Source organism: Pituophis catenifer, unplaced genomic scaffold, assembly GCF_029215685.1.
Source record: "Pituophis catenifer annectens isolate HBS135680 unplaced genomic scaffold, rPitCat1.0.hap2 SCAF_1, whole genome shotgun sequence".
Lineage (NCBI taxonomy): Eukaryota > Metazoa > Chordata > Lepidosauria > Squamata > Colubridae > Pituophis > Pituophis catenifer.
The window spans coordinates 347,433,478-347,568,508 of record NW_027256881.1 but is presented as its reverse complement, the minus strand read 5'-3'; the positions used below and the strand labels follow the sequence as shown (position 1 = coordinate 347,568,508).

General features: G+C 43.3%; 3 protein-coding genes across 3 annotated transcripts; all 3 read left to right on the top strand.

Moving 5' to 3' along the window:
- The first annotated feature begins 17,214 nt into the window (after positions 1-17,214).
- LOC139312421 (vomeronasal type-2 receptor 26-like) lies at positions 17,215-18,171 on the top strand. The gene has a single exon (XM_070937195.1). It carries the CDS (start codon positions 17,215-17,217, stop codon positions 18,169-18,171), a length of 957 nt encoding a protein of 318 aa, XP_070793296.1.
- Positions 18,172-30,307: 12,136 nt separating this feature from the next.
- On the top strand, positions 30,308-31,138 carry LOC139308393 (vomeronasal type-2 receptor 26-like; the record flags this gene model as incomplete). Its single annotated transcript, XM_070931913.1, has 1 exon — positions 30,308-31,138. A coding segment is annotated over one exon (831 nt), but the record flags the coding sequence as incomplete, so codon positions are not given.
- Positions 31,139-40,422: 9,284 nt separating this feature from the next.
- LOC139312415 (vomeronasal type-2 receptor 26-like) lies at positions 40,423-106,929 on the top strand. The gene is made up of 6 exons (XM_070937181.1): positions 40,423-40,520; positions 41,659-41,884; positions 44,937-45,086; positions 91,324-91,453; positions 103,247-104,130; positions 106,777-106,929. The coding sequence occupies exons 1-6, from the start codon at positions 40,423-40,425 to the stop codon at positions 106,927-106,929; spliced, it is 1,641 nt and encodes a 546-aa protein (XP_070793282.1).
- Positions 106,930-135,031: the final 28,102 nt, after the last annotated feature.

The window sequence follows — 135,031 nt, the reverse complement described above, 5'->3', positions numbered from 1 at the left end:
GGCAGAACCTGGGCATGGAGTCAAAAGAGCAATCAGTCTAAAGTCTCTACATAGCCACAAATGAACTAAGTACAATACCTCATGAATTCCATTAATTTATTATTTATTTATTTATTTATTTAATTTATATGCCGCCTTTCTCCAGAGACTCAAGGCAGCTTACAATACATTTTAAAAAAACCATTATAAAAACATTTAAAAATTAAAATATTAAAACCCATTCACACCATTTATGGCCGGATCTCACAAGATCGCAACAGCGAGATCAACGGCCCCAGGCCTGCCAGAAGAGCCAGGTCTTCACTGGTTTTTGGAAGGCCAATAGGGTGGGAGTGGTCCGGACCTCAGGAGGTAACTGGTTCCAGAGAGCTGGGGCAGCCACAGAGAAGGCCCTCCCCCGCGGGCCCGCCAGCTGGCACTGTTTAGCTGACAGGACCCGGAGGAAACCAACTCTGTAGGATCTTACCGGTTGCTGGTAGCTATGTGGTAGAAGGAGGTCTCGAAGATAACCTGGCCCTGAGCCATGTAGGGCTTTAAAGCCCTAATAACCAACACCTTGAATTGTGCCTGGAGACCAATAGGGAGCCAGTGCAGCTCGTGGAGAATTGGTGTAATGTGGGTGTATCTAGGTGCACCCACGATAGCTCGCGTGGCTGCATTCTGGACCAACTGTAGTCTCCAAACACTTTTCAAGGGTAGCCCCATGTAGAGCGCGTTGCAATAATCTAACCGTGAGGTGACAAGGGCGTGAATGACTGTGAGGAGAGCCTCCCGATCCAATTAGGGTCACAATTGGTGCACCAGGTGAACTTGTGCAAAGATCCCCCTAGCCACAGCTGTCAGATGTTGCTCTAATCTTAGCTGTGAGTCCTTATTAATCCTTATCTAATACCAAGATAGTGCTAAACATTAGTTGAGAAAGTTACTGTTCATATGATTAATAGTTAATCAATCTAATTGAAAGTTCATGAGTGATCCAAATGTTTTCCACCTGACAGAACATTTACAAAGACCTAGCTGGCCAAAGTCAAGGCCATCTCCACAGAAACCAGCAATGGCCAGAGGGAGTGACTTCTACACCCCAAGAAATTGCTTCATTGGGAAATGTGACTGATGACACACCTTGGGGGTGGGGGAAAACTGGGTCAGAGGCAAGGTGAGGATTAAGTTAAGTCAGAGTGTCAGCTTTGGAAGCCATATTAACCTCAGAAGCTTCCACGCTGCCACCTTCTTGCACTTGGGAAAGTAGGAGGGGGGATTTGATAGAGTTATTTTTGTTAGACATAATAGCATTCTTCTCTTTGGTCAAGATCATAGTGCTCCTGCATCTGGAGGAAGAGTGTTTGCAGAGGTGTCTCAAGTTGGGACAGGTGGTGATTGGGCCAAGTGATGGACTGATGGCTGCAGGGGCTGGATATGGGGTTTTGATTTATTGAGGGAAAACCAGGAACTCTCAGATTCGGATTTTCCCAGATGTGCCAGTATACCTATTCCAATAAATGAAGATTTTGAGATGAAGATTGTCTTGGAGTTTTTAATTGGAGTTGGAACATTCTGGAATGCTGACATTAAGTTGCCTTCACTTGGTCAATGCTGACATGACACTCCAAATAAACAACTGGATTTTCCTTGAAATTTTGCTTGAGGCTCTTGCTTTTATTAGGGCATTGGTCAGAACCCTGGCAGCCAATCTGTCAGACTGGCTGAAGAAGGGGGATCCCTTGGGTATTCTGGCATTGGGACAAAGTCCATGCCGCTTACTACCTTGAAAGGGGTTAGTCCCATACTACTGTGAACAGCATTATTGTACCTGGCCTCAGTGAATGGCAAGAGGTCTGCCTAATTGGACTGCTGGTAGTTCACGTAACACCTCAGGTATTGTTCTACCATGGCATTCAGTCTCTCTACCTTCCCATTGGTGCTTGGATGAAAGGCCAAGCTAAGGCCTTGGGATAACCCAATCGATCGCAGGAACTCCCTCCAGAATTTAGCCATGATCTACACGGTGATTGACTTATTCTCCAAGCAGGCACACTTCTTTCTTGAGATAGGTACCATTCTGCTCCTTGAGCAGAAACTATTAGTCCAGGAAGATCCTAGAGTGAATAAGAGTCCTAAGTATTACAGTTCAATGTCATGATGAACCAAAGATGAAAAATTCCACTTCTGAGAGGACAAATCATGCATAGCTGCCTGTTTTTGCTAGGATTCAAAATGAGACTCTCCCTTCCCATCCAACCTTCATGCACGAGGGCAAAACCTTCATAGCACCACTTGGTCAATTGGTGGTTGTACAACTGAATATTATCAGCATACAAATGCTACCTGACCTCAAACTGAAAAGGCTTTCCAGATGGATCCTGAAAGTCAATGGATTTGGCTCAGTCCCACTCCTGCAACCAACACTGAATGGAACCACCTTCAGGTGAAGGAGAGACTCACCTAACATTATATAACCATCCTTTGTTATCCCAGTTTTTTTTTTTTTTTAATTTGATTTATATGCCGCCCTTCTCCGGAGACTCAGGGCGGCTTACAATGCTTTAAGCAATTTCTAATTTTCTAATTTCATCCCCTGCCATGTGGTTATTAAAAATCTGGTTATTCCATCCAAGCATTGGCATGACTCAGGGGTGAAATGCTCCCAGTTCGAACTGGCTCAGGCGAGTAGGTAGTGATGGCGGCAGGCAGTTCGGAGAACTGGTAGCAAAAATCTCTTCTCCCCCCCCCCCGCAGCCTCCAGCTTTTTTACCTTCGCATGCCTGCCTTGCTTCACTTGCTGTAATCCCTTCAATCCATTGCATCAGCAAGCAACTGAATCTCCCTGCTGTCAGGTTTCGGTGCTATCTTGAATAAACTTCATTCTCAAGCGCAAGCTGTCTAATGAAACATTTTATTTTTAAGCATAGCAGAATCCGACATTTCTGACTCAAATTGCAGCCAAACTGGCCCCTCCTTCCAACCCCCTCCTCTTCCGCTCTCCAGCCCCAACGTCCCATTGGCCATCATACAGATCCATCTCTACATCCCGGCACGTTCTTTTCACAGGAATGCAGCCCCCACCCTCGTCTCCCAGGGAACCCTATCTGTATATACAAAACTAGGTAAAAGTTCATCTCAGCAATAAATCAAGCTTCCGCTCTTTCTGCTTCAACTTGTTATGTCAGCGCTGGAAGAAAGCCTAATTTGGAACGCTGACATCCGGCCCCTCTCCCTTCACTTCTGCGACATCACCTATCCCATAGGGAAAACACAACAAGATTAGTCTCATCAGCCCCTCCCTGGCTGTGCACCCCCCCCTCCCGGCTTTCCCGGGTGGTCTGCATGGAATTTTGCTATAAGGCGATCAGCTTGGATGTTTGCACTCTTCACCCAGGAAGCCTCTGACAATGGGTAACCCTTCCATTTAATTAAGTACTGAAGGCGCCCCCTGTGCCATCTTGAATCAAGAATCCGCTGCACTTCGTAGTGCGTTTGGCCCCCAACAACCAGGGGCCCAGGGGGTTCACGTGGCGTTGGCCTTAAAGTAGACCCCACTACAGGTTTTAGAAGGCTACTGTGAAAAACGGGGTGAATTTTCCCCAAAAGCCGTGGCAACTGCAATTGCACTGTAACGGGGTTGATTATTTTTATTATAGGAAATGGTCCTATAAATTTTGGGCCCAATTTCCTGCTCGGGAGTCTAAGTCTCAAGTACTTGGTGGAGAGGTAAACTTTCTCTCCTAGCTGAAATGGTCTTTGGGGAGTTCGGTGCTTGTCTGCTTGTTCCTTATAAGATTGAGCCGCCTTTGCCAGCGCCCTCTTAACATTTTCCCACGTTTGTCTCAACATTGCCATCCAGTCGGTCAAACTGACTGAGGAAGGGGGCTCCCTCGGGTATTCTGGCATGGGAACAAAATCCATGCCACTCACTATTTTGAACGGGGTTAGCCCCGTGCTGCTGTGGACAGCATTATTATATGCAACCTCCGCAAAAGATAGGAGGTCTGCCCAATTGGACTGCTGGTAGTCGACGTAGCATCTTAAATACTGTTCTATCATAGCGTTCAGTCTTTCTGCCCCCCCCATTGGTGCTCGGGTGAAATGCTGAGCTGAGCCCTTGGGATGAACCTATGGACCGTAGAAACTCCCTCCAGAACTTTGCTGTGAACTGGACCCCTCTGTCGGAAATGATTCTCCTGGGGACTCCATGTAGGCGGTAAATGTGTTTCAGGAACAGTTTGGATAACTGACGGGCTGAAGGCAGTCCACTACAAGGAATGAAATGTGCCTGTTTGGAGAATAAGTCTATTACAGTCCAGATCACTGTATTTCCACTGCTCCTCGGTAGGTCTACTATAAAGTCCATTGCAATCTCCTCCCATGGTCTTGTTGGCTCAGCTACTGGTTGCAACAATCCAGGCGGGCACCCTGGCCTTGTCTTCATCATGGCACAAATGGTGCAGCTTTTTACATAACTGTCTACGTCCTTTCTCATATGTGGCCACCAGAACTGCCTTCGTACTAGGTGCAGAGTCTTTAGGAACCCGAAGTGTCCTGCTGGTTTAACGTCGTGGCTCCTCTTGAGAATCAGGATGCGTAAACTCTGTGGGACATAGAGCTTTGTCCCCCTCCATGCTAGTTCATCTCTTTTTGTCAAGAGATGTTGATTGTCCCGATACCAGGGGTCTGTCAGCATTTCATTTTTTAATTTCGCAGTTAAGTCACTTGCAAGTTGGCCTTGCTGGTCACGTCGTTGCCGTCTGGTTACCACTTGGGCCGCAGCTTGGGTGGAGGGGATGATGGCATTCACTACCTGCTCCCGCTCACTGTTGTATTGGGGCATCCGGGAGAGGGCATCAGCCAGGAAATTTCTCCCACCTGGGATGTGCTTAAGCTCGAAATTGAAACGATTGAAGTATTGTGCCCACCGCACTTGCCTGGGCGACAGTTTTCGTGGGGTTTTTAGGGCCTCTAGGTTTTTATGATCAGTCCAGACTTCAAATGGTTTCTGGCCTCCCTCTAGAAGGTGCCGCCATGTCAACAAGGCCCACCTTACTGCAAACGCTTCCTTCTCCCACGCCGCCCATCGCCTCTCCGTATCGGTGAGTTTGCGGGAGGTGTAGGCGCAGGGTTGTAGATCACCTTGGTTGTTCTTTTGGAGTAACACGGCTCCTACTGCCACATCACTTGCATCTGCTTGGATGACAAAAGGCTGTTCTGGATCCGGGTGTCTTAAGACAGGTTCTTTCGCGAACAGTCCTTTTAGCGTCTCAAATGCCTGTTGGCAGGTCAGGTCCCACTGTAGGGGTTGTCCCGGGCGAGGTTTCATCGCTGGGCTTCCTGTCTTTAGGAGATCTGTCAAAGGTTTGGCAATCTTCGCGAACGAGGGGATGAATTGTCTGTAGAAATTCGCAAAGCCTAGAAAACTTTGCAGTTGTCTGCGGGTGCGAGGGGGCTGCCATTGTAGAACTGATTGGACCTTGGCTGGGTCCATCTCTATCCCCTCATTTGATACTCGGTAGCCCAGGTAGTCTAGCCGTGATTGGTGGAAATCGCATTTTGGCAGTTTGACATATAGGTTTGCCCGTAGCAGTTTTTTCAGCACTTGGCGGACGAGGGGTATATGTTCGTCTATGGTCTCCATGTAGATAAGAATATCGTCCAGGTAGACGAGGACCCCTTTGTAAAGGTGTTCATGTAAGACTTCGTTTATTAACTGCATGAATACTGCTGGGGCTCCTTGCAATCCAAAAGGCATTACTTTAAACTGGAAACTACCCAGGGGGCAGTTGAATGCTGTTTTCCATTCATCTCCTGCCTTTATGCGTACTTGGTAATAAGCTTCTCGAAGGTCTAGTTTGGTGAAAACCTTCCCTTTAGCTAGGTGGGCTAACATGTCTTTCATGAGGGGGAGGGGGTACAAGTTGTGTACGCAAACAGCGTTGAAACTTCGAAAGTCGACTACCAGTCTCATGGAGCCGTCCTTTTTCTCTTTAAACATGACCGGCGCCGCTACCATTGGTTTCACTGGCTCAATAAATCCCCTTTGTAAGTTTTTGTCTATGTAGTCCCGCATTTCCTGCATTTCTCGGGGCGTCATGGCATACATTTTAGGTTTGGGTAGTTTCGCTCCTGGGATAATCTCGATGGCACAATCGGTCTCGCGGTGGGGGGGGCAGAATGTCACACTCGGCTTCGCTGAATACCCCCGCAAGGTCTCGGTACTCCCTTGGGATCTGGTTTGCGTTACAAGCGGTGGTGGGTACGGCTGCCAATTGCTTTGCTGCACCTTCTGGGAGGGACCCTTGTGTTGGTGGTGTTTTATTCTGTAGTGGAGGGCTGCTTTGGGGTTTCAGCGTGGGAGGGAATTCTTCTGGTCGGGGCGGCAGGGGTTGGGGCCCCTTTGCTATTCTCAGCCTGCGGGTTCCCTCTTGCCACCAAATGATTGGGCCCCATTTGTCGAGCCATGAGAGTCCCAATATGACTGGTTCTGTCATCTTGGGGGCTATTATGAAGCGGATCGTCTCCCAGTGATCTGCGAGTTCTAGTCTCACGGGTTCAGTCAAGTGTGTGGCGTACGTTCCTCCCACTAGGGACCCATCAACTTGCTCGAAGCGAATTGGTTGTTTGAGCTGTTTAGCTCGGATTCCCAATTTTAGAACTGTGGGTAGGTTGATTAGGCACCGTGTGCTACCCGAGTCTATTAGGGCTTGGAAAGTCTCTTGGGCCCCTGTTTTGGGGGCTGTTAGGCGTATGGGGAAAAGAAAAGGATGGACGGGTCCACTCACCATCGGGTCATCCTCGCCTTCGTCTTCCGTGTCATAGGGTTCGGGGGACTGATCTCCCTCCACTGGGATTCCTCTGGTTTCGGTCAGATGAGCAAAAAACTCAGGGATTTGGGGAGCTTCCTGTGGTACGTGGGTGACGCGCTTGGGCCCTCGTTCCGGTCGTGCTTTGGGCGGTGGAGCTGGCCCCGGTCTAGGCGTTCCACATCTTGCTGCTATGTGGCCGCTTCCTCCACATCTGTAGCATTTCAGTGGGCTCCGTGGGGCAGTTGGTCTGTAGGAGGGCTGTGATGTTGGGGTTTCTCGTCTGTTGAGTGGCCCCTGGTCTGGTCGGCCTCTCTCCTTTTCCTCTGGTGGTTTTGACGTGTCACTCGCCCGCAGCCCTCTGTCGACTTTTATCGCTACCCGGAACCATTCAGCGAGTCGGTTTGGGATGTCACGATAGGCAGTCACTTGGGAAATTCTTTTATCTAGGCTTGTTCTAAAAAAATACACCAGCAATCGCTCTGGTAGGGGAGGCAGTGTCCCAATGACTCTCCTGAATTCACGGATATGCTCTCTGATAGGCTTCCCCCTCTGCATTAGGTTTCTGAGCTCGTCTTCCACATAGGGGTCCTCCTCCTCCTCCTCATAACGGGCTCTCAATAGTTGCAAGAACCCATCCGCATTTTGTAGCTGGGGGGCCCTGTATTTGTAGAGTGATGCTGACCACCTCTTTGCTTCTCCCTCCAGCCCTTCCGAGATAGCATTCACTAGGGCTCTGGGGAAAGGGTAGAGGTGTCCGAACCGCTCTATGTATATCTCAGCTGAATCGAGGAATTGGGCGAGGTTGTCTGGGTCACCATCGAATTTCCCTCTGAACTGGGGTGGTTCCTCCCTCTCTGCCCTCTCCTCTCTGTGCTGAGCTCTGGAGGGCCAGCCTTGGTGTTGGTAGTCCTCTGCCTCGTCTCTCATCCTGGGGTGGGGAGGTGCTGCCTTGTCTGGGCTTCGCTGCCATTCCCATCCCCAGCTCGCCCTTCCCAATTCACTTAGGGGTTTTTCTTTATCTTTTACCTTTGTATTTTCCAAGTTGGCTGGAATCACGGCCGCTTCTGCTCCTCCCGTTTCTTGAAGCAGGCTTTCCTCCGAGAGCTTGGCTTCAGCCATAGTCCGTCCGACCAGATGTCTGGGAGGGAACGGGATGATTTAAACTCAGCCAGCATGGATTTGGAGGAGAGTTTGGCTGTCTGTCAGGTTTCGGTGCTATCTTGAATAAACTTCATTCTCAAGCGCAAGCTGTCTAATGAAACATTTTATTTTTAAGCATAGCAGAATCCGACATTTCTGACTCAAATTGCAGCCAAACTGGCCCCTCCTTCCAACCCCCTCCTCTTCCGCTCTCCAGCCCCAACGTCCCATTGGCCATCATACAGATCCATCTCTACATCCCGGCACGTTCTTTTCACAGGAATGCAGCCCCCACCCTCGTCTCCCAGGAAACCCTATCTGTATATACAAAACTAGGTAAAAGTTCATCTCAGCAATAAATCAAGCTTCCGCTCTTTCTGCTTCAACTTGTTATGTCAGCGCTGGAAGAAAGACTAATTTGGAACGCTGACACCTGCCTGCAATCAAGCTCATCGGTAAGCAGCTCTTTCTGCCTGCCTGCCTGCCTGCCTGTAAGTATTTTTTCCCCTTTGGGAGCTTTAAAAAAATAGTTAATTGGAGTTTTTTTAAGTCATTCTTTTTTTAGACCTAGCCATTTAAAGTTTAGGAAGTTTTAAATTTAGCTGCTTTTATATAAAAATAAAATAAAATAATATTTGTGCAGCTTTCTGAGATTTTGTGTGTTTCTGTAGTGTTTCACTCTAACTACACAAATACACAAAATCTCACAAAGCTGTATGTGGAATTTTGTGTGTGTAAAGTGTGAAAGTTGGTTTTTTGAGCTTTTTGTGGCTGTGTGAGGTTCCTGCTTGTTGCAGGGGCCATTTTGGGTCTAGCACAGCTGCTTTTACATTGTGGGTGAGCCAGTTGTGTTGTGTTGTGTTTTGTAGGTTAAAAAAGGGCAAAGAAGTAACACTGACTTGGCGACACCCACCTGACCAACAAGCCATGCCCACTAATTAAGCCATGCCCACAGAACCGGTAGCGAAAATTTTTAGATTTCACCCCTGGCATGACTGCTCACAATTACAAGGGTACAACTGATATTTATTTATTTATTTATGGAACTTGTATGCTGCCCTATCTCCAATGGACTCAGGGCGGCTCACAACAATTAAAACAAAGAAAACAAACCATTAAAACTAAAATCCAGGTTAAAATTAACAAAAATTCAATAAAACCCAGTTAAAATTCTATCAGTCCAGGGCGGTCAGGTGAAATAGCCACGTTTTCAGGCCACGGCGGAAAGATCGAAGGTCGGTGGCCACCCGGAGATCCAGAGGGAGTTGATTCCAAAGGGTGGTTGCGCGCACAGAGAAAGCTCTCTCTCTGGGGGTAGACAGCCAACACTGTCTGGCCGACGGCACCCTGACTATGCCCTCCTTGTGGGAACGCACAGGGCTATGGGAAGCTGTTGCTGGCTGCAGATGGTCCGCCAAATATCCCGGGCCTAAGCCATGAAGGGCTTTAGGTAATCACCAGCATCTTGAATCTCATCTAGAGGGCAACCGGCAACCAATGCAAGTCACTCAGGAGAGGTGTAATGTGGGAGTGTCGAGACACTCCCATCACTACCTGCGCAGCCCATTCTGCACCAGCTGAAGCCTCCGAGTGGTCTTCAAGGGCAGCCGCATGTAGAGAGCGTTGCAGTAGTCAATAAGGGAGGTGACAAGCGCATGAGTGACTGTGCCTAGGGCATCACGGTCCAAGTAGGGGCGCAACTGGCGCACCAGGCGAACCTGGCCAAATGCCCCCCTAGCTGTAATGATAGCTGTATGCCACCAAACCCCATGACTCTCACACTAGCTGACCAACTATGGCCCAGGCCAAACTCCATCTTGTTTCCAGGGGGTCAGTTTCATGGAGGTCAGATTCACAACTTCAGCATGACTCCCTCTATCCTGTGCATTACAAGACACATAAACATGTTTTTCCAATCTGGTGAATGAGAAGCTATTGCTCCATAGGTAGAACAATTGCTTTTCCTTGCAATTATCAGAAGTACAGTAATTCATAGTGTGTCCCCTGTGGATTTCTCAATACGAAATCTTACAAAATAAACCCTGCTTTAAAAAAATATCTCTGAGTTCTTCAGATGAAGGCAGAAGATGTCACCTTAGGCTGCCTTGCAAAGAGCTAATTCCTGGGTTTCAGGAGACTTGAATGCCTTTGTTTCCTCTATGCTCATGGCCCAAACACAGGTAAGAGGAAGCATTGTTGCTATAAATTTATCCTGGTGCCATCCAGGTGCCACAGGTGGTGTCTGCTGTACTAATGTTCCAGTGAGATTTCAGGAGCAACCTTCAAATCAATTTCTGCACAAAGTTTCTTTTCTGTTCTAGGAGGGAAGAAGATGAGAAAGATGGGGCAGGAGTCATGCTACTGCTGATGCCCTTCCAGCTCCTATCTCCAACTTCTCTGAAAAGGCTGCAAACCATATGTGTGTGAAGAAAGACTGGGCAGGAGTTATGCTACTTCTGATGCTGATGCTCTTCTGGCTCCTGGCTCCAACTACAGCAAAGAGGCTGCAAACCATGTGTGTGTTCAGGGATTATATCGAATCAGATGGAAGCTACTACAGGCCTGGTGATCTCGTTATTGGTGGGAATTTGCCCTTGGGAATCATTAGCAAGCCTCCTGTCCTAGAGTTTAATAAAGTGAAGCTTGTTTTTAAAAAGGGGTAAGTTTCAGCTGAAGGGGAAACATGGAGATAAATTGTTTCTTTGCTTTACATTCAGGGACTTTTTTCAAAAAATACTTCTAGTGTTTTGAACTGTTCTGGTGTAGTGCATATTTTGTGCTTTTCTCGATAAATTAGGAAGCTCTTCAAATAGGCTGGAATTCTCAATCTCCTCATCAGATAGATGATAAACAACAAAAATGAAGAGGGAAGCTTTGCTGGACTAGTGAAGAAGTCAAATTATAATATTAATCTGACCAGTAATTTCTAGCAGAAAATTCAAATAAAAGCTCAACACGCTTCAAATGTTCAGGAGTTACAAAAATCCCTCTCATCATTGGAATCATCATTGCTGATGAATAATGGCCTTCAGTACATCTATGAGGCGACCCCCACTGCAGTCCTGTGCTCAGCAATTTTTACCACACCTGAAGAAGCTGCTCCAAGAGGGACCTTAAATAATGATGGTGAAAGGGGAGAAGTTGGAAAGGATTACAGCCACTAAAGCAAAATGAATATGGCAGATGATAGAGAGTATAAAGCAGTCCAGGATATCTATGGAAAAGCTTGTCTCCTTTCTCACAAAGTAACCCAAGTTTAGCCAAGGGAAATCCTTTGGGGAAAAAAAAACCGAACCCAATGAATTTGGGAGTTTCTGCCTTCAAATGTCCCCCCAAACAGTGAAGCAAATTCTACAGCCATGCACAAGCTTTCCAGTAATGTTCTCCAATGTTTGTCTCACTACAGATACACCACCAGTAACTACCAGCAGTTCCTTGCATTGATGTTTGCTGTCTCTGAGGTCAATAAGGATTTTCTTCTGCTTCCCAACATCACCCTTGGCTTCCACATCTATGCACATTTCCAGAGGGAGATTTCCTTAAACAGCCTCTCCATACTCTCCTCACGAGGCCAAGTGGTTCCAGGGTACAAATGTGACCTGCAGGATATTCTGCTCTCCGTCATTGGTGGTCTCAGAGCCAAGTCTTCAATGGAGATGGCCTCCATCTTCAGCATCTTTAAGGTCCCACAGGTAAGAGAACTCTCTTGGATACAGTATGGAATAGACAAAGATCAAAACACACACAGAAGCCAAAGATGAAACTAAAGGTAGGTGGGTTTTTTTTAGAGGGGGCATATAATGAGCTTGTGACCCTTAGATTACTCTTTATTAAAGGGTAGACATCATTTTAGTGCCATTCATTCTCTGTATCAGGTTGTTGGTTTCTTCTCTTCTCTTCTGATATACCACAACCAATAAAAATGGCTAAGAAGGGAAGAAGATGAAGTTTTCCAGTCAAAGTGAGTCAATCTGAAGGCCATTAACCACACAATGGGAACTACTAAAGTCAACATAAAACTTTTACTTTGTCTTTGAAAAAAGAAACTCTTTGTAATCAAGGGATGGATATTGCATGGTGGCCACATATGCAGATACAATCTCGTTAAGAGAAAGATTTTATGGTTCTATGGTTTTAACAAAGAATTAACAGAATTGGACCAGATATTAAACTGGAATGTCTGAAAAACTGATAAAGAAAATATATTATTACGTATTGGTATTAAACTTAAAAGTGAGCAGGTAAAGGAGACAATAATTGTCTGGGCTAAAAATTTTGGATATGCAATAGAATTAGATAAATGGCAGAAACTGTGGGATAGAAATGATCAATTGACTATGTCACATTTCGCACCGGCAAGACTGGCAAAAATGTTTAAAGATAGATCCGCTAAATGTTGGAAGTGCAATCAAACACCTGGTTCATATTACCATATGTGGTGGACCTCCCCAAAAGTTAAACAATATTGGACAAAAGTACATACTTGGTTGGAAAAAATGATAAAAGAACACATAGACTTGAAACCAGAGATATTTTTATTGGGCATTTTACTGGAAAAAATATGATAAAAGGACTATATATTTAATTTTACAAGTACTAACCACAGCCAGAATTGTACTTGCACAACAATGGAAAAATGATGAGATCTTGACAGATGAGAGTGTAATTAAGAAAATATTAGAATGTGCAGAAATGGATAGACTAACGCTTACTATTAAGGATAAAGAGGAAATTGAGAAAACCTGAGAAAATTAGTAAAGAAAATGATTATTCATGTAATAACTGCAGCGAGAATTGTATTTGCACAAAATTGGAAAGCAGAAAAAACCTCTATAGAGGGAGAGGTAATTAAGAAAATATTAGAATGTGCAAAAATGAATAAATTAACGTTAACAATTAAAGGGAAGGAAGAATCAGAATATTACAACATATGGGGGCAATTTTATTATTGGATAGAAAATGAATATGGACAAAAAGCGGTGCAAAATTAAATAAATCCGGAAGAAAAATGTTTTAACAGGAGATATATTAAATTGAAATGTAAAAGCAAATTTTGTGTCATTATGATGACACAAAATTTGTGCCCAGATGACACACTGAATGATCAATGATGTAATGTTTGTTTTTAAAAAAATAAAATAAAGAAGAAACTGAATATTTTTTGATATGGGACTTCTTCTATCAATGGTTAGACATAAAAGGGGGAAATGTTAAAACGGAGAGTTGTTAAAGTAGATAAGGTTAAATATTATTGTTATTATATTATCAACATTATTGTGATGAATACTATTGTAAACATTTGGATTATGACTGCTTAAAAAACAATTGTACCCAGATTACACACTGTTGATGGAAATTGAATTTGTATATGTTCTAGAAATAAAATAAATAAAACATGGGGGAAAAAAAACATAAAACTTTTACTTTGTCTTTGAAAAAAGAATCTCTTTTTCTCCAGCTCGGTGTTGGCTTTGAGTTCTCTCAGGGAGAGAGAAGAATTTATCCTTCCTTCTTTCAGATTAATCCCAGGGAATCTCATCTGTATGTGGGTCTAGTCCAACTACTCCTGTATTTCCAGTGGAACTGGGTTGGGCTTCTGGCCCCTGAAGATGACAGAGGAGAACGTTTCATCTCAACTCTGACACCAATGCTCCAGGAGAAGGAGATCTGCCTGGCCTTCACTGAAATGTTGAAATTGGATAATATTAAGATTACAGTGGAAAAGTTTGTTCTCAATATCTTTACGTGGTCTAAATCAGAAGTGTTCATTCTCTTTGGAGACTCCATAGTTAGTTCCAGTGTAACAGTGGCGGGAATTTATTATGAAACATCATTTAGGAAAGTTTGTATCTTCACTTCCCATTGGAAACCTGGCATGGTAGAATCTCAAGACACATTGCAATATATGAAGCCTTTCCATGGGGCCTTGCATTTGAGGGACCACTCTGGAGATGTCTCAGAATTCAGCCATTTCCTCCTGTCTTTAGACCCCTTGAACCCCCAAGGAAATTTATTTCTCCCTAGATGGTGGGAATTTGTCTTTCGTTGCAAACTCCACAAACCAGGCAAGATCCCTCCAAAGGGGGAAAAACAATGTACAGGAAAGGAGAATCTGCAGAATCTGCCCAATTACACTTTTGAAACAAGAATGACAGGTGAAAGTTACAATATCTACAATGCCATTTATGCTGTGGCACACGCTTTACATGCAATGTATGGACCCAGAGCCCAAACGACCATGATGAGGTTTGGAAAGAGGATCTCCAATGTCCAGTCATGGCAGGTAATTTCTGTAGCTTGTGAGTCAGTCCAAAGATGCTTCGAGAGGAAGCTCCTCATATGAGTTTCTTCAGTTACTGATTAATAACTCCCATATCAATCCATCTCAAAGCATATCAAAACAGCAATTATTAAAAACAGTTAAGAACAATATTTTTTTTATTAAAGTCTTGAATGAACTGTTGAACGTCAACAGTTGCCCAAGTTCCATGGAGGAAGTGTCAGCCCAAGGCTAGATAGAAATCTGTGTCTGTTTGTTGTGAAATCTTAGCAGGCATCAATGCAGAACACTCTCAATTTTGCTCAGAATGTGCTCCGAAACCAACTCGTAATAATACACTCAATTTGTTTTAACCTTGGTTTATGTTTCCATGGCTTTGTATCCTGTGTGACCCTTCCCTTTTTGTTTAGTTTACCATTTGTTGCACTACTCAGCTTGCTGTATGAAAACAGCTTCTGTTCAACAATGGATGGAAACTAACGAAGGAGAGAAGCAGCCTAGAACCAAGGAGAAATTTCTTAACATTGAAAACAACCAGGGCTATGGCTTGTCTTTGGAAGTCATGGCTGCCCCATTGCTGGAGGCATTTCAGAAGAGACAGGACAGCCACTTGTCTGAAATGGTAGATGGTCTCTTGCTTGAGCAGAGGTTTGGAGTAGAAGACCTCCAAGGTGCCTTCCCACTCTGTTGTTCTATGTTTCTAAATCAACCACAGCAAACAGCAGGATTCAAAGTGATCCTAATGGGCTCCTGGTCTGAAATTCATCAGAATTTCCTGCATCAAAGGCTAAATGGTGGACCTCTCCAAACAGTGAAGTGACCAGCCAGAAAAGGTGCTTCCTTCTACATGGTCTCACTTGGTCAGAATGCACCTGGTTCCTGCATTCTGCTGCCTTTGACTAAGAGCTAGAGAAAGTCAATGGAATTTTCCATGGTTGTAATAGAAATTATTCATTTCTAAAATTCGTTTGTCAATTAACAAGACTTTGGGCCAGAGTAACTATTTGAAATGGCAGGTAGCCAAGAATCACAATAGGAAAACCCTATAATTAAGTTGTGATCTGGAACTAAAATTTTGGTATGTCTTGTATTTTGATGAAACTGGAGTTGGAAACCATGCCCAGTAATAAAGAGAAACTTTTATAGTTTCAGAGTTAAATATTTGGTGTTACTCCTGATTCTTCAGATCTTCACCAAGAGAACTTCTCTAGCTTCTCAGACAGAAAACCCATCTTCTCAAGATGGCCATCAAGTTATGATAGAAGACATGATGTCTCATTTGTACCTCCAGACCAAATACTCCAATTTCTGAAGGTCTCCTTTCTTTCAGATTCTTCCCTATTTGAGGAATGTGCAGTTCATCAACAGTGCTGGAGATGAAGTCTACTTCTCAGAAGATGGACTGGGATCTGATCATTATGATCTTCTCAACTGGGTTCTCTTCCCCAATCGATCTTTTGTCCCCATGAAAGTTGGGCAAGTAAATCCTGAGGCTCCCCCAGGCCAGGATTTCACCATTAACTCTAATGGAATTGTCTGGGCCACAAAGGTGAGCTGCAAGGAAATGTTGTAAACTCAGGGAAAGATTCATTCTCTTCCTGAGATGCAGAACATCTTTCCAAATGGAAAAATAATCAATTGAGTTAGAAATCATGGCAGTCATTTGGTGGAAAATCTGTTTTGCATGTAACACCTTTGAAGTCTGATTTGTGTCATTCCACAAGGGGTTAGGCTTGGGAGCAACATCTGCTTGAAATACAGGATGCAATTACAGCAAGCAACAGTGATTTCCATGGACCATTGTCACTCATGGTTCTTTCTTTTAGAAATTCTGTGGTTCAGTCACAATCCTTCCTCTGCAGAATGAAACCCCAGTTCTAATCTCCCCCATCCATGGGTGTGTCAGTAAGGGCAGTGGCCTGAATCCCACAGGAGCTGTTCCATATTTTTGATAGACCATGCCAATGTATCTCTTTAGAAGAGAATCTGAACATAGAAGTAGGAATGAGGAAAAGAATGAATGCAGCAGATTCGTTGCTTAAATAATTTCAAATACTGATCTTTTAGACGATCCCCATTGCCAGGTGTGGCATGAAGAGGTGCCATGCAGGAGAGAGGAGAAGAGTTCCAGAGGGCGAGCAGGTTTGCTGCTACTGGTGTGAGGCTTGTCCGAAAGGGACCTTTTCCAATCAGACAGGTAGACCATACTTCAAATGTTAATCTTTCAGGATCAAATAAGACATTTATTAAGTCATTTTTTGTTATTGTGTCATTTTTGATAAGATTGACATAAAATCATATCTTTCAGCAAAACCTTTCAGTTTACAGGTCTAAACTACCCCGGCCACTGAGGCACCTTTCCTGATACTCAGCAGTTCCATGCAGGATAGCTTTTGGGCAGAATTTATGAATCTCCAACTTGGATTTCCACTCCTACTCTAACCTCCTATTGGAAAAACCACCTTCCAATCTATCCTGAGGAAGTGGGCTGTGTGGTCCAAGCTTTAATTTTTATTATTCAGAATATGCTCCTTTTGTCAGCACTATCACCTTCTGAGGAATAGACCTGCCAGGGAAAGAGGACATTCATCTATCTATGTCTCTGATAGAGCAGGAGGGAGCAGAAAAAGTCTGAATGAACAGATTTGAAGTACAAAGCAGAGAGGTTAAGACAGGGCTAATGTACTCACAAACAAAACGGCAGCCTTCCTGGATAACAGATATATTGTTCTTCTGTGGGTTCCATTAGAAAATAGAAGAAAAAACAGGCAGCAATCTCAAACTGAAAGCCTCATCAGTCATGGAAGTGCACAGTGAATATATAGCTGGACCTGAACAAATCGTTGTCTCTGGCTAATCTATCCCCAGGATCATCATAAATGGAGGATGATTTGCCCTTTTTGATGCCCCATAAATTGTACAGGGAGTCCTTTCATCATTCCCTTTGTAGACAGGCCAACAGCAGAAAGAGGAAATCATATCACCTCTGTAGGAGGGATAATGCATATGGCAGATACCCCTGAAATTCTTAGACAAAGACTCTTGATTTCAGATGCAGCTCACTGTGAACCCTGCCCAGAAGACCAATTTCCCAACAAGGACAAGGACCAATGCATTGCCAAGAAGATCCACTTCCTTGCCTATCAAGACACCCTGGGATACATTTTAGTTTTTCTTGCTCTCTTTTTCTCTCTGATCACTTCTGGAGTCCTGGTGATTTTCTATAAACATCATAACACACCAATCGTCAAGGCCAACAACAGAGATCTCACCTACATCCTCCTCATCTCCCTCCTGCTCTGCTTCCTCTGCTCTTTCCTCTTCATTGGTCAACCTGGGAAGATCATCTGTCTCTTCCAACAATCTGCCTTTGCCATTCTCTTTTCCCTGGCAGTTTCCTCTGTGTTGGCAAAGACTGTCATGGTGGTTCTGGCCTTCATGGCCACGAAACCAGGGAACAAGACAAGGAAACTCTTAGGAAAACCACTGACCAACTCCATTGTCATAGCCTGTCCCCTGATCCAAGCCCTTCTTTGTGCCACCTGGCTGATAACCTCCCCTCCATTTCCCAGCTGTGACTTTCACTCCTTGTTTGGAGAAATCATCTTGGAATGTAAGGAAGGCTCAGCTTTCATGTTTTACACTGTGCTTGCCTACCTAGCTTTTTTGGCCCTTATCAGTTTCACAGTGGCATTTCTAGCTAGGAAATTGCCTGATAGTTTTAATGAAGCCAAGTTCATTACTTTTAGCATGCTGGTCTTTTGCAGTGTTTGGATCACCTTCCTCCCCACCTACCTGAGCACCAAAGGAAAGTCCATGGTGGCTGTGGAGATCTTCTCCATTTTGGCTTCTGGGGCTGCTCTCTTGGCCTGTATTTTTTTCCCCAAATGCTACATTATTCTACTGAGGCCAGATCTGAATTGTAGAGAAAATATAGTAAGAAACAAGAATTTCTAAGTAATGCAAAGATTGGCCTCATTTATATTTGTCTTTCAGACATATTTAGAATCTGATTTTTTTTTTAAAAAAAAAAGGTTGACAAGAAGGAGGAACTTATCCATTAAAGAATTCCTTATCAAGTTCTACAACTGGTTACATGTCAGGTCTTCATAGATCTCTATCGGGAAACTACCATTCTGTCGGGAGGGGGAGGCTTGTGTGAGATTCCTTGTGCAGGGTTTCATTTACTTTGCTTTGCTGTACCTTGTGGGAAATAGGGAGGGGGAAAGAAATTCACTTTGAGCCATCTGCTTTATCTCACCATTAGAGAAAGTGAAATTGAAGCACCTGGGAATTTACAGTTATCACCATCTCTACTTGAGGTTCTCAAAACGTCTTCGCACTTTGGGATTGGGTCAATGTTGAACTGGACATTGGGAGGGGCTTTGCTTGTAGCAGCTTAGCCTAACACTTTGAGTGGGAAACTTCAGTTCCTGCCTATATCTCCTTTGCTATCACCGTCTTTCAATAAAAGTTCCCTTTCAAATGATAATTGTTTCAAGAGTTCTGTTTTCTTGAAAAGACTGGCGAGGCAGGACCTTACATTACAATTTACCTGTGGTTAGCAACGATCCTCCAGTCTTTGTTTATCATGTTTTCAAAATGTCCTCAGTGATGTCCAGAGCCCTGATTTGATGGGAAGCTTGTTCATAAAGATGCGTTTATTATTACAAGGAGAGAATTTTCTCATTTTATTCCTTTTAATTTAGTTAATTTTTAAGTTAGTATTTTAAAGGGATGTGTTCAGTGTTAGTGTTTTTAAGCAAATATGGTTGTTTCCTTAGATATCTGAGGCATTATAGAATTACGTACCACTATTCAATGATTTTTGAAATGGTGGAATTTAAATCTCTCACACATCCAGATCTGATAAACTTCCTTGTCAATGTCAGGCAGAATTTTCCTGAGATGGATGAACAAAGTATGTGATAAGTATGCAGTATATTAATGTAAGTCAGGAGGCATCTGTCAATCACCCAGTCCTGTGACATGCAGTTATTTAAAAGTGATAACCGGCACCTTGAATGGTGCCTTGGAGGAAACTGGAGGCCACTGCAAGTTATGCAACAGAAGTCTGAAATGGGTGAATCTAGAAGGGTCCAATATTGTGGGCTTCATTTTGGACCAGCTGCAGTTTTCAAGGAGTCTTCAAGGGTAGTGGAGTTTAAATCTCTCTCACATCCAGATCTGCTATACTTCCTTGTCAATGTCAGGCTGAATTTTCCTGAGATGGATGAGCAAAGTATGTCATAACTGTTTGCATTAATAATCTCTCATGATATTTCGTCTCTTGGACATCCTTGGTGAACGAAGGTGGTCTATGAGATCTTTGTGCACAGGGAGTCTGCAGAGGAATAATTTGACCCAGGATCACAACATAATTTTCTTAATGGGTATATGTTACTAGCAATGCAATCCAGAGCATGAGAGTCATCTCAGCTTATTTATTTATTTATTTATTTATTTATTTATTTATTTATTTATTTATTTATTTATTTATTTATTTATTTATTTATTTTTATATGCCACCCTTCTCTGGAGACTCAGGGCAGCTTACAATGCATTAAGCAACAGCCTTCATACTTTTGTATATTTTATAGAAAGTCAGCTTATTGCCCCCACAAACCGGTCCTCATTTTACCCACCTTAGAAAGGATGGAAGGCTGAGTCGACCTTGAGCCTGGTGAGAATTAATGTAAGTCAGGAGGCATCTGTCAATCACCCAGTCCTGTGACATGTAGTTATTTAAAGGTGATAACCAGCACCTTGAATGGTGCCTTGGAGGAAACTGGGGGCCACTGCAACTTATGCAACAGAAGTCTGAAATGGGTGAACCTAGGAGGGTCCAATATTGTGGGCTTCATTTTGGACCAGCTGCAGTTTTCAAGAGGTCTTCAAGGGTAGCCCTAATGCAAGAACATTGCAGCATGAAACAGTAGAGAATGTTCACAGCTCAGGTTTAGATCGTGGCAGTGGTTTGTTTTCCAATGAGATTTGATTATTGGTTTTCTGTCCTGCATTTCATTCCACAGTGGTTTTTGGATGGAGGGGGCCTGAAGGATTAAGCAGTCGTAATAGTCACACAAACATTACAATTGGTTCTTCTTGAGCGATGATGATGAAAAAGTAACTATGCAACTTATCACATTGACAACATTTGAATGTTTGTAAAGCATACAAAAACTGAAGTCATAATTCTTGCAAACGTTTATTGGTTTATTGCTTGATTGGTTCGATTTATATGCCGCCCTTCTCCGGAGACTCAGGGCGGCTTAAAATGTGTTAAGCAATAGTCTTCATACTTTTGAATATACCTGCTTCGCCCCCCCCCCCCTAAGTGATGTTCTTTTTTTTTATACAAACTCAGCATTATTGTACCCAACCTCAGCGAATGGCAAGAGGTCTGCCCAGTTGGACTGCTGGTAGTTCACGTAACACCTCAGGTATTATTCTACCATGGCATTCTGTCTCTCTACCCTCCCATTGGTGCTCAGATGAAAGACCAAGCTAAGGCCTTGGGATGACCCAATCGACCGCAGGAACTCCCTCCAGAATTTAGCCATGATCTGCACTGTGATTTATTTGTTATTTATTTATTGGTTCGATTTATATGCTGTCCTTCTCCGGAGACTCAGGGCAGCTTACAATGCGTTAAGCAATAGCCTTCATACTTCTGTATATACCTGCTTAGTATACCTGCTTTTGGCCCCCACTAAGTGGAGACTTATTCTCCAAGCAGGCACACTTCTTTCTTGAGAAAGGTACCATTCTGCTCCTTGAGCAGAAACTATTAGTCCAGGAAGATCCTAGAGTGAAGAAGAGTCCTAAGCATTACAGTTCAATGTCATGATGAACCAAAGATGAAAAATTCCACTTCTGGGAGAACCAATCATGCACAGCTCCCTGTTTTTGCTACGATTCAAACCGAGACTCTCCCTTCCCATCCAACCTTCATGCACGAGGGCAAAACCTTCATAGCACCGCTTGGTCAATCGGTGGTTGTACAACTGAATATCATCAGCATACAAATGATACCTGACCTCAAATTGAAAAGGCTTTCCAGATGGATCCTGAAAGTCAATGGATTTGGCTCAGTCTCACTCCTGCAACCAACACTGAATGGAACCACCTTCAGGTGAAGGAGAGACTCACTAACACTATATACCCATTCTTTGTTATCCCAGTTTCTGATTTCATCCACTTCCATGTGGTTATTAAAAAAATGGTTACTCCATCCAAGCATTGGCATGACTGCTCACAGTTACAAGGGGACAACTGATAGCTGTATGCCACCAAACCCCATGACTCTCACACTAGCTGACCAACTATGGCCCAGGCCAAACTCCATCTTGTTTCCAGGGGGTCAGTTTCATGGAGGTCAGATTCACAACTTCAGCATGACTCCCTCTATCCTGTGCATTACAAGACACATAAACATGTTTTTCCATTCTGGTGAATGAGAAGCTATTGCTCCATAGGTAGAACAATTGCTTTTCCTTGCAATTATCAGAAGTACAGTAATTGATAGTGTGTCCCCTGTGGATTTCTCAATACAAAATCTTACAAAATAAACCCTGCTTTAAAAAAAATATCTCTGAGTTCTTCAGATGAAGGCAGAAGATGTCACCTTAGGCTGCCTTGCAAAGAGCTAATTCCTGGGTTTCAGGAGACTTGAATGACTTTGTTTCCTCTATGTTCATGGCCCAAACACAGGTAAGAGGAAGCATTGTTGCTATAAATTTATCCTGGTGCCATCCAGGTGACACAGGTGGTGTCTGCGGTACTAATGTTCCAGTGAGATTTCAGGAGCAACCTTCAAATGAGTTTCTGCACAAAGTTTCTTTTCTGTTCTAGGAGGGAAGAAGACAAGAAAGATGGGGCAGGAGTCATGCTACTGCTGATGCCCTTCCAGCTCCTATCTCCAACTTCTCTGAAAAGGCCGCAAACCATATGTGTGTGTAGAAAGACTGGGCAGGAGTTATGCTACTTCTGATGCTGATGCTCTTCTGGCTCCTGGCTCCAACTACAGCAAAGAGGCTGCAAACCATGTGTGTGTTCAGGGATTATATCGAATCAGATGGAAGCTACTACAGGCCTGGTGATCTCATTATTGGTGGGAATTTGCCCTTGGGAAGCATTAACAAGTCTCCTGTCCTAGAGTTTAATACAGTGAAGCTTGTTTTTAAAAATGGGTAAGTTTCAGCTGAAGGGGAAACATGGAGATAAATTGTTTCTTTGCTTTACATTCAGGGACTTTTTTCAAAAAATACTTCTAGTGTTTTGAACTGTTCTGGTGTAGTGCATATTTTGTGCTTTTCTCGATAAATTAGGAAGCTCTTCAAATAGGCTGGAATTCTCAATCTCCTCATCAGATAGATGATAAACAATAAAAATGAAGAGGGAAGCTTTGCTGGACTAGTGAAGAAGTCAAATTATAATATTCATCTGAACAGTAACTTTTGGCAGAAAATTCAAATAAAAGCTCAACACGCTTCAACTGTTCAGGAGTTACAAAAATCCCTCTCAGTGTTGGAATCAGCATTACTCATGAATAATGGCCTTCAGTCAACCGATGAGGTGACCCCCACTGTCCTCCTGTGCTCAGCAATCCTTACCCCACCTGAAGAAGCTGCTCCAAGAGAGACCTTAAATAATTACGGTGAAAGGGGAGCAGTTGGAAAGGATTACAGCCACTGCAGGAAAGTGAATATGGCTGGGATGATAGAGAGTATACAACAGTCCGGATATCTACGGAAAGACTTGTTTCCTTTCTCACAAAGTCATCCAAGTTTAGCCAAGGAAAATCCTCTGAAAAAACCCAAACTCATTGAAATTTGGGAGTTTCTGCCTTCAAAAGTCCCCCAAAACAGTAAAGCAAATTCTACAGCCATGCACAAGCTTTCCTGTAATGTTTGCCAATGTTTTGCTCACTACAGATTCATCACCAGTAACTACCAGCAGTTCCTTGCATTGACGTTTGCTGTCTCTGAGGTCAATAAGGATTTTCTTCTGCTCCCCAACATCTCCCTTGGCTTCCACATCCATGGCCATTACCAGACTGTGATAGTTGTTTCTTTAAACAGCCTCTCCATACTCTCCTCACGAGGCCAAGTGGTTCCAGGGTACAAATGTGACCTGAAGGACACTCTGCTGTCCGTCATTGGTGGTCTCAGTGCCAAATTCTCGAGGCAGATGGCCTCCATCTTCAGCATCTTCAAGGTCCCACAGGTAAGAGAGCTCCCTTGGATACAATATGGATAAGACAAAGATGAAAACACACACATAAGCCAAGAGGAAATTAAAAGTAGTTTGGGGGAGGCACATCATGAGCCTGTGGCTCTTCATTTATTCTTCATAAAAGGGTGGCCATCATTTTAGTGACATTTATTTCCTGTATCAGGTTGTTGGGTTCTTCTCTTGTCTTCTGACATATCACAATCAGTCAAGATGTGTAAGTGGTGGCTCTCCCTAAGAAGGGAAGGAGATGAAGCTTGCCACTGAGGGTCAGTCAGCCTGACTGGTGGAGCAAAATCCATACAATGGTGACTCCTAAAGTTGCCCTAAGACTTTACTTTGTCTTTGAAAGATGAATCTCACTGTTTTTCAGCTCGGTGTTGGCTTTGAGTTCTCTCAGAGAGAGAGAAGAGTTTATCCTTCCTTCTTCCCGATTAATCCCAAGGAATCTCCTCAGTATGTAGGTCTAGTCAAACTACTCCTGTATTTCCAGTGGAACTGGGTTGGACTTTTTACCACTGAAGATGACAGGGGAGAACATTTCATCTCAACTCTGATGCCAATGCTTAAGGAGAAGGAGATCTGCCTGGCCTTCACTAAAAGGCTGAAATCACATGATTTTGAGATTATATGGAAACAATTACTTCTCAATTTCCAGACTTGGTCAAAAACTGAAGTGATTATTCTGTTTGGAGACCCCAAATGTATTGTCAGTGTACAGGGAATTTTGTTTGCCCATAAAAAATTCAAGAAGAAAACATTTCAGAATGTTTGGATCTTAACCTCCCATTGGAAACTTAGTGTGAAGGAATCTGAAAACACATTGCTATTTCTAAAGACTTTCCATGGAGTCTTGCATTTCAGGGACCACACAGGGGATGTCTCAGAATTCAAACATTTTGTTCTGTCTTTAGACCCCTTGAACCCACAAGGGGATGTATTTCTCCCTCTATGGTGGGAAATGGTCTTTCGCTGCAAGATTCACCAGCCAGGCAAGATCCTTCCAAAGGGGGAAAAACAATGTACAGGAAAGGAGAATGTGCAGAATCTGCCCAATTACATTTTTGAAACAAGCATGACAGCTGAAAGTTATAATATCTACAATGCCATTTTTGCTGTGGCACACACTTTACATGCAATGTATGGACCCAGAGCCCGACCGACCATGATGAGGCTTGGAAAGAGGATCACCAATGTCCACTCCTGGCAGGTAATTTCTGTGGCTTCCTTAGAAAGGAAAACATATTAAAATCAATTATTAGAAAGATATGAAATAAGAATAATGTTTTGTTGGAAGAGTTTGGAGAGGGGGAGAAGAGAAATAAACCAAATGAGCTGTCCATAAGATCCATAGAAGAAAGACCTTCAAAAAGTCCTGAAAGCTTCAATGGTTGCCAGAGTTTCAGGAGGTAACCATGACAGGGAGTAGATGTCAGCTGAGAGCAAAAGAACAATCTGGCTGTGTTTGAGAAAGAAGCTTCCAGAAGTCAGTAGAAGTCCTACTTGAGACAGTTGCATAACAACCTCTGTTACCCTCAGCATGGAACCCAAATCCAACTTTTAGAAAGACACTCAATTCCTTTTACCCTTGGTTTATGTTTCTATCAGTTAACATCCTGTTTGACCCCACCCAATTTGTCCAGTTTTACATTTATCATACTGCTCAGGTTGTAGTGTGAATGCAGCAAATCTTGGTTCACCTGAGCACATAAAGCAGGACTCAAAATAGTCTTAATGGGTTGTTTGTCTCAAACACATCAGACTTTTCTGGATAGACATTGAACTTCTCTGAACAGTGAAGAGAAAAAACAGGACAAGACTTTCCTTTTCCTTGATGTCCATTTCATCAGACATTGTTCTTGCTCTGTTCAATTCTCAGGCAGAGAAAATCACAGGAATTGTACTCTGTTCTCATGCAAATTATTTAATTGTTGCTAATGTGAATTTATCGGTTACAAGACCCCAGGAAAAGTAAATATTTAAAACTACATGTAATCAAGTATTACAGGAGGAAAACCATATACGACCTCGTAGACAACCCTCACTCTGTCAAGGACCTTGGGGTACCCATCTCAAATGATCTAAGTGCCAGAGCTCACTGTAACAACATTGCCAAAAAAAGCATTAAGTGTTGTTAATCTAATCTTGCAAAGCTTCATTTCTGGTAATATTATACTACAAACTAGGACATACAAAACCTTTGCTAGACCAATTCTTGAATACAGCTCATCTGCCTGGAATCCGCATTGTATTTCAGACATTAATACCATTGAGCGAGTCCAGAGATATTTCACAAGAAGAGTCCTCCACTCCTCTGCTCACAACAGAATACCTTATGCTACCAGGCACGAAATCTTGGGATTTGACAATTTAGAACTACGCCGCCTTCAGTCTGACCTAAGTGTAGTATACAAAATTATCTGCTACAGTGTCCTACCTGTCAATGACTACTTCAGCTTCAACTACAATAATACACGAGCACACAATAGATACAAACTCAAGGTAAACCGCTCCAAACTCAATTGCAGAAAATACGACTTCAGCAACAGAGTGCTCAATGCCTGGAATGCAATACCTGACTCTGTGGTTACTTCCCCAAACCCCGAAAACTTTAACCTTAGATTTTCTACTGTTGACCTCACCCCATTCCCAAGACGTCTGTAAGTGACGTGCATAAGCATACCAACAAGCCTAATGTCCCTGTCCTAATATTCCTTTTTATTTAATCTTTTCATGTATCCAAATTATGTTTATACTTTTACCTGTTATGTTATATATGATTGACAAATAAATAAATTTAATTAATTAATTAATTTTAAAAATATGATTAATTTTGGAATGTGGCACTAAAATCTTTCAGTGTACTTATTCTGATAAAGCTGGATTTGAAGAAACCATGATACAAAGGACCAAAGGAAAACCATTTGTAGTTTCAGAGTTAAATATTTGGTGTTACTGCAGATTCCTCAGTTCTTCACCAAGAGAACTCCTCTAGCTTTTCAGACATGAACTCATCTTCTCAAGATGGTCACCATGTTCTGATAGAAGCCATAACCATAGCTCTAGCCCAAATACTCCTATTTCTGAAGGTCTCCTTTCTTTCAGATTCTTCCTTATTTGAGGAATGTGCAGTTCAATAACAGTGCTGGAGATGAAGTCTCCTTCTCAGAAGACGGACTGGGATCTGCTCGTTATGATCTTCTTAACTGGGTTTTCCTCCCCAATCAATCTTTTCTCCCCAAGAAGGTTGGGCAAGTAAATCCCGAGGCTCCCCCAGGACAAGATTTCACCATTAAACCTGATGGAATCGTCTGGGGCACAAAGGTGAGCTGCAAGGAAATGTTGTAAATTCAAGGAAAGATTCATTTTCTTCTTGAGATGTACAACGTCTTTCTAACTGGAAAAATAATCAATTGAGTCAGAAACCTTGGCAGTCATTTGGTGTAAAATCAGCTTTGCATGTAACACATTTGATGCCTGATTTGTGTCATTCCACAAAGGGTTAGCCTTGGGAACAATGTCTGCTTGAAATGCAGGATGCAAATACAGCAAGCAACATGGATTTCCATGGATCATCGATGCCTTTTAGAAATGCTGTAGTTCAGTCATAAGCCTTCCTCTACAGCAGCGGTTCTCAACCTGGGGGTCGCGACCCCTTTGGGGGTCGAACGGCCATTTCCCAGGGGTCGCCAAAGCCCTCTCTCGCCCCCCCCCCATGCCTTCACTGACCCTCACCCTCTGCCTCTGCTGGATCGCCCGGTCGCCGTTCGCTTACCCTGCCCACTCCCAATCTATTGCTGCCTCCGGAGTCCCAGCTGATGGCTAGAGGAAAAAAAACTGTTTAAATTCTTGCTGCGGGGCTTCAAAGAGCTAACTGCAAAGAGGTAAATTCCTGGAGCAGATTTTTTCCCCTCTACCTATGCTGAAAAAGCGAAATTGAAAGTAAGCAGGCTGCAATGTGACAAAATGAGGCAGAGAGATTTCTTTTTCTTTTTCCTCACCAAAAAAGGTAAGTGCAAAACTGCAAACAATGGGAAATTTAGGGCAAAAGAGGAGGTTCAAGATTTTAAAACACAAAAGAAAAAAAGCTCTATTTAACTAGGGAATTGTAATAATTGAGATACTATTAATTGGTTAAGTTGTGGTTTGGAGGAATATATGGGGGAAATTATTTGGTTTATTATTATTGGTAAATATAATTAATTGATGTGTAAGAAATTGGATTGCATGGAAATAATTGGAATATTCATGTTCATATTGATTAATATACAAAAAAGATAGTTATATAACTAATTGATTTATATTAAAATGTTGAATTTGTATTAAACAACTGTATTACATAATTAACCAATGTGAGGATAGATATAAAAATAGATGACAATGCGAAGGGGTATAGTATAGAATAGAAGGGAAAAATTGAATTTGATTAAGATTAGAGATGAGGATGAAGGGTAATATTGGTTTTTTTAAAAAAAATAGATGAGGAATAAATATGGTAAAAAGGAAATATAGAAATTGTAAATTTAATTGAAATGACTAAATACTGTGTTGGAAGAAATATCCTTCTGGGTTCTGCTCCAAGTGGGGAAAAAGACACTGGAAACATGGAGACTGCTTGGAAAGATGTTTTAATGGTGGACAGGATCACATGGCTTGATGGGGCCCATTGTGTTAGTTTCTGTTGCTATTGTGTTGCAAATGTCCTTTGACAAAGGATTGACTTTCTGCCTCTGGCCCGTTAACAAAGGGTGGGGGGCAGGAAGGTGGCAGCTGATTTGTCTGTAAAATATGCTTCTCCATTTCTCATCCAGGGAAATATAATATTCTGCCTTTTTAATATTTCCCAAAATATTTCATTCTTCTAAGAAAGGGGTGGGTGCTAACCTCCTACAACTGTTTAAATTTGTGAACCGGCCAAATACTCTGTTCAAAGAAAATATGTTGTATGTTTGTATGTGTGTTTCTAATTATTGCTATTTATTGCTATTTGTTCTCTTTTATTCTTTAAAGTTTAACAATTCATTCTTTATCTTAATATCTTTATATTTGTTTGGGGTTGGCTTTCTTCCCTTTCATCTTTTTTATTGTACAGCAATCTTTCTCCTCAAACCTACCACCTCTCTCTTTTCTTTCCTTCTTACTTACTTTCTCTTCCCCCCTCTTCTTCTTCTCCCTACTTCCTCTTTCTTTCTCCTTCTCCTCCTCTCTTCCTCCCTCTCTTACTCTAAAATTCCTACTCTAATTTCCCTTCCCTTCCTTCATCCCTCTCTATTGCTGTATCCTTTTATGCATATGGACTACTCAGAGGGCTGAAAAAGTTATTTTTGACTGGTCCTCGCACTTTTGACCAGTCCTCGAACTTACGACTGTCCTCACAATTTACATTTTTTGCCCTATCTTATCCTATCCATGTTGAAGAGAAGCAGTTGTGAAATGAGTGACATGGTTGTTAAGAATGCTGCACAGGCATAAATGTGAGGATGGTCATAAGTGTGAGGACCAGTCAAAAGTGTGAGGACCTGTCAGAAATAACTTTTTTTAGCCCTCTGAGTAGTCCCTGTACACATAGCCATGGCCACCCGGTCACATGACCTCCAAGCCACGCCCACAAAATAAGCCACACCCATAGAACCGGTAGTAAAAAAATTTAGAACCCACCCCTGATTGGGGGTCACCACAACATGAGGAACTGTATTAAAGGGTCGCGGCATTAGGAAGGTTGAGAACCACTGCTCTACAGGCTGAGATCCCAGTTCCAATCTCCAACATCTGATGGTAGGTTGGGAGTGCCAATGGCCTGAATCCCCCAGCAGCTGTTCCTGGTTTTTGATAGATGGTGGCAATCTATTTCTTAAGAAGAGAATCTGAAAATAGAAGTAGGAATAAAAAAGGGAAATAGGAATGAGGGAAAGAATGAATGCAGCAAGTTCATTGCTTAAGTAATTTCAAATATCTCTCTTTCAGACCATCCCCTTTGCCAGATGTGGCACAAAGAGGTGCCATGCAGGAGAGAGGAGAAGAGTTCCAGAGGGCGAGCCAGTTTGCTGCTACCAGTGTGACCCTTGTCCAGAAGGGACATTTTCAAATCAGACAGGTAGAGCAAACTTAAAAAGTAGATCTTCCAAGATCAAAGAAGACATTCATTAAATCTATTTTCTTTATTGTGATCATTTTTGATATGATTGGCATGCACTCGTACTTTTCACTAGAACTTTTCAGTTGATGGATCTAAATTGTCCTGGCCACAGAAGTCGCCTTTCCCAATCCTCAGCAGTTCCATGCAGGATAGTTTTAGAGCAGAATTTATGAATCTCCAACTTGCATTTCAACTCCTCCCGTAATATCTGATTGTGAAACCCAAATTCTAATCTTTTCCTAAGGAAGTGGGGTTTTCAGTCCAAGCTTTAATTCTTATTACTTAATGCAAGTTTCATCCATCAATACTATCAACCTCTGAGTAAATAGACCTGCCAGAGAAAGAGGAGATTCATTTATCAGTGTCTCTTTGATAGAATAGGAGCGATCAAGTAAGTCTGAATGAACACATTTGAAGCACAAAGCAGAGAGATTAAGGCAGGGATCATGTACACATAAATGAAACAGCAACATTCCTGGATAACAGATCTATCGATCTTCTGTGGGTTCCATTATAAAGAAGGGGAGAAAACAGGCAGCAATCTCAAATTGAAAGACACATTACTCGTAGAAGTGCATAGTGAAAGGATAGCTAGAACTGAACTAATCCTCGTCACTGGCTAATCTATCCTAGAATTATAAATGCAGCATGATTTACTTGAATGAATGAATTTTTAAACAAAGATTCTTGATTTCAGATGCTGCTCACTGTGAACCCTGCCCAGAAGACCAATATCCCAACAAGGACAAGGACCAATGCATTGCCAAGAAGATCCACTTCCTTGCCTATCAAGACACCCTGGGATACACTTTAGTTTCTCTCACTCTTTTTCTCTCTGTGAGCACATCTGCAGTCCTGGTGATTTTCTATAAACATCATGACACACCGATTGTTAAGGCCAACAACAGAGAACTCACCTACATCCTCCTGGTCTCCCTCCTGCTCTGCTTTCTCTGCTCCTTCCTCTTCATTGGTCAACCAGGGAAGCTCACCTGTCTTATACGACAATCTGCCTTTGCCATTCTCTTTTCCCTGGCAGTTTCTGCTGTGTTGGCAAAAACTGTCATGGTGGTTCTGGCCTTCATGGCCACCAAGCCAGGGAACAAGACAAGGAAACTCTTAGGAAAACCACTGACTAACTCTATTGTCTTAGCTTGTCCTCTGGTCCAAGCAGTACTTTGTGCCACCTGGCTGGGAACTTCTCCCCCATTTCTTAGCTTGGATTTCCACTCCTTGTTTGGAGAAATCGTCTTGGAATGCAAGGAAGGTTCAGCTTTAATGTTTTACATGGTCCTCATCTATCTAGCTTTTTTGGCCCTTGTCAGTTTCACAGTGGCATTTCTAGCTAGGAATTTGCCTGATAGTTTTAATGAAGCCAAGTTCATTACTTTTAGCATGCTGGTCTTTTGCAGTGTCTGGGTCTCCTTCCTCCCCACCTACCTGAGCACCAAAGGAAAGTCCATGGTGGCTGTGGAGATCTTCTCCATTTTGGCCTCTGGGGCTGCTCTCTTGGCCTGTATTTTTGTCCCCAAATGCTACATTATTCTGCTGAGGCCCGATCTGAATTGTAGAGAAAATATAGTAAGAAACAAGAATGTCTAACTAATGCTGGGATCTGCTTTTTATATTTATATTTCTCTTTGTGGCATGTTTAGAATATGATGATTTCTAAAAAAAAAAATATTGACTTCAAGGAGGAATTTCTCCATTAAAAAATTCCTTATCAAATGCCACAATTGGTTAGAATTTACCTGTGGTCAACAGCAATCACCCAGCCTTTTGTTTATCATGCCTTCAAAATATCCTCTTGTTTTCCAGTGCCTAATGTTGATGGAAAACCAGTTATTAAAGATGTATTCATTATTTCAAGGAGGACATTTTCTCATTCCATTCTTTTTATTTTAATTATTTTTTAAAATAGTGTGTTAAAGAGTTGGAATAAATGTTTTTAGGCCTATATGGTTGTTTCCTTCGACGTCTGAGGCTTTATAGAGTTCTCTACCAGTATTCAGTTCTTTTTAATAACATCTCCCTTTCCATAAAATGGCCTCTCATGTGGCAAATAGAAAGAATGGAGGAATGTGTGCTAGCTGGCCCATAAAATAGAAATTCTTTGGCTTTCAATAAGCTTTATCAACATTTCTATGGCAACGTAACTGATATACTTTTTTATTAAGAGAATATTTCTCTGTTGAAGATAGTAACAGTAGAAGAGTGGCAACATAATTGATAGTTTGTTAATTATGAATAGGTATGATTATACCACCTTATGCATAAATCATTTTCTCCTTCTTTCTCAAATGTATAAATATGAGTGCAATCTTTGGTCTTCAAAAGTTCCTCCCACTATTCTCTGGAGAAAATTTACCCTGGGCACACTCTTAACAAGCAATACTGCTGTGAGAATTGATTATTGATTTTTGGTCCTGCATTTGGAGCCTGAAGGCTTAAGCAGTTGTAATAGCTACATAAACATGACAGATAGTGCTTGTTTAGCAACAATGATGAAAGAGTAACTTTGCAACCAGAGACAATGATTGAACGATCCAAGGACAGAGGCGTGGGAATAGAATGCAAAGGGCCACCAAATAAGCATCAAAGTTTAGAACTATTACCAAAACAACTAATTTTAACCTCATTGGACACTAACAAGGTGACATATGGGACATATGGGAGTAGGGGAAATTACATGGTTTATACAGAAATCTTCAGACCTGGCTTTGCTTACGCAGTAACCACTTGACTTTTAGTAAAAGTATACCCAACTCTACAGCTAGAGTCAAGGATTTTTCTTTCCTAAATGTCTAAGCTGGGACAGGCCTGACATTCTGTCCACCAGCAAGGCCAGCAAAGGCATTATGCAACCGGTGGTCCCAACTGGAGAGCCATAAATGGTGCTTCCTAAATTAAGGGCTCTGTCACTCCAGGAGAGATTGAATTTTTTCCCCTCCCAGATAGTTGTACAGAGAGCAGAGTCCTGCCCTGCATTGACAGCAGGCTACATCTTGTGGGCCCCTCTTTGCAAACTGCACACCTCAGGCCATGGAATTGATCAGCAAACTGAAATGCTGAATTGGCTGCTGAATGGTGAGAACAGAAGCTGTCTGGCCCATGTGCTCACCCTTTGCATTGAACCAAAGTGGGGCAGCTCGAAGGGACTCAAAAGGCCATCATGATCACTCCTGCCACAGCCTGGGGTGTCCAGTTTGCAAAGAGGGAAGCATCAACCATTGCAGCTAGGGAGAGGTAAATGCCATGGGTCAGCTGGGGTGAGGGGGTTGGGATGAAGTGGATGTAGCCAATTGTCCTAGACTACACAGTGACCATGTTCACAGGTCTGTAAAGCATAAAAAAATGATGTTGTTCCATAAGTGTTGGGACAGATTCGCTAAGCAAGCACTTCCAGCATGATTTTGGGAGCAGCCACTTGTGGCCTCATTCAGTTTGTGGTCCCTTGGAATATGGTGGCCGCTTCTGTCATTGCACCATGTGGCCTTGTGACAAAGTGATTCGTTCTGCTTCCCTCTTGCTGTTTGTGCAGCATTGTAGAAAACTCTGGAGCTCCAGCGAAGGTCAAGTTTCAGGTGGGGGTCAACAACGGTGATTTCATTTATTTATTTTATTTTCCAAGTGCAGAACATCTTATATTAAAAGGAGAAAATGTGCTATTTAAAATTGGCCTATTGATCTAAATAAACCAAAAACCAAAAACTATACAATCAATATAAAAATTAAACGCAGAAGGGATTTAAAAACCGTATGTGACATTATACAGGCCATCCTCGTTCAAAGTTACAAAGGCCCTGAAAAAAGTGACTTATGACTGTTTTTCACACTTACGACCATTGCAGCATTCCCATGGGCATGTGGTCAAAATTTGGGCCCTTGGCAACTGGCTCATATTTATGACGGTTGCAGTGTCCCAGGGTCCTCTTTTCTGACTTTCCAACAAGCCAATGTCAATGGGGAAACTAGATTCATTTAACAACCATGTCACTAACAGGGGGGCATGGATCTAGTTCACAGGTGATCACAACTCCATCCCATGGACTCTGTCGACATCCTTGGGATCAGCCGGATCAAACTGTTCCTAAATTACTGCAAAAGTCCTTTCCCCAGCCTTCTGCATAGGATCCACACCATGCTTGGCCTCCAACTCGGAAGAGATCCAAGCAATTTTATCCATCAGAATTCCTCTGTGAGTGTGAGAAAAAAAAATTCCCTCACAGTTGCTGTGCCTATTAATGGCCTTTGGCTTAGATAATTGAATAGGCCAATCAGAGTGCAGCTCCTGGTTTTGAATCTCCCGGGGCTTTTTCTATGCCTTCCCTAACTGTCACTAACTGTCACTAACTGTCAGTATATAAGGAGCTGCTTGCCAGCAGGCTAACCCAGTTCGGGATCAGAGGCAGAGCTGAAGTCACCAAAGCCTCTCCCTTCTGAGGAAGAAAGGCCCAAACTCCAATCGTACAGGGCGATTGTAGAAAGAGCTGACAAGATACTTAAGGAAGAGACTGACAACGGATATTCTGTTGAATAGGCTTTGTTTATTTTTGTAAATAAAACAGTTTAGTTTAAAAATCTTCGTGAGGCTCATTTATTTCATAGATTGTAAACATATAAAGTTACGGTCCACCATCTTTACAACATCCTGTGAGGCCTGAAGGAAAACCTACACATGACCCTTACTCAGAAGGTTCCAGATCACCTTTAAAAAGGCCACGGGTGTCACTCAGTGTTATAAGAAATGCAAAAAGAATGGAGAAATCTTGACATTTTGAGGCTTGTAGTGCCATGAGGTGGGCCTTAATAGAAGCTCTAGCTCAGATATGTCAAACACAAGGCCCGTCCCACCCCAGTGCACACACAGGAGGGGACGAGTGCACAGGGTCCAACAGCGTGTGGCAGTAGTCACAGCCCATGCTGGGCAGGTGGGTCCAAGCACTGGGACTGCCAGATTGGCCCTCCAAGCAAAAGAGGGAGGCAGAGCCGTGGGGCGGTGGGCGGCACGTGATCAGGCCTCCCACCATTTGTTTTCTCATGCCCACGGCCATCCCAGCTGGAACAGGGCAGGCAGATGCATGGCCCCCTTGCAGATCAAATCTTCTGCCTTCCCCCATGCATCTGCTTCCACTTGCTGCTGTTGCTTCCACCATGGGGCGCAGCCCGTGCTGTCCAAACCTCTTCCTCCAGCTCCACCAGACATGTGGGATGAGCCTCCCACCCACTTCCCCACCCACAATGGCCCCAGTATATGGGAAGGGCAGGAATACAATCCCCAAGAGGCAGCCGGGACTCCCCTCTCTACTCTTCCTTGCCTGAGCCCAGCCCCAGACCTGACCTACATGCCCTACACCAGCATACATTGGGACCCCTCAGCCAGGCCACCACCACCCTCATCCCCTGCCTCGCCTTCAAGCAGTGGCACCAGCAGTAGCAGAGCCCTCCAGCAGGAGCCCCACTGTCCCTCAGCCCCTCCCCACAGTCCAAGAAGCCCAGTCTGGGCAAGGAGAGTGAGCACAGCAGCAGTAGCCTGGAGCAGGAGGCAAGTGAGCCCAGGCAGCCCCTCAGGGAAGTGGGGCAGGGCTGTGGAGTCCTAGTGCCCTGGGATCTCAAAAGCCATCTGTACCTCCCGCGTGGCCTAAGATGGTCAGTGAGTGTCCTCCGGTGGATCAGCCTGTTCCCACCTCCCAACATGAGGCTCAACATGCCCACACTGGCCACACCCACCCAGACACCCACAACCACACAGCCATGCCACTCCCGGCTCCCCTAAGGGCAACAACAATCCTGATCTCGCCCTCAGTGAAATGGAGTTTGACACCCCTGCTCCAGCTCATGTTCAGTCAGCTTCATCTGTCATGTTCCTTCAGCAGAGCTCTGGATGTCTCTTGACCCTTTTCAGCTCCCTCAATTGAATCATGGGGCATGTTGGGAACAATGGACAAAGAGTGGTTGCATGCAACTGATCCTATCTGTTGTGTTTGGATTATAGTCATTAACTGAGGCGAGGATGTCAACGTAACATCAGTTTATTTCAGGCAACAGCAAAACATTAGAACACTGAACTGTCAGTCTATCTGACAGCTCGCCATTTTATAGTTGGCAAAACAAAACAGCATTAATCAATCAGGAAACAAGTAACCTCCCGCACTTAGCATAACCCCGTCCCAACCAATCAGGTGCAGGCATTTCCATCGCTATGGTAACTTGCCAACACAACACCTCTTTCCCCCTGGATGGTGCATGCGTAGTCCGCAAGGTACTCCGGACGCCTGCGTATTCACCCCGAACGTCGCAATTCGGGGTTAGAGGCCTGCCCTTCCAAATGCGCCTCTGCCGGGCATTGGAATGACAGCTCATCTGGAACTATGGCCAGAACTATTCCTTCAGGTGAGTCTGGCAGTGGGCTAGCCACTTTGGAATTGCGGTCTGCGTCATTGTTTGCCCTGGTTAATGGAGATGGGGCTGCGCGTCTTCTTGTTGTTATATCTGGGGTTGCCGCATCGGAAAAAGTCTGTGGAGACACTCCTTCCTCTTCCAACAGTTCATCAAACAACCTTCTGCGCAGTTGATCCACGTGGCGCCGCCACGTTCGGCCATCTTTGAGCTGGACCTTGTAAGAACAGGGACCTGTTACTTTGATTATCCAGCCCGGTAACCATTGCAGCTCACCCCCATAATTCTGCGCATAGACAGGGCTTCCCTCCTTGAAAGTTCTAGATGGTCTGGGACCCTTAATGGGGAACTCAGGTGAGTAATCGGGATGCATTCTGTCCAAAGTTGTTCTCAGATGACGGCCCATCAGCATTTTGGCTGGGCTTCAGTTTGTGGAAGGGCACGGTGTCAAATATTGGGACAGCAGATAGGCTGCTACCCTTTCTGGCCACCCGCCTGGATGTAGCCTGGGCAAAGCCTCCTTGGCGGATCTCATGGCCCTTTCAGCCAGGCCATTCCCCGCCGGATGGAATGGTGCAACCCAGGTGTGGCGAATCCCTAATGATGCTAAAAACAGCTGGAAAGTGGCAGATGTTAGTTGCAGGCCATTGTCCGAAACTAAAATATCAGGAATACCATGGGTGGCAAATATTCCGCGCAACACCTGGATCAGGGCCTCCGTGGTGGTGGACGTCATGCTCACCAGCTCTACCCATTTTGAATAGGCGTCCACCACGACAAGAAAGGTGTGTTCCATGTACGGCCCGGCAAAGTCCAGGTGAATGCGCAACCAAGGGCCCCTCGGGGATTCCCATTCCTGGGGGGGTGGGGAGCTGGTTCAAAAGGTCTAGACTGCTGGCATTTCTGGCAATTGGTAACCCATGCCGTAATGTCTCGATCTATTTTGGGCTACCACACATAACTCCGACTAAGGCCCTTCATCCTAATGATACCAGGGTGGCTCTCATGCAAGCATTCTAGAACTGGGGTTTGCAATGTGTCTGGAATCGCCACCCTATTTCCCCACAACAAACAACCCCTATGGACAGAGAACTCCTGTTGTCTAATCAGAAGGGCAGGAAAACCTCAGCAATTTGGCCATCCGGCCATCCCCTCTTTACTCAGTCAACGACCTGCGAAAGGGAGCGACCCTTAGCCAAATGAGTTGCTATATCTCTTGCGGAAATAGGGGTTTGTAACTCTTCAATGAGGAGGACAGACGAGGCGGGGGCAGGGTCCTGGACGGACACTGGTAATGGGCAGCGACTCAAAGCGTCGGCATGGGCTATCAATTTGCCTGGCCGATAGCGCAAAGTGTAATTATACGCCGACAAAAACACTGCCCAACGAGACATCCTGGGAGACAGAATTTGGGGGGTTTGCCTATCCCCAGCTAACAGACCCAAGAGTGGCTTATGGTCCGTGACTAGTTCAAATGGACGGCCATATACGTAGTCATGAAAACGCTTAACAGAGGCCACAGCGGCCAATGCTTCGCGATCAATTTGGCTATACTGGCACTCAGTGGAGGACAATGTCCTAGAATAGTATGCGATGGGGGCTTCCTGACCGTCGGGAAGTTTATGGCTCAATACATCCCCTCTGCCATATGGGGAAGCATCGGCGGTCAAGGTAAGGGGAAGGTCTGGTGTGTACTGGACCAGAACAGCCGAGGACGTGAGCAGATTCTTTACAGCTTGGAACTTGAGTTCCTGTCTAGGAGCCGGTGGAGAGGCACAGCCATGCTAGCTTTATGGGGAAGAAATACACTGTAGAAATTTAATAACCCCAAAAAAGCTTGTAACTCAGATTTACTGGTGGGGACGGGGGCATGTTTGATGGCCGCCACCTTTGAAGGGGTGGGGTGAATGCCTGAGGCATCTATGAGATACCCTAAAAACTCAACCTTAGGCACACCAATGAGACATTTGTTCTTTTTCAACTTGAGTCCCGCACTTTGGAACCATAGTAAAACCGTCCGCACACGTTTGATGAGCTCACTCCGAGAAGAAGCGGAGATGAGAACATCATCAAAGTATGGGACGACTCCAGGTAACCCAATTAACAGACATTCCATTAAATTTTGAAAAAGGCCAGGTGTGATGCTAATGCCGAATTGTAGACGCCGGCCTTTAAAAGCTACACAGTGGGTCACGATGGTCTGAGCCTCAGTGGAGGTATCATCCACCGGGAGCTGCTGATACGCTTGAGCTAAATCTAACTTATTAACACAGCTGCCTGCAATTTCTGCAGGTTCGAATCTTACCAGGCTCAAGGTTGACTCAGCCTTCCATCCTTTCTAAGGTAGGTTAAATGAGGACCCAGTTTGTGGGGGCAATAAGCTGACTTTGTATAAATATACAAAAGTATGAAGGCTATTGCTTAACGCATTGTAAGCCGCCCTGAGTCTCCGGAGAAGGGCGGCATATAAATCAAATTAAAAAAAAAAACTTGGCAAAAATGGAGCCAGGATCCAGAGTGTGCAGTAATTGTTGGACTACAGGAAGAGGATATGGGTTAGATTGTAAAACTTTATTTAGGGTACTTTTAAAATCGGCGCAAATGCAAATAGACCCATTAGGTTTGATTGGAATTACAATTTGAGTTTCCCACTTAGAATGATCTGTGGGCTCTAATACACCCTGGGAGATAAGTTTATCCAGCTCCGCATCTACTTTTGGGCGGAGAGCCAGGGGAACTCGCCTCGGTTTGAGGCGAATAGGAGCTATCTGAGGATCCAAATTTAGGGAAATAGGGAAACCAACATATTTACCCAAAGATCCACTGAAGACATCAGCAAATTCCGTATACAGAGCATCGCAATCTCCTGCCGACATGGAGTGTATGCCAGAAATGCCAAGGCCCAGAGAGGTGAACCAATCTAAACCCAGAAGGCTGGGAAGGGAACCACCCACTACAATTAAAGGGAGGCGGCCCGCAAAATTATTGTTTTCAACTAAAAACCGGCCCTGGCCTATAATAGGAATGTGATTGCCCTGATAATCGCGTAATTTGATGGGGCAAGTATGGAGTTGGCTTTTGCAGAGGTTGGGCAATAGCTTCTTGATAGTGGTCCAGGAGACAATTGATTTAGCGGATCCGGTATCGACTTCCATCTGGCAGGCCACTCCCTCAATCTTGACTGTCAGGAACAGCTTGCTCATCTCAGGTCTGTGTTTGTTGGTAGTCACCTCGGTAACTCGGCGGCCTCGGTAGATGGCATAGCAATCTTCACTGGTGGAATACATTTTGGATTCAGGCTGCTTGTACTTGGAACCCCGTGAGGACTGTTTACCAGACCGGCAAACACGAGCAATATGGCCCTGTTTCCCACATCGGCGACATGTGGCAGATTGGAAATGGCAATTTGCCCGAAGGTGATTTTCACTGCAACTAAGGCAAAATGATTTTGAGGATCTTGGTTGTCCCATTGGGCCCCTTTTTACAGTTGTAGATGCCTTTAAATGACTGACGTCCCCCTCGTTTTCCTCATCCGTAGCCTCGTCCTCATAATGAACAGTGGTGTCTAAACTGGCAGGTAGTTGAAATTTTCTTATATCCGTTGCGGACTTATGGGATATCTCGGCAGCTTGGGCCTCCTCAAGTGCCGTTGGGAGGTCCAACTCCTTCCTTGCTAGCAGCCTCCTTTGAAGTCGGATGTCCCTGATGCCACAAACTAACTGTTCTACAAGGGCATCATCCAAGTCCCTGAACTCGCAGTCTAAAGCTGCCGTTCGGAGGCGAGCCATGTATTGGTTTATGGACTCCCCTTCCTCTTGCACTATCTGTCTCAGGTTAAAATGGCAGGCTATACAGGAGGGAACTGGCGAGTAATGATTCCTCAGTTTCTCTCATAACGCCTCCCAGGGAGCCGTGTGTACTGGAAGAGGAGCAACTAATGCCCTTGCCGTTGTGAATACTTCTGGCCCACAAGCATTTAGAAAATGAGCGCGCTTTCAGCTGCTTGAAAGTTCAGTGAATTCATTCACTTCTAAGTAACACTCGAATCTTTCCTCATACGCCTGCCACGTCTCTGCAGCTGCGTTAAATGGGGCGAATGTAGGAGAGGCCATATTCCTATCAGGTTTGTTTGTATTTTACTTTACCTCAGTGCGGCCGCTCAGAATAACATTCACTTCTTCCGTCGCCTCAATATCCCATCCTCGTCGCCACTTGTTGTGTTTGGATTATAGTCATTAACTGAGGCGAGGATGTCAATGTAACATTGGTTTATTTCAGGCAACAGCAAAATATTAGAACACTGAACTGTCAGTCTATCTGACAGCTTACCTTTTTATAGTTGGCAAAACAGAACAGCATTAACCAATCAGGAAATGAGTAACCTCCCGCACTTAGCATAACCCCATCCCAACCAATCAGGTGCAGGAATTTCCATCGCTATGGTAATGCGCCGACACCACACTATCCAAGGCCTCAATAGCTTTCCTATTCCAGGTAGTGGCCAAGGCCTCAGAAGGATCATGCAGCAGAGCCTGGGGTATAATCCTCAGTTCCCTTTAAAACCCCATCAGTCACTAAGAGTGGACTGGTCAAAGAGATCCAGCCTCCCTGCAGAGAGGGGCAGCATAAAAGAATCTCAAAGTCATCAGGCCATTCTCTGGCCAGGGCAAAGGGGACCAGGATAGCTCCTCCTCAGATCACGTTGGAAATTATCTGTTTTGAGTTGAGCCAAGAAGGATGGTGGCCATGTTGAAATGCCTCCAAGGCCAGCCCCGGGGATGGCAAATGGACATCTCTCAAGACCATAAATCTGGGGAACCCCACAGTGAGCTGTGAAATGCCCTCTAGAGACCCAGATACGGAGGTTGCTATGTAGCAGGAAGGTTAGTACAGTAGTAATGATCCCAACTGGTCCTGTGAATGAATCCAATGAAGGAAAGAGTTTCATACCTGGCAATTTGGGGAATAGCACCCCAAAAAACCAAAAGAGACACCTGGATGACAATTGCTACCCTTCAGCTACAGCAACAGAAATTTACAAGTCTTGCCAAAAAATTGCAGTTAATATCCTGAGATTGTTCCTCAAATTCCATTTCTGCCTTGTGCCACTATTCCCAAGTATCCTTCATATGATCTGACCCAACTAGGGCAAAAGCCAAAATCCATCTTGTGTTCAGGGGTCACTTTCATGTAGGTCACCTACACAGCTTCCCCATGACTCCATCTGCTCTGTGAATTACAAGAAGAGACACAAACATGTTTTCCATTCTGCTGCATGAAGACAGGCTGTTGCTAAGGGGATACGACTATGGCTCTTCCCTACAATTATCAGAAGAACAGTCATTCTTCATGTATCCCCTGTGGATTTCTACACACAAAGCTCTTCCAGGATGAAACTTGCTTTAAACAATATCTCTGAGTTCATCAGATGGGGGCAGATCGTGTCACCTTAGCCTCTCTTGCAAAGAGCTCACTCCTGAGTTTGAAGAGACTCACATGCCTTTGTTTCTTCTATGGTCATAGCCCAAAGACAGGTAAAAAGAAGCATTGCTTCTTCAAATTTGTCCTGGTGCCATCCAAGTGGCACAGGTGGTGTCTGCTCTGCTAAAGTTCCAGTGAGATTTCAGGAGAAACCTTCAATTCAGTTTCTGCATAAACCTTGGTTTCTGTCCTAGGAGGGAAGGTGGTAAGAATGACCGGGCAGGAGTCATGCTACTTCTGATGCTTCTGATGCTCTTCTGGCTCCTGGCTCCAACTACAGCAAAGAAGCTGCAAACCATCTGTGTGCTCAGGGATTATATCCAGTTAGAGGAAAGTATCTACAGGCCTGGTGATCTCATTATTGGTGGGAATTTGCCCTTGCGAATCATTTTCAAGTCTTCTGGCCTAGATTTTAATACAGTGAATCTTCCATTACGAAATGTGTAAGTTTCAGCTGAAGGAGAAATATGCAGATTAATGTTCTCTTTGCTTTACATTCAGGGACTTTTTTCAAAAAATACCTCTAGTGTTTTGAACGGTCCTGGTGTAGTGCGCATTTTGTGCTTCTCTCAGTAAATTAGGAAGCTCTTCAAATAGGCTGGAATTCTCAATCCCTTCATCAGGAGGATGAAAAACAATAAAATGAAGAGGGAAGCTATGTTGGCCTAGTAAAGAAGTCAAATTATAATATTAATCAGAATAAAAGCTTCTGATAGAAAATTCAAATAAAAGCTCCACACTCTTCAAGTGTTCAGGGGTTACAAAAATCCCTCACAGTTTTGGAATCAGCATTGCTGATGAATAATGGCCTTCAGTAAAGCTATGAGGTGACTCCCACTGTAGTCCTGTGCTCAGCAATTTTTACCACACCTGAAGAAGGTCCTGCAAGAGAGACCTTAAATAATGATGGTGAAAGGGGAGCAGTTGGAATGGATTACAACCACTAAAGCAAAGTGAATATGGAAGGAATCGATAGAGAGTATAAAACAGTCCATGGTATCTATGGAAAGGCTTGTCTCCTCTCTCACAAAGTCATCCAATTTTAGTCAAGGGAAATCCTTTGAAAAAAAAGCCCAACACAACGAAATTTGGAAGTTTCTCCCACCATAAGTCCCCCCAAACAGTGAAGCAAATTCTACAGCCATGCACAAGCTTTCCTGTCATGTTCTCCAATGTTTTTCTCACTACAGTCTCGTACCCAGTAACTACCAGCAGTTCCTTGCATTGATGTTTGCTGTCTCTGAGGTCAATAAGGATTTTCTTCTGCTCCCCAACATCACCCTTGGCTTCCACATCTACCGCCATTTCCAGAGGGAGGAGATTATTTCCTCAAACAGCCTCTCCATGCTCTCCTCACGAGGCCAAGTGGTTCCAGGTTACAAATGTGACCTGCAGGACACTCTGCTCTCTGTCATTGGTGGTCTCAGTGCCAAGACTTCAATGGAGATGGCCTCCATCTTCAGCATCTTTAAGGTCCCACAGGTAAGAGAGCTCTCTTGGATAGAGTATGGAACAGACAAAGATCAGAAGCACAGACAGAAGCCAAAAATAAAACTAAAAGTATTTTTTGTTGGGGTGGGGAACATAATTACCTTGTGACTCTTAGTTTACTTTTTATTAAAAAGTAGCCATCATTTTAGTGCCATTTATTCTCTGTATCAGGTTGTTGGTTTCTTCTCTTGTCTTCTGATGTACCACAACTAATAAAAATGGCGAAGAAGGGAAGAAGATGAAGTTTGCCAGTCAAAGTGAGTCAGCCTGTCTATGAGGGCCATCAACCAGACAATTGTAACTACTAAAGTCAACATAAAATTTACTATGTCTTTGAAAAAATAATCTCACTTTCTCCAGCTCGGTGTTGGCTTTGAGTTCTCCCAGGGAGAGAGAAGAGTTTATCCTTCCTTCTTCCGGATTAATCCCAAGGAATCTCCTCAGTATGTGGGTTTAGTCCAGCTGCTCCTGCATTTCCAGTGGAACTGGGTTGGTCTTTTTGCCCCTGAAGATGAGAGGGGAGAACGTTTCGTCTCAACTCTGATGCCAATGCTCCAGGAGAAGGAGATCTGCCTGGCCTTCACTCTAATCCTGGAATTGGATAGTATTCAAATCAATAACAAGAAGTTTATTCTTAATTTCCTTACCTTGTCTAAAACAGAAGTGTTTATTCTGTTTGCAGACTCACTTGTTACTCTCACTGTAATAGGGGTGATGTATTCTTTTGAAAACCAGAGGAAAGTATCATTTAGGAAAGTTTATATCTTCAGTTCCCATTGGAAACTTGGCACGGAAGAATCTGAATACACATTGCAATATGTAAAGCTTCATCATGGGGTCTTGCATTTTAGGGACCACTCCGGCAATGTCTCTGAATTCAGCCACTTCCTCTTGTCTTTAGACCCCTTGAACCCCCAAGGAGATGTCTTTCTCCCTCAATGGTGGGAAAAGGTCTTTGACTGCAAGATCCATCAATCAGGAAAGATCCCTCCAAAGGGGGAAAAACAATGTACAGGAAAGGAGAATCTGCAGAATCTGCAAAATTACATTTTTGAAACAAGAATGACAGGTGACAGTTACAATATCTTCAATGCTGTTTATGCTCTGGCATATGCTTTGCATGCAATGGATGGATCCAGAGTTCGACCGACCATGATGAGACTTCGAAAGAGGATCTCAAATGTCCAGTCATGGCAGGTAATTTCTGGGTCTTTTGACTCAGTCCACAGATAGAAACTAACCAAGGAGAGAAGCAACCTAGAACTAAGGAGAAATTTCTTAAGGAACAGTTTACCTTTAGAAGTCGTGGGTGCCCCATAGCTGGAGCCATTTAAGGAGAGACAGGATGGCCACATGTCTTAAACTGTAGAGGGTCTATTGCTTGAGCAGGGGTTGGACTAGAAGACCTCCAATGTCCCTTCCAATACTGTGGTTCTGTTTCTATGACAACCACAGCAAAGAGCAAGATTCAAAGTGGTCCTAATGGGTTCCTGTTCTGAAATTCATCAGAATTTTTTGCATTAAAGGCTAAAATGTTGGACATCTCTGACTAGTGAAGTGACCAACCAGGTCAGATGCTTCCTTCCACATGACCCAGTAGATCAAGACCGGTTCCTGCATTGTGCTGCCTTTGAAAATGAGCTAGAGAAAATCAGTGGAATTTTCCATGGTTCTGATAGAAATAATTTATTCACTCCAAACATTCATTTTTCAGTCAACAAGACTTTGGAACTACTTCAAAGTGCACATAGTGAAGTATCACAAAAGGAAAATCCTAAAATTAAATTTAGATTGTGGAACTAAAATTCTTGTGTTTTAGTGAAATTGGAGTTGGAAACCATGCCCAGTGATAAAGGGAAAATTGAGTTTCAAAGTAAAATACACCTGATTCTTCAGATGGGAACCAAGAAATGGAACAATGATGTTCCATTTGTAGCTCTAGCCCCAATACTCCTATTTCTGAAGGTCTCCTTTCTTTCAGATTCTTCCCTATTTGAGGAATGTGGAGTTCAACAACAGTGCTGGAGATGAAGTCTCCTTCTCAGAAGATGGACTGGGATCTGCTCGTTATGACCTTCTCAACTGGGTTCTCCTCCCCAATCGATCTTTTCTCCCCATGAAGGTTGGGCAAGTAAATCCTGAGGCTCCCCCAGGCCAGGATTTCACCATTAAATCTGATGGAATCGTCTGGACCACAAAGGTGAGCTGCAAGGAAATGTTGTAAGTTCAGGGAAGGATTCATTCTCTTCCTGAGATGCACAATATCTTCCTAACTTGAAAAATAATAAACTGAGTCAGAAATTATGGCAGATATTTGGCGAATAACCTGCTTTAAGTGTAACACCTTTGAGATCTGATTTGTGTCAGTCCACAAAAGTTAGGCTTGGGATCAACATCTGCTTGAAATGCCAGATGCAATTACAGCAAGCAACAGTTATTTCCATGGAACTCAGTTGTATCCTCATGGTTCTTTCTTTTAGAAGTGCTGCGGTTCAGTCACAAGCCTTCCTCCTCATGATGAAACCCCAGTTCCAATCTCCCGCATCTATTGATGTCTCAGGAATGCCAGTGGCCTGAATCCCTCAGGAGCTGTTCCATATTTCTGATAGATGGTGGCACTGTATCTCCTTAGAAGAGAATCTGAACATAGAAGTAGGAATGGGGAAAAGAATGAATGCAGCAGGTTCGTTCCTTAAGTAATTTCAAATACTTATCTTTTAGACCATCCCCATTGCCAGGTGTGGCATGAAGAGGTGCCATGCAGGAGAGCGGAGAAGAGTTCCAGAGGGCGAGCAGGTTTGCTGCTACCAATATGACCCTTGTCCAGAAGGGACCATTTCTAGTCAGACAGGTAGACCATACTTCAAATTTAAATCTTCCAGAATCAAGGAAGAAATTCATAAAATCAGTATATTTTTGTTATTGTGACCATTTTTGATAAAATTGACATGCACTGATACTTTTCAATAAAACCTTTCTATTGATCTAAACTGCCCTGGCCACAGAGGCCACCTTTCTTGATCCTCAGCAAGGATAGTTTGAGGGCACAATTTATAATCCCCAACTTCCGTTTCTGCTTCTACTTTCACCTCCAATTGGGAAACCACTTTTCGGTCTTTTCCTGAGGAAGTGGGGAATGCAGTCTAAGGTTTTATTTGGTCATTTAGTGCCCGCTTCTTCCAGCATCTCTATCAACCTCTGAGGAAACAGATCTGCCGGAGAAAGAGGAAATCCATCTATTTATGTCTCTTCGATAGGGCAGAAAGGAAGGAATGAACAGATTTTTAAAAAGCTTTTTATCTTTTTTATTTTATACATCTCATTCTGTGAATGGTTTGATTCCTGGGTTTCATATATTTCAATATAAATAATCATAACAATATTATTCTTAATAATTACAGCCTATTTTCATTTTTAAATGTACTAACATATAGTTTCTACTGTCATCTTTCATCTCTAAACCTTCTCATACTTCTATCATACTTCATATCATCTTAATATACTATTAAGATGATATACTACTACTTTTTACTATTTCTCCCCTCATATTTCTACTTCTATTTTAGCCCTCTTTTTTCCCCCTTACCCCTATCATTCTAATAATCAAAGACGTGATCTTTCCTTTTTTCATTATTTAATATTCCAGTATATCAATCATGATCTTTCTCTGGCTTTTCATTAATAATCACATTTTTTTAATATACATATTTTCTCCAACCATTCATTTCTTATATTCATTATGTTACTACCAGTAGTGGGTTGCTCCCGGTTTGCACCAGATCTATGGAACTGGTAGTAAAACCAGCAGAAGGCTCTGCTCACTGACCCTGACATCATCAAAATGCTTCTGCGCATGAAGCTTCATTTCCTTATGTTGTTCTTTTATAAAATCCTTCATGTCTTGGTATGTCAGCTCCATATCCTTATATCCACTTATTTCCATTTTACAGTCAGTCCAATTTTTTAAAAAAGTCCAGGGGTTATCCACGTCCCTTCCAATCACTTTTACTTCTTCAAAAGTTTTGTATTTTGAAGTTTAAAGTAAGTTTGAAGTAAATCCTTATAATCCAACAAAGATAAAAATTCCCATAGATGCACAGTTCTCCTCTTAGCAGCAGATGGCGCTCATGATTCAGCTTGGTATTGCCTCTCTGCATAGTGCTGATAATCCAACTTTAATTATTTTAGATTGTAAATCCAATAGGTGGGTGAATGAATAGCAATAAAATTTGATAGTCATAAAATATAAACAATTTCCAGATCAAATTCCAGTATATATAATCTTTAAAAAATACCTTTTCAATGTCATGTCTTCACTTTGAGAGTTCAATTTTTTAACTTAGTTTTCTTTAAAGAGTTTCTCTTCTTAAATATTATAGCTTTTATATATATAAAAAAGCTATAATATAATATAATATAATATTGGAAGTGTCTTGGCAATTTTACATGGGAGAAAACCCGAATAACCAAAGACCTACATACAAACACCCGCGAAAACCTCAGAAAACAGTGTGTGTGTGTGTGTGTGTGTGTGTGTGTGTGTGTGTGTGTGTGTGCTTATTCCGCAGCTAGCAAATAGTTCCAGTATTCTTCCCCCTCATATTTCTTGGGGATATTTTCAAAGAAAATTATTCTTTTGCCCAGTTCACAAGCCACTCACTTTCTCTGCTCTTGCTCAGTCCTGGGTATTCAGGTTGTCTTCAGCTTCAGGCAGCCATGTTTGCTGCTGCTGCTCCCTGTCATTGGCGGAATGGGCTTTCCTAGTCAGGGAAGGGAGACGCGACTCCTCTCTACCTGCTAGGCTGTCCCCCTTTGCTTCACCACCCCTCCAGGAAGCTATGGTCCTGATTTGAAGCCTCCAATAATGAGAGGTCGGAGCTGACCACAAGCTCGCGGATCAGGCTTCCAAAGGCACCGGAAGTACAACTGGAAGTCAGGAATGAACAGATTTGAAGTACAAAGCAGAGATGTTAAGGCAGGAATAATGTACTCAAAACAAAACAGCAACATTTCTGGATAACGGATCTGCCGTTCTTCTTTGTGTTCAATTATAAAGTGGCGGAAAAATAGGCAGGAATCTGAGACTGAAAGCCACATTACTCATGGAAGTGCACAGTGAATGGACAGCTGGAACTGAATAAATCCTTGTCTTTGGCTAATCTATCCCCAGAATCATCATAAACAAAGGATGATTTGCTCTTTTTGATGCCCCATAAATAGCACAGGGGATTGTTTCATTACTCCTTTTGTAGGAGGGTCAACAGCAGAAAGGTAAAAAACTTATTTATTTATTTATTTATTTATTTATTTATTTATTTGATTCTATTTCTATACTGCCCTTCTCCCGAAGGACCCAGGGCAGTGTACAGCCAGAATAAAAACACAAAAACATACAAACATCATAAATTTAAATTGAAAATTATTAAAATGATTAAACAATTTCAGCCCAGTTTGATTTAAAACCCGAGGACCGAACCTTGCGGCACCCGACAAGCAAGGCACCTCGAGGTTGACTCTGACCCCCTGCCAACACAAACTGCGAGTGGTCAGAGAGGAAGGAGGAGAACCACCACAGCATGGTACCCCCTATGCCTAACCCCCTCAACCGCTGCAGCATGATACCATGGTCGATGCTATCAAAAGCCGCTGAAAGGTCTAATAGGACCAGGACAGAGGAACAACCCCTGTCCCGAGCCCTCCAGAGATCATCAACCAATGCGACCAATGCCATTTCCGTGCTGTATCCTGGCCACAAAGCGAAGGTTGGAGACCGGATGATAATTCGCTAATACAGCCGGGTCCAGGGAAGGCTTCTTGAGGAGGGGCCTCACCACCGCCTCTTTCAAGGCAGCAGGAAAGGCACCCTAACTCAAAGAAGCATTAATAATCCCCTGGAGCCAGCCTCGTGCAACCTCCCGGGAGGCCAGTACCAACCAAGCGGGACACGGGTCCAATAAACATGTGGCAGCACTAAGCCTACCCAGAATCCTGTCCACGTCCTCGGGAGCCACAGGGTCAAACTCTTCCCAGATAATACTCTCAAGACCTACCCCCGTCTCCTCCCCTGAACTTACTCAATCGGAGTCCAAGCCTTCCCGAATCTGAGTGACTTTATCATGCAGGAATTGCACTAAATCCTCAGCCCGACCCTGCAAGGGATCTTCCCATGCTCCCCCCCCCCACGAAAAAGGGAGCGGGTCACCCTAAACAGAGCAGCTGGGCGGATCTCTGCAGATGCGGTAAGAGCGGAAAAATAATTAGATAGCTCTTGATATAAGGTAGATCTTGATATAAGACCTCACCAGTGTTCAGTCAGATTCAGATTGGCTAGTCCTCCAATCACTCTCGGGCCATCTTTTCTGATGCTTCATCTCTCTCAGCTCCTCGGAGAACCAGGGAACCAATTGAGATCGGCATCGGGTCAGAGGCCGCAAAGGCACGACGTGGTCCAAAGCTCTGGAGGCTGCCCTATCCAAGGTGGCCACCAGGTCTTCAATCGAGTCATGTGCCAGGGTCACAGGGAATGGCCCAAGCTCCGTTAGGAACCTTTCTGGGTCCATCAGGCACCTGGGACAGAACCACCTGGTCGGTTCCGTCTCCCTGCGGCAGGGGGAAGCGGCTCAAAAGTCTGAATGAAGGAGAGAATGATCTGTCCATGACAAGGGCTTGATGTCTAAATCCCCTTTCCTAGATCATTCAACCACTGACCAGAGACAAAAATCAAGTTAAAAGTGTGTCCCCCTATGTGAGTGGGGCCTTGAACTAACTGGGTCAGGTCCATGGCCGTCATGGCTGTCATGAACTCCCGTACTGCCTCTGACACTTCACTAGCGGATGGCAGGTTAAAATCCCCCATGACAATAAGTCTGGGGGTATCCATCACCACACCATAATATTATAATACATAATACAATAATATTGAGCAGCTCAGGCAGGGCCGCCGCTACGTGGCAGGGAGCCAGGTACATAGTAAGCAGGCCCATCTGCATCCCACAACCCCACTTCACAAGAAGGGACTCACATCCGGCTATCTGAGGAACAGTGGTCTCCCTCGGACAAAGACTTTCCCTAATAATCACCACCACTCCCCACCCGCCCCTCCCCTGATCCCTCGGCTGATGGAATGCACGGAAACCTGATGGGCACATTTCAACGAGGGGAACCCCCCCTCCTGACCCAACCAGGTCTCCGTAATCCCTGCCAGGTCCACCCCCCCTCCAAAATAAGATCATAAATGAGGGGGGCTTTATTTACCACTGACCTGGCATTGCACAATATCAGCCGAGGACCCAGGGCCTGTGCAACCCGGGAAACGAGCAGCGCATTGGGGGCTGGAGTATGCAATTGCTCATAAGCAGCAAGAGCGTACTCCCGAAACATGATATGGCCCCCTGCACCCGTCATATCTGCCCCTCCCACTCACTATCTCAATTGAGCTGCCCATCATTTCACCCCCCGGCACCCCAGTCAAACTTCCATCCCCGTCCCCTCCGCCACGCCATCAGACCCACCACCCCGTTCAGTGGCCATATGGACCCCCCCAGGTCCATCTCTACAGCCCCCTCCCACCTCTCAGATCCCCTTAAAAACTTCCCTGATACCCTTATACCCTTATTAAAAAACCCCTCAGCCCCCCCCCTTTTTTTTTTGCATGCCACCTCTCTGGGTCCCAAAACCCGTCATTGAGGAAGGCCCTCGATAATGTGGAAGGCCACGCCTGCGAGAGGGGGAAATCTCGCAGTGCAAGAAGACTGGTTGTTGTGTACATCTCAAGTGTCAGAGATGGAGGCGAGAAGCATGATTCGGGGTCCATTCAATAGTCTAGAAAGCCAAGGTAGAACATACAGCCATTTCCAGTACAACGTATCACTTTTGCAGGAGGGAAAATGTGTATGGTAGTTGCTCAAGAAATCCTTAGACAAAGACTTTTGATTTCAGATGCAGCTCGCTGTGAACCCTGCCCAGAAGACCAATATCCCAACAAGGACAAGGACTAATGCATTTCCAAAAAGATCCACTTTCTTGCCTATCAAGACACCCTGGGATACACTTTAGTTTCTCTCACTCTTTTTCTCTCTGTGAGCACATCTGCAGTCCTGGTGATTTTCTATAAACATCATGACACACCGATTGTCAAGGCCAACAACCGAGATCTCACTTACATTCTCCTGGTCTCCCTCCTGCTCTGCTTCTTCTGTTCCTTCCTCTTCATTGGTCGACCTGGGAAGGTCACCTGTCTCTTACAACAATCTGCCTTTGCCATTCTCTTTGCCCTTGCAGTTTCCTCTGTGTTGGCAAAAACTGTCATGGTGGTTCTTGCCTTCATGGCCACCAAGCCAGGGAACAAGACAAGGAAACTCTTAGGAAAACCACTGACCAACTTCATTGTCCTAGCCTGTCCCCTGATCCAAGCAGTCCTTTGTGCCACCTGGCTGGGAACCTCTCCCCCATTTCTTAGCTTGGACTTCCACTCCTTGTTTGGAGAGATCATCTTGGAATGTAAGCAAGGCTCAACTGTAATGTTTTACAGTGTCCTCTCTTACCTAGGTTTTTTGGCCCTAGTCAGTTTCACAGTGGCATTTCTAGCTAGGAAATTGCCTGATAGTTTTAATGAAGCCAAGTTCATTACTTTTAGCATGCTGGTCTTTTGCAGTGTTTGGATCTCCTTCCTCCCCACCTACCTGAGCACCAAAGGGAAGTCCATGGTGGCCGTGGAGATCTTCTCCATTTTGGCCTCTGGAGCTGCTCTCTTGGCTTGTATCTTTTTCCCCAAATGCTACATTATTCTGCTGAGGCCCGATCTGAATTGTAGAAAAAATATAGTAAGAAACAAAAATGTCTAACTCATGCAAGGAGTTGCGTCATTTATATTTCTCTTTGTGGCATGTTTAGAATGTGATAAGATTTCTAATAAATGATGACAGAAAGGAGGAATTTGTCCATAAAAGAATTCCTGATGAAGTTCTGCAACTGCTTACAATATTCCGGTGGTCAGTTTTTTCTTTTTGTGTTTTCAAAGTCTCCTTAGTGAGTTCCAAAGCCCTTGTTATTAAAGATCTGTTTATTATTTCAGATATTTCTAAGTTTATATGGAACAGGAAAAAACCAAGAATTAGATAGAAACTACTGCAAGATGCTTAGGAAAAAGTGGGGGTTGGGTTTACCAGATCTGAAATTCTATTTTGAGGGATGTTGTCTGGCCTTATTAAAAGACTTGATGAACCTCCAGAATAAGAGGGCCACGAATTAAGGTTTGGATGGCACGGTTATTTATGGTATGATAAAGTTAAAGTTAAAGTTTATTTATTCATTTATTTATTTTGTCGCATTTCTATTCCGCCCCACTCCCAAGGGACTCTGGGCGGCATAGAATGTTGATTTTAGTAATCACTTTGCTAGACGTGCCATACTAAGAGTTTGGAATAAATATAAAACAAGGTTCTACACGAAGTTGCCTCTTTGGGTGTCCCCTCAAGAAGCTTTTTTAAGAAAATAAATGGTGGCGAAGGCAGACCGCTAGACGTATGGTAAAATATTATTTTTCAACTCTGGTGAACCTACCTTAAAGTTGAGGGAAGAATTTGAATTAGAAGGTTATGTTTGCCATTGGTTTACATATCAAGAACTGAAAGAATAATTTAAATTAAAAAAAAAAGAGTTGTGGGTTTGATTTTGCTAAGAATGAATTGGAAATCTTACTGTGTGGTAGTGATGAGCATATTATTGCTAAGATTTAGAAAATGTTATTGAACTTGAATTTGGAAAGTGACCATGTAAAACATTGTATGATTCTCTGGATAAGGAATTTTGGATATAATGTGATGCTTGAACAGTAGGAAAATATGTGGATGAAAGGTTTAAAATTTACACTAAACTGTAATTAAAAACAAAAATTTTATAAGATCATGTATCGCTGGCATTTAAAACCGGATAAGTTATTCAGAATGCATAAAGACATTTCAAATGAATTTGTAAAGGAAAGAAAGAACTTCTTACCTTTTATAGTGGACATGTGTTAAGAAATTTTACAGTAAGATTCATCCTATAATACAGAATATTATTAAAACGAAAATAAAAGTGAAACCAGAAACTTTTCCTTTGGGTTTAATGGAAAAAGACTTGGAGAAAAATTTTGATCTTATATATGTTGACAGCAGCAAAACTATTATACGCACAAAAATGAAAGGACGCTTATGAACGGATGGCTACAGAAGCTGATGGAGTTGGCAGAAGTGGCAAAATTGATCGTTTTGGTTAAAGGAAAGAATATAAATATCCTTTGTTTCCACATGGAGACCACTTCTGAACTTTGTGCTTGAGGTGGATAAAAATGAAACTTTGATTTTGGGTTTTACCGATTAGATTGATATGTTTTTCTAGAAATGGATAGTTTATATTACTATGGGAAGACAAAAAGTTGTGGTTTGATGTTAATGCTTTTTTTTTTTACTGCAACAGACGGAGTCGGAAGTCAATGTTTCTTCTTTTCTTTTCCCCAATTTCTCCTCACTTTTCTCTCCCTGTTTTCCCCTCAACACACTCTGTCTTCCTATTTACTTTTGTATTTTCTTTTTTATCTTATAACCTAATAAAAAAATGTTAAACTGGAAGAAAGATGTGTTTATTATTTCAAGGAGGAAATTTTCTTATTTTGTTCCTTATTTTATTTAGTTTATTTTTAAGGAGGTGTTTTAAAGGATTGGACTCAATATCAGTGTTTCTAAACATATAGGCTGTTTCCTTAGATGTTTGAGGCTTTATAGAACTTCCCTAACACTACTCATTTTTTTGTGAAATAGCAGAGTTTAAATCTTCCACCCATCCAGATCTGCAGTACTGCCTCATCAATGTTGGGCAGAATTTCCCTGAAACGAATGAGCAAAGAATGTCATAATTGTATGGAGTATGTTAATCATCTCTTGTGACATTTCATCTCATGGACTTCCATGGTAAACTACTGTTCTATGAGATCTGTGTGCACAGAAGGTCTCCACAGGAATCATTCTAGAAGAATGACAACATAATTGATAGTTTGTTAATTATCAATATATATGATTACACCATTTATTTCTTATACATAAATCATCTCCTTCTTTCTGAAATGTATAATATGAGTGCAATCTTTGGTTTTCAAGAGTTCCTCCCACTATTCTCTGGAGAAAATTTACCCCGAGCATACTCTTAACAAGCAATACTGCTGTGAGACTTAATTATTCGGTTTTGGTCCTGCATTTGAAGCCAGAAGGTTTAAGCAGTTGCAATAGCTACATAAACATTACAGATAATGCTTGTTTAGCAACAATGATGAAATAGCAACTTTGCAACACATCATATTGATGGAAATGGGACAATTGTATGCAGTCGCCTTTCCCCGGCCACCTCATCCCAGCCTCCCCATTTCAGCTAACCCACCATGGCCACCCCTTCCCATCAGTCCCTCCCTGGTATCCCCTCCTATCAGCCCCCCAACTGATTCTTCCCAGCCACCCTCCCCCACTGCCTCACCCTGGCTGATTCACTGTAGTACAAATTGCCCTGGCAGATTTGCAACACGGGACAATTAGCCCTGCGCGTCTCAACTGTTCCCAGACCAAAACCATTCCCAGAAGTTCCTTCCCACTGCACCAACCTCCTCCTCCTCCTCCTCTACTGACTCCTGGAATTGGGGCCCATTCCCCATTTTTTTCATCACCTCCCACATGAGAATCACTCTCAGCAAAGAGGGATCGGGGCCATGTGGCTTGCAGACAGTAAGAGGCTCTAGGTCAGATCTGCCATAAAGGATGAGAGGGGGGAGATAGGGAAGGGGGGAATGACAGGAAACATAACAGGCAACCAGAGACAATGACTGAATGATCCAAGGACAGAGGCATGGGAACAGAATGCAAAGGGCCACCAAACAGGCCTCAAACTTTAGAAACCAAGACAACTAATTTTAACCGCATTGGACACTAACAAGATGACATTTGGGACATATGGGAGTAGGTTAAATCACGTGGTTTATTCAGGAATCTTCAGATCTGGCCTTGCTTATGCAGTAACCACTTGACTTTTAGTAAAAGTATACCCAACTCTACAGATAGAGACAAGGATTTTTCTTTCCTAAATGTCTAAGCTGGGACAGGCCTGACATTCTGTCCACCAGCAAGGCCAGCAAAGGCATTATGCAACCGGTGGTCCCAACTGGAGAGCCATAGATGATGCTTCCTAAATTAAAGGCTCTGTCACTCCAGGAGAGATTGAATTTTTTCCCCTCCCAGATAGTTGTACAGAGAGCACAGTCCTGCCCTGCATTGACAGCAGGCTACATCTTGTGGGCCCCTCTTTGCAAACTGGACACCTCAGGCCACGGAATTGATCAGCAAACCGAAACTCTGGATTGGCTGCTGCATGTTGGGAACAGAAGCTGTCTGGCCCATGTGCTCACCCTTTGCATTGAACCAAAGTGGGGCAGCTCAAAGGGAGTCAAAAGGCCATCATGAGCACTCCTGCCAAGGCCTGAATTGTCCACTTTGCAAAGAGGGGAGCCTCAACCATAGCAGCTAGGAAGGGGTGAATGTCATGGGTCAGCTGGGGTGAGGGGGCTGGGATGAAGTGGATGTAGCCAATTGTCCCAGACTACACAATGACCATGTTCACAGGTCTGTAAAGCATAAAAAAATGATGTTCTTCATCAATGTTGGGACAGATTCGCTAAGCAAGCACTTCCAGCATGATTTTGGTAGCAGCCACCAGTGGCCTCATTCAGTTTGTGGTCCCTTAGAATATGGTGGCCGCTTCTGCCATTGCACCATGTGGCCTTGTGACAAAGTGATTCGTTCTGCTTCCCTCTGGCTGTTTGTGCAGCATTGCAGAAAACTCTGGAGCTCCAGCGAAGGTGAAGTTTCAGGTGGGGGTCAACAACGGTGATTTCATTTATTTATTTTATTTTCCGAGTGCAGAACATCTTACATTACAAGGAGAAAATGTGCTATTTAAAATTGGCCTATTGATCTAAATAAACCAAAAACCAAAAACTATACAATCAATATAAAAATTAAACACAGAAGGAGTTTAAAACCCTTATGTGACATTATACAGGCCATCCTCATTCAAAGTTACAAAGGCACTGAAAAAGGTGACTTATGACCATTTTTCACACTTATGACCATTGCAGCATTCCCATGGGCATGTGGTCAAAATTTGGGCCCTTGGCAACTGGCTCATATTTATGACGGTTGCAGTGTCCCAGGGTCCTCTTTTCTGACCTTCCAACAAACCAGGTCAATGGGGAAGCCAGATTCATTTAACAACCATGTCATTAACAGGGGGGCATGGATCTAGTTCACAGGTGGTCACAACTACATCCCATGGACTCTGTTGACATCCTTGGGATCAGCCGGATCAAACTGTTCCTAAATTACTGCAAAAGTCCTTTCCCCAGCCTTCTCCATAGGATCCACACCATGCTTGGTCTCCAACTGGGAAGAGATCCAAGCAATTTTATCAACCAGAATTCCTCTGTGAGTGTGAGAAAAAAAAATCCCCTCACAGTTGCTGTGCCTATTAATGGCCTTTGGCTTAGATAATTGAATAGGCCAATCAGAGTGCAGCTCCTGGATTTGAATCTCCCGGGCTTTTTCTATGCCTTCCCTAACTGTCACTAACTGTCACTAACTGTCAGTATATAAGGAGCTGCTTGCCAGCAGGCTAACCCAGTTCGGGATCAGAGGCAGAGCTGAAGTCCCTAAAGCCTCTCCCTTCTGAGGAAGAAAGGCCCAAACTCCAATCATGCAGGGCGACTGTAGAAAGAGCTGACAAGATACTTAAGGAAGAGACTGACAACTGATATTCTGTTGAATAGGCTTTGTTTATTTTCATAAATAAAACAGTTTAGTTTAAAAATCTTCGTGAGGCTCATTTATTTAATAGATAGTAAACATATACGGTCCACCATCTTTATAACATCCTGTGAGGCCTGAAGGAAAACCTACACATGACCCTTACCCAGAAGATTCCGGATCATCTTTAAAAAGGCCACGGGTGTCACTCAGTGTTATAAGAAGTGCAAAAAGAATGGAGAAATATTGACATTTTGAGGCTTGTAGTGCCATGAGGTAGCCTTAATAGAAGCTCTAGCTCAGGTATGTCAAACACAAGGCCCCTCCCACCCCAGTCCACACACAGGAGGGGACGAGTGCACAGGGTCCAACAGCGTCTGGCAGTAGTCACAGCCCATGCTGGGCAGGTGGGTCCAAGCACTGGGACTGCCAGGTTGGCCCTCCAAGCAAAAGGGGGAGGCAGAGCTGTGGGGGGCGGCACGTGATCAGGCCTGCTGAATGCACCAGGTGGCTGCCCACTCACTCACCCACTCTGTTCCACCATTTGCTTTTGCTTGCCCACGGCCATCCCAGCTGGAACAGGGCAGGCAGATGCATGGCCCCCTTGCAGACCAAATCTCCTGCCTTCCCCCAGGCATCTGCTTCCACCTGCTCCTGTTGCTGTCCAAACCTCTTCCTCCAGCTCCACCAGACATGTGGGATGAGCCTCCCACCCACTTCCCCACCCACAATGTCCTCAGTATATGGGAAGGGCAGGAAGACAATCCCCAAGAGGCAGCCGGGACTCCCCTCCCTACTCTGCCTTGCCTGAGCCCAGCCCCAGAGCTGACCTACATGCCCTACACCAGCGTACTTTGGAACCCCTCAGCCAGGCCACCCCCATCTCACCCCCTGCCTCGCCTTCAAGCAGTGGCACCAGCAGTAGCAGAGCCCTCCAGCAGGAGCCCCACTGTCCCTCAGCCCCTCCCCCCAATCCAGGAAGCCCAGACTGGGCAAGGAGAGAGAGCCTGGAGCAGGAGGCAAGTGAGCCCAGGCATCCCCTCAGGGAAGTAGGGCAGGGCTGTGGAGTCCTGGTGCCCTGGGAGCTCAAAGGTCGATGACTCATGATGCCATCTGTACCCTCCACGTGGCCCGAGTGGGTCAGTGAGTCTCCTCCGGTGGATCAGCTTGGTCCCAGAGACATCAAGCTCGCCATGCCCATCCTGTCCACACCTACCCACAACCACACAGCCATGCCACTCCCGGCTCCCCTAAGGGCAACAACAATCCTGATCTGGCCCTCAGTGAAATGGAGTTTGACACCCCTGCTCCAGCTCACGTTCAGTCAACTTCATCTGTCATGTTCCTTCAGCAGAGCTCTGGATGTCCCTTGATCCTTTTCAGCTCCGTTAATTGAATCCTGGGGCCTGTTGGGAATAATGGACCAAGAGAGGTTGCATGCAAGTGATCTTATCCAAGTCCTCAGTAGCTGTCTTATTCCAGGTAGTGGCCAAGGCCTCAGAGGGATCACACAGCAGAGCCTGGGGTATAAACCTCAGTTCCCTTTGGAACCCATTTAGTCACTAAGAGTAGACTAGTCAAAGAGATCCAGCCTCCCTGCAGAGAGGGGAAGCAAAAAAGAATTTCAAAATCATCAGGCCTCCTCAGATCACGTTGGAAGTGGCCTGTTTTGAGTTGAGCCATGAATGATGGTGGCCATGTTGAAATGCTTCTAAGGGCAGCCCCAGGGATGGCAAATGGACATCTCTCAAGACCATAAGTCTGGGGAACCCCACAGTCAACTGTGAAATATACTCCAGAGGCTCAGACATGGAAGTTGCTAGGCAGCAGGGAGGCTGGTACAGTAGTAATGATTTCAACTGGTCCTGTGAATGAATCTTCAGGAAAAGAATTTCAGGCCTGGGAATTTGGGGAGCAGCACCCCAAAAGACCAAAAGAGACACCCGGATAACAATTCCTACCCTTAGGCTACAGCAACAGAAATTTTCAAGTCTTGCCAAAAAATTGTAGTTAATATCCTGAGATTCTTCCTCAAATTCCATTTATGCCTTGTGCCACTATTCCCAAGTAGCCCTCCTATTATCTGACCAAACTAGGGCATAAGCCAAAATCCATCTTGTGCGCAGGGGTCACTTTCATGTAGGACAACAACACAATTTCCCCATGAATCCATCTGCTCTGGGAATTACAAGAGACACAAAGATGTTTTCCATTCTGCTGCATGAAGAGAAGCTGTTGCTAAGGGGAGAGGTCAATGGCTTTTCCCTGCAATTATCAGAAGAACAGTCATTCTTCATTTATCCCCTGTGGATTTCCAGACACAAAGATCTTCCAGGATGAAACTTGCTTTAAAAATTGTCTCTGAGCTCATCAGATGGGGGGGACAGATCGTGTCACCTTAGCCTGCCTTGCAAAGAGCTCACTCCTGGGTTTGAAGAGACTCACATGCCTTTGTTCTCTCTATGGCCACAGCCCAAACACAGGTAAGAGGAAGGATTTTTGATATAAATTTGTCCTGGTGCTATCCAGGTGGCACAGGTGGTGTCTGATCTGCTAAAGTTCCAGTGAGATTTCAGAAGCAACCTTAAAATCACTTTCTGCATAAACCTTGTGTTCTGTTCTAGGAGGGAAGGTGATAAGAATGACCGGGCAGGAGTCATGCTCCTTCTGATGATGCTGATGCTCTTCTGGCTCCTGGCTCCAACTACAGCAAAGAAGTTGCAAACCATCTGTGTGCTCAGGGATTATATCCAGTTAGAGGAAAGTAACTACAGGCCTGGTGATCTCATTATTGGTGGGAATTTACCCTTGCGAATGATTTTCAAGCCTCCTGCCCTAGATTTTAATACAGTGAATCTTCTTTTAGAAAATGTGTAAGTTTCAGCCTTAGGAGAAACATGCAGATAAATGTTCTCTTTGCTTAAAATTCTGGGACTCCTTTCAGAAATACTTCTTCTAGTGTTTTGAACGGTCCTGGTGTAGTGCATATTTTGTGCTTCTCTCAGTAAATTAGCAAGCTCTTAAAATAGGCTGGAATTCTCAATCTCTTCATCAGGAAGATGATAAACAAGAAAAATGAAGAGGGAAGCTGTGCTGACCTAGTGAAGAAGTTAAATTATAATATTAATCTGAACAGAAGCTTCTGGTAGAAAATTCAAATAAAAGCTCAACACTCTTCAAGTGTTCAGGGGTTACAAAAATCCCTCTCAGTTTTGGAATCAGCATTGCTTATGAATAATGGCCTTCAGTAAAGCTATGAGGTGACTCCCACTGTAGTCCTGTGCTCAGCAATCCTTACCACACCTGAAGAAGCTGCTCCAAGAGGGACCTTAAATAATGATGGTGAAAGGGGAGCAGTTGGAAAGGATTACAGCCACTAAAGCAAAGTGAATATGGAAGGAATCGATAGAGAGTATAAACCAGTCCATGATATTTATGGAAAGGCTTGTCTCCTCTCTCACAAAGTCATCCAAGTTTAGTCAAGGGAAATCCTTTGAAAAAACCCAAACCCAATGAAATTTGCGAATTGCTGCCCCAAAAAGTTCCCCCAAACAGTGAAGCAAATTCTACAGCCAAGCAGAAGCTTTCCTGACATGTTCTCCAATGTTTTTCTTACTACAGTCTCCTACCCAGTAACTACCAGCAGTTCCTTGCATTGATGTTTGCTGTCTCCCAGGTCAATAAGGATTTTCTTCTGCTCCCCAACATCACCCTTGGCTTCCACATCTACCGCCATTTCCAGAGGGAGGAGATTATTTCCTTAAACAGCCTCTCCATGCTCGGCTCACGAGGCCAAGTGGTTCCAGGTTACAAATGTGACCTGCAGGACACTCTGCTGTCCGTCATTGGTGGTCTCAGTGCCAAGTCTTCAATGGAGATGGCCTCCATCTTCAGCATCTTTAAGGTCCCACAGGTAAGAGAGCTCTCTTGGATAGAGTATGGAACAGACAAAGATCAGAAGCACAGACAGAAGCCAAAAATAAAACTAAAAGTATTTTTTGTTGGGGTGGGGAATAAAATGAGCTTGTGACTCTTAGTTTATTTTTTATTAAACAGTAGCCATCATTTTAGTGCCATTTTTTTAAAAAATTGATTTATATGCCGCCCTTCTCCAGAGGCTCAGGGCGGCTTACAGTGTGTTAAGCAATAGCCTTCATACTTTAGTATATTTTATACAAAGTCAACTCATTGCCCCCACAAACTGGGTCCTCAATTTACCTACCTTAGAAAGGATGGAAGGCTGAGTCAACCTTGAGCCTGGCAAGATTCGAACTTACTTTAATTGCAGACAGCTGGTGTTAAATTAAAGTGCTTATTCTGCAGAGCTATCCAGGCTCCATTTATTCTCTGTATCAGGTTGTTGGTTTCTTCTCTTGTCTTCTGATGTACCACAACTAATAAAAATGGCTAAGAAGGGAAGAAGATGAAGTTTGCCAGTCAAAGTGAGTCAGCCTGTCTGTGAGGGCCATCAACCAGACAATGGTAACTACTAAAGTCAACGTAAAATTTACTATGTCTTTGAAAAAATAATCTCACTTTCTCCAGCTTGGTGTTGGCTTTGAGTTCTCCCAGGGAGAGAGAAGAGTTTATCCTTCCTTCTTCCGGATTAATCCCAAGGAATCTCCTCAATATGTGGGTTTAGTGCAGCTGCTCCTGCATTTCCAGTGGAACTGGGTTGGTCTTTTTGTCCCTGAAGATGACAGAGGAGAACGTTTCATCTCAACTCTGACGCCAATGCTCCAGGAGAAGGAGATCTGCCTGGCCTTTACTCTAAAGCTGGAATTAGATGATATTCAAATCAATCAGAAGAAGTTTATTCCTAATTTCCTTACCTTGTCTAAAACAGAAGTGTTTATTCTGTTTGCAGACTCAATTATTACTATCACTGTAATAGGGTTGATGTATTATTTTGAAAATTATATGAAACTATCATCTAAGAAAGTTTATATCTTCACTTCCCATTGGAAACTTGGCACGGAAGGAAATGAAAACATATTGCAATTTATAAAGCGTTTGCATGGGGTCTTGCATTTTAGGGACCACCCCGGGAATGTCTCTGAATTCAGCCACTTCCTCCTGTCTCTAGACCCCTTGAACCCGCAAGGAGATGTCTTTCTCCCTCAATGGTGGGAAACAGTCTTTGGCTGCAAGATCCATAAATTAGGAAAGATCCCTCCAAAGGGGGAAAAACAATGTACAGGAAAGGAGAATCTGCAGAATCTGCAAAATTACATTTTTGAAACAAGAATGACAGGTGACAGTTACAATATCTACAATGCTGTTTATGCTCTGGCATATGCTTTGCATGCAATGTATGGATCCAGAGTTTGCCCGACCATGATGAGGCTTGGAAAGAGGATCTCAAATGTCCAGTCATGGCAGGTAATTTCTGGGTCTTTTGACTCAGTCCACAGATAGAAACTAACCAAGGAGAGAAGCAACTTAGAACTAAGGAGAAACTTCTTAAGGAAGGGTTTACCTTTACAAATCGTAGGTGCCCCATTGCTGGAGCCATTTAAGAAGAGACAGGATGGTCACATGTCTAAAACTGTAGAAGGTCTGTTTCTTGAGTAGAGGGTTGGGCTAGAAGACCTCCAATGTCCCTTCCAATTATAGGATTCTGTTTCTATTACAACCACAGCACAGAGCAAGATTCAAAGTGGTCCTAATGGATTCCTGGTCTGAAATTCATCACAATTTATTATTTATTTATTTATTAAATTTATATCCCGCCCTTCTCCCCGAAGGGACTCAGGGCAGTGAACAGCTGAAAATTAAAATAACATGCAATATAAAAGTTAAGATAACTAAAAATAAATTAATCGGCCTCCCAATTTAAAACCCCAAGCTACACAATTAAAAAACTAATCCATAATACCTATTCAGGCCAGGCCGGCTTGCTGAAATAAAAACATTTTCAGGGCCTTACAGAAAGTGTGGAGATCCGGGATCAGCTGTATTCCGGGAGGTAGCTCGTTCCAGAGGGTGGGTGCCCCCACAGAGAAGGCTCTCCCCCTGGGGGCCGCCAGCCGACATTGCTTGACCGACGGCACCCTGAGAAGGCCCTCTCTGTGAGAGCGTATTGGCCGGTGGGAGGTTATTGGTAACAGAAGGTGATCTCGTAAATACCCTGACCCTAAGCCATGGAGCGCTTTAAAGGTAAGAACCAACACCTTGAAGCGCACCCGGAAAACCACTGGGAGCCAGTGCAGCTCGCGCAGGAGAGGTGTTATATGGGAGCGTGTGGAAATTGGGATCGTAGAAACACCCAGGAGCATAGAAGAGTCCAAAGGCAGATGCATGAATAAATGTGATTAATGCATTTATTCATATAACAAAACATATTAACTATATACAAAGGCTGTCTTAATATCCATTAGGATAGGGGGCACACAGCGTGTGTGACTACCCCTATCAAAGATCATGTCTCATGGAGAACAAACGTAAAAGAGAGCATGGTGGAAAGGTTAGAGGGGGTTTTATACTCAGTGTAAGCCCCTCCTCTCCACATAGGGGTGGGGGCACTTTCTGCCTCCACTAGTGTCTGTATGATATATGTGCCAATGGCTTGCAAATACTTGACAGTTCCCCTCCTTGCGAGCCGATGGCATGCAAACATACAAATGCAATGCACAACAAATTTTACCCTGTGAGACATAACTTTTTACACAGATCTTTGTGCCTATCTGCTGGTAGAGGTTTTGTGAAAATATCAGCTGTTTGATATTTGGTCTGACAATGTGATAAAGATATAAACCCCATCTCTACTAGTTGCCTAACATTTTGATAGCGGATATCAATATGTCTGGACCTTTTTCCCACCGCATAGGCTTTGGCAATGCCTATGGCCCCGGTGTTGTCTTCTATAATTTGGATGGGCAAAGTCGGTGGTGTCCAGATGCTAGAAATTAAGGCATCAAACCATATCAGATCGTTTCCTGCCTCTGATAAGCATGCATATTCAGCCTCAGCGGTGGAGCATGAAACAAATTTCTGTTGCCCCACATGCCAATAGATGGGTGCCTCATTTAATAGTACCAAGAAGCCCGAAGTAGTCCTACGTGTCTTGGTATCTCCGGCCCAGTCTGCATCCGCGAAGCATTTTAATTGGGCCTTGTCTCTATTCTCAGGTTCCAAGCGAAGCACGTAATCTGCTGTGGTCTTGAGATACCTTAATAGTTTTTTAATGGCCAACCAGTGGAACTGGGTAGGATGTTCCACTTGTCTAGATAGCAGGTTTACGGCCAGGGCAATATCTGGACGGCTCCAATTACTTATATATAGTAATGAGCCGATCACTGACCTAAATAGAGTATTATTTTGGAACTCTGGGTTATCCTTGTGTGCCAATCCATAATAGTCGGTCTGCATTGGGATAGCCGTTGGCTTGCTATCTTCCATTTTACATTTCACCAAGAGTTCCTCTATCTTTTCCTTTTGGGAGAGAGCAAAACTTTTTGGTGTAGTGATGATTTGTACGCCTAGGTACTTGTCCACATATCCTAAAGACTTTAGAGTGAACTTTTTTTGTAGGGTCCTGGCAAATATAATATTTCCCCCCTTGTCAGGCCCTATATATAAAAGGTCATCGACATACACTAGGACTTTCTCCAGCCCCCCTTTGGTATCCCTTGTGAAGGTACATTTATCAGCTGGAGATGGATGGAAACCCAGTGATTTGAGAGTTTTGGTCAGGCATTTGTACCACAGTCTGCCTGATTGTTTGAGGCCGTACAAACTTTTCTTCAGAAGCCAGGTGTGGCCTTCCTGCCGTTGAAATCCGGGGGCACCTCTGACGTAAATTTCTTGTTTTAGATGTGCGTGTAAATAAGCAGTTTGCACATCAAATTGAAAAATGTGTTCCCCATGTGCTGCTGCGGTGACCAAAGCAGCCCTCACACTTTCCGCTCTCACGGTGGGGGAGTATGTTTCATCAAAGTCCTGCAAGTAGCGCTGTGCGTAGCCTTGTGCTACCAGCCGGGCCTTATAGAGGAGTTTGTTGTTGGGCATTGGCTTGACCTTGTAGACCTAACGGGTGCCAATTGCTTTCCTCTTTTTGGGGACTTCCATGGGGATGAAGACTTTCGATTTTTTGAGACTGTCCATTTCCCGCTCCATTGCCACCCTCCACCTGCGCTGTTCTTCCTCGGGAAGCTGGAGGACATCTGAGTACGTTTTAGGGGCCATGGTAACGCTGTTGACCGAGGCAACACAGCCAATGTCCAACCTTTTGGGTGGCACCCCTTTATTGGAGCGTTTTGACCGTCTGGGAAATTGCCACTCACCATCATCATTGTCATCCGGAGCATCGGTGTCAGAATTGGAGCTGCCGGAGGTATCTTTCCAATCAAAATGGGGCGGGCCTCTGTCCCAGGCGCTGCGAAGATATGGTCGTTTAGGTGAGGCAGGAGGTGTGAAGTCACCCAGGGATTCCTTGTCTGAATCGTCAGAGTCAGGTAGGGATTCATCACCATCCGGATCTTCGCTGGTCAGTTGTTTGGAGTTTGATGGTTCATCCTCTTCAGGTGGTGCTGCTTGTTCAGTGTCATTTCTAATAGGGGAATAACCGGGTTCATTGGAATGAATTTTTGACCAATTTGACCCCTCCTCAAAGGAAGCTGATCTAGAGACAATGACAAGGTTATTTTTGTCTACAAACCTAGAGGCCTTGCTGCCGGTTGCATAACCTATAAATCTGAGCCTCCTTGATGCCTTGCCCCCCTTTCTTCTGAGGTGCTTGGGAATATGGACCCAGGCATAGGAATCAAAAATTCTCAGGTGTGAGAGGCTAGGTTTCCTTCCATGGACCAGGAAGTATGGGGTTTGGTTAATGGTACTACTCCACGTCCTGTTGATTAGATAATTAGCCACTTTGACCGCTTCTGCCCAAAAAACTTGGCTCATGTCAGCATCTGCAAGTAGGCAGTTCATGACATTCTGCAGTACGCCATTTCTCCTTTCTGAAATGCCATTCTCGGACAGAGTTCGAGGGGATGATTTAAAATGGAGGATACCTCTCTCCTTCATCCACTTTTCAAAAATCTTGGATGTAAACTCAGTCCCCCTATCACTCTGCACCTGAGCGATGCACACCTTGTGTTGCGTTTGGATCTGGTTGTAAAGATATTTGAAGTTGGTAAAGACTTCAGTTTTGTCCTTTAAAATAAATACATGGCCATAACGAGAGTAATCATCTACTACTGTTAAAAAATAACGCCCCCTACCAAGGGAGGGTCTAAAAGGACCAACCAAATCCATGTGTACCAGCTGATAAGGGTACCTTGCACGACGGGAAGAGACCTTAGGTATAGCAGCAGTTTTAGATTTTGCTGCCTTACAGATGGCACATTCCAAATAGGTATTACAATTCTTTATCTTAAGCCCATCAGAAAAATCTTGCATTTTCTTAATAACCGGGAAGCTGGCATGGCCGAGCCTGCGGTGTAATATATGAGCACAATCCAAATGTAAAGGTTTACCCATGCATACTTTGTCAATCTTATGTATCTTACCATTACAAGCCTTGGTCTGTTCAGTAATGAGAGTAGGCACTGGATTAATGGTCACCTTAGAGTTCCTCAGGGTTGGCTGAGGAGTTGTGACCTTAATGGGCTCAGCCTTAATGGCTTTGGATGTCCTAGGAGCTTGTTTAAAAGCTTCATTGGTTTTGGGTCCAGGGTCCTTGAGTTTGGACAACCTGGGGGCTGGCACAGAAGCTTTCTGCTCTATCTGGGCGTTAGCTCCCTGAGCCCTCTTGTCAGGTTTCTTGTGCCTTTTGACCTTTGCTTTTGGGGAAAAATAAGGCAAATTGTTGATATTTACAATATCGCCAACAACACCCCCATTTTCGAAAACATAACCTCCACCCTTCTCAAAAACCAGTTTTACATTTTTATCCTCAGTCAATTTTAAGATGCTTAAAAGGTTGTTCTTGATTGAGGGAACATACAGTGCCCCTGTGACATCTCCTATACCAGGCACATTGATCACGCCTTCCCCAGTTACCTCTGCCTTGTCCCCAGTGGCAACTTTTACTGAGGACTTGAGTGGGTGTAAAACCTTAAGTCGTTGCTTCGTGTTGGCTATATGCGTTGATGCACCTGAATCAAGAAGCCACAGCCCCTCAGCATCCTTTACCTGGGAGGTGTGATTGTCACTAGTGACACTACAGAATTGGTATCCTTTATGACCACCTCCCCCTCTTCCACGGCCTCTTTTATTTTTATTGTGCTTAAGTCCAGCCGTGTTGGCCCTAGAGCGAGGGCACTCCCTTTTAAAGTGACCTTGTATGCCACAGTCAAAGCAGGTGGGAAGGGTATTAATCCTTTCACTTGTGTCCTGGCGCCTCCTCTGAGGCCTAGGTCTGTGATATGCCTCCTTCATTTCTTGTTGTTCCTCATCTCTGCGCCTTAAATCTTCCTCAATAAAGCGGCCAGAAAAGTATTCTATATTTCTTTGTTCCCTAGAAACCCCTTCTAGAGAAATAATAAAGGGACTCCAAGATTTGTCTAGGGAGTTCAACATCACGCTAATTAAAGTGGATTCAGAAACAGGCTCCCCCCTCTGTATAAGCTCATCCCTCATGGCTTTAAGCGTTGCCAAATGTTCCCCCATTTTGACACCAGGTTTGAGTTTATAGTTGTGGAAAATTCTTGACAATCTGCTGGTTGCAGCCATATTGTCACTATGGAACAAATTATATAGGGCAGTCCAAACTTCCTGAGCTGTGAGGCCGTCTGAAAGACTGGCATACAGAGCTGTGTCTATAGAACTTAACAGGGTTGTGTAAGCTCTTTTATGCAGGAACTCAATTTCAGGGCTCCAAGGTAAAGGAGGTGGTCTTTTGATCATGTCCAGAGTATTTTCTCTTAAGAGAATTATCTGAATCTCTTTACACCATTTTTTAAAATTCTGACCACTTAAATGTAATTTTTCAAAATTATTTGGCAAAGTTACAAAATTATTGCCATTAAACTGCATGGGGAGTTGTTCAAATGGCTGAAAAGAGCCTGTTGTGAATGGCATTGGGATCCCTAAGCCTGGGATCGATTGCTTAGGTCTGGCTCCTTTTTGTAGTCCTTCTGTTGTTTGAAGCAACTGGGCACGTGCAGGAAATGGAGCATGCTCCAAAGCCTTTTTTTGTTGGAGCTCCGATCTCCCTCTCTGAGCTCTGAAGTCAGGTCTGGCTGGAGCTTCAGTATAGGCCCGGACATCAGCGATGTGGTGGGGAAACCTTGGAGGAGTGGGAAGAAGGCCTGGAGATCTTTCTGGAGACTGGAGGCCCATCAGATGAGGTCCATGGGCTGGATAGGCCTGGAAATGTCTCTGGATCTCCTCTTCTCCATCAGAGGAGCAGGATTGCAGCTCCGGATCATCCCAGCAGGGCTGGAAAGGTGCGGAGGCCTCATCCTGGGCCTCCGTGGAGCATTCAGTGAGTGGTGAGCACCTCTGCAGTGGGGGGTGGGAGGCTGCAGGTCCATCTGGGTTCCTCCGGGGGTGGGAGGTTTGATTTCGGGCCCTCCTTAAGTGGGCAGCTGGGTCTGGGACCTCGGGGTGGCCAGTGGGTGGTTGCTCCCTAAGTTCCAGGGCAGCGACCAGGGCCTCTATGGCCTCTTTGATGTTTGCCCTGGCAGGCGGGGCCTGGCAAGGGGCTTGTGGGTTCGAAGTGGTCCTCTGGGCCACTGGAATGCTGATCTGACTGGCTGGCGTTGTAGGCCTGGGCTGTGGAGCTGGGGATGGTCTGGCTCATGGTTCTGGCAAAGTGCCCAGGGGAGCAGCCATCTTGGAGGAAGTTGCCTCCGGAAGTGGCCTGGTGGCCATTTTGTTTGGCGGGAAACTGGGTGGGGGGGGAGATTCTCTGGCGGCAGGCGCCATCTTGGAGAGATCAGGCAGGGGAGTCCTTACCGGGATGGCAGGCATCTCTGGTGCTGCCTCCTCAGGCCTCTTTCTGGCTGCTGCCCTTGTCTTCAGGAGGGAGGCGAGCGCTGCTTGGCATTCCTCTTCTGACATCTCAGCCACTTGCCTGTCCAGGCTTTCATCTGGTCCTTCTGCCCCCTCTTCGTCAGTGCTGAAGAAGCCTTCTCCAACATTGCCTGGCTCGGCCCCTGGGATCTCTTGCTGCATCTGGGTGGCCTCTGGCTGCCAGGGTGTAGCTGGATGGAAACCCCCTTCAATGTTTTCCATCGTTGATTCAGTCTGGGGCTGCTGTGAAGTTCTCCTCCGTTGAAGGCCTCTGGTCACAACAGGGGAGCTTCTCTCACAGGTTATTTTGGAGGGCATCTCGCCTTTTCAACAGCTCCTGGAGTTGAGTTCTGCTACCATTCCCTCTGCTACCATTCTGTGGAAATTGGGATCGTAGAAACACCCAGGAGCATAGAAGAGTCCAAAGGCAGATGCATGAATAAATGTGATAAATGTATTTATTCATATAACAAAACATATTAACTATATACAAAGGCTGTCTTAATATCCATTAGGATAGGGGGCACACAGCGTGTGTGACTACCCCTATCAAAGATTTTTTTATTTTTATTTATTTTATTTTGAATTTGTATACCGCCCTTCTCCCTGAGGACTCAGGGCGGTGAACAGCCAAGTAAAAACATCAAGTACAAATATTAAAATACAGTTAAAATATACATATATAAATTTGGCCCCATTAATTAAAAACAATAAACAAAACACTTAAAAACACTTAAAAAATTAGGCCAGCCCGGCTTGCTGGAAAAGGAAGGTTTTAAGGGCACGGCGGAAGGCACCGAGGTCTTGGATTCTCCTTATCTCTGGAGGCAATTGATTCCAGAGGGTAGGTGCCCCCACAGAGAAGGCCCTCCCCCTGGGGGTCACCAGCCTGCACTGTTTGGCTGATGGCACCCCGAGGAGGCCCTCTCTGTGGGAGCGCACAGGTTGATGGGAGATCGTCGGGAGATCGTCGGTGGCAGCAGGCGGTCTCGAAGATAGCTAGGCCCTATGCCATGGAGAACAAATGTAAAAGAGAGCATGGTGGAAAGGTTAGAGGGGGTTTTATACTCAGTGTAAGCCCCTCCTCTCCACATAGGGGTGGGGGCACTTTCTGCCTCCACTAGTGTCTGTATGATATATGTGCCAATGGCTTGCAAATACTTGACAGAGTGCCATGTCGCTCCCGTAATCACCCACGTGGCCGCATTCTGGACCAGTTGGAGCCTCCGGGTGCTCCTCAAGGGGAGCCCCATGTAGAGAGCATTGCAGTAGTCCAGGCGAGAAGTGATGAGACCATGAGTGACTGTGCATAAGGAATCCCGACTCAGAAAGGGGTGCAACTGGCGTATCAGGCGAACCTGATAAAAAGCCCCCCTGGCCACAGCCGTCATGTGCTCTTCTAAAGACAGCCGTGTGTCCAGGAGGACGCCCAAGTTGCGAGCCCCCTCTGTGGGTTTCAATGACTCGCCCCCAATAGCCAGTGATGGCATCAGCTGGCTATATCGGGATTCCGGCATCCACAGCCACTTGGTCTTGGAAGGGTTGAGTCAAAGCCTGTTCCTCCCCATCCAGACCCGCACAGCCTCCAGACACTGGGACATCACTTCAAGGGCATCGTTGGGGTGGTTTGCAGTGGAGATGTACAGCTGAGTGTCATCAGCGTACAGATGGCACCTCACCCCAATTTTCTGCATCAAAGGCTAAAATGTTGGAAATCTCTGAATAGTCAAGTGACCAACCAGGTCAGATGCTTCCTTCCACATGGCCCAGTAGATCAAAACCGGTTCCTGCATTGTGCTGCCTTTGAGAATGAGCTAGAGAAAATCAGAACCATGAATTTTTCATGGTTCTGATAGAAATAATGTATTCACTTCAAACATTCATTTATTAGTCAACAAGACTTTGGAACTGTTTCAAAATGCAGGTAGCAAAGTATCACAAGAGGAAAATCCTAAAATTAAATTTAGATTGTGGAACTAAAATTCTTGTGTTTTAGTGAAATTGGAGTTGGAAACCATGCCCAGTGATAAAGGGAAACTTAGTTTCAGAGTAAAATACACCTGATTCTTCAGATCGCCACCAAGAGATGGAACCATGATGTTCCATTTGTAGCTCTAGCCCAAATACTCCTATTTCTGAAGGTCTCCTTTTTTTCAGATTCTTCCCTATTTGAGGAATGTGCAGTTCAACAACAGTGCTGGAGATGAGGTCTCCTTCTCAGAAGATGGACTGGGATCTGCTCGTTATGATCTTCTCAACTGGGTTCTCCTCCCCAATCAATCTTTTGTCCCCATGAAGATTGGGCAAGTAAATCCTGAGGCTCCCCCAGGCCAGGATTTCACCATTAAATCTGATGGAATCGTCTGGGCCACAAAGGTGAGCTGCCAGGAAATGTTGTAAGTTCAGGGAGAGATTCATTCTCTTCCTGAGATGCAGAACATCTTCCTAACTTGAAAAATAATAAATTGAGTCAGAAACTATGGCAGTTATTTGGTGAATAACCTGTTTTACGTGTAACACCTTTGAGGTCTGATGTGTGTCATTCCACAAAGGGTTAGCCTTGGGAACAACATCTGCTTGAAATGCAGGGTGCAATTACACCAAGCAACAGTGATTTCCATGGAATTCAGTTGTATCCTCATGGTTCTTTCTTTTAGAAATGCTGCGGTTGAGTCACAAGCCTTCCTCCTCATGATGAAACCCCAGTTCCAATCTCCGGCATCTATTGAGCTCTCAGGAATGCCTGAATCCCTCAGGAGCTGTTCCATATTTCTGATAGACGGTGGCACTGAATCTCTTTAGAAGAGAATCTGAACATAGAAATAGGAATGGGGAAAATAATGAATGCAGCAGATTCATTGCTTAAGTAATTTCAAATACTTCTCTTTTAGACCATCCCCATTGCCAGGTGCGGCATGAAGAGGTGCCATGCAGGAGAGAGGAGAAGAGTTCCAGAGGGTGAGCAGGTTTGCTGCTACCAATGTGATCCTTGTTCAGAAGGGACCATTTCTAATCAGACAGGTAGACCATACTTCAAATTTAAATCTTCCAGAATCAAGGAAGAAATTCATAAAATCAGTATATTTCTGTTATTGTGACCGTTTTTGATAAAATTGACATGCACTGATACTTTTCAATAAAACCTTTCTATTGATCCAAACTGCCCTGGCCACAGAGGCCACCTTTCTCAATCCCTAGCAAGGATAGTTTGAGGGCACAATTTATCAATCCCCAACTTCCATTTCTGCTTCTACTTTCACCTCCAGTTGGGAAACCATCTTTCAATCTTTTCCTGAGGAAGTGGGGAATGCAGTCCAAGATTTTATTTGGTCATTTAGTACCTGCTTCTTCCAGCATCTCTATCAACCTCTGAGGAAACAGATCTGCCGGAGAAAGAGGAAATCCATCTATTTATATCTCTTCGATAGGGCAGAAAGGAAGGAATGAACAGATTTTTAAAAAGCTTTTTATATTTTTTATTTTATACATCTCATTCTGTGAATGGTTTGATTCCTGGGTTTCATATATTTCAATATAAATAATCATAACAATATTATTCTTAATAATTACAGCCTATTTTCATTTTTAAATGTACTAACATATAGTTTCTACTGTCATCTTTCATCTCTAAACCTTCTCATACTTCTATCATACTTCATATCATCTTAATATACTATTAAGATGATATACTACTACTTTTTACTATTTCTCCCCTCGTATTTCTACTTCTATTTTAGCCCTCTTTTTTGCCCTTCCCCCTATCATTCTAATAATCAAAGACGTGACCTTTCCTTTTTTCATTATTCAATATTGCAGTATATCAATCATGATCTTTCTCTGGCTTTTCGTTAATAATCACATTTTTAAAATATACATTTTATCTCCAACCATTCATTTCTTATATTCATTACGTTACTACCCAGTAGTGGGTTGCTCCCAGTTTGCACCAGTTCTACGGAACTGGTAGTAAAACCAGCGGGAAGCTCTGCCCACTGACCCCGACATCATCAAAATGCTTCTGCGCATGAAGCTTCATTTCCTTATGTTGTTCTTTTATAAAATCCTTCATGTCTTGGTATGTCAGCTCCATATCATTATATCCATTTATTTCCATTTTACAGTCAGTCCTATTTTAAAAAAAAACATCCTGGGGTTATCCACGTCCCTTCCAATCACTTTTATTTCTTCAAAAGTTTTGTATTTTGAAGTTTAAAGTAAGTTTGAAGTACCTCCTTATAATCCAACAAAGATAAAAATTCCCATAGATGCATAGTTCTCCTCTTATCAGCAAATGGCACTCAGAATTCAGCTTGGTATTGCCTCTCTGCATAGTGCTGATAATCCAATTTTAATTATTTTAGATTGTAAATCCAATAGGTGGCCGAACGAATAATAATAAAATTTGATAGTCATAAAATATAAACAATTTCCAGATCAAATTCCAGTATATATATTATTTTAAAAATACCTTTTCAATCTCACGTCTTCACTTTGAGAGTTCAATTTTTAAACTTAGTTTTCTTTAAAAAGTTTCTCTTCTTAAATATTATAGCTTTTATATGTGTGTGTGTGTGTGTGTGTGTGTGTGTGCTTATTCCGCAGCTAGCAAATAGTTCCAGTATTCTTCCCCCTCATATTTCTTGGGGATATTTTCAAAGAAAATTATTCTTTTGCCCAGTTCACAAGCCACTCACTTTCTCTGCTCCTGCTCAGTCTTGGGTATTCAGGTTGTCTTCTGCTTCAGGGCAGCCATGTTTGCTGCTGATGATCCCTGTCATTGGCGGAGTGGGCTTTCCTAGTCAAGGAAGGGAGACGCGACTCCCCTCTACCTGCTAGGCTGTCCCCCTTTGCTTCACCACCCCTCCAGGAAGCTATGGTCCTGATTTGAAGCCTCCAATAATGAGAGGTCGGAGCTGACCACAAGCTCGCGGATCAGGCTTCTGAAGGCACCGGAAGTACAACTGGAAGTCAGGAATGAACAGATTTGAAGTACAAAGTAGAGATGTTAAGACAGGAATAATGTACTCAGAACAAAACAGCAACATTTCTGGATAATGGATCTGCCATTCACTTTGTGTTCAATTATAAAATGGCGGGGGAAAAAAGCAGGAATCTGAGACTGAAAGCCACATTACTCATGGAAGTGCACAGTGGATGGACAGCTGGAATTGAATAAATCCTTGTCTCTGGTTAATCTATCCCCAGGATCATCATAAATGAAGGATGATTTGCTCTTTTTGATGCCCCATAAATAGCCCAGGGGATAGTTTCATTACTCACTTTGTAGGAAGGTCAATAGCAGGAAGGCAACACACGTCTCACTTTTGCAGGAGGGAAAATGTGTATGGTAGTTGCTCAATAAATCCTTAGACAAAGACTTTTGATTTCAGATGCAGCTCACTGTGACCCCTGCCCAGAAGACCAATTTCCCAACAAGGACAAGGACCAATGCATTGCCAAGAAGATCCACTTCCTTGCCTATCAAGACACCCTGGGATACATTTTAGTTTTTCTTGCTTTTTTCCTCTCTGTGATCACTTCTGCAGTCCTAGTGGTTTTCTATAAACATCACGACACACCAATTGTCAAGGCCAACAACCGAGATCTCACTTACATCCTCCTGGTCTCCCTCCTGCTCTGCTTCCTCTGCTCCTTCCTCTTCATTGGTCAACCAGGGAAGATCACTTGTCTGTTCCAACAATCTGCCTTTGCCATTCTCTTTTCTCTTGCAGTTTCCTCTGTCTTGGCAAAAACTGTCATGGTGATTCTGGCCTTCATGGCTACCAAACCAGGGAACAAGACAAGGAAACTCTTAGGAAAACCACTGACCAACTCCATTGTCTTAGGGTGTCCCCTGATCCAAGCAGTCTTTTGTGCCACCTGGCTGGGAACTTCTCCTCCATTTCTTAACTTGGACTTCCACTCCTTGTTTGGAGAGATCATATTGGAATGTAAGCAAGGCTCAGCTGTAATGTTTTACAGTGTCCTCTCTTACCTAGGACTTTTGGCCCTAGTCAGTTTCACAGTGGCATTTCTAGCTAGGAAATTGCCTGATAGTTTTAATGAAGCCAAGTTCATTACTTTTAGCATGCTGGTCTTTTGCAGTGTTTGGATCTCCTTCCTCCCTACCTACCTGAGCACCAAAGGGAAGTCCATGGTGGCTGTGGAGATCTTCTCCATTTTGGCCTCTGGAGCTGCTCTCTTGGTTTGTATCTTTTTCCCCAAATGCTACATTATTCTGCTGAGGCCGGATCTGAATTGTAGAGAAAATATAGTAAGAAACAAGAATTTCTAACTAAAGCAAGGATTGGCCTCATTTTTTTCTCTCTTTGTAGTGTGTTTAGAATGTGATAAGATTTCTAACAAATAATCTTGTGAAGGCAGAATTTGTCCATAAAAGAATTTCTTCTCAAGTTCTGCAACTGCTTAAAATGTTCAAGTGGTCAATTTTTTGTTTTTCATGTTTTCAAAGTGTCATTAGTGAGGCTCAGTGCCCTGTATGGAACGAAAACTTGTTGTCAAAGATGTGTTTATTATTTTGGATATTTCCAACTTTATATGGCAAAGGAAAAAACCAAGAATCTGATACAAACTACTGCAAGATCCTCAGGAAAAATGGGGGGTTGGGTTTACCAGACCTGAAATTATATTTTGAGGCATGTTGTCTGGCCTGAATAAAAGTGTGGGTGAACCTCCAGAAGAAGAGGCTATTTGAATTAGAGGGCCACGAATTAAGGTTTGGATGGCACAGTTATTTATTTTATGATAAAGTTCAAGTTAATGTTGATTTTAATAATCACTTTGCTGCATGTATGGTAAAATATTATCTGTCAACTCTGGTGAACCTACATTAAAATTGAGGGAAGAACTTGAATTATTTTTATCATTGGTTTATATATCAAGAACTGAAAGAATGGTTTAAATCTAATAAAAAGAGTTGTAGGTTTGATTTGCTAAAAATGAATTGGAAAACTTACTGTGTGGTAGTGATGAGCATATTATTGCTAAGTTTTAGAAAAACTTAGCAATTGAAATTTAATTTGGAAAGTGAACATGTAAAGCACTGTATGATTCAATGGGCAAGGAATTTTGGATATAATGTGAACAATGAGAAAATATGTGGATGAAAGCTTTAAAATTTACACTAAACTATAATTTAAAAGATTTTTTTATAAGATGATGTATCACTGGCATTTAATACCGGATAAATTATCCAGAATGTATAAAGGTATTTCAAATGAATGTTGAAAGTGTAAAAGAAAGAAGGAACTTTTTACTACTTATGGTGGACATGTTATAAAGCAAAGAAATTTTGGAGTAAGATTCATATTATAATAAAGAATATTCTTCAAATGAAAATAAAAATGAAACCAGAAACTTTTCCTTTGGGTTTAACGGAAAAAGACTTGAAGAAAAATTTTAATCTTATATATGTTGACAGTAGCAAGACTAGTATACACACAAAAATGGAAGGACCCTTAGATTCCCACTATGGATGAATGGCTACAGAAGCTGATGGAGTTGGCAGAAGTGGCAAAATTCATTGTTTTGGTTAAAGGAAAGAATATAAGTACCTTTGTTTCCACATGGAAACCGCTTCTGAACTTTGTGCTTGAGGTGGAAAAAAATGAAACTTTGATTTTGGGTTTTACCAATTAGATTGCTGTTTTTATAGAAATGGCTAGCTTATATTATTATGGAAAAACAAAATGTTGTTGTTTGATATTATTGCTTTTTTTTTACTGCAACAGAGGGAGTCGGAAGTCCATGTTTCTTCTTTTCTTTTCCCCAATTTCTCCTCACTTTACTCTCCCCATTCCACCCTGTGTTTTTCTATTTACTTTTTTTATTTTATCTTATAACCTAATAAAAAATGTTAAACTGCCAAAAGATGTGTTTTTTATTTCAAAGAGGATGCCATGGAGGACTTTCAATGTGATAACCCAAACCTTCAGTTGGACACGGATGCAAAGCGGAAACCAATGCAGCTTGTAAAACAGGGCTATGACATGGGCCATTCTAGGGGTGGATAACATTGTCCACTCTGCTTCATTCAACACCAGCTGTAGCTTCCAAATGCACTTCAAAGGTAGCCCTATGTAGAGCCCATTGTGTGAATTCAAATGCAAGATGACCAGGGCATGAGTGACTGAGCACAGGGAGTCAAGATCCAGGAAAAGGTCCAACTGGCATACTATAAGAAGTTATGCAGGAGTCCATCCCCAAGAAGCAGTTGGGACTCCCCTCCCCATTCCACCCCACCTGAACACAGCTCCAGAGCAAACCTACATGCCCCGCACTTATCTATTTTGGGGCCCCTCATCCAGGCCACCCCACGCTTTGCTTCCTGCCTCATTTTGCAGCTGTGGCACCTGCAGCAGCAGCAACCAGGATCAGGAGGCAAGCAGGCCTGGACATACTTTGAGGGAAGTGGGACTGGGCAGTAGAGTCCCATTGCCCTGCGAACTCAAGTGTTGGGTGCCTGCTGCCCAGGGCCCATGTTGCCATCCAGGGCCTGTCCATGTGGCCTTAGAGAGTCGGTGAGGCTCCTCCAGTGGATCAGGACCTGGCGCCCACTCTAGTCCCATCCCCAACACAAGGGACATCTACCCTGGCCCCCCGAGGGCAACAACAATCCTGATCTGACCCTCAATGAAATGGAGTTTGACACCCTGCTCTAGCTCATGTTGAGTCAACTTCATCCCTCATGTTGGGAGCAATGGACCTGGAGAGGTTGCATGTGAGTGATCCCATCCAAGGCCTCAGTAGCTTTCTTATTCTAGGTAGTGGCCAAGGCCTCAGAAGGACCATGCAGCAGAACCTCAGGTAAAATCCCCAGTTCCATTTGGAATTCTATCAGTCACTAAGAGTGGACTGGTCAAAGAGATCCGGCCTCCCTGCAGAGAGGGGCAGCATAAAAGAATCTCAAAGTCACCAGGCCATGAACTGGCCAGGACAAAGATGACAAGGACAGCTCCTCCTCAGATCAGGTTGGAAGTGATCTGTTTTGAGTTGAGCCATGAAGGATGGTGGCCATGTTGAAATGCCTCTAAGACCAGCCCCTGGGATGGCAAATGGACATCGCTCAAGAATATAAGTCTGGGGAATCCCACAGTCAATTGTGAAATGTCCTCCAGAGGCTCAGACATGGAAGTTGCTAGGGAGCAGGGAGGCTGGTACAATACTATTGATTCCAACTGGTCCTGTGAATGAATCTTCAGGAAAAGAATTTCAGGCCTGGCAATTTGGGGAGCAGCACCCCAAAAGACCAAGAGAGACACCCAGATAACAATTGCTACCCTTAGGCTACAGCAAAAGAAATTCGCAAGTCTTGCCAAATAAATTGCAGCTAATATCCTGAGATAGTTCCTCAAATTACATTTCTGCCTTGTGCCACTATTTCCAGGTAGCACTCATATTATCTGACCAAACTAGAGCATAAGCCAAAATCCATATTCTGTGCAGGGGTCACTTTCACATAGGTCAAATACAAAAGCTTCACCATGACTCCATCTGCTCTGTGAATTACAAGAAGAGACAGAAACATGTCTTCCATTCTGCTGTATGAAGAGAAGCCGTTGCTAAGGGGATAGGACACTGGTCTTTGCTTGCAATTATCAAAAGAACAGTCATTCTCCATGTATCCCCTGTGGATTTCTAGACACAAAGATCTTCCAGGATAAAAGTTGCTTTAAAAAATACCTCTGAGTTCACAAGAGGTAGAACGTGTCACCTGAGCCTGATTTGCAAAGATCTAACATCCAGGAGCCACAGGTGGTGTCTGATCTGCTAAAGTGTCAGTGAGATTTCAGGAGCAAACGCTGAATCAGTTTCTGCATAAACCTTGATTTCTGCTCTAGGAGGGAAGGTGATAATTATGACCGGGCAGGAGTCATGCTGCTTCTGATGCTGATGCTCTTCTGGCTCCAGGCTCCAACTATAGCGAAGAGACTTCAAACTATATGTGAGCTCAGAGATTATATCGATTTAAAGGAGAGCTACTATAGGCCTGGTGATCTCATTATTGGTGGGAATTTGCCCTTGGGAATGATTTATAAGTCTCCTGTCCAAGAGTTTAACAAAGTGAATCGTCATCTACAGAATGTGTAAGTCTCAACTAGAGGGGAAACTTGCAGATAATTATTTTCTTTGCTTTAAATTCGGGGACTATTTTTAGAAATACTTCTTCTAGTATTTGTACTGTCCTGGTGTAGTTAACATCTTCCGCTTTTCTCAATAAAATACCAAGTTCTTCAAACAAGCTGGAATTCTCAATCTCTTCATCAGGAAGATGATAAAACAGCAAAAATGAAAAGGGAAGCTGTGCTGGCCTAGTGAATAAATCGAATTATAATATTAATCTGTAAAGTAACTTGTGGTCGAAAACTCAAAAAGAAGCTCAATCCTCTTCCAGTGTTCAGCAGTTACAAAAATGCCTCTCAGTGTTGGAATCAGCATTGCTGATGAATATGGGCCTTCAGTAAATCTATGAGGAGACCCCACTGTAGTCCTGTGCTCAGCAATCTTTACCACACCTGTAGAAGCTGCTCCAGGAGAGACCTTAAATACTTCCAGTGAAAGGGAAGCAGTTGGAAAGGATTTCAGCTACCGAAGCAAAGTGAATATGGCAGGGATGATAGAGAGTATAAAACAGAATTACATTTTTGAAAGAAGCATGACAGGCGAAAGTTGCAATATCTACAATGCCATTTTTGCTGTGGCACACGCTTTACATGCAATGTATGGATCCAGAGCCCGACCGACCATGATGAGGCATGGAAAGAGGATCTCCAATGTCCAGTCATGGCAGGTAATTACTGTGGCTTCCTTAGAAAGGAAAACATATTAAAAGCAATTATTAGAAAGAAATGAAATAAGAATAATGTTTTGTTGGAAGAGTTGGGGGGGGGAGAAGAGAAGTATACGAAATGAACTGTCCATAAGATCCATAGAAGAAAGACCTTCATAAAGTCCTGAAAGGCTTCAATGGTTTCCAGAGTTTCAGGAGGTAACCCTGACAAGGAGTAGATGTCAGCTGAGACCAAAAGAACAATCTGGATGTATTTGAGAAAGAAGCTTCCAGAAGTCAGTAGAAGTCCTAGTTGGCATATTTGCAGAACACCCTCTGTTTCCCTCAGCATGGAACCCAAATCCAACTTGTAGAAAGACACTCAATTTGTTTTAACTTTGGTTTATGTTTGTATAGTTTAACATCCTCTGTGACCCCACTCAATTTGTCCAGTTTTACATTGATTGCACTGCTCAGCTTGTTGTGTGAATTCAGAAAGTCTTGGTCCATCTGAGCACATATAGCAGGACTCAAAATAGTCTTAATGGGTTGTTTGTCTGAAACCCATCAGACTTTTCTGCATTAATGGATAGATGTTGAACTTCTCTGAACAGTGAAGAGACAAACCAGGGCAAGCCCTTCCTTTTCCTTGACTCCATTTCATCAAACATGTGCTCTGCATTGTGCTCTGTTCAATTCTCAGATGGAGAAAATCAGAGGAATTGTACTCTGTTCTCATACAAATTATTTCATTGTTGCTAAAGTTACAAGACCCCAGGACAATGTAAATATTTAAAACTACATGTAACCAAGTATTACAGGAGGAACAGCATAAACAACCTCGTAGACGACCCTCACTCTGTCAAGGACCTTGGAGTACTCATCTCAAATGATCTAAGCACCAGAGCCCACTGTAACAGCATTGCCAAAAAGGCATTAAGAGTTGTTAATCTAATTTTGTGAAACTTCTTCTCCAGTAATATTGTACTGCAAACTGGGGCATACAAAACCTTTGCTAGACCAATTCTCAAATACAGCTCATCAGCCTGGACCCCACACTGTATATCAGACATTAATACAATTGAACGAGTCCAGAGATATTTCATGAGAAGAGTACTCCACTCCTCTGCTCACAACAGAATACCTTATGCCTCCAGGCTCGAAATCTTGGATTAGTCAATTTAGAACAATGCTGCCTTTGGTCTGACCTAAGCATGGTACACAAAATTATCTGCCACAACATCTTACTTCTCAATGACTACTTTAGCTTCCAATGCAATAACACAAGCACACAACAGATACAAACTCAAGGTAAACTGCTCTAAACTTGATTGTGTAAAATACGACTTCAGCAACAGAGTGGTCAATGCCTGGAATGCACTACCTGACTCTGTGGTTTCTTCCCCAAACCCCCAAAACTTTAACATTAGACAGTATACTGTTGACCTCACCGCATTCCTCAGAGGTCTATAAGGGGCATACATAAGCGCACCAATGTGCCTACCATCCCTGTCCTAATGTCCCTTTTTATTCATATCCATTTCATGTATTCATAATCATGTTTATACTTATATGTGTTATCTTACACATATTTGAGAAATAATAAATAAATAATAAATAAATAAATAGAATATTATTAATTTTGGAATGTGGCACTAAAATCTTTCAATGTACTTATTCTGATGAAGCTTGATTTTTATTTATTTATTTATTTATTTTTATATGCCACCCTTCTCCAGAAACTCAGGGCGGTTTACAATGCGTTAAGCAATAGCCTTCATACTTTTGTATATTTTATACAAAGTCAGCTTATTGCCCCTACAAACCAGGTCCTCATTTTACCCACCTTAGAAAGGATGGAAGGCTGAGTCGACCTTGAGCTGGGAGAGAATTGAACTGCAGTAATTGCAGGCAACTGGATGTTAAATCATGCCTTAGTAGGAGGCATTATCCTCCTACGCCACTCAAGCTCCTATTTGAGGCAAACATGATACAAAGGACCAAAGAAAAACCATTTGTAGTTTCAGAGTTAAATATTTGATGTTACTGCAGATTCCTCAGTTCTCCAACAAGGGAAGTCCTCTAGTTTTTCAGAAATAAACTCATCTTCTCAAGTTTGTCACCATGTTCTGATAGAAGCCATAACCGTAGCTCTAACCAAATACTCCTATTTCTGAAGGTCTCCTTTCTTTCAGATTCTTCCCTATTTGGGCAATGTGCAGTTCAACAACAGTGCTGGAGATGAAGTCTCCTTCTCGGAAGATGGACTGGGATCTGCTCGTTATGACCTTCTCAACTGGGTTTTCCTCCCCAATCAATCTTTTCTCCCCATAAAGGTTGGGCAAGTAAATCCTGAGGCTCCCCCAGGCCAAGATTTCACCATTAACTCTGATGGAATCGTCTGGGCCACAAAGGTGAGCTTTAAGGTAATATTGTAGGTGCAGGGAGATTCATTCTCTTCCTGAGTTACAGAAGATCTTTCTAAGTGGAAAAATAATCAATTGAGTCAGAAATTAGGGAAGTCATTTGGTGAAAAATCTGCTTTGTATCTAGCACATTTGGGATTTGATTTGTTTCATTCCACAAAGGGTTAGGCTTGGGAGCAACATCTGCTTCAAATGCAGGATGCAAATACAGCAAGCAACATGGATTTCCATGGATCATTGATGCCTTTTAGAAATGCTGTAGTTCAGTCAGAAGCCTTCCACTGCAGGCTGAGATCCCAGTTCCAATCTCCAGCATCTGTTGGTAGGTTTTGAGTGCCACTGGCCTGAATCCCCCAGCACCTGTTCCTGGTTTGTGATAGACAGTGGCAATCTATTTCTTTAGAATAGAATCTGAAAATAGAAGGAGGAATAAAGAAGGGAAATTGTAATGGGGAAAAGAATGTATGCAGAAAGTTCGTTGCTTAAGTAATTTCAAATACTTCTCTTTTAGACCATCCCCTTTGCCAGATGTGGCATAAAGAGATGCCATGCAGGAGAGAGGAAAAGAGTTCCAGAGGGAAAGCAGGTTTGCTGCTACCAGTGTGACGCTTGTTCAGAAGCGACCATTTCTCATCAGACAGGTAGACAAGACTTCAAAAGTAGATCTTCCAAGATCAAAGAAGACATTCATTAAATCTATTTTGTCTTTTGTGATCATTTTTGATATGGTTGACATGCACTCATGCTTTTCAGCAGAACCTTTCAGTTGGTAGATCTAAATTGCCCTGGCCACAGAAGTCACCTTTCCCAATCCTCAGCAGTTCCATGCAGGATAGTTTTAGGGCAGAATTTATGAATCTCCAACTTGCATTTCAACTCCTCCTCTAATATCTGATTGTGGAACCCAAAGTCTAATCCTTTCCTGAGGAAGTGGGGTTTTCAGTCCAAGCTTTCATTCTTATTACTTAATGCATGTTTCATCCATCAATATTATCAACCTCTGAGGAAATAGACCTGCCAGAGAAAGAGGAGATTCATCTATCAGTGTCTCTTTGATAGAGTAGGAGCGATCAAATAAGTCTGAATGAACACATCTGAAGCACAAAGCAGAGAGGTTAAGGCAAGGATAATGTACACATAAACAAAACAGCAACATTCCTGGATAACAGGTCTATCGATCTTCTGAGGGTTCCATTATAAAGTAGGGGAGAAAACAGGCAGCAATCTCAAATTGAAAGACACATTACTCGTAGAATTGCATAGTGAATGGATAGCTGGAATTGAACTAATCCTCGTCACTAGCTAATCTATCCTAGAATCATTATAAATGCAGCATGATTTGCTTGAATGAATGAATTCTTAAACAAGGATTCTTGATTTCAGATGCTGCTCACTGTGAACTCTGCCCAGAAGACCAATATCCCAACAAGGACAAGGACCAATGCATTGCCAAGAAGATCCACTTCCTTGCCTATCAAGACACCCTGGGATACATTTTAGTTTCTCTCACTCTTTTTCTCTCTGTGAGCACATCTGCAGTCCTGGTGATTTTCTATAAACATCATGACACACCAATTGTTAAGGCCAACAACAGAGAACTCACCTACATCCTCCTGGTCTCCCTCCTGCTCTGCTTCCTCTGCTCCTTCCTCTTCATTGGTCAACCAGGGAAGGTCACCTGTCTTATACGACAATCTGCCTTTGCCATTCTCTTTTCCCTTGCAGTTTCCTCTGTGTTGGCAAAAACTGTCATGGTGGTTCTGGCCTTCATGGCCACCAAGCCAGGGAACAGGTCAAGGAAACTCTTAGGAAAACCACTGACTAACTCTATTGTCTTAGCTTGTCCCCTGGTCCAAGCAGTCCTTTGTGCCACCTGGCTTGGAACCTCTCCTCCGTTTCTCGACTTGGACTTCCACTCCTTGTTTGGAGAGACCATCTTAGAATGTAAGGAAGGTTCAGCTTTAATGTTTTACATGGTCCTCACCTATCTAGCTTTTTTGGCCCTTGTCAGTTTCACAGTGGCATTTCTGGTGAGGAAATTGCCTGATAGTTTTAATGAAGCCAAGTTCATTACTTTTAGCATGCTGGTCTTTTGCAGTGTCTGGGTCTCCTTCCTCCCCACCTACCTGAGCACCAAAGGAAAGTCCATGGTGGCTGTGGAGATCTTCTCCATTTTGGCTTCTGGGGCTGCTCTCTTGGCCTGTATTTTTTTCCCCAAATGCTACATTATTCTGATGAGGCCCGATCTGAATTGTAGAGAAAATATAGTAAGAAACAAGAATGTCTAACTAATGCCGGGATCTACTTTTTATATTTATATTTCTCTTTTGGCATGTTTAGAATATGATGATTTTTTTTTTTGAAAAAAAATAATGTCTTCAAAGAGGAATTTCTCCATTAAAAAATTCCTTATCAAATGCCACAATTGGTTAAAATTTATCTGTGGTCAACAGCAATCACCCAGCCTTTTGTTTATCATGCCTTCAAAATATCCTCGTGTTGTCCAGTGCCTAATGTTGATGGAAAACTAGTTATTAAAGATGTATTCATTATTTCAAGGAGAACATTTTCTCATTCCATTCTTTTTAATTTAATTATTTTTTTAAATAGTGTTTTAAAGAGTTGGAATCAGTGTTTTTAGGCCTATATGGTTGTTTCCTTAACCGTCTGAGGCTTTATACAGTTCTCTACCAGTATTCAGGTTTTTTTTTAATTGAAAAATTTTATAAGAAATTCAAACAATTTTCTCCCCCCCACCCTTTCCCCTTCCCCACATAAATTGTACATTTTCTTATACATAAGAAATCCTACATATACATGTTTCCCTTAAAGAAAGCATTAAAAAAAGACATTTTAATTACATTCGGAGTTGCTCTTCTTCTCTTTCTTCCCTCATTCCACAACAAACCTTCTTCTCCTCCTCCTTTCTTTCCCTTCCCTCCCTCCTCTCCTACTTTCTGCTGCCTCTTCTCCCACCTCATCCTACTTCCTTTCCCTTTCCCCCACTTCTCTCTCCTTTTCCCCCTTCTTGCCTTCACTCCTAACATCTCCCTTTCCATAAAATGGCCTCTCATGTGGGAAATAGAAACAATGGAGGGATGTGTGCCAACTGGCCCATTTAATAGCAATTCTCTGGCTTTCAATAAGCTTTATTTCTATGGCAACGTAACTGATATACTTTTTTATTAAGAGAATATTTCTCTGTTGAAGATAGTAACAGTAGAAGAGTGGCAACATAATTGATACTTTGTTAATTATGAATAGGTATGATTACACCACCTTATGCATAAATCATTTTCTCCTTCTTTGTCAAATGTATAAATATGAGTGCAATCTTTGGTCTTCAAGAGTTCCTCCCACTATTCTCTGGAGAAAATTTACCCTGGGCACACTCTTAACAAGCAATACTGCTGTGAGAATTGATTATTGATTTTTGGTCCTGCATTTGGAGCCTGAAGGCTTAAGCAGTTGGAATAGCTACATAAACATGACAGATAGTGCTTGTTTAGCAACAATGATGAAAGAGTAACTTTGCAAACAGAGACAATGACTGAACGATCCAAGGACAGAGGCATGGGAATAGCAGGCAAAGGGCCACCAAATAAGCATCAAACTTTAGAACTATTACCAAAACAACTAATTTTAACCTCATTGGACACTAACAAGATGACATATGGGACATAGGGGAGTAGGGGAAATTACATGGTTTATACAGAAATCTTCAGATCTGGCTTTGCTTACGCAGTAACCACTTGACTTTTAGTAAAAGTATACCCAACTCTACAGATAGAGTCAAGGATTTTTCTTTCCTAAATGTCTAAGCTGGGACAGGCCTGACATTCTGTCCACCAGCAAGGCCAGCAAAGGCATTATGCAACCGGTGGTCCCAACTGGAGAGCCATAGATGGTGCTTCCTAAATTAAAGGCTCTATCACTCAGGAGAGATTGATTTTTTTTTCCCTCCCAGATAGTTGTACAGAGAGCACAATCCTGCCCTGCATTGACAGCAGGCTACAGCTTGTGGGCCCCTCTTTGCAAACTGCACACCTCAGGCCATGGAATTGATGAGCAAACCGAAGCACTGAATTGGCTGCTGAATGGTGAGAACAGAAGCTGTCTGGCCCATGTGCTCACCCTTTGCATTGAACCAAAGTGGGGCAGCTCAAAGGGAGTCAAAAGGCCATCATGATCACTCCTGCCACAGCCTGGGGTATCCAGTTTGCAAAGAGGGGAGCGTCAACCACAGCAGCTAGGGAGGGGTGAATGCCATGGGTCAGCTGGGGTGAGGGGGCTGGGATGAAGTGGATGTAGCCAATTGTCTCAGACTACACATTGACCATGTTCACAAGTCTGTAAAGCATAAACAAATGATGTTCTTCATCAATGTTGGGACAGATTCGCTAAGCAAGCACTTCCAGCATGATTTTGGTAGCAGCCACCAGTGGCCTCATTCAGTTGTTGTCCCTTAGAAAATGGTGGCCGCTTTTGTCATTGCACCATGTGGCCTTGTGACAAAGTGATTCGTTCTGCTTCCCTCTGGCTGTTTGTGCAGCATTGCAGAAAATTCTGGAGCTCCAGCGAAGGTGAAGTTTCATGTGGGAGTCAACAACGGTGATTTCATTTATTTATTTTATTTTCCGAGTGCAGAACATCTTACATTAAAAGGAGAAAATATGCTATTTAAAATTGGCCTATTGATCTAAATAAAAAATAAATAAAAAACTATACAATCAATATAAAAATTAAACACAGGAGGAGATTAAAACCCTTATGTGACATTATACAGGCCATCCTCGTTCAAAGTTACAAAGGCACTGAAAAACGTGACTTATGACCGTTTTTCACACTTACGACCATTGCAGCATTCCCATGGGCATGTGGTCAAAATTTGGGCCCTTGGCAACTGGCTCATATTTATGACAGTTGCAGTGTCCCAGGGTCCTCTTTTCTGACTTTCCAACAAGCTAGGTCAAAGGGGAAACTAGATTCATTTAACAACCATGTCATTAACAGGGGGGCATGGATCTAGTTCACAGGTGGTCACAACTACATCCCATGGACTCTGTCGACATCCTTGGGATCAGCCGGATCAAACTGTTCCTAAATTACTGCAAAAGTCCTTTCCCCAGCCTTCTCCATAGGATCCACACCATGCTTGGCCTCCAACTGGGAAGAGATCCAAGCAATTTTATCAACCAGAATTCCTCTGTGAGTGTGAGAAAAAAAAATTCCCTCAGAGTTTCTGCGCCTATTAATGGCCTTTGGCTTAGATAATTGAATAGGCCAATCAGAGTGCAGCTCCTGGTTTTGAATCTCCCAGGCTTTTTCTATGCCTTCCCTAACTGTCACTAACTGTCACTAACTGTCAGCATATAAGGAGCTGCTTGCCAGCAGGCTAACCCAGTTTGGGATCAGAGGCAGAGCTGAAGTCCCTAAAGCCTCTCCCTTCTGAGGAAGAAAGTCCCAAACTCGGTGTCTGGCGCGAGGTCAGTGACCACCCCATTGTGGTTATCAGGGACGTTAAGCTTGTTCTTGTACAGTTCCTCTGTGTAATTTTGCCACCTCTTCTTAATCACTTCTGCCTCTGTTAGGTCCCTGCCATTTTGGTCCTTTATCATGCCCATGATACATTCCCTTGCATGAAACATTCCCTTCATATCTCCAATTTTCTTGAAGAGATCTCTGGTCCTCCCGATTCTATTGTTTTCTTCTATTTCTTTGTTCATTTAAGAAGGCATTCTTATCTCTTCTAGCTATTCTCTGGACTTCTGCATTCAGTTGGGTATATCTTTCTCTTTCTCCCTTGCCTGTCAGGGTTCCAAGTAACACTCCCAATGAATGAAAACTCCAAGGCTTGAGTTTCCTTAAAGTTGCATTTTATTAGAGATGTCATATTGACACATCTGGGAAAACCCGAATCTGAAAGTTTCCAAGTTTTCTCCACCCACAGAAAAATTCAAGTCCCTGTCCAACACCCACATGTCCATCACATGGTCCAATCAAACATCGTTCCAACTGGAGATGCCTCTCAGTTCCAGCCTTCCAAGTGCAGGGCAAGGTGTCTTTGACTTCTTGAGAAAGGAATGCTAGTATTACTATACATCACCCATGTTCCATACAATCCCCCCTCCCAATTTCCCACAGTAGTAAATGTAGCAGGTCTGAAGGCCTAATACAAAAGATGGCTTCCGGGCCTGACATTGTCTTTCGCTTCCCTTCTTTCTCAGCTATTTATAACGCTTCCTCAGAGAACCATTTTGCTTTCTTGAATTTCTTTTTCTTAGGGATGGTTTGAGTTGCTACCTCTTCTGCAATGTTGCGAACCTCCGTCCATAGATCTTCAGGCACTCTGTCTTCCAGATCTAATTCCTTAAATCTATTTGTCACCTCTACTGTATCAGGGATATGATTTAGTTCATTCCTGAGTGGCCTAGTGCTTTCCCCGACTTTCTTCAATTTAAGCCTAGATTTTGCAAGGAGAAGCTCATGATCTGAGCCACAGTCAGCTCCTGGTCTTGTTTTTACTGACTGTAAAGAGCTTCTCCATCTTTGGCTGCAGAGCACAGAGTCAGTCTTATTTCTGTGTTGACCATCTAGTGATGTCCATGTGTAGAGTCTTCTCTTGGGTTGTTGGAAAGGAGCATTTGCTATGGCCATTCTATTCTCTTGGCAAAATTATATCAGCCTGTGCCCTGCTTCATTTTGTACTCCAAGGCCAAACTTGCCTGATTTTCCAGTTATCTTTTGGCTTCCTACTTTAGCATTCCAATCCCCCGTGATCATAAATACATCGTTTTTTGGTGTTAATTCTACAAGGTGCTGTAGGGCTTCATAGAACAGGTCAACTTCATCCTTTTCAGCACAGTGGTTGGGGCATAGACTTGGACTGCTGTGATGTTGAATGAGTTGCCTTGAATTCAAACTGAGATTATTCTGTCATTTTGGAGACTGTATCCCACTATTGCTTTTCCTACTCTTTTATTGACTATGAAAGCTACTCCATTTCTTCTGAGGGATTCTTGCCCACAGTAGTATATCTGATGGTCATCTGAATTAAATTCACCCATTTGTGTCCATTTTAGTTTGCTGATTTCTAAGATGTCGATGTTCAGTCTTGTCATCTCTTGTTTGACCACGTCCAGCTTGTCTTGATTCATGGATCTTATATTCCAGGTTCCTATGGAGAAAAAATCTTTTCAGCATCAGACTTTCCTTTCACTACCAGATACATCCACAGCTGAGCATCCTTTTGGCTTTGGCCCAGTCGCTTCATTCTTTCTGGCGCTACTAGTACCAGCCCTCTGCTCTTCCCCAGTAGCATATTGGACACCTTCCAACCTGAGTGGCTCATCTTCCAGCATCATATCTTTCTGCCTTTTGGTACTACTTTCCAAGGGGTTTTCATGACAAAGATACTGGAGAGGGTTGCCATTTCCTTCTCCAGTGGATCATGTTTTGTCAGAGCTCTCAACTATGACCTGTCCATCTTGGGTGGCCCTGAATGGCATAGCTCAAAGCTTCATTGAGCTACGCAAGCCCCTTTGCCACAACAAGAAAATAATCCATAAAGAGGGCCATAACCGTAGCTCTAACTAGGCTCAGGAACAGGCTCAAGCTCAACCCTTCCAAGACTGAGTGGCTGTGGTTCCGGCATCCCGATATAGTCACTGACTATAGTGGGCAAACCTTTGGCCCCCGTGGAGAGTGCGCACAATCTGGGTGTCCTCCTGGATATGCAGCTGTCCTTGGAGGAACATCTGATGGCTGTAGCCAGGGGGACCTTCTGTCAGGTTTGCCTGATTCGCCAGTTGCCGCCCTTTCTTGATCGGGATTCCCTGTGCACAGTCACTCATGCCCTCGTCACCTCTCTCCTGGACTACTGCAACACTCTCTACATGGGGCTCCCCTTGAAGAGCACCCGGAGGCTCCAATTGGTCCAGAATGCGGTCGCGTGGATAGTCACGGGAGCCGCATGGCGCTCCCATACAACACCTCTCCTGTGTGAGCTGCACTGGCTCCCAGTGGTCTTCCGGGTGCACTTCAAGGTGTTGGTTATCACCTTTAAAGCGCTCCATGGCATAGGACCTAGTTATCTTCGAGACTGCCTGCTGCTACCGACGGACTCCCATCGACCTGTGAGCTCCCACAGAGAGGGCCTCCTCAGGGTGCCATCAGCCAAACAATGTAAGCTGGTGACCCCCAGGGAGAGGGCCTTCTCTGTGGGGGCACCTACCCTCTGGAATCAGCTGCCCCCAGAGATAAGGAGAATCCAAGACCTTGGTGCCTTCCGTCGTGCCCTTAAAACCCATTTTTTCAAGCAAGCCGGGCTGGCCTAATTCTTTTTAAAATGTTTTTAATAGTCTGTTATTGTTTTTAATCATGGGGCCAAATTTATATATATCTTTTTAATTGTATTTTAATGTTTGTAGTTTATGTTTTTACTTGGCTGTTCACTGCCCTGAGTCCTCAGGGAGAAGGGCGGTATACAAATTTAAAAATAAATAAATAAATAAATAAATAAATAAATAAATAAATAAATAAATAAATAAATAAATAAACTAAATAGTCCTACTTCTAAAGGTCTCTTTTATTTCAGATTCTTGCCTATTTGAGGAATGTGCAGTTCAACAACAGTGCTGGAGATGAGGTCTCCTTCTCAGAAGATGGACTGGGATCTGCTTGTTATGACCTTTTGAATTGGGTTCTCCTCCCCAATCGATCCTTTGCTCCCATAAAAGTTGGGGAAGTAAATACTAAGGCTGCCCCAGGCCAAGATTTCACCATTAACTCTGATGGAATCGTCTGGGCCAGAAAGGTGAGCTGCAAGGAAATGCTGTAACTGCAGGGAAAGAGTCATTCTCTTCCTGAGATGCAGAATATCTTCCTAACTTGAAAAATAATCAATTGAGTCAGAAATCACGACAGTCATTTGGTGAAAAATCTGCTTTGTGTGTAACACGTTTGAGGTCTGATTTGTGTCATTCCACAAAGGGTTAGGCTTGGGAACAACATCTGCTTGAAACGTAGGATGCAATTAGAGCAAGCAACAGTGATATCTATGGACCAGTTATGCTCAGTTGTATCCTCATGGTTCTTTATTTTAGAAATGCTCTCATCTCATCATCAACTTTCCTCTGCAGGCTGAGATTCCAGATCCAATCTCCCACGTCCATGGGTGTGTGTCAGGAATGCCACTGGCCTGATTACCTCAGGGCTGTTCTTGATTTCTGATAGACGGTGGCAATTTATTTCTTTAGAAGAGATTCTGAACACAGAAGTAGGAACAAGGAAGGGAAATAGGAATGGGGAAAAAAATGAATGCAGCATGTTGATTGCTTAAGTAATCTCAAGTATTTCTCTTTTCTCTTTCAGAAGGTGCCCTTTGCCAGGTGTGGAAGGAAGAGGTGCCATGTAGGAGAGAGGAGAAGAGTTGCAGAGGGCAAGCAGGTTTGCTGCTACCAATGTGATGCTTGTCCAGAAGGGACCATTTCTAACAAGACAGGTAGACAGGACTTCAAATGTTAATCTTCCAGGATCACAGAAGACATTCATCAAGTCATTTTTTTTGTTATTGTTATCATTTTTGATAAGAGTGACATGAAATCATATCTTTCAGCAAAACATTTCGGTTTACAGATCTAAATTGCCTTAGCCACAGAGACATCTTTCCCGATCCTCAGCAGTTCCATGCAGGATATCTTTAGGGCAGAATTTATGAATCTCCAATTTGCATTTCCACTCCTACTCTAACATCTAATTGCAAAAACCACCTTCCAATCTATCCTGAGGAAGTGGGGAATGCGGACCAAGATTTAATTTTTATTATTCAGAATATGCTCCTTTGTCAGCACTATCAACTATGAGGAAATAGACCTACCAGGGAAAGAGGACATTCCTCTATCTATGTCTCTTGGATAGAGCAGTGGGGAGTAAAAAACATCTGAATGAACAGATTTGAGGAACAAAGCAGAGAGATTAAGTCAGGGATGATATACACACAAACAAAACAGCAGCCTTTCTGGATAACAGATATATTGTTCTTCTGTGGGTTCCATTAGAAAATAGGAGAAAAAACAGGCAGGAATCTCAAACTGAAAGCCTCATCAGTCATGGAAGTGCACAGTGAATGTATAGCTGGACCTGAACAAATCTTTGTCTCTGGCTAATCTATCCCCAGGATCATCATAAATGGAGGATGGTTTGCCATTTTTGATGCCCCATAACTTGTACAGGAAGATCTTTCATCTTTCCCTTTATAGACAGGCCAACAGCAGAAAGAGGAAGTCATATCACCTTTGTAGGAGGGATAATGCATATGGCAGATACCCCTGAAATTCTTAGACAAACACTTGATTTCAGATGCAGCTCACTGTGAACCCTGCCCAGAAGACCAATATCCTAAGAAGGACAAGGACCAATGCATTGCCAAGAAGATGCACTTCCTTGCCTATCAAGACACCCTGGGATACATTTTAGTTTTTCTTGCTCTCTTTTTCTCTCTGATCACTTCTGCAGTCCTGGTGATTTTCTATAAAGATCATGACACACCAATCGTCAAGGCCAACAACCGAGATCTCACTTACATTCTCCTGGTCTCCCTCCTGCTCTGCTTCCTCTGCTCCTTCCTCTTCATTGGTCAACCAGGGAAGATCACTTGTCTTGTACGACAATCTGCCTTTGCCATCCTCTTTTCAATGGCAGTTTCTGCTGTGTTGGAAAAAACTGTCATGGTGGTTCTGGCCTTCATGTCCACCAAACTAGGGAACAAAACAAGGAAACTCTTAGGAAAACCACTGACCAACTGCATTGTCATAGCCTGTCCCTTAATCTAAGCCCTTCTTTCTGCCACCTGGCTGATAACCTCTCCTCGGTTTTCCAGCTGTGACTTTCACTCCTTATTTGGAGAGATCATCTTGGAATGTAAGGAAGGCTCAGCTTTGATGTTTTACACCGTGCTTGCCTACCTAGCTTTTTTGGCCCTCATCAGTTTCACTGTGGCATTTCTAGCTAGAAAATTGCCTGACAGCTTTAACGAAGCGAAATTAATTACTTTTAGCATGCTGGTCTTTTGCAGTGTTTGGATCTCCTTCCTCCCCACTTACCTGAGCACCAAAGGGAAGTCCATGGTGGCTGTGGAGATCTTCTCCATTTTGGCCTCTGGGGCTGCTCTCTTGGCTTGTATTTTTTCCCCAAATGCTACATTATTCTGCTGAGGCCAGATCTGAATTGTAGAGAAAATATAGTAAGAAACAAGAATTTCTAACTAATGCAAAGATTGGCCTCATTTATATTTGTCTTTCAGATATATTTAGAATCTGATTTTTTTAAAAAAAAAAAGTTGACAAGAAGTAGGAACTTGTCCATTAAAGAATTCCTTATGAAGTTCTACAACTGGTTACATGTCAGGTCTCATAGATCTCAATCGGGAAAGTACCATTCTGGCGGGAGGGGGAGGCTTGTGTGAGATTCTTTGTGCAGGGTTTCATTTACTTTGCTTTGCTGTACCTTGTGGGAAATAGGGAGGGGGAAAGGAATGTGCTTTGAGCCATCTGCTTTATCTCACCACTAGAGAAAGTGAAATTGAAGCACCTGGGAATTTACATTTATCACCATCTCTATCTGAGGTTCTCAAAACATCTTCGCACTTTGGGATTGGGTCAATGTTGAACTGGACATTGGGAGGGGCTTTGCTTGTAGCAGTTTAGCCTAACACTTTGAGTGGGAAACTTCAGTTCCTGCCTATATTTCCTTTGCTATCACCGTCTTTCAATAAAAGTTCCCTTTCAAATGATAATTGTTTCAAGAGAACTGCTTTCTTGAGAAGACTGGCGAGGCAGGACCTTACATGACAATTTACCTGTGGTCAGCAATGATCCTCCAGTCTTTGTTTATCATGTTTTCAAAGTGTCCTCAGTGATGTCCAGAGCCCTGATTTGATGGGAAGCTTTTTCATAAAGATGCGTTTATTATTACAAGGAGAGAATTTTCTCATTTTATTCCTTTTAATTTAGTTCATTTTTAAATTAGTATTTTAAAGGGATGTGTTCAGTATTCGTATTTTTAAGCAAATATGGTTGTTTCCTTAGATAACTGAGGCATTATAGAATTACCTACCACTATTCAATGATTTTTGAAATGTTGGAGTCTGAATCTCTCAAACATCCAGATCTGCTATAGTTCCTCGTCAATGTCAGGCAGAATTTTCCTGAGATGGATGAGCAAAGTATGTCTTAACTGTTTCCATTATATAAATAACCGCTCATGATATTTCATCTCTTGGACATCCTTGGTGAATGAAGGTGGTCTATGAGATCTTTGTGCACAGAGAGTCTGCAGAGGAATAATTTGACCCAGGATCACAATCTAATTTCCTTAATGAGTACATGTTACTAGCAACATCATCCAGGGCATGAGAGTCATCCCAGCTTCCTAATTAAAGTCAGGAGGCATCTGTCAATCAGCCAGGCCTGTGACATGCAGTTATTTAAAAGTGATAACTGGCACCTTGAATGGTGCCTTGGAGGAAACTGGGGGCCACTGCAACTTATGCAACAGAAGTCTGAAATGGGTGAACCTAGAAGGGTTCAATATTGTGGGCTTCATCTTGGACCAGCTGCAATTTTCAAGGGGTCTTCAAGGGTAGCCCTAATGCAAGAACATTGCAGCATGAAACAGTAGAGAATGTTCACAGCTCAGGTTTAGATTGTGGCAGTGGTTTGTTTTCCAATGAGATTTGATTATTGGTTTTCCGACCTGCATTTCATTCCACAGTGGTTTTTGGATGGAGGGGGCCTGAAGGATTAAGCAGTCGTAATAGTCACAAAAACATTACAATTGGTTCTTCTTGAGCAATGATGAATTCAAGGATGAATTCATGCTGGGTATTTCTCAACTGTAGCTTTGTTCCCAAGAACTCCTGACTTTCTGCCTCCACTCTTCCACCCCTCTTGCCTCCATCACCTCTGTTGCTCTCATGCAAGTTGACTCTCCACTGCTCAATTTCGTTCTGTTTAACAAACTCAACCTATTGGAGGAGTGGCAGTACCTGGGCATGGGGTTAAAAGAGGAATCAGCCTAAAGTCTCTACATAGCCACAAATAAACTAAGTCCAATTCCTCATGAATTCCATTAACCCTTATGTAATACCAAGATACTGCTAAACATTAATTGAGAAAGTTACTGCTTGTATGATGAGAAATTAATCAGTCTAGTTGGAAGTTCATGTCTGATCCAAATGTTTTGCACCTGACAGAACATTTACAAAGACCTAGCTGGACAAAGTCAAGGCCATCACCATAGAAACCAGTAATGACCAGAGGGAGTGACTTCTACGACCCACAAAATTGATTCTCTGGGGACTGTGACTGATGACACACCTTAGCGGAGGGGGAAACAGGGTCAGAGGCAAGACATAAATTGAGTGAAATTGGCTTCACTTGATCCGTGCTGACTTGATGCATTTAATAAACAACTGGATTTTTTTTGAAACTTTGCTTGAGGCTCCTGCTCTTATTAGGCATTGGTCGGAACCTTGACAGCCAATCCGTCAGGCTGATTGAAGAAAGGGGATCTCTTGGGTATTCTGGCATTGGGATGAAGCCTATACCACTTACTACCTTGAAAGGGGTTAGTTCCGTGCTACTGTGAACAGCATTATTGTACCCGACCTCAGCGAATGGCAAGAGGTCTGCCTAATTGGACTGCTGGTAGTTCACGTAACAGCTCAGGTATTGTTCTACCATGGCGTTCAGTCTCTCTACCCTCCCATTGGTGCTCAGATGAAAGACCAAGCTAAGGCCTTGGGATGACCCAATGGACTGCAGGAACTCCCTCCAGAATTTAGCCATGATCTGCACTCTGATTTATTTGTTATTTATTTATTGGTTCGATTTATATGCTGCCCTTCTCCGGAGACTCAGGGCAGCTTACAATGCGTTAAGCAATAGCCTTCATACTTCTGTGTATACCTGCTTAGTATACCTGCTTTTGGCCCCCACTAAGTGGATACTTATTCTCCAAGCAGGCACACTTCTTTCTTGAGATAGGTACCATTCTGCTCCTTGAGCAGAAACTATTAGTCCAGGAAGATCCTAGAGTGAAGAAGAGTCCTAAGCATTACAGTTCAATGTCATGATGAACCAAAGATGAAAAATTGCACTTCTAGGAGAACCAATCATGCACAGCTGCCTGTTTTTGCTAGGATTCAAACTGAGACTCTCCCTTCCCATCCAACCTTCATGCATGAGGGCAAAACCTTCATAGCACCGCTTGGTCAATCGGTGGTTGAACAACTGAATATCATCAGCATACAAATGATACCTGACCTCAAACTGAAAAGGCTTTCCAGATGGATCCTGAAAGTCAATGGATTTGGCTCAGTCTCACTCCTGCAACCAACACTGAATGGAACCACCTTCAGGTGAAGGAGAGACTCACCTAACACTATATACCCATCCTTTGTTATCCCAGTTTCTGATTTCATCCACTGCCATGTGGTTATTAAAAAAAATGGTTCTTCCATCCAAGCATTGGCATGACTGCTCACAGTTACAAGGATACAACTGATAGTTGTATGCCACCAAACCCCATGACTCTCATACTAGCTGACCAACTATGGCCCAGGCCAAGCTCCATCTTCTTTCCAGGGGGTCAGTTTCAAGGAGGTCAGATTCACAACTTCAGCATGACTCCCTCTATCCTGTGCATTACAAGACACATAAACATGTTTTTCCATTCTGGTGAATGAGAAGCTATTGCTCCATAGGTAGAACAATTGCTTTTCCTTGCAATTATCAGAAGTACAGTAATTCATAGTGTGTCCCCTGTGGATTCCTCAATACAAAATCTTACAAAATAAAGCCTGCTTTAAAAAAAATCTCTCTGAGTTCTTCAGATGAAGGCAGAAGATGTCACCTTAGGCTGCCTTGCAAAGAGCTAATTCCTGGGTTTCAGGAGACTTGAATGCCTTTGTTTCCTCTATGCTCATGGCCCAAACACAGGTAAGAGGAAGCATTGTTGCTATAAATTTATCCTGGTGCCATCCAGGTGCCACAGGTGGTGTCTGCTGTACTAATGTTCCAGTGAGATTTCAGGAGCAACCTTCAAATGAGTTTCTGCACAAAGTTTCTTTTCTGTTCTAGGAGGGAAGAAGACGAGAAAGATGGGGCAGGAGTCATGCTACTGCTGATGCCTTTCCAGTTTCTATCTCCAACTTCTCTGAAAAGGCTGCAAACCATACGTGTGTGAAGAAAGACTGGGCAGGAGTTATGCTACTTCTGATGCTGATGCTCTTCTGGCTCCTGGCTCCAACTACAGCAAAGAGGCTGCAAACCATGTGTGTGTTCAGGGATTATATCGAATTAGATGGAAGCTACTACAGGCCTGGTGATCTCGTTATTGGTGGGAATTTGCCCTTGGGAAGCATTAACAAGTCTCCTGTCCTAGAGTTTAATACAGTGAAGCTTGTTTTTATAAAGGGGTAAGTTTCAGCTGAAGGGGAAACGTGGAGATAAATTGTTTCTTTGCTTTACATTCAGGGACTTTTTTCAAAAAATATTTCTAGTGTTTTGAACTGTTCTGGTGTAGTGCATATTTTGTGCTTTTCTTGATAAATTAGGAAACTCTAAAAATAGGCTGGAATTCTCAATCTCCTCATCAGATAGATGATAAACAACAAAAATGAAGAGGGAAGCTTTGCTGGACTAGTGAAGAAGTCAAATTATAATATTAATCTCACCAGTAACTTTTGGCATAAAATTCAAATAAAAGCTCAACACGCTTCAACTGTTCAGGAGTTACAAAGATCCCTCTCAGTGTTGGAATCAGCATTGCTGATGAATATGGGCCTTCAGTAAATCTCTGAGGTGACCCCCACTGTAGTCCTGTGCTCAGCAATCTTTACCACACCTGTAGAAGCTGCTCCAAGAGAGACCTTAAATAATTACATTGAAAGTGAATCAATTGGAAAGAATTACAGCCACCGCAGCAAAGTGAATATGGCTGGGATGATAGAGAGTATAAAACAGTCCGGATATCTACGGAAGGACTTGTTTCCTTTCTCAGAACGTCATCCAAGTTTAGCCAAGGAAAATCCTCTGAAGAAAACCCAAACCCATGGAAATTTGGGAGTTTCTGCCTTCAAAAGTCCCCCCAAACATTAAAGCAAATTCTACAGCCATGCACAAGCTTTCTTGTAATGTTTGCCAATGTTTTGCTCACTACAGATTCATCGCCAATAACTACCAGCAGTTCCTTACATTGATGTTTGCTGTCTCCGAGGTCAATAAGGATTTTCTTCTGCTCCCCAACATCTCCCTTGGCTTCCACATCCATGGCCATTACCAGACTGTGATAGTTGTTTCTTTAAACAGCCTCTCCATACTCTCCTCACGAGGCCAAGTGGTTCCAGGGTACAAATGTGACCTGCAGGACACTCTGCTGTCTGTCATTGGTGGTCTCAGTGCCAAATCTTCGAGGCAGATGGCCTCCATCTTCAGCATCTTCAAGGTCCCACAGGTAAGAGAGCTCCCTTGGATACAATATGGATAAGACAAAGATGAAAACACACACATAAGCCAAGAGGAAATTAAAAATAGTTTGGGGGAGGCACATCATGAGCCTGTGGCTCTTCATGTATTCTTCATAAAAGAGTAGCCATCATTTTAGTGACATTTATTTCCTGTATCAGGTTGTTGGGTTCTTCTCTTGTCTTCTGACATATCACAATCAGTCAAGATGTGTAAGTGGTGGCTCTCCCTAAGAAGGGAAGGAGATGAAGCTTGCCACTGAGGGTCACTCAGCCTGACTGGTGGAGCAAAATCCATACAATGGTGACTCCTAAAGTTGCCCTAAGACTTTACTTTGTCTTTGAAAGATGAATCTCACTGTTTTTCAGCTCGGTGTTGGCTTTGAGTTCTCTCAGAGAGAGAGAAGAGTTTATCCTTCCTTCTTCCCGATTAATCCCAAGGAATCTCCTCAGTATGTAGGTCTAGTCAAACTACTCCTGTATTTCCAGTGGAACTGGGTTGGACTTTTCGCCACTGAAGATGACAGGGGAGAACATTTCATCTCAACTCTGATGCCAATGCTTAAGGAGAAGGAGATCTGCCTGGCCTTCACTAAAAGGCTGAAATCACATGATTTTGAGATTATATGGAAACAATTACGTCTCAATTTCCAGACTTGGTCAAAAACTGAAGTGATTATTCTGTTTGGAGACCCCAAATGTATTGTCAGTGTACAGGGAATTTTGTTTGCCCATAAAAAATTCAAGAAGAAAACATTTCAGAATGTTTGGATCTTAACCTCCCATTGGAAACTTAGTGTGAAGGAATCTGAAAACACATTGCTATTTCTAAAGACTTTCCATGGAGTCTTGCATTTCAGGGACCACACCGGGGATGTCTCAGAATTCAAACATTTTGTTCTGTCTTTAGACCCCTTGAACCCACAAGGGGATGTATTTCTCCCTCTATGGTGGGAAATGGTCTTTCGCTGCAAGATTCACCAGCCAGGCAAGATCCTTCCAAAGGGGGGAAAACAATGTACAGGAAAGAAGAATGTGCAGAATCTGCCCAATTACATTTTTGAAACAAGCATGACAGCTGAAAGTTATAATATCTACAATGCCATTTTTGCTGTGGCACACACTTTACATGCAATGTATGGACCCAGAGCCCGACCGACCATGATGAGGCTTGGAAAAAGTATCTCCAATGTCCATTCCTGGCAGGTAATTTCTGTGGCTTCCTTAGAAAGGAAAACATATTAAAAGCAATTATTAGAAAGATATGAAATAAGAATAATGTTTTGTTGGAAGAGTTTGGAGAGGGGGAGAAGAGAAATAAACCAAATGAGCTGTCCATAAGATCCATAGAAGAAAGACCTTCATAAATCCTGAAAGGCTTCAATTGTTGCCAGAGTTTCAGGAGGTAACCATGACAGGGAGTAGATGTCAGCTGATACCAAAACAACAATGGCTGTGCTTGAGAAAGAAGCTTCCAGAAGTCAGTAGAAGTCCTACTTGAGACAGTTGCATAACAACCTCTGTTACCCTCAGCATGGAACCCAAATCCAACTTGTAAAAAGACACTCAATTCCTTTTAACCGTGGTTTATGTTTCTATCAGTTAACATCCTGTTTGACCCCACCCAATTTGTCCAGTTTTACATTTATTGTACTGCTCAGGTTGTAGTGTGAATGCAGCAAATCTTGGTTCCCCTGAGCACATAAAGCAGGACTCAAAATAGTCTTAATGGGTTTTTTGTCTCAAACACATCAGACTTTTCTGCATTAATGGATAGACATTGAACTTCTCTGAACAGTGAAGAGAAAAAACAGGACAAGCCTTTCCTTTTCCTTGATGCCGATTTCATCAGTCATTGTTCTTGCTCTGTTCAATTCTCAGGCAGAGAAAATCAGAGGAATTGTACTCTGTTCTCATGCAAATTATTTCATTGTTGCTAAAGTGAATTTATCGGTTACAAGACCCCAGGACAAAGTAAATATTTAAAACTACATGTAATCAAGTATTACAGGAGGAAAATCATATACGACCTCATAGACGACCCTCACTCAGTCAAAGATGTTGGAGTACTCATCTCAAATGATCTAAGTGCGAGAGCTCACTGTAACAACATTGCCAAAAAGGCATTAAGAGTTGTTAATCTAATCTTGCAAAGCTTCATTTCTGCTAATATTATACTGCAAAGTAGGACATACAAAACCTTTGCTAGACCAGTTCTTGAATACAGCTCATCTGCCTGGACTCCGCAGTGTACTTTAGACATTAATACAATTGAGCGAGTCCAGAGATATTTCACGAAAAGAGTACTCCACTCCTCTGCTCACAACAGAATAGCTTATGCCAGCAGGCTCGAAATCTTGGAATTAGACAATTTACAACTACACCGCCTCGAGTCTGACCTAAGTGTAGTATACAAAATTATCTGCTACAATGTCCTACCTGTCAATGACTACTTCAGCTTCAACCACAATAATGCATGAGCACACAATGATACAAACTCAAGGTAAACCGCTCCAAACTCGATTGCAGAAAATACGACTTCAGCAACAGAGTGCTCAATGCCTGGAATGCAATACCTGACTCTGTGGTTACTTCCTCAAACCCCCAAACTTTAACCTTAGATTTTCTACTGTTGACCTCACCCCATTCCCAAGACGTCTGTAAGTGGCGTGCATAAGCATACCAACAAGCCTACTGTCCCTGTCCTAATATTTCTTTTTATTTAATTTTTTCAAGTATTCAAATTATGTTTATACTTTTACCTGTTATCTTATATATGACTGACAAATAAATAAATCTAATTAATTAATTGATTAATTAATTAATAAATAAATTTAATTAATTAATTAATTAATTATGATTAATTTTGGGATGTGGCACTAAAATCTTTCAGTGTACTTATTCTGATAAAGCTTGATTTGAAGAAACCATGATACAAAGGACCAAAGGAAAACCATTTGTAGTTTCAGAGTTAAATATTTGGTGTTACTGCAGATTCCTCAGTTCTCCACCAAGAGAACTCCTCTAGCTTTTCAGACATGAACTCATCTTCTCAAGATGGTCACCATGTTCTGATAGAAGCCATAACCATAGCTCTAGCCCAAATACTCCTATTTCTGAAGGTCTCATTTCTTTCAGATTCTTCCCTATTTGAGGAATGTGCAGTTCAACAACAGTGCTGGAGATGAAGTCTCCTTCTCAGAAGATGGACTGGGATCTGCTCGTTATGATCTTCTCAACTGGGTTTTCCTCCCCAATCAATCTTTTCTCCCCAAGAAGGTTGGGCAAGTAAATCCTGAGGCTCCCCCAGGCCAAGATTTCACCATTAAATCTGATGGAATCGTCTGGGGCACAAAGGTGAGCTGCAAGGAAATGTTGTAAATTGAAGGAAAGATTCATTTTCTTCTTGAGATGTACAACATCTTTCTAACTGGAAAAATAATCAATTGAGTCAGAAATCTTGGCAGTCATTTGGTGTAAAATCAGCTTTGCATGTAACACATTTGATGCCTGATTTGTGTCATTCCACAAAGGGTTAGCCTTGGGAACAATGTCTGTTTGAAATGGAGGTTGCAATTACAGCAAGCAACAGTGATTTCCATGGACCATTGATGCTCAGTGTATCCTCATGGTTCTTTTTTTTAGAAATGCTGTAGTTCAGTCACAAGCCTTCCTCTACAGGCTGAGATCCCAGTTCCAATCTCCAACATCTGATGGTAGGTTGGGAGTGCCAATGGCCTGAGTCCCCCAGCAGCTGTTCCTGGTTTTTGATAGATGGTGGCAATCTATTTCTTAAGAAGAGAATCTGAAAATAGAAGTAGGAATAAAAAAAGGAAATAGGAATGAGGGAAAGAATGAATGCAGCAAGTTCATTGCTTAAGTAATTTCAAATATTTCTCTTTCAGACCATCCCCTTTGCCAGATGTGGCATGAAGAGGTGCCATGCAGGAGAGAGGAGAAGAGTTCCAGAGGGCAAGCCAGTTTGCTGCTACCAGTGTGACCCTTGTCCAGAAGGGACATTTTCAAATCAGACAGGTAGAGCAGACTTCAAAAATAGATCTTCCATGATCAAAGAAGACATTCATTAAATCTATTTTGTTTATTGTGATCATTTTTGATATGATTGAGTTCTGTTTTCAGCAGAACTTTTCAGTTGATGGATCTAAATTGCCCTGGCCACAGAACTTACCTTTCCTAATCCTCAGCAGTTCCATGCAGGATAGTTTTAGGGCAGAATTTATGAATCTCCAACTTGCATTTCAACTCCTCCTGTAATATCTGATTGTAAAACCCAAAGTCTAATATTTTCCTGAGGAAGTGGGGTTTTCAGTCCAAGCTTTAATTCTTATTACTTAATGCATGTTTCATCCATCAATACTATCAACCTCTGAGGAAATAGACCTGCCAGAGAAAGAGGAGATTCATCTATCTGTGCCTCTTTGATAGAGTAGGAGTGATCAAATAAGTCTGAATGAACACATCTGAAGCACAAAACAGAGAGGTTAAGGCAGGGATCATGTACAGATAAACAAATAGCAATCATTCCTGGATAACAGGTCTATCGATCTTCTGTGGGTTCCATTATAAAGTAAGGGAGAAAACAGGCAGAAATCTCAAACTGAAACCCACATTACTCGTGGAATTGCATAATGAATGGATAGCTGGAATTGAACTAATCCTCGTCACTGGCTGATCTATCCTAGAATCATTATAAGTGCACCATGATTTCCTTGAATGAATGAATTCTTAAACAAAGATTCTTGATTTCAGATGCTGCTCACTGTGAATCCTGCCCAGAAGACCAATATCCCAACAAGGACAAGGACCACTGCAGTGCCAAGAAGATCCACTTCCTTGCCTATCAAGACACCCTGGGATACACTTTAGTTTCTCTCACTCTTTTTTTCTCTATGAGCACATCTGCAGTCCTGGTGATTTTCTATAAATATCATGACACACCAATTGTTAAAGCCAACAACAGAGAACTCACCTACATCCTGCTGGTCTCCCTCCTGTTCTGCTTCCTCTGCTCCTTCCTCTTCATTGGTCAGCCAGGGAAGATCACCTGTCTCTTCCAACAATCTGCCTTTGCCATTCTCTTTTCCCTGGCAGTTTCTGCTGTGTTGGCAAAAACTGTCATGGTGGTTCTGGCCTTCGTGGCCACCAAGCCAGGGAACAAGACAAGGAAACTCTTAGGAAAACCACTGACTTACTCCATTGTCTTGGTCTGTCCTCTGGTCCAAGCAGTCCTTTGTGTCACCTGGATGGGAACCTCTCCTCCATTTCCCAACATGGATTTCCATTCCTTGTTTGGAGAGATCATCTTGGAATGTAAGCAAGGCTCAGCTGTAATGTTTTACATTGTCCTCATCTATCTAGCTTTTTTGGCCTTCATCAGTTTCACAGTGGCATTTCTAGCTAGGAAATTGCCTGATAGTTTTAATGAAGCCAAGTTCATTACTTTTTCCATGCTGGTCTTTTGCAGTGTTTGGATCACCTTCCTCCCCACCTACCTGAGCACCAAAGGGAAATCCATGGTGGCTGTGGAGATCTTCTCCATTTTGGCCTCTGGAGCTGCTCTTTTGACTTGTATTTTTTTCCCCAAATGCTACATTATTCTGCTGAGGCCGGATCTGAATTGTAGAGAAAATATAGTAAGAAACAAGAATGTCTAACTAATGCAAGGATCGGTCTCATTTATATTTATCTTTGAGATGTAAATGTGATGATTTCTAAAAGATGATGGCATAAAGGAGGAATTTATCCATAAAAGAATTCCTTATCCTTGCTTACAATATTCCTCTGGTCAGTCTTTTGTTTTTCATGTTTTCAAAGTGTCCTTAGTGAGGTCCAGTGCCCTGTATGGAAGGAAAACTTCTAGTTAAAGATGTGTTTATTATTTTGGATATTTCTAAGTTTATATGGCAAAGGAAAAAACCAAGAATCTGATACAAACTACTGCAAGATACTAAGGAAAAAGGGGGTTGGGTTTTCCAGACTTGAAATTGTATTCTGAGGCATGTTGTCTGGCCTGGTTAATAGAGTGGGTGAACCTCCAGAATAAGAGGCTACTTGGATTAGGGGGCCACAAATTAAGGTTTGGTTATTTATGGTATGATAATGTTAAAGTTAATGTTGATTTTAATAATTACTTTGCTAGATGTGCCATACTTAGAGTTTGGAATAAATATAAAACAAGGTTCTATATGAAGTTGCCTCTTTGGGTGTCCCCTCAAGAAGCTTTTTTAAGAAAATAAATGGTGGCGAAGCCAGACCGCTAGACATATGGTAAAATATTATCTTTCAACTCTGGTGAACCTACCTTAAAGTTGAGGGAAGAATTTGAATTAGAAGGGTATGTTTGCCATTGGTTTACATATCAAGAACTGAAAGAATGGCTTAAATCAAATAAAAAGAGTTGTGGGTTTGATTTTGCTAAAGAATGAATTGGAAATATTACTGTGTGGTAGTGATGAACATATTATTGCTAAGATTTATAAAATGTTATTGAAATTAAATTTGGAAAGTGAACATGTAAAGCACTGTATGATTCACTGGTTAAGGAATTCTGGATATAATGTGATGCTTGAACAATTAGAAAATATGTGGATGAAAGGTTTAAAATTTACACTAAACTATAATTTAAAAGAAAAATTTTATAAGATGATGTATTGCTGGCATTTAACACCAGATAACTTATCCAGAATGTATAACGATATTTTAAATGAATGTTGTAAGTGTAAAAGAAAAAAGGAAGTTTTACCATTTATGGTGGACATGTGATAAAGCAAAGAAATTTTGGAGTAAGGTTCATATTATAATACAGAATATTCTTCAAATGAAAGTAAAAATGAAACCAGAAACTTTTCCTTTGGGTTTAATGGAAAAAGACTTGGAGAAAAATTTTGATCTTATAGATATTGACAGCAGCAGGACTATTATATGCACAAAAATGGAAGGACACTTAGATTCCCACTATGGATGAATGGCTACAGAAGCTGATGGAGTTGGAAGAAGTGGCAAAATTGATCATTTTGGTTAAAGGAAAGAATATAAGTACCTTTATTTCCACATGGAAACCGCTTCTGAACTTTGTGCTTGAGGTGGAAAAATATGAAACTTTGATTTTGGGTTTTACCAATTAGATTGATATGTTTTTATAGAAATGGATAGTTTATATTACTATGGACAAACAAAAAGCTGTGGTTTGAAGTTAATGCTTTTAGAGAGTTAGAAGTCAATGTTTCTTCTTTTCTTTTCCCCAATTTCTCCTGGTGTAGGGTTTCTTGCCTGGGCAGGGGGTTAGACTAGAAGACCTCCAAGGTCCCTTCCAACTCTGTTATTCTATTCTATTCCTCGCTTTTCTCTCCCTATTTCCCCCTCACACACAGTGTGTCTTCCTATTTACTTTTGTATTTTGTATTTTATCTAATAACCTAATAAATAATTGGTTACTACCCAAATGACTGTACACCCTTCACTTTCTGGTAGGTCAACAATAAAATCCATGGATATTTCCTTCCAAGGGGCGTCCGGTCTTGCCACACTCTGCAGCAAACCAGGTGGCTTCCCCGGAGGTCTTTTAGCTGAGGCACACACCGGACAACTAGCCACATATGCTTCTATGTCTTTTTGAGGGCAGGCCACCAAAACTGTCTTTTAACAAGATGTAGAGTTTTAACAAATCCAAAGTATCCGGCTGCCTTGGCATCGTGAGCATATTGTAATACTGTTAGTCTTAAACTCTCAGGGACATACAATTTAGCCCCTATCCAAGCTAGACCATCACGGAGGGTACATTCATTTGAATGGGTTTTAAACCATTCGTCAGTTTTTAAGGTTTCTTGTAATTTCTGTAGTAGGTCGCCCGAAAGGGCTGGATCGGCCCTCGCCTGTGTTCTGGTAGTCATTGGCGCTGCCAGTTGTGTTGAAGGGATGATGGGTTGAACCACTTCTTTCTTGGTACTGTTGTATTGAGGCATTCTGGAGAGTGTGTCCACCATGAAATTCTTTCCACCAGGAATGTAGCATAGGGTGAAATTAAAATGGTTGAAATGCTGGGCCCAACGAGCTTGCTTTGGTGACAGTTTACGTGGTGTTTTCAACGTCTCCAGATTTTTGTGATCAGTCCAAACTTCAAACAGGTGCTTTGCTCCTTCCAGAAATTGTCTCCACGTTAACAATGCCCATCGCACCGCAAAAGCCTCTTTTTCCCATATGGCCCATCTCCTCTCGGTTTCTGATAATTTACAGGACGTGTAAGCACAGGGTTGTAATTCCCCTTCTGCGTTCTTTTGCAGGAGTACTGCTCTCACAGCCACGTCACTCGAGTCTGCTTGTACTATGAAAGGCTCTTCCATGTCTGGATGTTTGAGGACCGGCTCAGCAGCAAACAGTCATTTCAACTTTTCAAAAGCTGCTTGACAGTCCATAGTCCATTCAAGAGGTTGTGAAGGCCTTGGTTTTGCCTCACCCTTAATTTTCAGAAGATTTGTTATAGGCAGAGCTATTTTGGCAAATGAGGGGATAAACTGTCTATAGAAATTCGCAAAACCCAGGAAACTTTGTAATTGTTTGTGGGTGCGTGGGGCGGCCCATTCCAATACGGCCCGAACCTTCCCAGGGTCCATCTCTATCCCCTCATGTGATATGCGATATCCAAGATAGTCAATTTTGCTTTGATGGAACTCGCACTTAGAAAGTTTGGCATATAGTTCAGCAGCCCTGAGTTTTTTCAGGACCATTCGGACCAATTTCACATGGTCGTCCATGTTCTCTGAGTAAATAAGAATGTCATGCAGACATGTACATCCAGAATGTAGACCAGAACCCCCTTAAACAGGTGCTCATGCAGTACTTCGCTAATCAATTGCATGAACACAGCAGGGGCTCCCTGTAGTCCAAACGGAAGTACTCTAAACTGGAAACATCCAAGTGGGCAGCTAAATGCTGTTTTCCATTCATCTCCCTTTTTAATTCTCACTTGATCGTAAGCTTCCCGTAAGTCAAGTTTGGTGAAGATTTTTCCCTTTCCTAAGTGAGATAGCATGTCCTTCATAAGTGGTAGGGGGTAAACGTTCTCCACACAAATCGCATTTAGGTTCCTATAATCAACTACCAAGCGAAAGGAACCATCCTTCTTTTCTCGGTGCCGCCACCTTTGGTTTGGCAGGTTTAATAAACCCCCGTTCTAGATTTTTATCAATAAAGTTTTGCAATTCCCCTAATTCTTGAGGGGTCATGGGGTAGATTTTCAGTTTAGGAAGTTTCACACCTGGGAGTATTTCAATGGTACAGTCCGTATCTCTGTGGGGAGGCAGTACATCCGAGGCCTTTTCACTAAAAACTTCACGGAGATCCCAATACTCTTTTGGAATCGTTTCCTCCCTTTCAATGTGGCCTACTGCCATTTCCACAGTTTCGGGCCCTGACCTGTCCTCTGGGGGGGGGGGGTCCCTATCTAGTCTTGGTTTTCTGGTGCGAATACGCAAAACCCCTGTTTTCCAATTAACCCATGGGTTCCATCTACGGAGCCAAGGAAGTCCAAGTATGAGGGGTCGTTCCATGCCAGGGGCCACAATGAATTGGAGACTTTCTATGAGATCCCTCAGCTGCATTTCAATGAGTTTGGTCACAAAACTGGCTGGGCCCCCTCCTGCAATTGATCCGTCCAACTGACAGAACGCAATGGGCCTTTTTAGCGTTTTTAGTCTCAGGCCCATCTTTTCCACCACTTTCGGGCTGATTACGCACCTGGTGCACCAAGAGTCTAGTAGGGCTAATATCTGTGCTTGTGTCCCTGTGGATGGCACCCTTATTTCTACGGGGATGAGCATGGGGTCCTCTGTGTGACTCACCAAATCATCGGAGTCAGAGTCGGAGTCCGTCCCGCTGTCGTCATCGGTGGTCGGAGTTCCCAACTCACCCTTGTTTCGGGGAACAAACTCAATGACTTCTCCTTTCAGGGCGGTGCCGCGGGTTTTTGCGGACGTTTTGTCGGCCTTCCTTGGTCCCAAACTGGTGGTCTTAGGTACTGGTTTGGAGAAACATTCGGCAGTTTCTTTCTCTGTTTGAAATGAAGGCATCGTAGAGCCAGATGCTCCCATTTCTGCTTCTTCAGTTTCCTGATCCGACATGATCTGGATCACAGTGCCCTCGGTGGTTATCCGGGATGACTGGAGTGAGTTTCAGCTTAATGTCAGGTGTACTTCCTTCAAAGTCCAGGAAAAAATGAGCCAAACTCCATATTTAATAGAGTAATGTACTTTTACTGGAAAATGAAATGAACGCAACCAAAGGAAAGCTGAAACTAAAGCAATAGGCACGAAAGTTGCATATAGAAAGCATCCCTCCCACTGTCCATCATCAATCACCCAATCCAAAGGTTTCCAGAGGTCAGGTGGAAGCACGTCTGGCATCGTCATCAATCAGGAACGCGATGACAGTTGACCCGATAGCCACTTCGGTGATTAGGTTTTGTTTCTTCAAAATCTACCAGCTTGCTTCCCTACCCCCACACTCCCCCCCCCCGTTTCTTATGGCAGCCAAAGCAGAAAGTCGGAGGCTGACAGTCTGGCAGTAGTCACAGCCCATGCTGGGCAGGTGGGTCCAAGCACTGGGACTGCCAGGTTGGCCCTCCAAGCAAAAGGGGGAGGCAGAGCCGTGGGGGGAGCACATGATCAGACCTGCTGAATGCACCAGGTGGATGCCCACTCACTTACCCACACTGTCCCTCAATTTGTTTTTGCTTGCCCACGGCCATCCCAGCTGGAACAGGGCAGGCAGATGCGTGGCCCCCTTGAAGACCAAATCTCCTGCCTTCCCCCAAGCATCTACTTCCACCTGCTGTTGCTGTCACCTTGGGGTTCAGCCCCTGCTTTCCAAACCTCTTCCTCCAGCTCCATCAGACAGGTGGGATGAGCCTCCCACCCACTTCCCCACCTGCAATGGCCTCAGTATATGGGAAGGGCAGGAAGACCCATCCCCAAGAGGCAGCCGGGACTCCCCTCCCTACTCTGCCTTGCCTGAGTCCAGCCCTAGAGCTGACCTACATGCCCTACACCAATGTACATGGGGACCCCTCAGCCAGGCCACACCGTCTCACCCCCTGCCTCACCTTCAAGCAGTGGCACCAGCAGTAGCAGAGCCCTCCAACAGGAGCCCCACTGTCCCTCAGCCCCTCCCCCAAGTCCAGGAAGCCCAGACTGGGCAAGCAGTAGCCTGGAGCAGGAGGCAAGTGAGCCCAGGCAGCCCCTCAGGGAAGTGGGGCAGGACTGTGGAGTCCTGGTGCCCTGGGAGCTCAAAGGTCAGATGACTCATGCTGCCATCTGTGCACCCCCCGTGTGGCCCAAGAGGGTCAGTGAGTCTCCTCCGGTGGATCAGCCTGGTCCCACCCCCCAACATGAGAGACATCTAGCTCGCCATGCCCATACTGGCCACACCCACCCACAATCACACAGCCATGCCACACCCTGCACCCCTAAAGGCAACAACAATCCTGATCTGGCCCTCAGTGAAATGGAGTTTGACACCCCTGCTCCAGCTCAAGTTCAGTTAGATTCATCCCTCATGTTCCTTCAGCAGAGCTCTGGATGTCTCTTGACCCTTTTCAGCTCCCTCAATTGAATAATGGGGCATGTTGGGGACAATGGACCAAGAGAGGTTGCATGCAAGTGATTCCATCGAGGGTCTCAGTAACTTTCCTATTCCCGGTAGTGGCCAAGGCCTCAGAAGGACAAGATAGCAGAGCCTGGGGTATAATCCTCAGTTCCCTTTGGAACTCCGTCAGTCACTAAGAGTGGACTGGTCAAAGAGATCCTGCCTCCCTGCAGAGAGGGGCAGCATAAAAGAATCTCAAAGTCATCAGGCCATGATCTGGCCAGGAGAAAGATGACAAGGATAGCTCCTCCTCAGATCAGGTTGGAAGTGGTCAGTTTTGAGTTGAGCTAAGAATCTCTAAAGACCATAAGTCTCGGGAACCCCACAGTCAACTGAGAAATGCCCTATAGAACGTCAGACATGGAAGTTGCTGTACAGCAAGAAGGCTGGTATAGTAGTAATGATCCCAACTGGTCCTGTGAATGAATCTTCTAGAAAAGAATTTCAGACCTGGCAATTTGGGGAGCAGCACCCCAAAAGACCAAAAGAGACACCTGGATGACAATTCCTACCCTTAGGATACAGCAACAGAAATTTTCAAGTCTTCCCAAAAAACTTGCAGTTAATATCCTGACATTCTTCCTCAAATTCCATTTAGGCCTTGTGCCACTATTCCCTAGTAGCCCTCCTATTATCTGACCAAACTAGGCATAAGCCAAAATCCATCTTGTGTGCAGGGGTCACTTTCAGGTAGGTCAACAACACAACTTCCCCATGACTCCATCTGCTCTGTGAATTACAAGAGACACAAAGATGTTTTCCATTCTGCTGTATGAAGAGAAGCTGTTACTAAAGGGAGAGGACAATGGCTTTTCCCTGCAATTATCAGAAGAACAGTCATTCTTCATGTATCCCCTGTGGATTTCCAGACACAAAGATCTTCCAGGATAAAATCTGCTTTAAAAATCATCTCTGAGTTCACCAGATGGGGGGCAGATTGTGTCACCTTAGCCTGTCTTGCAAAGAGCTCACTCCTGGGTTTGAAGAGACTCACATGCCTTTGTTCTCTCTATGGTCACAGTCCAAGCTCAGGTAAGAGGAAGCATGGTTGATATAAACTTGTCTTGGGGACACCCAGGTGGCACAGGTGGTGTCTGATCTGCTAAAGTTCCAGTGAGACTTCAAGAGCAACCTTCAAATCAGTTTCTGCATAAATCTTGATTTCTATCCTAGGAGGGAAGGTGATAAGAATGACCGGGCAGGAGTCATGCTACTTCTGATGATGCTGATGCTCTTCTGGCTCCTGGCTCCAACTACAGCAAAGAGGCTGCAAACCATCTGTGTGCTCAGGGATTATATCCCATTAGAGGAAAACTACTACAGGCCTGGTGATCTCATTATTGGTGGGAATTTGCCCTTGGGAGCCATGTACCTGTCTGATGTCCAAGACTTTAATAAAGTGAATCATATTTCGGCTATTGCGTAAGTTTCAGCTAGATGTGAAACATGCAGATAATTATTCTCTTTGCTTCACATTCAGGACTTTTTTCCAAAAAATACTTCTACTACTATTTGTTCTGTCCTGGTGTAGTTCACATTTTATGCTTTTCTCCATAAAATAGCAAGCTCTTCAAATAGGTTGGAATTCTCAATCTCGTCATCAGGAAGAGATAAAGAAGCAACAAAAATAAAAAAGGAAGGTCTGCTGGCTTAATGAATAAGTCAAATTATAATATTAATCTCAGCAGTAACTTCTGGTTGAAAATACAAATAAAAGCTCAGCACTCTTCAAGTGTTCAGGAGTTACAAAGATCCTCTCAGTTTTGGAATCAGCATTGATGATGTCTAACGGTCTTCAGTAAATCTATGAGGAGATCCCCACTGTAGTCCTGTGCTCAGCAATCTTTACCACAGCTGAAGAAGCTGCTCCAAGGGAGACCTTAAATAATTACAGTGAAAGGGGAGCAGTTGGAAAGGATTACAGCTACTGCAGCAAAGTCAATATGGCAGGGATGATAGATAAAACGGTCCATGATATCTATGGAAAGGCTTGTCTCCTTTCTCACAAAGGCATCCAAGTTTAGCCAAGGAAAATCCTTTGAAAAAAAACCCAAACCCAATGAAATTTGGAAGTTTCTGCCCTCAAAAGTCCCCCCAAACAGTAAAGCAAGTTCTATAGCTTTCCTGTAATATTTGCCAATGTTTTGCTCACTACAGACCCATCAGCAGTTACTACCAGCAGTTCCTTGCATTGATGTTTGCTGTCTCTGAGGTCAATAAGGAGTTTCTTCTGCTCCCCAACATCTCCCTTGGCTTCCACATCTACAGCCATTTCCAGACTGGGATACTTATTTCCTTAAACAGCCTCTCCATGCTCTCCTCACAAGACCAAGTGGTTCCAGGTTACAAATGTCACCTGCAGGACACTTTACTCTCTGTCATTGGTGATCTCAGTGCCAGGTTCTCAAGGCAGATGGCCTCCATCTTCAGCATCTTTAAGGTCCCACAGGTAAGAGACCTCCACTGGATACAATATGGAGTAGGCAACGATTAAAACACACACATAAACCAAGAGGAAACTAAAGGTAGTTTGGGGGAGGCACATCATGAGTCTGTGACTCTCCGTTTATTCATCATAAAAGGGTAGCCATCATTTTAGTGCCATTTATTCTCTGTATCAGGTTGTTGGTTTCTTCTTGGAGGACTAGTCAATCCGATTCCGACCGGACACAGGTGAGGTCTTATATCAAGACCTACCTAGTGGCGATAAAAGCGGCGAAATCTAATCATTTCTCCGCTCTTATCGCATCTGCAGAGAACCGCCCAGCCGCCCTGTTTAGGGTGACCCACTCCCTCCTCCGGGGGGGAGTGCGGGAAGATCCCTTGCAAGGCTGCGCTGAGGATTTTGTGCAATTCCTGCATGATAAAGTCGCTCGGATTCGGGATGGCTTGGACTCCGATTGGATGAGTCCAGGGGAGGAGACAGGAGCAGGCCTTGAGAATATTATCTGGGAGGAGTTTGATCCTGTGGCTCCCGAGGATGTGGACAGGGTCCTGGGTAGGATTAGTGCCGCCACATGTTTATTGGACCCGTGTCCCTCCTGGTTGGTACTGGCCTCCCGGGAGGTTACACGAGGCTGGCTCCAGGGGATTATAACTGCTTCTCTGAGTGAGGGTGCCTTTCCCGCCGCCTTGAAAGAGGCGGTGGTGAGGCCCCTCCTCAAGAAGCCTTCCCTGGACCCGGCTGAATTAGCTAACTACCGTCCGGTCTCCAACCTTCGTTTTGTGGCAAAGGTTGTTGAGAGTGTGGTGGCACGACAACTGCCCGGGCACCTGGATGAAGCTATCTATCTAGACCCGTGCCAGTCGGGCTTCAGGCGGGGGCACAGCACAGAAACGGCATTGGTCGCGTTGGTGGATGATCTCTGGAGGGCTCGGGACAGGGGTTGCTCCTCTGTCCTAGTCCTATTAGATCTCTCAGCGGCTTTTGATACCATCGACCATGGTATCATGCTGCGGCGGTTAAGAGGGTTAGGAATAGGGGGCACCGTTCTGCGGTGGTTCTCCTCCTTCCTCTCTGACCGCTCGCAGTTCGTGTTGGCAGGGGGGCAGAGGTCGACCTCGAGGCATCTCGCATGGGGAGTGCCACAAGGGTCGGTCCTCTCGCCCCTTCTGTTCAACATTTATGTGAAGCCACTGGGTGAGATCATCCGTGGTTTTCGGGTGAAGTGTCATCTGTACGCTGATGATACTCAGCTGTACATTTCCACCCCAGACCACCCCAACGATGCCCTTGCTGTGATGTCTCGCTGCCTGGAGGCCGTGCGGGTCTGGATGGGGAGTAACAGGCTCAGACTCAACCTGTCCAAGACCGAGTGGCTGTGGCTGCCGGCGTCCCGATATAGTCAGCAGGTGCCATCGCTGACTATTGGGGGTGAATCTTTGCCCCCCACAGAGAGGGCTCGCAATCTGGGTGTCCTCCTGGATGCACGGCTGTCTTTAGAAGAGCATATGACGGCCGTGGCCAGGGGGGCCTTTTATCAGGTTCGCCTGATCCGCCAGTTGCAGCCCTTTCTGGACCGGGACGCCTTGCGCACAGTCACTCATGCCCTTGTCACCTCCCGGCTGGACTATTGTAATGCTCTCTACATGGGGCTCCCCTTGAAGAGCACTCGGAGGCTCCAACTGGTCCAGAATGCGGCCACGCGGGTGGTTATGGGCGCAACCCATTGTGCCCGTGTGACACCCCTCCTGCGCGAGCTGCACTGGCTCCCAGTGGTCTTCCGGGTGCGATTCAAGGTGTTGGTTACCACCTTTAAAGCGCTCCATGGCATAGGACCCGGGTACCTTCGAGACCGTCTTCTGCCACCAATAGCCTCCCACCGACCAGTCCGCTCCCACAGAGAGGGTCTCCTCAGGGTGCCATCAGCCAAGTTATGTCGGCTGGCGACACCAAGGGGGAGGGCCTTCTCTGTGGGAGCCCCAGCCCTGTGGAATGAACTGCCCCCGGAAATACGCAAGATCTCCGACCTCCGGGTGTTTCGTTGCGCATTGAAGACCCTGTTGTTCCGCCAGGCCGGGCTATCAACTTAATAATTTTAAATTGGGGTATTTTAAATTTTTGGGGTTTTAAATCGGCCAAATTTATTTAATCATTTTAATTTTTAATTATTGTTGTGTCTTGTGTTTTTAAATTGGCTGTACACCGCCCTGAGTCCTTCGGGAGAAGGGCGGTATAGAAATAAAATTATTATTATTATTATTATTATTATTATTATTATTATTATTATTATTATTATTATTATTATTATTATTATTATTATTCTCTTGTTTTCTGACATATCACAATCAGTCAAGATGTTAAGTGGTGGCTTTCCCTAAAAAGGGAAGGAGATGAAGCTTGCCACTGGGGGTCACTCAGCCTGACTGGTGGAGCAAAATCCACACAATGGTGACTCCTAAAGTTGCCCTAAGACTTTACTTTGTCTTTGAAAGATGAATCTCACTGTTTTTCAGCTCGGTGTTGGCTTTGAGTTCTCTCAGGGAGAGAGAAGAGTTTATCCTTCCTTCTTCCGGATTAATCCCAAGGAATCTCCTCAGTATGTGGGTTTAGTCCAGCTGCTCCTGCATTTCCAGTGGAATTGGGTTGGGCTTCTGGCCCCTGAAGATGACAGAGGAGAATTTTTCATCTCAACTCTGACACCAATGCTCCAGGAGAAGGAGATCTGCCTGGCCTTCACTGAAAGTTTAAAATTAGATGATATTCAGATTAGAATAGAAAAAATGCTTCTCAAGTTACAGACTTGGTCAAAAACGGAAGTGATTATTCTCTTTGGAGACTATGGTTGTAGTGATACTCTACAGACACTTTTATTTTTACATGAAAAATCGAGCAACACAACATTGCAGAATGTTTGGATCTTAACCTCCCATTGGAAACTTAGTCTGGATGAATCTGAAGACACATTGCTATTTCTAAAGCCTTTCCATGGAGTCTTGCATTTCAGGGACCACATTGGGGATGTCTCAGAATTCAGCCATTTCCTCCTGTTTTTAGACCCCTTAAACCCACAAGAAGCCATCTTTCTCCCAGTATTGTGGCAACCTGCCTTTCATTGCAAATTCCACAAACTAGGCAAGATCCCTCCAAAGGGGAAAAAACAATGTACAGGAAAGGAGAATCTGCAGAATCTGCCAAATTACGTTTTTGAAACAAGCATGACAGGTGAAAGTTACAAGATCTACAGTGCCATTTATGCTGTGGCACATGCCTTACATGCAATGTATGGATCCAGAGCCCAACCGACCATGATGAGGCTTGGAAAGAGGATCTCAAATATCCAGTCATGGCAGGTAATTTCTTTGGCTTCCTTAGAGAGGAAGCTTCCCATATGCATTCCTTCAATTACTGATTAAATATCTGCATGTTATTATATCAATGCATATTAAAAACAATTATTAGAAAAATGTGAATTAATAATAATGTTTTGTTGGAAGGATTTAGAGAGGGGGGAAAAGAGAAGCAAATAAAGGAGCTGTCCATGAGACCCATTGTTGTTGTAAGTTGCGAAGTCATGTCCAACCCCTCGCAACCCCATGGACAATGTTCCCCCAGGCCTTCTCTACCGTCCCCCAGAGTCCTTTTAAGCTCATGCCTACTGCTTCAGTGACTCCATCCAGCCACCTCATTCTCTGTCACCCCTTTCTTCTTTTGCCCTCACTCTTTCCCAGCATTAGGCTCTTCTCCAGTGAGTCCCTCCTTTTCATTAGATGGCCAAAGTATTTCAGTTTCATCTTCAGGATCTGGCCTTCTAAAGAGCAGTCAGGGTTGATCTCCTCTAGGACTGACCAGTTTGATCGCCTTGCAGTCCACGGGACTCTCAGGCGTCTTCTCCAGCACCATATTCAAAGACCATAGAAGATCTTCGTAAAGTCGTGAAAGGCTTCAATGTTTGCCAGAGTTTCAGGAGGTAACCATGACAGGGAGTAGAGGACAGCTGAGACCAAAAGAATAATCTGGCTGTGTTTGAGAAAGAAGCTTCTAGAAGTCAGTAGAAGTCCTCTGTTTCCTCTTTTCCCCCCAGACATTCATTATCCCTTGTTTTTGGCATTCTTCCTCTTATCTAACCAAATATAAAATTTATTCCAGACTTCATAGTATGTTAATTCACTTTTGTTTTTGAGTTCTAAAGTAAGTCTCTCCATCTCTGTACAGCTGTAGATTTTGTGTATTACTTCTTCTTCTGAGGGTATTTCTTTACACTTCCATTTTTGAGCAAATGCTGATCTTGCCGTGGTAAGTATATGCAATATTAAATAGGTTACATTTTTGTCATATTTGCCATCTGTCATGCCCAGTAAGAAAAATTCCGGCTTGACTTCTATTTTGAACACTAACATAATGAATGTCTGGAAATGCATATATCAATGTATATCAAGATATCAAGATATATTGAATTTGTGAATGTAATATTGGAATAGGAATGTAATATTGTTTAGGAAGTAAAATACTGTATACTTGATATATAATGAAATAGGAGATATGTAAATTTGTATATAGATTAAGGAATAATATTACTTATTAACTTGAATTTGACGCAAATGTTAGAAACCAGAGACATTTAGCAATGGTTATTGTTTTACTTTTAAAACTAATAAAATATTTTTTTTAAAAAAAGGGGGGGGAAAGAAGTCCTCTGTTTCCTTGAGCATGTAACAAAAATCCAACTTGTAGAAAGACACTCAATTCCTTTTAACCTTGGTTTATGTTTCGATAGGTTAACATCCTCTGTGACCCCACCCAATTAGTCCAGTTCTACATTTATTGCACTGCTCAGCTTGTTGTGTGAATGCAGCAAATCTTGGTTCACCTGAGCACATATAGCAGGACTCAAAATAGTCTTAATGGGTTGTTTGTCTCAAACCCATCAGACTTTTCTGCATTAATGGATAGACATTGAACTTCTCTGAACAGTGAAGAGACAAACCAGGGCGAGCCCTTCCTTTTCCTTGACTCCATTTCATCAAACATGGTTCCTGCATTGTGCTCTGTTCAATTCTCATGCAGAGAAAATCAGAGGAATTGTACTCTGTTGCCATACAAATTATTTCATCATTGTTAAAGTGAATGTATCAATTACAAGACCTCAGGACAAAGTAAATCTTTACAATTTCATGTAATCAAATATCACAAGAGGAAAGTATATGATTAATTTTGGAATGGGGCACTAAAATCTTTCAATGTACTTATTCTGATAAAGCTTGATTTGAAGAAACCATGATACAAAGAACCAAAGAAAAAACGTTTGTAGTTTCAGAGTTAAATATTTGGTGTTACTGCAGATTCCTCAGTTCTCCACCAAGAGAACTCCTCTAGCTTTTCAGACATTAATTCATCTTCTCAAGATGGTCACCTTGTTCTGATAGAAGCCATAACTGTTGTTCTTGTTAGTTGAGAAGTCGTCTTTGACCCATCATGACCCCATGGACAACGTTCCCCCAGGACTTCCTTCCTCCATCCCCCAGAGTCCATTTAAGCTCTTGCCTACTGCTTTAGTGACTCCATCCAGCCACCTCGTTCTCTGTCATCCCCTTCTTCGTTTGCCCTCAATCTTTCCCAGCATTAGGCTCTTCTCCAGTGAGTCCTTCCTTCTCATTAGATGGCCAAAGTATTTCCGTTTCATCTTCAGGATCTGGCCTTCTAAAGAGCAGTCAGGGTTGATCACCTTGCAGTCGGACTTGCAGGAGTCTTCTCCAGCACTATAGTTCAAAGGCCTTAATTCTTTGGTTCTCAGCCTTTCTTATGGTCCAACTTTGACAGCCACACGTTGCAACTGGGAAAACCATAGCCCTGACTATGTGCACTTTTGGTGGCAGGGTGATGTCTCTGCTTTTTAGTAACCTATCGAGATTTGCCATACCTTTCCTCCCCAGGAGCAAGCGTCTTTTAATTTCTTCACTGCAATCCCCATCTGCAGTGATCTTGGAGCACAGGAAAATAAAATCTGTCACTACCTCCATTTCTTCCCCATCTATTTGACAGGAATTGAGAAGGCCAGATGCTGTGATCTTAGTTTTCTTAATGTTCAGTTTCAAGCCAACTTTTGCACTCTCTTCCTTCACCCTCATCAAGAGGCTCTGTAGTTCCTCTTCACTTTCTGCCATTAGAGTGGTATCTTCTGAATATCTGAGGTTGTTGATATTTCTCCCAGCAATCTTAATTCCATCTGGTGATTCATCCAGCCCTGCCTTTCTCATGATTTGCTCTGCATATAAGTTAAATAGGCAGGGTGACAGCCTTGACTAACTCCTTTCTCAATTTTGAACCAATCAGTGGTTCCATGTCCAGTTCTCACTGTTGCTTCTTGACCCCCATATAGGTTTCTCAAGAGACAAATAAGATGGTCTGGGTCTCCCATCTCTTTAAGAACTTGCCACAATTTGCTGTGGTCCACACAATCCAAGGCTTTAGCATAGTCAATGAAGCAGAAGTAGACGTTTTCTGGAATTCCTATGCCTATGTTGGCAATTTGATCTCTAGTTCCTCTGCCTCTTTGAAATCCTGCCTGTAATTCTGGTACTTCCTGATCCACTTACTGCTGGAGCCTAGCTTGTAGGATTTTGAGCAGAATTTTACTAGCATGTGAAATGAGTGCAATGGTGTGATAGCTTGAACATTCTTTGGCATTGCCCTTCTTTGGAATTGGAATGTAAACTGACTTTTTCCAATCCTGCGGCCACTGTTGAGTTTTCCAAATTTGCTGACAGATTGAATGTAGCACTTTTGCTGCATTCTCTTTTAAGATTTTGAATAGCTCAGCTGGAATACTGTCACCTCCACCTGTTTTGTTGTTGCTCAGATTTCCTAAGGCCCATTTGACTACACATTCCAGGGTGTCTGGCTTGAGGTCAGTGACCACCCCATTGTGGTTATCAGGGACGTTAAGCTCGTTCTTGTACAGTTCCTCTGTGTAATTTTGCCACCTCTTCTTAATCTCTTCTGCCTCTGTTAGGTCCCTGCCATTTTGGTCCTTTATCATGCCCATCTTTGCATGAAACGTTCCCTTCATATCTCCAATTTTCTTGAAGAGATCTCTGGTCCTCCCGATTCTATTGTTTTCTTCTATTTCTTTGCACTGTTCATTTAAGAAGGCATTCTTATCTCTTCTAGCTATTCTCTGGAATTCTGCATTCAATTGGGTGTATCTTCCTCTTTCTCCCTTGCCTGTCAGGGTTCCAAGTAACACCCCCAATGAATGAAAACTCCAAGGCTCGAGTTTCCTTAAAGTTGCATTTTATTAGAGATATCATATTGGCACATCTGGGAAAACCCGAATCTGAAAGTTTCCAAGTTTTCTCCACCCACAGAAAAGTTCAAGTCCCTGCCCAACACCCACATGTCCATCACATGGTCCAATCAAACATTGTTCCAACTGGAGATGCCTCTCAGTTCCAGCCTTTGAGGTGCAGGGCAAGTTGTCTTTGACTTCTTGAGAAAGGAATGTTAGTATTACTATACATCACCCATGCTCCATACAATTCCCCCTCCCAATTTCCCATAGTAGTAAATGTAGCAGGTCTGAAGGCCTAATACAAAAGATGGCTTCCAGGCCTGACATTGCCTTTCGCTTCCCTTCTTTCTTCAGCCACTTATAAAGCTTCCTCAGAGAACCATTTTGCTTTCTTGAATTTCTTTTTCTTAGGGATGGTTTTAGTTGCTACCTCTTGAACAATATTGCGAACCTCCGTCCATAGATCCTCAGGCACTCTGTCTATGAGATCTAATTCCTTAAATCTATTTGTCACCTCTACTGTATATTCATCAGGGATATGATTTAGTTCATTCCTGAGTAGCCTAGTGCTTTCCCCTACTTTCTTCAATTTAAGCCTAAATTTTGCAAGGAGAAGCTCATGATCTGAGCCACAGTCAGCTCCTGGTCTTGTTTTTACTGACTGTAAAGAGCTTCTCCATCTTTGGCTGCAGAGCACATAGTCAATTTGATTTCTGTGTTGACTGTCTGGTGATGTCCATGTGTAGAGTCATCTCTTGGGTTGTTGGAAAGGAGCGTTTGCTATAGCCATCCTATTCTCTTGGCAAAATTCTATCAGCCTGTGCCCTGCTTCATTTTGTACTCCAAGACCAAACTTGCCTGTTTTTCCAGTTATCTTTTGGCTTCCTACTTTAGCATTCCAATCCCCCATGATGATAAGGACATCGTTTTTGGTGTTAATTCTATAAGGTGCTGTAGGGCTTCATAGAACAGGTCAACTTCATCCTTTTCAGCACAGTGGTTGGGGCATAGACTTGGACTGCTGTGATGTTGAATGAGTTGCCTTGAATTCAAACAAATCATTCTGTCATTTTGGAGATTGTATCCCAGTATTGCTTTTCCTACTCTTTTAATGACTATGAAGGCTACTCCATTTCTTCTGAGGGATTCTTGCCCACAGTAGTATACCTGATGGTCATCTGAATTAAATTCACCCATTCATGTCCATTTTAGTTTGCTGATTTCTAAGATGTCGATGTTCAGTCATGTCATCTCTTGTTTGACCACGTCCAGCTTGTCTTGATTCATGGATCTTACATTCCAGGTTCCTATGGAAAAAAAATCTTTTCAGCATCAGACTTTCCTTTCACCACCAGATACATCCACAGCTGAGCATCCTTTTGGCTTCGGCCCAGTCGCTTCATTCTTTCTGGCGCTACTAGTACTAGCCCTCTGCTCTTCCCCAGTAGCATATTGGACACCTTCTGACCTGAGGGGCTCATCTTCCAGCATCACATTTTTCTGCCTTTTGGTACTACTTTCCAAGGGGTTTTCATGACAAAGATACTGGAGAGGGTTGCCATTTCCTTCTCCAGTGGATCATGTTTTGTCAGAGCTCTCAACTATGACCTGTCCATCTTGGGTGGCCCTGAATGGCATAGCTCATAGCTTCATTGAGCTACGCAAGCCCCTTTGCCACAACAAGGCAGTAATCCATAAAGAGGGCCATAACCGTAGCTCTAACTAAATAGTCCTATTTCTAAACGTCTCTTTTATTTCAGATTCTTGCCTATTTGAGGAATGTGCAGTTCAACAACAGTGCTGGAGATCTCAGAAGATGGACTGGGATCTCCTCATTATGACCTTTTGAATTGGGTTCTCCTCCCCAATCGATCCTTTGTTCCCATAAAAGTTGGGCAAGTAAATACTAAGGCTACCCCAGGCCAAGATTTCACCATTAACTCTGATGGAATCGTCTGGGCCAGAAAGGTGAGCTGCAAGGAAATGCTGTAAGTGCAGGGAAAGAGTCATTCTCTTCCTGAGATGCAGAACATCTTTCTACCTTGAAAAACAATCAATTGGGTCAGAAATCACGACAGTCATTTGGTGAAAAATCTGCTTTGCGTGTAACACGTTTGAGGTCTGATTTGTGTCATTCCACAAAGGGTTAGGCTTGGGAGCAACATCTGCTTGAAATGTAGGATGCAATTAGAGCAAGCAACAGTGATGTCTATTGACCAGTTATGCTCAGTTGTATCCTCATGGTTCTTTATTTTAGAAATGCTCTCGTCCCATCATCAACTTTCCTCTGCAGGCTGAGATTCCAGATCCAATCTCACACATCCATGGGTGTGTCAGGAATGCCACTGGCCTGATTACCTCAGGGCTGTTCTTCATTTCTGATAGACGGTGGCAATCTATTTCTTTAGAAGAGATTCTAAACACAGAAGTAGGAACAAGGAAGGGAAATAGGAATGGGTAAAACAATGAATGCAGCTGGTTCATTGCTTAGGTCATCTCAAGTGTTTCTCTTTTCTCTTTCAGAAGAAGCCCTTTGCCAGGTGTGGAAGGAAGAGGTGCCATGCGGGAGAGAGGAGAAGAGTTGCAGAGGGCAAGCAGGTTTGCTGCTACCAATGTGATGCTTGTCCAGAAGGGACCATTTCTAACAAGACAGGTAGAGCAGACTTCAAATGTTAATCTTCCAGGATCACAGAAGACATTCATTAAGTCATTTTTTTGTTATTGTTGTCATTTTTGATAAGAGTGACATGAAATCATATCTTTCAGCAAAACATTTCAGTTTACAGATCTAAATTGCCTTGGCCACAGAGGCATCTTTCCCGATCCTCAGCAGTTCCATGCAGGATATCTTTAGGGCAGAATTTATGAATGTCCAATTTGCATTTCCACTCCTACTCTAACGTCTAATTGCAAAAACCGCCTTCCAATCTATCCTGAGGAAGTGGGGTATGCAGACCAAGCTTTAATTTTTATTATTCAGAATATGCTCCTTTTGTCAGCACTATCAATTCTGAGGCAATAGACCTACCAGGGAAAGAGGACATTCAACTATCTATGTCTCTTGGATAGAGCAGGGGGGAGTAAAAAACGTCTGAATGAACAGATTTGAGGAACAAAGCAGAAAGATTAAGGCAGAGATGATATACACACAAACAAAACAGCAGCCTTTCTGGATAACAGATCTGTCGTGCTTCTGTGGATTCCATTAGAAAATAGGAGAAAAAACAGGCAGGAATCTCAAATTGAAAGCCTCATCAGTCATGGAAGTGCACAGTGAATGTTTAGCTGGACCTGAACAAATCTTTCTCTGGCTAATCTATCCCCAGGATCATCATAAATGGAGAATGGTTTGCCATTTTTGATGCCCCATAACTTGTACAGGGAGACCTTTCATCTTTCCCTTTGTAGACAGGCCAACAGCAGAAAGAGAAAGTCATATCACCTCTGTAGGAGGGATAATGCATTTGGCAGATACCCCTGAAATTCTTAGCCAAACACTCTTGATTTCAGATGCAGCTCACTGTGAACCCTGCCCAGAAGACCAATTTCCCAACAAGCACAAGGACCAATGCATTGCCAAGAAGATCCACTTCCTTGCCTATCAAGACACCCTGGGTTACACTTTAGTTTTTCTTGCTCTCTTTTTCTCTCTGATCACTTCTGCAGTCCTAGTGATTTTCTATAAACATCATGACACACCAATCATCAAGGCCAACAACCGAGATCTCACTTACATTCTCCTGGTCTCCCTCCTGCTCTGCTTCCTCTGCTCCTTCCTCTTCATTGGTCAACCAGGGAAGATCACTTGTCTTGTACGACAATCTGCCTTTGCCATTCTCTTTTCCCTGGCAGTTTCCTCTGTGTTGGCAAAAACTGTCATGGTAGTTCTTGCCTTCATGGCTACCAAACCAGGGAACAAGACAAGGAAACTCTTAGGAAAATCACTGACCAACTGCATTGTCATAGCCTGTCCCTTAATCTAAGCCCTTCTTTCTGCCACCTGGCTGATAACCTCTCCTCGGTTTTCCAGCTGTGACTTTCACTCCTTATTTGGAGAGATCATCTTGGAATGTAAGGAAGGCTCAGCTTTGATGTTTTACACAGTGCTTACCTACCTAGCTTTTTTGGCCCTTATCAGTTTCACTGTGACATTTCTAGCTAGGAAATTGCCTGACAGCTTTAATGAAGCAAAATTCATTACTTTTAGCATGCTGGTCTTTTGCAGTGTTTGGATCACTTTCCTCCCCACCTACCTGAGCACCAAAGGGAAGTCCATGGTGGCCGTGGAGATCTTCTCCATTTTGGCCTCTGGGGCTACTCTCTTGGCTTGTATCTTTTTCCCCAAATGCTACATTATTCTACTGAGGCCAGATCTGAATTGTAGAGAAAATATAGTAAGAAACAAGAATTTCTAACTAATGCAAAGATTGCCCTCATTTATATTTGTCCTTCAGACATATTTAGAATCTGATTTTTTTTTTAAAAAAAAAAAAGGTTGACAAGAAGAAGGAACTTGTCCATTAAAGAATTCCTTATCAAGTTCTACAACTGGTTACATGTCAGCTCTCATAGATCCCTATTGGGACACTACCATTCTGGCGGAAGGGGGAGGCTTGTGTGAGATTCTTTGTGCAGGGTTTCATTAACTTTGCTTTGCTGTACTTTGTGGGAAATAGGGAGGGGGAAAGGAATGTGGTTTGAGCCATCTGCTTTATCTCACCACTAGAGAAAGTGAAATTGAAGCACCTGGGAATTTACAGTTATCACCATCTCTACCCGATGTTCTCAAAACATCTTCACACTTTGGGATTGGGTCAATGTTGAACTGGACGTTGGGAGGGGCTTTGCTTGTAGCAGTTTAGCCTAACACTTTGAGTGGGAAACTTTAGTTCCTGCCTATATTTCCTTTGCTATCACTGTCTTTCAATAAAAGTTCCCTTTCAAATGATAATTGTTTCAAGAGATCTGCTTTCTTGAGAAGACTGGTGAGGCAGGACCTTACATTACAATTTACCTGTGGTCAGCAATGATCCTCCAGTCTTTGTTTATCATGTTTTCAAAGTGTCCTCAGTGATGTCCAGAGCCCTGATTTGATGGGAAACTTGTTCATAAAGATGCGTTTATTATTACAAGGAGAGAATTTTCTCATTTTATTCCTTTTAATTTAGTTCATTTGTAAGTTAGTATTTTAAAGGGATGTGTTCAGTATTAGTGTTTTTAAGCAAATATGGTTGTTTCCTTAGATAACTGAGGCATTATAGAATTGTCTACCACTATTCAATGATTTTTGAAATGGTGGAGTTTAAATCTCTCACACATCCAGATCCGATAAACTTCCTTGTCAATGTCAGGCAGAATTTTCCTGAGATGGATGCGCAAAGTTTGTCATAAGTATGCAGTATATTAATAATCTCTCATGATATTTCATCTCTTGGACATCCTTGGTGAACGAAGGTAGTCTATCAGATCTTTGTGCACAGAGAGTCTGCAGAGGAATAATTCGACCCAGGATTACAACATAATTTTCTTAATGGGTATCTGTTACTAGCAATGCTATCCAGAGCATGAGAGTCATCTCAGCTTCTTAATGTAAGTCAGGAGGCACCTGTCAATCACCCAATCCTGTGACGTGCAGTTATTTAAAAGTGATAACCGGCATCTTGAATGGTGCCTTGGAGGAAACTGGGGGCCACTGCAAGTTATGCAACAGAAGTCTGAAATGGGTGAATCTAGAAGGGTCCAATATTGTGGGCTTCATCTTGGACCAGCTGCAGTTTTCAAGGGGTCTTCAAGGGTAGCCCTAATGCAAGAACATTGCAGCATGAAACAGTAGAGAATGTTCATAGCTCAGGTTTAGATTGTGGCAGTGGTTTGTTTTCCAATGAGATTTGATTATTGGTTTTCCGTCCTGCATTTCATTCCACAGTGGTTTTTGGATGGAGGGGGCCTGAAGAATTAAGCAATTATAATAGTCACACAAACGTTACAATTGGTTCTTGTTGAGCAATGATGATGAAAAAGTAACTTTGCAACTTTTCACATTGACAACATTTGAATGTTTGTAAAGCACACAAAAACTGAAGTCATAATTCTTGCAACAGTTTCACTTGGCAAACACTTCCGACATGATTTTCAAAGCAGCCACCACTGATCCCATTTAATTATGGTCACTTAGAAAATAGTGAGCACTTCTGTAATTGTGCCATGCAGCTGTGTTTGATGGTTGATGACATTATAGACCACCAAGAGGTCATATTGAGCCAGAATGGTTGCACTGGCCTCATCCTGCTCCTTCCAAAGTTCATCTAAAAGTGCAACCCATGCCATTTCCATCCCATTAAAGGCCTGAACTTTCACAGAAATCAGGATTTATCAAAGTTCCACTAAAATTGTCCAGTATGGTAGGACCCAGGAATTGTTTCTTGAGTATTAACCAAACCAAGTAGTCCTTCATAGGTGGGTGAACACACTCATCTTTCAAGGATGAATTCATGCTGGGTATCTCTCAACTGTAGCTTTGTTCCCAAGAACTCCTGACTTTCTGCCTCCACTCTTCCACCCCTCTTGTCTCCATCGCCTCTGTTGCTCTCATGCAAGTTGACTCTCCACTGCTCAATTTCGTTCTGTTTACTAAACTTAGCCTATTGGAGAAGTGGCAGAACCTGGGCACGGAGTTAAAAGAGGAATCAGCCTAAAGTCTCTACGTAGCCACAAATAAACTAAGCCCAATCCCTCATGAACTCCATTAACCCTTATGTAATACCAAGATAGTGCTAAACATTAATTGAGAAAGTTACTGCTTGTATGATGAGAAATTAATCAGTCTAGTTGGAAGTTCATGTCTGATCCAAATGTTTTGCACCTGAAAGAACATTTACAAAGACCTAGCTGGCCAAAGTCAAGGCCATCACCATAGAAACCAGTAATGACCAGAGGGAGTGACTTCTATGACCTGCAAAATTGATTCGTTGGGGACTGTGACTGATGACACACCTTGGGGGGAGGGGGAAACAGGGTCAGAGGCAAGACATAAATTGAGTGAAACTGGCTTCACTTGGTCCGTGCTGACATGATGCATTTAATAAACAACTGTATTTTCCTTGAAACTTTGCTTGAGGCTCCTGCTCTTATTAGGCATTGGTCGGAACCTTGAGAGCCAATCCGTCAGGCTGATTGAAGAAAGGGGATCTCTTGGGTATTCTGGCATTGGGACGAAGCCTATACCACTTACTACTTTGAAAGGGGTTAGTTCCGTGCTACTGTGAACAGCATTATTGTACCCGACCTCAGCGAATGGCAAGAGGTCTGCCTAATTGGACTGCTGGTAGTTCACGTAACACCTCAGGTATTGCTCTACCATGGCGTTCAGTCTCTCTACCCTCCCATTGTTGGTCAGATGAAAGACCAAGCTAAGGCCTTGGGATGACCCAATGGACTGCAGGAACTCCCTCCAGAATTTAGCCATGATCTGCACTCTGATTTATTTGTTATTTATTTATTGGTTTGATTTATATGCTGCCCTTCTCCGGAGACTCAGGGCAGCTTACAATGCGTTAAGCAATAGCTTTCATACTTCTGTATATACCTGCTTAGTATACCTGCTTTTGGCCCCCACTAAGTGGAGACTTATTCTCCAAGCAGGCACACTTCTTTCTTGAGATAGGTACCATTCTGCTCCTTGAGCAGAAACTATTAGTCCAGGAAGATCCTAGAGTGAAGAAGAGTCCTAAGCATTACAGTTCAATGTCATGATGAACCAAAGATGAAAAATTCCACTTCTGGGAGAACCAATCATGCACAGCTGCCTGTTTTTGCTAGGATTCAAACTGAGACTCTCCCTTTCTATCAAACCTTCATGCACGAGGGCAAAACCTTCATAGCACCGCTTGGTCAATCGGTGGTTGTACAACTGAATATCATCAGCATACAAATGCTACCTGACCTCAAACTGAAAAGGCTTTCCAGATGGACCCTGAAAGTCAATGGATTTGGCTCAGTCTCACTCCTGCAACCAACACTGAATGGAACCACCTTCAGGTGAAAGAGAGACTCACATAACACTATATACCCATCCTTTGTTATCCCAGTTTCTGATTTCATCCCCTGCCATGTGGTTATTAAAAAAATGGTTCTTCCATCCAAGCATTGGCATGACTGCTCACAGTTACAAGGGGACAACTGATAGTTGTATGCCACCAAACCCCGTGACTCTCACACTATCTGACCAACTATGGTCCAGGCCAAACTCCATCTTGTTTCCAGGGGGTCAGTTTCATGGAGGTCAGATTCACAACTTCAGCATGACTCCCTCTATCCTGTGCATTACAAGACATATAAACATGTTTTTCCAATCTGGTGAATGAGAAGCTATTGCTCCATAGGTAGAACAATTACTTTTCCTTGCAATTATCAGAAGTACAGTAATTCATAGCGTGTCCCCTGTGGATTTCTCAATACAAAATCTTACAAAATAAACCCTGCTTTAAAAAAAATCTCTCTGAGTTCTTCAGATGAAGGCAGAAGATGTCACCTTAGGCTGCCTTGCAAAGAGCTAATTCCTGGGTTTCAGGAGACTTGAATGCCTTTGTTTCCTCTATGCTCATGGCCCAAACACAGGTAAGATGAAGCATTGTTGCTATAAATTTATCCCGGTGCCATCCAGGTGCCACAGGTGGTGTCTGCTGTACTAATGTTCCAGTGAGATTTCAGGAGCAACCTTCAAATGAGTTTCTGCACAAAGTTCCTTTTCTGTTCTAGGAGGGAAGAAGACGAGAAAGAGGGGCAGGAGTCATGCTACTGCTGATGCCCTTCCTGCTTCTATCTCCAACTTCTCTGAAAAGGCTGCAAACCATATGTGTGTGAAGAAAGACCGGGCAGGAGTTATGCTACTTCTGATGCTGATGCTCTTCTGGCTCCTGGCTCCAACTACAGCAAAGAGGCTGCAAACCATGTGTGTGTTAAGAGATTATATCGAATTAGATGGAAGCTACTATAGGCCTGGTGATCTCATTATTGGTGGGAATTTGCCCTTGGGAAGCATTAACAAGTCTCCTGTCCTAGAGTTTAATACAGTGAAGCTTGTTTTTATAAAGGGGTAAGTTTCAGCTGAAGGGGAAACGTGGAGATAAATTGTTTCTTTGCTTTACATTCAGGGACTTTTTTCAAAAAATATTTCTAATGTTTTGAACTGTTCTGGTGTAGTGCATATTTTGTGCTTTTCTCGATAAATTAGGAAGCTCTTCAAATAGGCTGGAATTCTCAATCTCTTCATCAGATAGATGATAAACAATAAAAATGAAGAGGGAAGCTATACTGGTCTAGTGAAGAAGTCAAATTATAATATTAATGCTTCAATTGTTCAGGAGTTACAAAAATCCCTCTCAGTGTTGGAATCAGCATTGCTCATGAATAGTGGCCCTCAGTAAACCTATGAGTAAACCTCAGTGATCCCCACTGTAGTCCTGTGCTCAGCAATCCTTACCACACCTGAAGAAGCTGCTCCAAGAGAGACCTTAAATAATTACATTGAAAGTGAAGCAGTTGGAAAGGATTACAGCCACCGCAGCAAAGTGAATATGGCTGAGATGATAGAGAGTATAAAACAGTCCAGATATCTACGGAAAGACTTGTTTCCTTTCTCACAAAGTCATCCAAGTTTAGCCAAGGAAAATCCTCTGAAGAAAACCCAAACCCATTGAAATTTGGGAGTTTCTGTCTTCAAAAGTCCCCCCAAACATTAAAGCAAATTCTACAGCCATGCACAAGCTTTCCTGTAATGTTTGCCAATGTTTTGCTCACTACAGACGCATCACCAGTTACTACCAGGAGTTCCTTGCATTGATATTTGCTGTCTCTGAGGTCAATAAGGATTTTATTCTGCTTCCCAACATCTCCCTTGGCTTCCACATCCATGGCCATTTCCAGACTGTGATAGTTATTTCTTTAAACAGCCTCTCCATGCTCTCCTCACAAGGCCAAGTGCTTCCAGGGTACAAATGTGACCTGAAGGACACTCTGCTGTCCGTCATTGGTGGTCTCAGTGCTAAGTCCTCAAGGCTGATGGCCTCCATCTTCAGCATCTTCAAGGTCCCACAGGTAAGAGAGCTCCCTTGGATACAATATGGATAAGACAAAGATGAAAACACACACATAAGCCAAGAGGAAATTAAAAGTAGTTTGGGGGAGGCACATCATGAGCCTGTCGCTCTTCATTTATTCTTCATTAAAGAGTAGCCATCATTTTAGTGACATTTATTTCCTGTATCAGGTTGTTGGGTTCTTCTCTTGTCTTCTGACATATCACAATCAGTCAAGATGTGTAAGTGGTGGCTCTCCCTAAGAAGGGAAGAAGATGAAGCTTGCCAGGTTGACTGGTGGAGCAAAATCCACACAATGGTGACTCCTAAAGTTGCCCTAAGACTTTACTTTGTCTTTGAAAGATGAATCTCACTGTTTTTCAGCTCGGTGTTGGCTCTGAGTTCTCTCAGGGAGAGAGAAGAGTTTATCCTTCCTTCTTCTGGATTAATCCCAAGGAATCTCCTCAGTATGTAGGTCTAGTCAAACTACTCTTGTATTTCCAGTGGAACTGGGTTGGACTTTTCACCACTGAAGATGACACGGGAGAACATTTCATCTCAACTCTGATGCCAATGCTTAAGGAGAAGGAGATCTGCCTGGCCTTCACTGAAAGGCTGAAATCACATGATTTTGAGATTATATTCAACAAATTACTTCTCAATTTCCAGACTTGGTCAAAAACTGAAGTGATTATTCTCTTTGGAGACCCCAGTTGTAGTTTCACTGTACAGACAATTTTGTCTCTCCATAAAAAATTAAAGATAAAAACATTTCAGAATGTTTGGATCTTAACCTCCCATTGGAAACTTAGTGCGAGGGAATCTAAAAACATCTTGCGATTTCTAAAGACTTTCCATGGAGTCTTGCATTTCAGGGACCACACCGGGGATGTCTCAGAATTCAAAAATTTTCTTCTGTCTTTAGACCCCTTGAACCCACAAGGGGATGTATTTCTCCCTCTATGGTGGGAATATGCCTTTCGCTGCAAGATTCACCAACCAGACAAGATCCTTCCAAAGGGGGAAAAACAATGTACAGGAAAGGAGAATCTGCAGAATCTGCCCAATTACATTTTTGAAACAAGCATGACAGCTGAAAGTTACAATATCTACAATGCCATTTTTGCTGTGGCACACGCTTTACATGTGATGTATGGCTCCAGAGCCCAGCCAACCATGATGAGGCATGGAAAGAGGATCTCCAAAGTCCAGTCATGGCAGGTAATTTCTGTGGCTTCCTTAGAAAGGAAAACATATTAAAAGCAATTATTACAAATATATGAAATAAGAATAATATTTTGTTGGAAGAGTTTGGGGAGGGGGGAGAAGAGAAGTAAACCAAATGAGCTGTCCATAAGATCCATAGAAGAAAGACCTTCATAAAGTCCTGAAAGGCTTCAATGGTTGCCAGAGTTTCAGGAGGTAACCCTGACAGGGAGTAGATGTCAGATGAGAGCAAAAGAACAATCTGGCTGTGTTTGAGTAAGAAGCTTCTAGAAGTCAGTAGAAGTCCTACTTGAGACAGTTGCATAACAACCTCTGTTTCCCTCAGCATATAACCCAAATCCAACTTGTAGAAAGACACTCAATTCCTTTTACTCTTGGTTTATGTTTCTATCACTTAACATCCTATTTGACCCCACCCAATTTGTCCAGTTTTACATTTATTGTACTGCTCAGGTTGTAGTGTGAATGCAGCAAATCTTGGTTCACCTGAGCACATAAAGCAGGACTCAAAATAGTCTTAATGGGTTGTTTGTCTCAAACACATCAGACTTTTCTGCATTAATGGATAGACGTTGAACTTCTCTGAACAGTGAAGAGAAAAACCAGGGCAAGCCTTTCCTTTTCCTTGATGTCCATTTCATCAGACGTTGTTCTTGCTCTCTTCAATTCTCAGACAGAGAAAATCAGAGGAATTGTACTCTGTTCTCATACAAATTATTTCATTGTTGCTAAAGAGAATTTATCAGTAACAAGACCACAGGACAAAGTAAATATTTAAAACTACATGTAATCAAGTATTACAGGAGGAAAACCACATACGACCTCATAGACGACCCTCACTCTGTCAAGGACCTTGGGGTACCCATCTCAAATGATCTAAGTGCCAGAGCTCACTGTAACAACATTGTCAAAAAAGCATTAAGAGTTGTTAATCTAATCTTGCAAAGCTTCATTTCTGGTAATATTATACTGCAAACTAGGGCATACAAAACCTTTGCCAGACCAATTCTTGAATACAGTTCATCTGCCTGGAATCCACACTGTATTTCAGACATTAATACAATTGAGCGAGTCCAGAGATATTTCACGAGAAGAGAAGTCCTCCACTCCTCTGCTCACAACAGAATACCTTATGCTACCAGGCTCGAAATCTTGGGATTAGACAATGTAGAACTACACCGCCTTCAGTCTGACCTAAATGTAGTATACAAAATTATCTGCTACAATGTCCTACCTATCAATGAGTACTTCAGCTTCAACCACAATAATACACGAGCACACAATAGATACAAACTCAAGGTAAACCGCTCCAAACTCAATTGCAGAAAATACGACTTCAGCAACAGAGTGCTCAATGCCTGGAATACAATACCTGACTCTGTGGTTACTTCCCCAAACCCCCAAAACTTTAACCTTAGATTTTCTAATGTTGACCTCACCCCATTCCCAAGACGTCTGTAAGTGGCGTGCATAAGCATACCAAAAAGCCTAATATCCCTGTCCTAATATTCCTTTATATTTAATCTTTTCATATATCCAAATTATGTTTATACTTTTACCTGTTATCTTATATATGATTGAAAAATAAATAAATTCAATTAAGCCATCCCTGGATCCGGCTATTTTGGCTAACTATCGTCCAGTCTCCAACCTTCGCTTTATTGCGAAGGTTGTTGAGAGTGTGGTGGCGCAACAGCTTCCCCAGTACCTGGATGAAGCTGTCTATCTGGATCCGCTCCAGTCCGGCTTCAGACCTGGGTACAGCACGGAAACGGCATTGGTCGCGTTGGTGGATGATCTCTGGAGGGCCCGGGATAGGGGTTATTCCTCTATCCTGGTCCTATTAGACCTCTCAGCGGCTTTTGATACCATCGACCATGGTATCATGTTGCGCCGGCTGGAGGGACTGGGAGTGGGGGGCACTGTTTTGCGGTGGTTCTCCTCCTATCTCTCCGACCGGTCGCAATCTGTGTTGACAGGGGGGCAGTGGTCGACCCCAAGGCGCCTTGTTTGTGGGGTGCCGCAAGGGTCGGTCCTCTCGCCCCTCCTGTTCAACATTTATATGAAGCCGCTGGGTGAGATCATCCGTGGTTTTGGGGTGGAGTTCCATCAGTACGCTGATGACACTCAGCTGTACATTTCCACCCCAGACCATCCCAATGATGCCTTGGAAGTGATGTCCCAGTGCCTGGAGGCCGTGCGGGTCTGGATGGGGAGAAACAGGCTTCGACTCAACCCTTCCAAGACCGAGTGGCTGTGGCTGCCGGCATCCCGGTATAGCCAGCTGACGCCATCGCTGGTTATTGGGGGCGAATCATTGGCCCCCACAGAGAGGGCAGGCAACTTGGGTGTCCTCCTGGATGTGCGGCTGTCCTTAGAAGGGCATATGACAGCCGTGGCCAGGGGGGCTTTTTGTCAGGTTCGCCTGATACGCCAGTTGCGCCCCTTTCTGGACCGGGACTCCCTACGCACGGTCACTCAAGCACTCGTCACTTCTCGCCTGGACTATTGTAACGCTCTCTACATGGGGCTCCCCTTGGGGTGCACCCGGAGGCTCCAACTGGTGCAGAATGCGGCTGCGCGGGGGATTATGGGAGCGACGGGGCGCTCCCATGTGACTCCTCTCCTGCGCGAGCTGCATTGGCTTCCGGTGGACTTCCGGGTGCGCTTCAAGGTGTTGGTGATCACCTTTAAAGCGCTCCATGGCTTAGGGCCAGGGTACTTACGGGACCGCCTTCTGCCACCAATAGCCTCCCACCGGCCGGTTCGCTCCCACAGAGAGGGCCTCCTCAGGGTGCCGTCGGCCAGACAATGCCGGCTGACGACCCCCAGGAGGAGAGCCTTCTCTGTGGTGGCACCTACCCTATGGAACAATCTACCCCCAGAGATACGAGTGATCTCCGACCTCCGGATTTTTCGTCGGGCCCTAAAAACTCATTTTTTTCAGCTAGCCGGTCTGTCCTGATTTTAGAGTTAGTTTTAAAATTTTTTAAAATTTTAATATTTATTTTAATTGACAAGTTTTAAATTATGAGCCAAATTTATAAATTATTTTAACTTTATTTTAACTGTGATGTTTGTATAGATGTTTTTTATCTGGCTGTTCACCGCCCTGAGTCCGAAAGGAGAAGGGCGGTATAGAAATTCGAATAAATGAAATGAAATGAAATGAAATGAAATGAAATTAATTTAAAAAATATGATTAATTTTGGAATGTGGCACTAAAATCTTTCAGTGTACTTATTCTGATAAAGCTTGATTTGAAGAAACCATGATACAAAGGACCAAAGGAAAACCATTTGTAGTTTCAGAGTTAAATATTTGGTGTTACTGCAGATTCCTCAGTTCTCCACCAAGAGAACTCCTCTAGCTTTTCAGACATGAACTCATCTTCTCAAGATGGTCACCATGTTCTGACAGAAGCCATAACCATAGCTCTAGCCCCAATACTCCTATTTCTGAAGGTCTTCTTTCTTTCAGATTCTTCCCTATTTGAGGAATATGCAGTTCAACAACAGTGATGGAGAGGAAGTCTCCTTCTCAGAAGATGGACTGGGATCTGCTCGTTATGATCTTCTTAACTGGGTTTTCCTTCCCAATCAATCTTTTCTCCCCAAGAAGGTTGGGCAAGTAAATCCTGAGGCTCCCCCAGGACAAGATTTCACCATTAACTCTGATAGAATTGTCTGGGGCACAAAGGTGAGCTGCAAGGAAATGTTGTAAATTCAAGGAAAGATTCATTCTCTTCTTGAGATGTACAACATCTTTCTAACTGGAAAAATAATCAATTGAGTCAGAAACCTTGGCAGTCATTTGGTTTTAAATGAGCTTTGCATGTATCACGTTTGATGCCTGATTTGTGT

Bases quoted from the DNA above. Each gene is read 5' to 3' on its own strand.
- LOC139312421 (XM_070937195.1), top strand. From the start codon at position 17,215: ATGCATATGGCAGATACCCCTGAAATTCTTAGACAAAGACTCTTGATT.
- LOC139312415 (XM_070937181.1), top strand. From the start codon at position 40,423: ATGGTAATGCGCCGACACCACACTATCCAAGGCCTCAATAGCTTTCCT. The intron at 40,521-41,658 runs GTATAATCCTCA...TTTCTGTCCTAG, and splicing joins ATCATGCAGCAGAGCCTGGG to GAGGGAAGGTGGTAAGAATG. The intron at 41,885-44,936 runs GTGAATCTTCCA...CCTTTCTTTCAG, and splicing joins CTGGCCTAGATTTTAATACA to ATTCTTCCCTATTTGAGGAA.